Genomic DNA, 127,962 nt, shown 5'->3' with positions numbered 1-127,962 from the left:
TTTTGTAACCAACTTTTCAATTGTGGGGATTTTCTGCCTTTTAGTGTGTTTCTTTCATATTTTCTGATATCTTTCTTTATATTAAAATAGTAAAATAGTGTTCAAAATAATTGTCAGATTAATCAGTAATGAAAATAATCATTAGTCTTAGTTTTATTTACTTTTAATTTGACTTTTAATTTTATTTTTCATATTTAAAGTACTGCATTGAGCTGATGTACTTTTACTCAGGTAGGTTTTTAAATGCATGACATGGAGCATATACTGTGGTATTGGTAGCTATACTTTCATGAATAAGATCCTTTAATCTCCAATCCTAAGGAACCATTCTTAGTATCAACTCTGTCTCATATAATAATGTGTCTGAAACAACTGGAAGCTGCAGTGGGTTCTCATCACTGGTCTCAATTGTTTTTCGGCATAAAGAAGCTGGACCGAGAACCCAAACCAGGACCAGGAAAGCGAGACCCTGAGTTATGCCCAGTTTCGTGTTCAGTTGGGAAAAAAGGTCAGAAGTACTTTCATTAGTCAAACTATTACGTTCTAATGTCTCAAAAAAAATTATACGCAATCCCTCCTATTTTTTCCCCATCTGCTCTTTTGTTTCTTGGAGTTATAGTCGGTTTATTCCAACTTTCTGTCCCTACAGGTGGCTCCCCCCCAACCCCACAGTTGTGCAGAATACAGGACCAATCACAAGCAGGACAAAGTCGGGACTTCAAGAGGCTCAATTCAATCTCTGGCCTGTTAAGCGTGAAGTTCAGTGCAAAGCTGAATAGGAAACAATAATGTTGGAAAACGAGACACATTTCATCCACACAAAATGTCAACTGTATGATACAGTTTGGAAATTCAGAGGTTATGAGTCAAATTCCCTCAGTTCATCCCTATGAGAAACATTTCACCAACCTTGTCATTTGTTTTGTATTGTTTAACCATGTGGAATCAAAGAAACATGAGAAAGGGCTTTAAATACCTAACTGCCACTTATAATTAAACCTTAACACCTTAAAAAAAAAGAGATAAGATAGAAATAAAGCAAAAAAGGGAAACATATGAGTCTAAAATTGCAGGTCAGTCAGTTTCCCCTCATTCAGTGTCAGGCAGAAACTGTCCTTCAAGGACACACCCCCTCCCCTCGGACAATGTGTAGTTCACATAATCTGAACAATGAAGAATTCATACTCAGCCGCACCCTCTTCATTTTCAACCTCAAAGTGGAGACCTTCCGACCTTTTTTATTCAAAGAAATCTACAGTGTACAGTTACATTTTTTGTTACTTTTTCTCAAAGGAAATCTGTGAAAAGGTGACATTGTAAATAGAAGGTATATATATATATATATATATATATATATATATATATATATATATATATATATATATATATATATATATATATATTTCACTATTTCAATTTCAAATTTTTATATCATCAGTGTCATCATATAACTAAAAAAGCAAGTTTACAGTTAGAATTATGTTTTGGCAAAGGCACTGCTCCTCAGGGATGGGTTAAATGCAGAAGGCACATTTCGTGTATATATGTAACAATGTGTATTGGAGTTACTGTTCCGTCAAACCAAAACCTATAATTTGAAATTCATGCCAAAACTATTGAGTCATGCTTTCTGAACGGTTATTGCAAGTATCAAAGTGGTATATTTTACGATACCTTTGTTAGCAATTTCCCCCATTTAATAGTAGCCTTCTGAGGAAAAAACTAAATAAAGCAATGTCTTGTTTTTTAAAAAGAAATTCTGTCATCAAACATCGTACACAATGAATGAAAAAAAGGAGGTTTTCATAAGAGCTTGAAAATAGATGAATGCGCAGTGTTTTCAGGGTGGTTTTAGGAAAGGAAGGAACACCATGGTCTCAGTGATGAGGTTAGTGACTGAAGAACGGCCAAGGCAAATAAAGAGTCAGTCATTGCAGTTTTGTTGTTTTTTTTACATAGAAAAGCCTATCACATGATGTGAAAGGAAGGTCTGTTAATTAAGCAGTACAAGAGGGGTATTAGTGAGAGAGTTTATAAGGATTTTCTGTTTGGAAGAAAACTTAAGTAAGGATTGGAACTTGTCAAATCATATTGGTAATGGTACGCCTCAAGGTAGTGTGATTAATCCGCTACTTTTCAGCATTATGATTAACGATATATTCACATAGGTACCAGTATATAGAGGTACATTGTAAATGATTTGACTGTAAATTCACAGTAATTTACTGGCTACTTATTGCATGGCTTCACAGTTAGTTACAGTAATATTTTCACAGTAAATTATTATGAAAAGACAGCAGTATACTGTGACTTCACAGTAGCTATGGCAGTATATTACTGTGATTTAACAGTAAGTTACTGTAGAATTACTGTATTTTTTGTAAATTCACAGTAAAGGTCCCTGTTTACGGATGATGAAGCGTTGTGGAAAAGGGGAAGTAACGTGGAACATGCAGTCATAAAAGTACATGAAGCAATTGATAAGGTTCTGGATTTGGGATATGATTGGGGGTTAAAAAAAAAAAAATCAAACGGTGTTTTTCACCAGGAATATAATTAAGGACGGGATGATTAACGGTTAACATGGGCAGATAATATCAGGTAAATAGAGGAAAATTCAATAAAGTAATAAATGTGCTGAGATGTGTGACTGTTGGGAATGGGGAACCAGTTGTGCATCGCACCTGCACCTCCAGTGTGGCAGGTGGTCTGGGAGAATGGGAGGAGTCAGAGGGATAACTTTGGTCGGGTTGGCAATAATAACTAATCAGGGAGGTCCAGCACATGTAGGGTGAGTGGGAATGAGAAGGCGGATGAGTTGGCAAAGAGGGCTTTAAAGAAAATAAACATAGATATGCTAATTAGTATCAGTAAAGCAGAGGCCAAGCGTATTATTTGGAGGCTGTCCATCCAGAGGTAGAGGTAGACATTGAAGGCCAGCCGATAGCGTACAAGGCCCAGCATACCGATCGCCCTCCCTCTTGTTCTCCAACATGCCCAGCTGGCTCTTGCGTGAATCTTAGCCGCCTGTCTCTATCCCACATCCCCTAAACAGCCTCAAGCAGGGTCCATTGGAGTCCGTGCGGAGCGTCAGAGAGCTCCACCAGCTCCCGGGTCTTTGAACCTGACTGTCTGTCTTGCAAGCTATTGACCCCTGCAGGCGAAAGCTGCAGTAAAACACTGCGGTCAAGCCAGCCGCCTCTCAGGCTTGCTTCGTCACCTGTGTTCGGAGTGTGCGATTGATCCAAGTTTTACGGTAATTCAATGAAAAAGCTCTGGTGAGCTGACTGTATGACGGATCCAGTCGCTCACAAGAAGAAGTCACAGAAATATTGACATTACTACTTCAGGTCTGAATTTCAAACTAAAGAATCGCGTGTGGTTTAGTTTATGTTATTTAAGATAAAGAGACAGAACAGGAATTTATGATCCTATTCTTTGGACTAAGTACTATTTAGACTCAAATCTCAAATCAAATGATCTACTTTAACTGTGTACTTTTTAAGTAATCCAGTGCTTAAGTCCCTTCTAGAGGACCAGAACAAGCCTTTTCTTCTTTGTTGTGGGATAAAAACACTTTCTTCAGTAAGTAGTTTATGAAACTAATGTTTTATACTTAGTACCTCTTAGACTACCTGAGCAAATACCATGAACTACTTTTACTTTGTACTTTTTGAATAATGGGAAACGCCTGGCTGTCTCCTGATCAAAGAGCTGATTGGCTCTTAGTTTTGACAACAAACACCACGTTTAAAAAAAAATCTTATTTTCTGTGTAAATATAAGATTTAACGCTAGATTGTTGGCTAGTGGACTCACTTTGTGCATGCTGATAATAATAATAATAATAATAATAATAATAATAATAATAAATATTTATTATTATTATCATAATATATAAGGTTATTTATTTAGTATCTGTAAATAAAGATATTTATTGAGAAAGCCTAATTCCAACTTGATGTCAACATGTTTTCAGTCCATAGATTAACGATGTGAAGCATCAGAAAACCTTTAAAAGGAGCGCACTGTCACTGATGGACATCCATATAACCCAAACGTAGTCTGAAACTACAGGTAGCCTACAAATGTAACGAGCAGCATGTGAACATTTCAATTACTTCCTGTGTTTTCATTGAAGGCTGAAAACTGAAAACTTTTTTCAACGCCCCCTGCTGCTGCCGCTGCTCTCCTCCACTTTAGAGGCGTTTGTAAAAAAAAAAAAAAAAAAAAAAATAGAAACTATTTGTAATTGTAAAAATTGTAAAAATAGAAACGACCGTTCCACAGGCTACGGGGACAACAACGTGAGCTGCCCTCTCTCGCCCCTGGATGGGTGAATGCTCCTGGCTGATATTGGAAAAAATAAGGCAGAAAGTAGCCAATCAGAGGCAGAGGGGGGCGGGTATTCACGCGGGTCTTCTCACAGTGATAGTTTGTATGAGCAGAAAGGATCCGGTTCTGACAAGCTACAGATCCTGAACGAGCCTGGGCTGATGGAGGAGGATCTTATAACACAAATACAAGGATAAATAAACTATGTCCGCCTTGTTTTTTCTGGAGAAGCACCTTGTTTTTACTGGTGTCAAAGACTTTGATCCAGAGCACCAAAATAGTTATAACCCATTATATAAATAGTTTGAAAAGAGGTAACTGTTTTAGGTGGTTAAATGCTTTTCCATTTCGAAAACACAACAGCAATTGTAAAAAAAAAAACATACCTAAATATACACCTATGAAGCTTGGCTGCCTACAGCCTTTGAACACCATAAATTTAAAATAAATATATATTATTAGCACTGTCTATCCCTCTCACTGCAAAGAAGTGTAAGACTTGCCACAAAACCTGTGAGAGGGAAAAGAATAACTCTGAAAACACAGCAAAAACTACTTCATTTTGTTGTAGCCTACGCTCTGAGCTGCAATCTATTATATATTTATGTGAAACACTATTTGTATTTGTACTCTTCTCACTTTGTATTTCAACAGCTGCACAGTTAATTCCCTCTGTAATAAATAGACCGTGCATCCAATCAGCGACGAGGAATCCTTGTTGTATACGTATCTACCTTTTTTGTTTTGTGTCTCACCTTAATGACGTTTATTTCTTTTTTGATGTTTTGTTTCCTGATATGTTGTTGTGTTTTGTGAAATGTCCATTGTGAGCCACCGTACCTATCATCCTTAGTCTCTCTCCACAGTCACAAAGTCAAGAGTGCCACTTACACATGATCATACTAATGTTTGCTTAAGTTAAATTATTGGACAGTAAAGTCTGTTGACAGATGGTGTGAAATTGCGTTATGGAAGAGTTGAGCCCGGTTCAGCTTCACGCCCCAGCCTAAGTTTCCAAACATCATTTTTCAAAAGCCTTTAAATTCCCCATCTGCTCTAAAGTCAAAGCCAGCTTTTCTTTTTGCCAGTTTAGACTTGTCAGATACTGTGCTCAGGGCCAACGTAAATGTTTTCATCCATGTGTGTTTCAACTGGTTGGTGCGTCCTAACTTGGGATCTGATTGCCTTTATGAGTTTTTTGCACCTTACAGCTCTCCAGGTGATTGGAGAAAACATGACGACCATCTTACCGTGCAAACTCATCGACACTACGGAGCCCATCACCCAGATATCATGGCGGAAGGAACCTCAGAATTATAATTTCCTCACAATCTTGCCTCCCAATGAGGCAAAATATGTCAACGGACGTGATGATCGATTTAAATGTATTTGGAACTTTGGTGACAACAATGGATCTCTATGGTTATCCAATGTCAAATTGACCTGTGTGTGTGTGGGGGTGGGTGTGTGTGTGTGTGTGTGTAAACGAGAAGATTCAGCCTTTTCCTCGGACTTTGATGTGGTATTAAAACACTTTCTTTCATGAGTAGTTTATAGGTCTAATATTTTTGGACAGAGTGCTTCTTCGACTGATCGCATAAATACTCTGCTTACTATGAAATACCTTTACTGTGTACTTTTTGAGTAATCCAATGTCAAAATCCCTTACCTAAAACAAGAATAATTTTGTTGTGGGATAAAAACACTTTCTTCCATAAGTAGTTAATGAGTCTAATAATTTTGGACAGAGTTGAACCCAAATACACGCGATCCTTTACTTTGAAATCCAGACTGGAAGTACTCCTTTTTAGGGGTTTGCGGTAGCTTTAGAGTGGACGAATACTCCATTGCATTACCGTAATAAATGGACCAATGGCACCCTCTGACCAAGCAAACGTGAAAAAACGTTGAGGAAAATTTTCGTTTATCCATCTTTTTTTGTAAAATTGCCAATCTTCGAATTCTACACAGTTGATTTGTCGTTTACAAGTGTATCAGAAATTAGTTTAATTATGAAAAAGCATACGACAATTGTAAAAATAAAAAACTATTGCCTCTCTTCAGGCTATGGGAACAACAACATGGGCTGGCAGAGGCTTATCTTGCCCATTCGTGGGTGAATGCTCCGGGCTGATAAATATAGCTTATCAAATTCGGAGCGTTTAGCAGAAAGTAGCCAATCAGAGGCAGAGGGGGGGCGGGTATTCCCACTGTCTCCACACAGGATCCGGTTCTGACATTTCACAGATCACGAACCTGAGCTGATGGAGGAGGATCTTAAGGATAAACTATGTCCGCCTTGTTTTTCTGGAGAAGCACCTCGTTTTTACTGGTGTCTACTTTGCTCCAGAGCACCGTTATAAGAGGTATGTAGGTGGTTAAATGCTCGCTTCTTCCATTTTACTAACGTAAACTCTATTATTAGCCTTCAGTTAAGTACGTTTTCCATTTCGTTGTAAAAAATGTACACAATTATAACACAAATACAAGTGTCCATAAATACAATATAAATATAAATATGAGACGTGAAGAAGGAAACAGTTAATAGCTATTTTGCTCATAGACATAAGACTCCTTGCGTATTTTCTTCTTCAGCACACTAGGCTTGACTGCCCTTTAAACACATGCGCCTAAACAAAGACCTTGGCCGACTTCTCATCATACAACCAATTCCCACAAAATAGTGGCTCTGCTGTTGTCCCATTATATAAATAGTTTGAAAAGCGATGTTAATTCAACTTTGGAAGGTTTTAGCAATAGCATGGTGGCCATTGGTGTAAAAACACAAAGTTTCAGGAAACACAAGGACATTTTTAGAAAACTACATTTCAGAAAACACAACAGCAATATATTGTATTTTCACTGTTTATTGACATAAAAACATACCTAAATATACACCTATGAAGCTTGGCTGCCTACAGCCTTTGAACACCATAAATTTAAAATAAATATATATTATTAGCACTGTCTATCCCTCTCACTGCAAAGAAGTGTAAGGTGTGAAAAAAGAATAACTCTGAAAACACAGCAAAAACTACTTCATTTTGTTGTAGCCTACGCTCTGAGCTGCAATCTATTATATATTTATGTGAAACACTATTTGTATTTGTACTCTTCTCACTTTGTATTTCAACAGCTGCACAGTTAATTCCCTCTGTAATAAATAGACCGTGCATCCAATCAGCGACGAGGAATCCTTGTTGTATACGTATCTACCTTTTTTGTTTTGTGTCTCACCTTAATGACGTTTATTTCTTTTTTGATGTTTTGTTTCCTGATATGTTGTTGTGTTTTGTGAAATGTCCATTGTGAGCCACCGTACCTATCATCCTTAGTCTCTCTCCACAGTCACCAAGTCAAGAGTGCCACTTACACATGATCATACTAATGTTTGCTTAAGTTAAATTATTGGACAGTAAAGTTTACTGTCGACAGATGGTGTGGCATTGCGTAATGGAAAAGTTTCCAAACTGCTTTCATCCATGTGTGTTTCAACTGGTTGGTGCGTCCTAACTTGGGATCTGATTGCCTTATGAGTTTTTTTGCTCCTTACAGCTCTCCAGGTGATTGGAGGAAACATGACCGTGGTGCACGGAGGGACGACCATCTTACCGTGCAAACTCATCGACACTACGGAGCCCATCACCCAGATATCATGGCGGAAGGAACCTCAGAATGATAATTTCTTCACAATCTTGCCTCCCAATGAGGCAAAATTTGTCAACGGACGTGATGATCGATTTGAATTTATTGGGAACTTTGGTGACAACAATGGATCTCTACGGTTATCCAATGTCAAATTGACCGATGAAGCCACCTTCACGTGCATCTTCACTCTGTTCCCCAGCGGAAATGTCCATACAGCGATACCTCTAAACTTGCTTGGTATAATGTATTGTATTAAACGTGTGTGTGTCTGTGTAAACGACAATAGTGTTGACCTTCATGCTCACATGTTGACTTCTCTTATTTACTGTTACTCTCCTAGTGCCTCCGTTCACAAGCGTGAAGGATAATTTTCCTACTTTGGGTAACGAAGAGGTTTCCCTCGGTACTTGCATTGCTGCTGGTTCCAAGCCTCCTGCAAAGGTGCAATGGCTCACTGGTACGTTGGGAGATAAAGTGAGGGCAACTATCCACTTCACCCAGCATGCCAACGGTACCACTACCACTGTCAGCTCGCTGTTTGGAGTACCCACCAGAGAAATCAACGGTCACATGGTCACGTGTGTCATCACGGGTGCAGCCATGTCGAAAGAAGAACGCCTACCCTTCACCATACAAATCCTCTGTGAGCATACAAATATTATTTCAGTAACTTATATAGTTGATCATTCTTGTTATCTTATCATTGTCGATTTAAGAATTTTGTAGGTTAAATTTATTTAGTTAATTATAGATATTAGATTTTAATGAAAGTTGCAATGAAACATTATATTAAGTGCTCTGTTGTCATGAAAAGCTTTTATAATTATGGCTGATGAATTACTTGAAATTCTAGTGAGGCATTACAAAAAAAAACTGTTTAAAAGGCACTGAAATTTTATATTTAAATGTAATGTTAATTAATGTAAAGCATTGTGTGATGACTTGACACATCAGCAGCACCCTAGAAAGGATGTCGGACTCAGGAAATCAAGAACTGATCGTTAGATTGCTGGTGTTCGCAGAACATTTGTATGATACTAACAAAACTGAACATTTGCTGGTTGGTCACCAAACACTATTTAAAGACATTGTTTGCATGTTTACCCCCACATGGCACTGAGTGCAGTAGGAGTGTGGGCAGTGTTAAATGCTGGAGCACAACCCAGCCCATTGTGTGGTTTTGGCTGTGGTATTTCGGAGCCTGGAGCAGAGTTGATGTTGTTGAGCTTAAGTTTATTTCTCTAGTCATTGCAGAGAAGCCCAAGCACTGTAGTTATCAGTCTGCTTACGTGTATTTACCTGACTATCTAATCTAACTATGAAACAAGGAATCCCTTGTATATGTACCTGGGACAGTCCTTTGCATATCTCGGGAACCGTTCATTACATCTACTTGGTGGGTGTGTTGCTGTGCAGTTCACTTTTGCTCCTTGATGCTGGATATTCTAGAGTTGCAACTGAACTCTTTGCTCAATGACTCCAGGGAAGGGCCCTGGAGTCATTGAGCAATGAAAGTTTTTTGATGATGCTTCCAGAGGCCAAGCTATCATCCCGCTCTGAAGGAGCACACCTTATGAATGGCCACACTCTCTGAAAGGCTACGACAAACAGGCACTTCACTAGTATTGTATAATAGCTGATAATGCGTTCAATTAAATTAAGTAGCTGCAGTATTTTGAGTGGTTTGATTTCACACGTAGTCCAGACTGCATGGAACTGTACATACCTGAGCTGCCTGGTAAACCCTAAACCACTGCTTTGTTTACGGCCCACACCGACATTCCTTTGACTACCACAAACAGGGGAACTTTTTTAATCCACCCAAGTGTGAAAACACCTTAAAACAGCAAGAATTGGGTCTGACAGCTGCTAAAATAGTCCCCCAAAAGCCTTAGCATAGGCGTTATACTCCACCCACGTTTTACTGGTGGAATTCACCCTCCATCTGTCCATACAAAGGAACACTGTTATTTTCTAATAATAATGGAAAGCTGAGCCAATGTCTTAAGGCTCCGCCATGAAAGAGTCAGGTATACTGTTTCAGTTGTCTATTGAAACAGATGCCTCTGAAAGTCAGACACCAGTATTCTGTCAAATGCAGCTACCCAGATGTAATGTTTAATCTCTCTCTCTCTCTCTCTCTCTCTCTCCCCCAACTACTGTAATCCAAAATGACCTTGAAACTAAATAAAATGCCAAATCAGGTTTTCTACAAAGCGAGCCAACACTGCATCAGTACACATGAGATCCAAAGAAGGGTGCTCAATATTCTTCTGATATAATGTTATTAATATTTTCTCAGTTACAGCAGTAACACACCTCTTTCCCTCTCCCTCTCTCAAAGTCTCACCCATTGAAGTAGACATCCACACGAGATCGGAGGACTCATTTGAATGCGTCGCCGAAGCCAAACCAGAAGCAGATTTTACCTGGAGCAGGTACAGTAGCTTGAAACAACTTTGAATGGAGTTTAATTGGAAACATTCTTAACCAAACAATATATATTTTGACATTGAAACATTGTTTGGTTCGTTGTTCTCACAGGCTTTGTACAAAGTTAAGTGTTGTTCCATTACCCAAATTAATTTTAGTGATTTGAAATGTGTGTACTGATATTAGATTTTAATGAAAGTTGCAATGAAACATTATATTAAGTGCTCTGTTGTCATCCATCCATCTTCCGTAACCGCTTATCCAGTTAAGGGTCGCGGGGGTGCTGGAGCCGATCCCAGCTGTCAATGGGCGAAGGCAGGGTACACCCTGGACAGGTCGCCAGCCTATCACAGGGCAGACATATAGAGACAGACAACCACTCACGCTCACATTCACACCTACGGGCAATTTCAGAGTCATCAATTAACCTAAGCTGCATGTCTTTGGACTGTGGGAGGAAGCCGGAGAACCCGGAGAGAACCCACGCTGACACGGGGAGAACATGCAAACTCCACACAGAAGGTTGTCTAGCCCGGGAATTGAACCCAGGACCCTCTTGCTGTGAGGCGACAGTGCTAACCACTACACCACCGTGCAGCCCGCTCTGTTGTCATGAAAAGCTTTTATAATTATGGCTGATGAATTACTTGAAATTCTAGTGAGGCATTACAAAAAAAAACTGTTTAAAAGGCACTGAAATTTTATATTTAAATGTAATGTTAATTAATGTAAAGCATTGTGTGATGACTTGACACATCAGCAGCACCCTAGAAAGGATGTCGGACTCAGGAAATCAAGAACTGATCGTTAGATTGCTGGTGTTCGCAGAACATTTGTATGATACTAACAAAACTGAACATTTGCTTTTTTTGTAAATGGTAGGAAAATGGCATAATACTTTCTTCTTTTTTTTGGTCACCAAACACTATAAAACACATGGCACCATTTGAAAATGTGTGGTATATTAACATTTATTGATTTTGATCACAGAGAACTAGAGGCAACTAGGATGTTGCTAATAGAAACAACGGACTGTGACGTCACGGGAGGTCACAAGTGCGGCTGGGGTGGGGTGGTGCAAGGGAGTGAACAAAAAACAGGCAAAAAGCAAAAGGTCCTCAGAAAAAGCAAAGTTTTATTCTTTTATAATTTAACAACTTAGTAGCTCTTTTATCCAAACAAAAGTACAAAACAACAAAAAAGCTCTGTGTCTTCCAGCACTCCTTCCAGCCATGTGCTCTCTCCCTCTCTTCCCTCCTTTGTTTCCTGCAGCCCTTAAGTCCTTCCTCAATCAGGTGGCTTAAACACTCACACCTGGGGGAGTGGTGAGGCATTCTGGGAGCTGCAGTTTGTAGATCGGTGGCCATTTTGTGGTGTGGCTGCCGATCTCCAAAGGGAATGTAGCACCCATCCACTTCCTCGCCCCTTGTGATGCCACAGGACATAAAACTAAAACAGGAAGCATGGACTGCAACCCTCTTTTTATGTCTTGAGAATTCTCCATTACACTGGAGACTTCACACAGTTCCATTCATCTTCATAAGATCAAAGCAAAACAATAACAGGACCTGTAACATGTATTCTCGGAAAATGGGACAATTTAACTGGTATTAATTGTTGGGGAAATAGATTATTACTAGGAAACACAAATCACTCTGTATAATCATTATTAATGGCGTTTGTACAATAGTCACAGGACACACGATTATTAGTATAAATGAATGTCATTGTCAGTCCTAATGTAGAGCAGGGCAACCTAAGCAGGTCACACTATTTGTCCCCATACTTCACTGCCATTTTGTTACAAATCTAACCATGCTTGTTAATAGTTTTTTTAACCACAGTTCCATGATAATATGTAACTGCAGACATTTCCTACCTGGGTCTGTGTGTGTTTTGTATTTTATTTAATTACAAATCATATAATATCAACATCATTGGTTAAGGTAAAACACAGACAGGTATTGTTAGGTTTAAGTATTTTTTATTGATTCAGTTCTGCAGTTCAATAGTTAAATCATTATCTGCCTTTGTTACTTCTAAAAGTCTAAAAGAAAAGGTGCCCAACTATTTCCTCTTTTTAGACCCTGTAGCAGGGTCACTTTTATAAATAAACCTTTTTTGGTTTCAGGACAAAGTTTTGCGTGTCTGCCTCCTATTACTTTTCTAGCCGTTCCGGTCAAGCTGCTTCACAGTGGGCAAGAGCAGAAATGATTGAAGACAGAGGATCACACTCAAATCATTTATCCAAGATGTGGTTCCAGACACGTGCATACATGTATGTGGGTGACACCTGTTGAGAAAAATCATTCAAGTCCAGTTCAGAAGTTGCTGTGGTGGTGTGAGTTTAATGAAGTATGCCGGCATACTGGTGAACTGACAGACACAGAGCACATCTGAGCCGGTGAGTTGACCCAGATCAAAGGGAAAGGAAGTAAAAGTGGTAACAAAAGGGAGGAAAGGGACATTTGTATTTAGACCTGCAGAAAGGAAACACCTTTGGTATTTGATCACGTCAAGGGGTCAACACAATAGGGGTCCGGAAGTTGCACCCATGCGCCATTTTGTTAAAAAAGCCTGTACTGCTCAAAAGTTTATTCTTCATCACACCCTCGGATAAGATTTGACCAATGGGGCTGCTTAAGAGTCATAAAGGAGTAACCACTCATAGTAGCTCATCAAAGAAGGTCCTACTCTTCAGATTTGGTGCGATTGCTACTTTTTTAGAATAGTTTCATAACACATTTATAGTTCACACGTCAGTGGTGGAGTAAAAAAATACCATATTTGTATATATAATAGCTGTGAAGTGTAAAGTAGCATGAAAGGGAAATGCTTCAATTAAGTACCTCAAACTTGTACTTGAGTACAATATACTTTTCCAACACAGCTAATAGTGTAGTACCATCATTAAATTGCTAGCTTGTTCTTCAAACGTTGCTCCCATATCTTCATTTTCTTGTTCATTGTAAATGCTTAATACATTTACACTATTTCTCAATTCAATGTTCATCTTTAATCATCACACTGTATATGTATTTTAGCATTACAGAATTGTATTGATGATCATAAATTAATTTAGGATAAGGATTTTGAGTCATATTTCTGGCGGCCGGGTGATTTTAAGTCCATTATTCACTTTTCTTTTCAGCTCTGTTTTTGAACTCCAACTCCTATATAAAACATATTTGTAAGCATCCGGTATATTTGGCGCACTAAATCAATATCTAGCTGGCAAAACGTGGGATAATTAGCAGGTTCCACTGTCCCCATGTTGACTCTGAAGCCATAAACCAAATGGACCATGGGGGGAGTCTGAAAGACAGGAAAACAGGAAAACTACATTTCCGTTATTTTCAGATTAAACAAACAAGATATAAATTGTTAAATGGTGAGCTTTCAGTTATGGTTGTCTAAAAGTCTTTATTTGGCTGTCCGCTGAGCCTTGTTTTTCTGTTTCAGATCCAACAAGACGTTGCTTCAGTCTGCGGTCAGAGTAGAGGGTGCAACGCTACGGTTTCTGAGCATGACATCTGACCTGAATGGCCTCTACCAGTGTGAAGCATCTAACCCATACGGAAGAAAACGCAGCTACATCTATGTGTATGTGAATTCTGGTAAGGTCATATTTGATTTGGCTGTGGATTTTTGTCAAATATGATAGTGTCTCTTTAGCATTTGTTCCTGTTCTGCATTTGTTGTTTGAATCTGTATTTCTTTTTTTTATGACTTTCAATTTTAACAAATATGTCAAAGCATTTAAAATAATGTATTTGAAAAGTCTGACTCAACTATCAGAATGAATTATGACCAAGTTGCACACTGAAATTTAAATCTTAACATACGATCATTCATCCATTAGTAAATCCCAAATCACAGAGACAAATTGTTGCGCATTAAAGCAGCCAAAAACACACAGTGACCAGGTATTTTGTTTCTCTCCAGTTTCCACCATGTTATAAAAACCCAGAACTCCAGAGTCTGTCCTTATCTGATTTAAAGGAGCTGAGACACCACTGGTTTGTCAAAAACTGGATAGGATAAGCTGCATTATACTAGATATACCTGATTAACTGGCAATGTTTATCATATTTCCTGTCACTGTATTCTTCTTTCTTGTGTCCTGTCTCCTAACAGCACGTTGCACTGCATGTTGGATCCTCTTCAGTCTTTTGCTTATCCTAATTGCCTTAGGGGTTGGTGCATTGTGGTACTCCTATACATCCGGGAAATTTCCAAGGTACCAAATACAGTAGTACTGCACACACTTAAGTTTAAAATACAGTACTACAGCTTAGTATATACACATATATTTTATATATTATGGAAATCTTTTCTTGTGTGTTAATTGGGGACAGGACAGGAGAGGTCACACGTGGAAAGAGGTTGAAGGTTCCAACTTCTAGCTCACCTGAGCCTCAAGGAACAGAAGAAGAAGCAAGAGAACTATAGGCTGAGGTAGAAGAACATTTTTTATATTTAATTTGTTAAAGGGCATTCGGGCTCTGTTTTTTTTACCCTCAAGTAATACCCCTATTATTACAGTGTTTTTTTTTGTTCTGAATGACTTTATATAAAGTTCAACAACTATCTGCATTATTTTGTTAAAGGTTATTTTTCAGTTTTATGCCCTCTTAACTGTTCTTTCAGAAGATATGTTAAAACACTTTGCAGTATCATTTCGAATTAAGTGCATGATTTTAATCAAATGTCTTAAAATTGTCTGCCATAGGGATCTCTTTGATAGGCGTGGAAGCAACAGCTGGCATACAGGCCCCACATCTAGCATGCATCATTCATCACACACCTGTTGCCCTACAGCTTTGTAGGGCAACATCTACTGCTAAAAGCATACCAGTGATTCCATCAAATCCCATACAACAGAGGTAACAACATGAAGATTTAAATTGTAAGTACAGTTATCAAGCAGAAGGGGTACCATCATGGCCTGAAGGGAAAATTGGATCAACAGTGTTATCTATCTAGGAAGTGGCTTTAACCATTTGGCAGCTTTATCATTTACAGGTCTAACCGCCACATGTTTTCCCACCAACAGCATTAACTACTGATGATAACAACGGGTTTTTCAAGCATGTTTTCATGCACACAAGAAACTAGCTGACTGGCCAAGAGATAATTCATGAGAAATTTGAATAAAAAAAACAAGAGATTATGGAATGAAAACCTGAGCTTATTTTAGTGGCAGACGCTCAACACACCGCAATTAAAAAGAGCACGGGCAAATAGGCAAAACGCAGACAAATTAAGCAACACATTTCTCTACTGACGTTTGTTTTCAGTAATTGCAGTGCTTCTAAATTGGTGAGGATTTTCTAATAATTTATATATATTTATATAACTTCCTTTAACTTTTCTCATGAATAATTTCCTGAACTTCATGCCATATATATGTGTGTATTATGCTGCTCTTCAACATAATTTACAAAAAATGCTGCATTATATAAGACTGAGAAACTAGAGACTGAAAACAATAACCTATGTTTATAATGTTAAGTTAGGTATTTATTCAAGTGAGAAGCAGGATCATTTCCTCATATATTTCAATACAATCTGACTGAAAAAAATGCTTTGTCTGCTGACATCTCTGACAGACAAATGATGGATAAGTCTTTTGTGAAAGGCTTTACAGAGGACACACATTAGTTAGTATTATTACTCTATTTTGAAATTGAGTGTAACTGCGTAATCACTTATCCTATGTGGTTCTTTATTTTAGGTATTATTTGTCATAACAAAGCCAGCCAAGTAGTCTTTTATTTTTCCATCATCAGTGCTACTCTGTCGTATTTTGATATGTAAACACACCAAAAACAGATTGAACTCAAAAGTCAGCAAAAGAGGATCGTATGACATATTCAAGTTCAGTCAAAGTCCAAATGAAGTTCTATGTTTTCCGTATACCAACCACTTAACTGACTGATCAGAGAAGGGAACATTCATCCAGGTCCACATCCAATATGTGCATGTTCCGACCAAGGCTCTTTCTTTATTCAGAATTTTCATTCTGCTGTATTTTTTTATGTATTTTGTTTTATTTTTCATTGAAGTTAATGTTGTAGTAGTTAGTGAAAACAGTGATTCCCACACTGTTCTATAGTTTTAGGTGTTTTGTGGGAACTCTTTTTTTCATTGTTTTATTTTTTATTAAGTCTTTTTGTGTGTTCAGCTTGTTATTATTTATTTGTTTTCGCTGCAGTGAAAGCCAAATAAACATTACAGAAGCCTCAAGTATTTCTATAGTTACATTGTGTTCACGTACAGTACCAGTCAAAAGTTTGGACACACCTTCTTATTCAACTACTTTGAAGAATCTAAAATATAAAACATATTCTGGTTTGTTGAGCAATTGTTTGTTTACCATATAATTCCATATGTGTTCCTTCATAGTTTGGATGTCTTCAATATTAATCTACAATGTAGAAAAAAATTTAAATAAAGAAAAACCATTGAATGAGAAGGTGTGTCCAAACTTTTGACTGGTACTGTACACCGAACTTTGGTAAGATGAACATTCTGACTAAATATACAGCCCCAGTAAAAACAAAGCGCTAGAACAGTCAACAACTTCATGACTCAGTGACGACCATGTGAATGGAAGTAGCAGCTGTCACAAGGCTAGTCCCATGGTAAGTATAATATCACATGTGTTGTGAAGCAGGAAATAATGACTTTACTTAGCTCTTACTCTGTGTCAGTCTTGTGAATGTGACTTCCAACTTAAGTTAAACTTTAAAAAATATAATTTAATAACAGCTCAGCTTTCATTATTTTTTAAAGTCTTGTGAACAGAATGATTCAACACATACAGTGATCAAAACACATTCTTTACACACACTATTAAAGGATAGATGCAGATATCTTCAAGTTTTAATACAATACTCCCATGTCCATACATACATACATTCAAAGACTTACTGTGGTCACTACAGTCATTCACTTCAATAATTTTTTCTTGATTTTAATTTGTGCATTGTATACATCATCTTCTTACCACGTTTACTTGCTAGCAGTCTTTCTCTGTAACGTCTTATTTGACACATTAGTGCGTTTCTATGCAAATTGCCACCACCAACTGTCAGGACGTAAATTGCGCAAGCCTCGTGATGGCGCGTGTAGATATGTTTCCTCGTGGGTGTTCATTTGAGAGCCTTGCCACATACTTGCCCTGACTGACACTGAGTCAGGATGATATTGGCCTTTGCTGCCTTTTGCCTCTCCTTTTCAAATCATCTGTCTCTTGTGAGTGTAATACCAGATAAACTGGAGAACTCCTTTGAGCTAAACTACCGTTATTTACAAACATTCACAAATAATCTGTATCCTCTTGAGCTGTTGAAGCTTAGCTGGTCACCAGTTCTCTCCATCTGTGTAGCATTTTGTCAACAGTATTTGTTGTTTTTAGTCACTGATGGACTGAATGAGAAACTTTCATTTTAATGACATAAAATATTCCATTTCACATGTGATTATATGCTGAACCAGTAGGCCTAGAATCAAAAACTCAACTAAAGGTTTTATAATGACACACATATTGCTACCCCTATCACTGCATCACTGCAATCAAAGGTCGTAACACACTAAATAGAATTTGTGTGGGATATGATTCCTTTTTAGTGCCTTATTTTGTGACAACCTACACCATAAATGATTAAAACAAGTGCCCTTTACTCAATGAACCAATGCAGTATCTTTTTAGAAGATGCTGCTAGAGTTTTGTTTTCCATCGGTTACTCCTCTGTTATATAGTCCTTCTGTGTCAAAGTATCCCTTTACAACAGTTTAAAGCTGAACTAATTAATTTTATTTTTTAAAAGGCATCACATGATGTGTAATGTGATGCCTTTTAAAAAGGTGTTGCTCATAGTGACAAACCGACAGAGTATCACAATACTTTAGTTCCTCTTAGCTCTACAGATGATTATCATCAAAAAAGAGAAATGGATTTCTGTAAACAAATAACTTTAAAAGGTTATAATATTTTAGGTGTTCAGATTGTTCTGCTGCCCCTTTAACAGTGAAATTCTATGTAAAAAGAATATACATATAAAGCAGACTTTCTGTTGCAGTTGTACACTATGCCTCTGCCAACCAGCTAAGTTGCAGTTTACATCCATGTATGTCCAAAGTGTCATCACTTCATAATTTTTTCTATCTTATCAGATATTTGTGTGAAATTGTCATAATTAAATTATGACCAAAAAAGATTTTTGTAGGATTACAGGGACCTTTAATCCCCAAATTCGAATCAGTTTATCCTTGAGTCCAAGTGGACGTTCGTGTCAAATTTAAAAAAATCCTCTAAAGACATTTCTAAAATATTGCGAGATAGACAGTACTGACAGACTGATATATAACCCGAAAACAAATTAAGACCAAAGTAATTTTGAGAGTGAATGTAACTTGGGCAGAGGATGTGCAAAACGCTGTTTTTACATTTGTTTGCATTCCAGAAAAGATGGTTTATATGAAATGATCAGTTCCAATACTCCCTTCCCTTTAGGATTGTTGTACTGCGCTTGATATCAGCGAGTCCTGGGTTTGTTACATTGAGGATGATTGAAGCCACGTTGTTGACTAACATTAGTTTCCAGGCAGTTTTCATAAATGTCCTCTTCTGTCTCTTGCTGTTGATAAAGAAGGAACAAAAATAAAAAAATGCACATTTTTTTTATCAGACCTCAATAACCTTTGGCTTACAGTAAAACGGCAGCTCAGCTTGATCTCAGTATCTCTGCAGAACATATTGTAATAGTAGTTTTCCTTTACTTCTCTTTGTTAGCAATTATTGTATTTACCATTTCTGCAGTGGGAGAGTGATTCCTGAAAGAGAGGGACATTTTGTTTATATTCAAGCAGTATAATCCCGCTAGCCATACATCTTTATGAGCATAGAATCACGTGTTAAAGAATGACTGGATGCAACTTACTCTGCACGTTGTTTGCGGACTCTATTCAGAATTATCCAAGCTAATATAAAGATCAGGCAACACACACATGGAACCATAGATGCCACAGCAATTACTAGAATGTTTCCAGCTTTCCTTCGCTCTGGGGTTAAAAAATTAAAAATAAAGAATTAGACTCACCGCAATTGTAATATGCAGTTAAGTTTAGCTCAAAGACATCTAAAGATTTTGCATGTGTGAGCGCCTTGTTTCATAAAGGAAGTTGAGGGGGAGTGCGCATGTCCTGTGGCATCTCCAGATGCCCAAAGCACTAACTTTGTCTGACATGATGTAGTTGTACTACAATATACAACCTCCAGACTTGATACTGTATTTATTCCAACAACATTATGCATGAGAAAAACACACCTGTGAGGTTTTAGTGAAGGGCGTAATACATCTCACTCTGTTGCACAGTTTGCAAATATGGAGTCAGTGATGGTGTTCACATACCTGTGTGGCTGTTTGGTGTAAGTAAATGTTTAATCTGTATTTACATTGGATTATCCAGTTTGTGTTCATGTAGGTATCGTATAGCAACAGTAGCACAGTAACGGTTGGCTCTGCCTTAAAAAACCCACATTCACTCTGATCTTTTTCACTTCCTATTTCCTTGGCTCTTGCCACAGGGATTACTCTCATCCAATTTATTTTATGAGTGATTAGCTCACCTGTAATTAGTAGCTCCCACATCTGTTCCTGAGTTCTTTTGTCCGTGGTGGTCTCACAGGTGTAGTTTCCTGTATGAGACTTCTGGACATTCTCAATGACCAGCTCGTACAGTTGGCTCTCCACCATTTGTATGTTCAGGCGGTGAGCTTCCTGACTGATGTGTAAGGGCTGCTTTGGGGTGAAGCTGTACAGGGTAACTCTGTTCATTTTCCATGTCAGCTGAGCAAGTGTGTCATTTGGCTCTTTCTTACAGTGCAGGATCACTTTACTGCCAACCACCTCGGAGATGGTGTTTCCTTCTGTGTTGGAAACATCAATTTTAGTTTAGTATGTACTGTAGTATCAATTTTTCAAAATACAGTTAAGTGTATAGTGTTGGGAAAACATTTATTTTGTTTTTTTGCCAAGATTTAGATGGGAAGATTGATGCCACAATCAAAATATGTCTGTTGTATATGAAGCTACAGCCAGCACCAGCTTTGCTTAGCTTAGAATAAATACAGGAAACAGGGGTGAACTGCTAGCCGGACTCTGTCTAAAGGTAATAAAATCCAAGCACTCTTGAATCTCACTGATTAACAACTTACCATCCTGATTGTTTAATTGAAAAACATATAATTTTGCAGCTTCAGGTTTACGGTCAATCTTCTCATCTTACTCTCGGCAAGAAAGACAATAAATGTATTTCCCAAATTGTCAAAATATCAGCTCATGTTCAGTGTCAGAGTAAGGGTGTTGTAAATTCATTTTACCTGCTGGTGAGAAAATCCAGAACATGCAACATATTAGAGAAATCCTCCAGTTGATGCCCAAATAATTACAAAAATCCTTCATCCCCCCTAGACGCAAAGATAGTTTCATTGAAAACATCATTTTTATCCGGGTATATAATGTGGTCTATTCAGAACAAATCGTTTAAATGTAAACATGGTATTGATAATTGGTATTTTGCCCAGATACTTTATTTTTTATTTACACTTTGTTTAACTAGAAAAAGCCTCATTGAGATTAAAAATCCTCTTTTCAAGTGTCCTGGCAAAAAAAAGGCAGATATAACCTTAAGAAGCAGATTCAAAAATTAAAAGTAACTACACAAAAATATGTCACAAGATCAACTTTAAAAACATGGGATTCTTAAATCATAAACAAGGTGCTAATAAGAACTGAAAGCATATCAGATTATTTCCAAACCCAGATACAGCATGATAAATATAGAACCTACACTTACTTACCGGTAGTAACTGCATCCGCTGTTTTGTCTCGCTTAAAGTCCTTAAATCTAAACTACAACTTTCATTTAATTTAACTAAGGCAACAAAAAGGAGTAAAAGCAAGTTTCTGCATTCGACACCGTCGATGCATTTATGTGAAGTGTGAAGATTATACCTGGCCAGCTCTCCCACACACAGACACACATACTGTCAAGAAGCTGTTGCCACACAGGAAGTGAATCTTGTGATGATGGTCTGTGGCCTTATGAGTGTTGAGGTTTTTTGTGTGTTTGTCTATGAACATGCACAGCGTGTTGTGAGCTTTGCATCAAGATGTTTGTTGAAGACATCATATAGCAGAAATCTAGTTCACAATGTATTGCACTGCTATATATTACCAATTGTGTTTTTGTCATGTTTGAAAATGCACAAAATAAAAAAACACTTACAACTAATTCAAAGTATAATTGTGAAATTGAATGTAAAATGAACTTTGCATTTTTATTTTGGCATTAACTGTTGGACTCTACAGGGAGATTTGCAATCAAGGGGCGTCTGCACTGAGCATTAGCAAGCTAAATCCTTCCCATGGAGTCCAGACACTGGTGGTGGTGGCTTGAGGCTGATGGGATGATGAAGCTGATGAAGCTGATGGATCTGCGAAGACCAAGCAGAGGTGGGTAGGTGGAGGGTGGATAGAGAAGACCAGCTGAATCATGGTGGACAGCAAGCTAATTATGAGTGAGCATGTGTGAGAGGGGGCTGCAGGGTGGTGTGGTGGCATTACATTACATTACAGTCATTTAGCAGACGCTTTTATCCAAAGCGACTTACAATCAGTAGTATATTACATATCATTCACCCATTCACACACTGATGACAGGCTACCATCAGACTCTAACTAACATTCATTCACATCCAGTCCACACCGATGGCAAGCCTTCGGGAGCAACTTGGGGTTAAGTGTCTTGCCCAAGGACACATCGAACTGCCGAAGCCGGGTATCGAATCACCGACCTTCTGATTGGAGAACTACCTTGCTCTCCACTACGCCATAGCCGCCCCGCACTGTCGCCTCACAGCAAAAAGGGTGTGGACGTGAGCGTGAATGGTTGTTGGTCTATACATGTCAGCCCTGCAATACTCTGGCGACCTGTCCGGGGTGTACCCTGCCTTCGGCCAATGACAGCTGTGATCCAGTGACCATTAACGCTTATCCCTTCACAGGATAAGCGGTTACGGATAACGAATGAATGTTTAAATGGCAGATGAGAAATAAACAACAGGTCTCGGAATGCAAAAGTATAATCTTCCTGACTGACCATACACTCCAGCTTCATATGTATGAGAAATATCTTCAGGCCTGAGCATGCAAAGTATAGTTTAGGTGTGGCCTAAACAGTTGTGCTGCTCTCATGAGCCAACTCACATACACAAGCAGACTGCCAAATAGAAAAGATCTCCACCTGTTGACGAACCTCATTTCCCACAACTCCCTTAAAATTCTTGCTTGTGTCTGGCCGAAGCATGTCTTTCAAATGGCTTATGACAGACCATAGTCTAACTGTGCATTCAAATACCCAAACAGCCATATTATATATAGTATGTCAGAAAAAGACTTGGTAGCTCCAATAGATAGTATACATACTGCATTTATGCAGTATGCCATAAATATCAGGATGTTATATGAGAGACAAAGTTATGGGTGCAATGTTCTTGTACTTCGGGTTGTAAGAGTTATTTGAAACAGACGAATCATTATATTATCCGATCAAAATGAAGCTGCTCTTAGGTATGATCAGTGTCTTCACAATACAGAGGTTCATGCTTGATTACTAACGTGTCGGATTATCAGTTTCCGGCACGTATGTCTTCACGTGATCTACATTCAACTTTATCGATACCAGTTGCTCTTTGCTGCACTTTTAGTGCTCCTAATAGCATTTGAAAGATTCCGCTGCGCCCAAAGAATAACAACTAATCAGAGCAGCTGTCAAGCGCTACTCAATTTACGGATCAAGATTCTGTTACAGCATTGCCTATTTCACTTCTCAAGTTTCCAGACCTATTTCAGTGTTCTGTTTAGCTGTAAAATTAGATAGTTTGCTCCTGCCAGTGGGCGGTTCTTGGTTTGGCTTTACTGTTCTCAACATGGTGACAGGGTACCAAACTTTCTGCACATGACTAAATTTAAAATAATACCTAACTCATCCAGCCACTCAAATAAATATAAGCTCAGGTACTATTTCGTCTCTGTGCTCAAACCAACGTTTGATAGAAGAGGATGTGGAATGAACTCCCCACTGACGTCAGGACAGCAGAGTCGCTGTCCATCTTTCGGCGCAGGCTGAAAACTCACCTCTTCAAGAAGTACTACCATGAGCCTTCCGCTTAGCACTTATTCTATTCGTATTAGTTTGTTGCACTTATTGTATTCGTATTAGTTTGTTTCTGCACTGTACTTTTGCTCTGGTTTATGCTCTTAGATGCTTGTTTAAGAAAGGAGATGCACTTATGACTTCTGGTGACTAGTAGTTCTCTTGAATACCTATGTTGAATACACTTATTGTTAGTCGTTTTGGATAAAAGCGTCTGCTAAATGACTGTAATGTAATGTAAGAGAGAAAGAATGGGTCCAGGAATAAAAATACCTTGTACAATACTGCCCCTTAGTGGTGATATATTCATTATCCACGCAACCTTTCATCCGTCCTCATGGTTCAATCCTAACTCTATTTGAATTAACCCTATTTTCTTTATCTCGGACTGTTGTCAAACAAATAAACCCCTATGCACTAAATTACTTAAAGCTTTTTAGTCCAGATGGAGCATGCGTCACTGTAGTTATTCCAAAGTGGAGTTTACATGGTCTCCCTGTGTTAACATAAGTTTCCTCCCACAGTCCAAAAAACGTGCAGATTAGGTCAAATGTAAATCTGTTGCCCTTAGATGTGAATATTATGGCAAAATATGTTGTTACTAAAATCCTTACAGTTATTCAAGTACTGTACTTAAGTACAATTATAAAGGGACTTCACTTGAGTATTTATATTTTTTACTTTACCCCTGTACACTCAAAGTGAAATATTGGATTTTTCACTCCACTACATTTATCTGAAGGCTCTAGTTACTTGTAACTTTGCAAATTAAGTTAATTCAAAATGTAATCAACAAATAACTGATTATGCATTTTTATAGGTTAAGAGGGAACTTTTTATTGATTCTTGGGTTGAAATTCATAAGTATGTATTTGAGTATTTACTCAAAAGTATAAAAAAGTAATTAGCCCCACGTTTACATGCAACATCAACACATTAATGCATTACTAATTATGACCCTGTAATATCATTTACATTATTTTGATATATTTTGCTTAATGAGTACCTTTACTTTTGGTTCTTCAAGTACAATTTGATGCTAATTCATTGTACTTTACTTAAGCATTTTTTTTTACTTTTCCTTGTAACATAGTATTTCTAACATGTGGTATTGAAAGTACTAACTAAAAGTTCTAAGGAACAACTCTAAAGTAGCACTTAAAAGAAAACTCACGTATAGTTCCTCTGCATGAAAAGGGACAGAGCAGGCTGAGGAAATAGCAACAAACGCTAAAGACTTATTTATTTATTAATAACTAATTCATTATTTTGGCTACTGAAATACTGATGCGGCTAAATATGAATTGTGTGTGTGTGTGTGTGTGTGTGTGTGTGCGTGCGTGCGTGCGTGCGCGTGCGCGCGCCAAAAATGCCTGTGTTACTGAAATACTGATGCGGCTAAATATGAAAAATGTGTTTGTGTTCGTGTGTGTGTGTGTGTGTGTGTGTGTGTGTGTGTGTGTGTGTGTGCATCCAAAAATGCCTGTGTTACATCAAATGCCATAGAGTTGTATGTAAATGCAAATTCTACCCATCTTAGCTTAGTTTGGCCACGATTCAAGACCCCTTATAATGTGTTATTAGCGTTTCTGTCGGTTATCTAAACATACAGCATTGTGAACTTTAATGATTTAACTTTTTCTTTTTACCTTTTAATAATAATTATAATAGCAAGGTTGCGTGCTACAGTTGTGTGCGTATGCTTAGCAGGAAAACACTGAGACAACACTTCTTGACCACGTGTGACTTTTTATTGCGTTGGTTCACATTCCAAAAAAAGATACTGCCACACATCTATCAGCAAAGAAGACTACAAGTTAGTAAACGTTGTTTTTTTTGTTCTTTCCAAAGATTAATCATGTCTTCTTACAAACATACAGGCAATGCAACAATCTTAAAATACAAAAATCATACATAACCAGTCATATCGATGCACATAAGGACCAGCTTCATACTTAAATGGTAACACTCTTAAATGCTTAAATGTGTTCAACCATTTAGTGATTCAGTGAAGGCTCTTTTTTTATTTAAATTCCACAGCATTGGATTATCGGAGGCGAAGGGATGGCTGGGGGTCACAAAGGGGTCACAGCTGCCTTCTCTCTGAGTTTCCCTATAGCCGTTTGATAGTACCCCCAAAACCAACATGGTGAGGTGAGTTTGTGTGTCAGTGCACACAAAGGCACATGTATGAGCGTAAGCCTGCACTGTGTGACAGTGTCTGTTAACAAGCAACTCTATGCCCTAATATCTCCTTAACATTATAAAATGATCAGGCTTATACTTTAAAAACTCGTTATTTAACCATCTGGGCTGCACAATAGAGACAGTTTTAATGTCTGGTGTGTTATGTAGTGAGTGTGCTGAGGGGACGCATACAAAATGAATCTCAAAAAACAAAAAATATTATCAAATTAAACATCAAATTCACATAGGTCCCAGAGCAATATAAGCACTTGCTACAATCTTACAACAGTTGAGAATTTACAATTACAGATAAGGCACAGGAAATCATACAGTGGCAGCTATTTCAATAAACAGAGCCAGAGAATGTTAGAGGAAGATTTGTGAGAAACCTAAGGCATACTTTAAGGCTTAACATGCTTTGTATTTAAAATTCTTGCTAATTATTTGCAAAGAAATGTGTCTTTACTCAGATAAATGCACGATTCCGCAGCGTGGGCATATCCTCTTTATCGAGTTTTATTAACTCAATTCTGTAATCACAATTATAACTTTTGTGATTCCTCTAGACAGTGAAATAACTGAAAACAGCTGCTCTGCACATTATGTACATTACCAGAAAGGAGATGGGGCATTATGTACAGCGGGAGTCACCCCTAGTTGTTTGTTTCTCTTTGAATTTGAAAGTATGTCATGAGTATTGTTATTTTCTTGCGGGTTAAGGACCTGCTATGGTCACATAAAATCAAGTAGAAAGATTTTTTTCACAGCCAGGTCAAGGATGCTTGTTTTCATTGAAGAGCACGGTTTCTTTTATTGTCTGGCCTCCAACAATACTTTGTGCTGATGGTGCAGGATCTTTATCACCCGGACGCCTGTTTGTACAGCGCGAAAAGAGAGGATTTGGCCTGAGGTCGCTGCTATGGTTCATTTTCTGATAGGGCAAAATGGGCCCTGCTCCCTGCCACAGCACACAATTCTACTTAAAGGCTACAAAACAGGCATCTAAAATGAAGCGATGTACAATCACATTGAAAAAGACATTCAACATGTGGTCTTTTTTTGTTTGTTTTCCTCACTAACTCAGTTCTGGCTGTGCTGCCTGGTATATAAACATAAAAAGGAGAGATATGCTCTGAAATCTATGCACATCTCTCTTCACTTGAAATAATCCTTTGTAAATGGATGCCTAGATGAGGTGTTATGAGGGTTGAAGGCCTTGCACAGAGTCTAAACCTCTGCATGTGCAAAAAAAATTATAGTATGCTCTTCAAAACCTGAAAATGGACTTTTCTTCCTCTTTTCAAAGAGCTGTATACCTCTTGATGAACCGGCACTTAACCGTGTGATATGTGTATGAAAGAGCAGTCTCACCCGTGCCGTGTGCAGCCAAATGCTGCATTTGCAGTATGTCACTGACTGAATGGGAATGAAAGTCACTACCTAACTACAGCGAAAATACTGATTTGAAGACACACAAGTATAACTCTTTCCCCTATCTACTCAAACCCCATGTAAAAATGTCTAATCCTCCATTGTATATGATTAAAACTCTTTCAATAGAAAAAGATGTTTCTAAAAATTGAACATGGATTTTTCATCAAGTAAAAACATTTCCCCCCCTGCATGTCTCCTTTCCACATTTTTCAAATATAAGAACACGCTTAATAAAAAAAAAAAACTACTGCTCCCCTCTTTAACCTCTACTTTATATTTCATTTTTTATCACAAACACGCAGATTTTTGCCTCTTTGTAGAATTGTAGCCTGTGTCCTAAAGGTTTAGATCTATCCCTGTTGATTTTGTTTTTCATCCATTGGTTTTCAAGAGTGTGAGTTGTCTTGAGTTAGGTGTGTGTGTGTGTGTGTGTGTGTGTGTGTGTGTGTGTGTGTGTGTGTGTGTGTGTGTGTGTGTGTGTGTGTGTGTGTGTGTGTGTGTGTGTGTGTGTGTGTGTGTGTGTGTGTGTGTGTGCGCTCTATCTTGTGTTGAACATTTGGTGTGTGCAGGTGTACATGTGCTCTCCCTCTCTCACAGGTTCATACGGTGAGATCGTCTGACCTGGCCTTGCTGCTGGCTTTGCTCAGTCGGCTCAGTGGTCTGGTGTCTTCTATCGTATCCGTGGCCTCCATCCTTGCCTCGGCTGGAGTTACCCCCTCCCCGTTCACCGCCTCCTCTACCTCCACATCCTCATCAACAACCTCCTCCACTCTCTCTGCTTCCATCTGTGCCGGCTTCACCTCCTCGGCCTCCTCGTGTAATGTTACCCCCCCTGTCTCAGTGGTCTGGGCGTAGGAGGGCAGAGTCTCGTCATACACCTCATCCACCTTCTCTTCCAGCCCCGGGAAGGGTGGGGCCCCTCTGCCAGCCTCCATGCCCACCTCAGCAAGCGGGTAGAGTTGAGTAATGGGAGATTTCTCCTCCTCCAGCAGCCTGTAACCTTTTGCTTTTTGCAGGGAGGGCACAGCCAGTGGGGGCAGTCTCTTCCCTTGCAGCGGCAGGGGGGCCGAGCCCTCACCTTGAGCTGGGGCCGGGGCCGGCTTACGAAAGACAAAGCGGATCTTCTTCAGGCCCAGGTGACTGATCTCCACAAAGTTGAGGAAGAGTGAGACGCAGGCCACGGCCAACATGAAGATGATGAAGACGGTCTTCTCTGTGGGGCGAGACACGAAACAGTCCACCGTGTTGGGGCAGGGCCAGCGGCTGCATTTGTACAGCGGCAGGATGCGGAAACCATACAGGAAGTACTGTCCCACCACGAAGCCCACCTCAAACAGTGTTTTGAAGATGATGTGGCAGATGTAGGTCCTCAGCAGGGTACCCTCCAGCCTGAACTTCTTGCTTCCCTTTGTGCTGGTCTCCTTAGTGGTGCGGACGCTTCCCTGGTCGGGGGCCAGAGGGAGACGCTCCTCGCTCAGCTCCTGCTGCCGGCTGAGTTCCGCCTCCTCGCGCTCCTTGCGCTTCTCCTCCATGTGGACATGGTGCACGGCGTGACCCACGTACACCAGAGACGGTGTGGACACAAAGATGATCTGCAGCACCCAGAGACGGATGTGGGAGATGGGGAAGGCCTCATCGTAGCACACGTTTTCACATCCCGGCTGCTGCGTGTTGCAGACATAGTCAGACTGCTCATCGCCCCACACAAACTCCGCCGCCGTGCCCAGGATGAGGATACGGAAGATGAAGAGCACCGTGAGCCACACCCGGCCGATCACCGTAGAGTGCTCGTTAACTTCCTCTAAAATATTACCCAGAAAGCTCCAGTCACCCATGATCGGTCCGTAGCACTGCGGAATGAAGGGTGGGGTAGGAAGGGACACAGAGGGTGCAGACAGACAGGGAGGGTGGGGTAGGCAGGACAGACAGGGGGAGGAGTTTAGAGAGGGACAAAAGTTAGAAATGTAGGAAAATCGAACTCGTCGAAAATCAAATCTAAGCCATAATTTCATGCCACCACACGCTAATTTTGTAGAAAAAACCTGAAGAATTTGAAACTTCTATTGAGTAGTGTTGGAGTCCATTCTATTCCAATTGAAATTAGATAAAACATGTCAAATAATAAATAAAAAATGTTTAGCAAGGTATTGGTTTTGTCAAGTCAATACCCTGCTACCTTTCTGCTTGTTCTAGATGTTAACAACATTTACTATGTCGAATTGACGAAGTGTGGTGCAAACCAAAAAATATCTTACCCTAGCTCTTTAAAAAATTCCACATAAAAAAGTCTCAAATAAAAATCAATAAAGAGAGATCAATAAGTAATAAATAGTCCCTTTTTCAAAAATGTATGATATAGGTTAAATGTAATCAAATGGGCAACTTGCCACAGCTGCGGCTCCCGCGAAGTTGAGTCCTGTCCCGTTCTCTTGGCACCCGGCAGGGAAAAGTGAACTTTTTTCTGCCCTCTTTCCCACCTAAAGCCCCGTCCTTGTCGCCCCACTGAGCAGATGTGAATGAATCGGCTCTGATGGTTGGTTTTTAGTTTGCTGCAATATTTAAGCTTGGAGCCAGACGGCCTTTATTTTCCGGGCGACGTGTGGTGACGCAGAAGACAATAGGATCAACAGAGCCAGAGCGGGGATGTATGGGAGCAGGCCTCAGGCTCCCAAACCAACATGGACACTGTGCGGACGGGGCACCGAGTCCACAGCAGAGCCAGGCCAGCTCCATGCATGCAATGTCCTCACACATATATGTATGTAGACGCACAGAAACTGTAGATGAAACAACAACAGCAGCTGATGTGCCTCCAGCTGCACTGCCATGTCCAACATTAGAGCAGAGAGGCAGTGATGAAGGAGAGTTTATGTCCTCGTGCATTAAAGCTGGACCTTGTTGTTCATGCAGCTATTCACTACAGGCAGCAGCAGGTTCATTTCAACTTTGGGTTTAAATAAGATAAATGCTTCAATTCTTGAGCCTTAGAAATTATTTTCTGGTTTTGTTAACAGGAGGGGGTGGCCATTTTTTCTCATTTGATTTAATTTATACAATTTTCCCATTCTGCGTTGGTTTTACAAGACCTCACAAATTCATATAAGACAGATTCAGAATGCCATATACGCCACATTACTACCAAAAAAGTAAAATAAAAACTATTTGAATCATTTTCAATCACATATCCGTTTATATCGTATATACATAACTCTTAGATCTCTGAGAAAAAAAATCTACTGTCATAATACTGCAGAAAAAACAAGTCGGTCTTCCCTTCTTTTCCAGGCTTTTGAGACAAAGTTAGCTCATTAAATTAAACAATGCCATTCTCCGTTTCTCCTAAACACTTCCATATTCAGTTTTCCTGGTTAATATTAAAGATAAGATACAACATGTGATTTGGGGCCAAACTTTTGTTTAAAATGCATACTGGTTTTTTTCTGAAATTCACATTCACTCATTTTATTTGTGAGTGCTTTTTATATCTTTATTTTGATCCCTCACTAATATGAAATAAATATACTTGTCGTTTAAACAGGGGTTATTTTTCATCTCGATTCATTTTCAGTAAAGCCTTGCTTGACAATCAATAGTGTCATAAAATGTCCACCTGTGTGTGTGTGTGTGTCTCTGTGTGTGTGTGTGTGTGTGTGTGTGTGTGTGTGTGTGTGTGTGTGTGTGTGTGTGTGTGTGTGTGTGTGTGTGTGTGTGTGTGTGTGTGTGTGTGTGTGTATCATCATATCTGTGTCACTTAGCTGGAATGTGAAGAATGTGATCCATTGAGTGAAAGCGCACACTGAAATGTCTCTATTATGGAGGTTAGTCAAACTTTCCCGGCCCAGAGAAGAAAAACATTCAGCAGTAGTCTTTGATCTCTGAATCTCTCCACACATGTTTGTACAGAGGAAAATCTACCACAGAGACTAAAGAGGACTCTCTAAATGTTGAATCCTCATTGTGAAATCACCTCCAGGTTTGCACAAATACAATCAATATCCTCTCTACAACTAAAAATATTATTGATGAATGATGACAAACTTGTCTTCTTGGATTCTGACTCTGTAGATCTGATTCATGACTTTCAGTTCATAATGGACCACACTGGCATGTTTGATCTAATTTAAATATATCACTTAAACACACACAAGCACGGCAATAATCTTCTTACAGTATGCTGTATGCTGTTTTTGCCTTATCATAATCATCATGATATAATCAAGTATTAATTTAAACAAAATATGTATTTATTTAAACAAAATAAATAAATATTTATTGAGTTTAACTTTTTTAAGTTGTGTTAATGATTGCTTTAATTAATTATATTTTTTTCTATAAGTTTTGTTTTTTCTCATGCCTATCTTTTAAAAAAATTCAGCCTCAAACTAACTGATAGGGGAAAAAAGTGCATGCACCTGTTCATCAGCACCATTTAAAAACACATCTTTGCTAATCACATTTGTTGTGGCATGTTTGTTAAACTGGGAAACTTTCTGCTCTGTCATATTTTTAAGCTTATGTTGTAGATGGTCAATGTCCATATCTTTTTATATTAGACTATCAGTCTATCCGCAAATGGGGAACAGGACGTTGTTTCATACACTGGAATACTACACACTTTGTTAAAATGCAGACCCTTACAATGCTGTGACATCTTTGTGCCAACATTTAATACTTTCATCATAAACCACATGTGGGCTAAGTTTCTTTGGACAAAGCTTTTGTTTGCCTCTAATCCAAATTGTTGAAAACTTCTCCCGGTAAACCACTGATGCAACAAATTAGAAGGAAGGAACAATTACGTAGCAGTCTGACACAGATGGTTTGTTTACGGTCACACAACTCATTTCCCCTTTGCACAATCTAATTTCCAGGTTCCACGATTGTTTCATATTCCCAGGATGGGTCCTGGGAATATGAAAAGTTTGAACAATGCAGTTTTCTTTGAAGTCTGATTTGCCTTCAATGCTGATATTTCTTGAGGGGAACTATCAAAAACGCATATATAATCCATAAATTCAACATGTTTTAATTTGACCTTTTATTAAAAATGTAAAAATAAAGCTTAATATTATGTTCTTTGTTCAGAATTTTTGTATAGCCTGAATGGAAATATAACAATATAGTGACATTTTTCAAATTATAAATGTAAAGGGTAAAGAAAGAAATACAGCATCTTTGCAAATTCAACATATTTTAATCAATTCCTCATATGGACAATGGAGGTGATCTCATACAGGCCACACGTATTAATGGTCTAAATCAACAATCATTTATCAATAGAGGTCATCACTCCTTTTATGGAAGTATCGCCACTCTGGCCATCTTATTACGGCCAACCCTTGCTGTCTCTCAACCAATAGCATTCTCTGTCCTAGGTGACATCACTGGGTTGGTGACCTGGAATGTCCACCTCTTGATGTCTGCTCTTTGATCTGTTGGTTGGTGGCAGATTTGGCCTCCACAATGAGCTTCACTGATCCCACAGCTTTTCACAGATGGATGATGTAATCTTAGAGCAAGTGTGAAGCACTATCTTGTTAAATGTGCTCTCTGAATGACATCCTGGAACATCAGTGTGTATGTGAGATGATTGGATAGCTACAACTAGTCTCCATACATCCAGGAGCAGAGATATTTTATCATATAAAAAATGTCCTCAACAAAAAGCCCAAATACTCGCTCTCCTTTTGGCCCTGGATGGCACATGGGCTCAGCCCGAAGAGGTCGGAGGATAGAAGCCATGTTCAGAGCTCTATGGAGGCATCAGGGTGTATCCACTGAGTTGGGGGAGCAGGGGACTCCCTTTAAAGAGCTGTGTGTTGGTATAGTGGACGCTTGCATGCTAAGCCCTACGGTGGGCTCGTGAATGGCACAGGGATTTCACACAAAGACATGATGTCATGATGCAGGGTGCGGACTCTATTGAGCACGTGCAGTGAGCCGTGAGGCCAGATTAGACCTCCGAAGCAGGGCACCAACTGGCCGTTGATCAGAATGCTAACACGCTAACAAACATATCGTGCTGCGATCTGCCTACGGCGCGATGATGCCACACGCTTCCTGCTCACAGGGCCTGTGAAAGTCAGGAAGTAACTGAATTCTTACTGCTCTAACAAACTTATCAATGTGATGCAATTGTAGACACATGTTTCATTTCAAAATATGCATCATGTGATTCTGACACGTGACACTCTCACACAATGACCTTGCATCGCTCCCTGAGGACAAAACACCTCTCAGGATGAGTACGTTTTTGCACTGAAAATAACCTATTCTTTTACTCATGTGCCATAGAATGAGCAGCAATGATGTCCTCTTGTGAACGGATGCATACCTTTTGATTTATACTAAAGGTACAAGGTAGTTTCTGATAATGTAAAGGGTTCTGGATTCAATCCTTTCCAGCGTTGCTAGTCGTTATGCCACATCATGTGTTTGTTGCTGCACATGGTTGGTCTGTCTACTTTCATCTGAACTCATCTCAACAACAGTGGGAATTTTTAGCCAGAAGGACTGCGGGGGGCATTTCAAACTGCAAGCAAGCAAACTTTATTCATATGGCACCTCTTGAAAGAGAAGTTACATATATGGTTTATTTGCATCCAGTTGCAGTTGATAGTGCTAACGTGGGCTTTTTGTCTCGGCTATGCCCCCTGCTGAAAGGATAAGGGTAAATACAAACTCTAATGAAAGCCAGGGAATCGCTCTGACTTCAGTAATCTCAGTCTTTTCATCTAGTGCTTACAACTAATTTATATTAACTTTCATTTTGAGAGGTCTCAAAATAATTGCTTTAAGTGCCTCAACCTCCATTTCATTGGTGGACAGGCTAAAATCTGCTTGTTATAAATCCTCTATTGAGTAATGGATACCCCTATCATCTTCAATAGATTAGTCAAATAGAGTTTAGAGTGTGTAATGCATGAAGACTGCTACATCTTATGACCTCAGCATTTTTAGCTGACAGCAGAACCTCTCAGCCCCTTCTCAGTACATCCTCCAAAAGGCGGTTTCTTACATTAAAGAACACTGCCATTACTCACAATGTTCGTATAGCTTACAAATGCCATGCAAAGGGGTTAGGGAAAACTAACAACAGTCCTCCTCTCAATATGGACGACACTATTGTATATAGTTGTGCCTTTTATTTAGCGAGTGCAATCAAGGAACTGCAATCTACTTTTAATGTTGTTTAGAAGAATCTCTGTGTATTGAGACTTGTACTGAATGTTGATAAAACCAACTTTCTTACATCTTGTCCTGGCCAAGTTGTGTGTGCTTTTTAGTATTCCGAGTCCTCTAGATAGGAAAAAGTACTAAAATCACACTGCACAAATACTCCACCACAAGTAAAAGTCCTGCATTCAAAACCTCACTTAAGTAAAAAGATATGAATCTTATCATCTAAAGTATCAAAAGTTGAAGGACTCATTCTTCCGGGTATCATTCTAATAAAACCATCAAATAGATTTGTTTTGAATTATAGTGTTTCAAGTTGAGATGACAACACAGCATTTTGAAGAAAACTCTCCTGTCTCCAAGCTTATGATGTTTCCTGTTTTTTCTCACTCACTATTTTTAATTGTCTGTGTCAGTTTCACATTCACAGAAAGGAAGCATTCACAGCGGGTTTAAAGAGATGGTATCAGCGATGCCCTTCATAGATACAACGTGACCTGGGGGCAGCGCTGTCCCATGACATAGCACAACTCTAAGACCTCAATGGTATGAGGCTTACGCTTTAAAACAGAAGTCCACTTGTTTCTAAACACTTGTTCATTCAGTGTGCAAACATCCATACATATTAGTGCCCATATGTGTGCCATCATTTCTCTTTGTGTGTAAGTGACCTACTGCCACAGTGACAAAGGGCCTCATTTTTCCTCCTCGTAAGTCGTTTTTTTTCATGAGCCATCTGTTTAGAGCCACTTTTATTTGTTTTGAATGCAGGTATTAGACGTCAAGATACCACCAATTCAACCAACAGCTTACTTTGTTATACAACCACTTTCACACAGACCTTTTTCACTTTCCCAAGTGTGAACATTCTTCTCCGCCAATTTCATCATTTCCTCTGAGAACCAGGCAACCGTTTCTTTCCTGCAACGGTGAGAAAGTTTTAAACTATTCTCAAAGGCATCCAAAATTTACTGAGTAAACAGCGGTGACACTGCTGCCACTCGCAACGGAAACTGGTGAGAAGATTGATAAAAACTGCAGTTTTGGAGCTTGACCCTGTGATCTTGAACTAAGACAGAAAGCTACGCCAATCAGTAGGAATGAGTTTAAATACATGCTTTTCTGAACTCACACTCATGCACAGACACACACATGAGCTAAAATAAGATAAAATAAGATAATCCTTTATTAGTCCCACAGCTGGGAAATTTGCAGGATTAAAGGAGCAGAGTGGATAGTGCAAACAGACAAAAAAATAAGAGACATAAGTAGAAAAACAATATAATAATAATAATAATAATAATAATAATAATAATAATAATAATAATAATAATAATAATAATAATAATAACTTTATTTATATAGCACCTTTTAAAAACAAGGTTTACAAAGTGCTTCGACAGACAAGGCAGCAAAACAGTGCAATAGATGAAACATTAAAAACAATCATTAGGATAAAACTAAACTAAGAAATAAAATGAAATAACAAGTGACAATCAAATAAACGAACAAAATAAATGAAATCAAGTGAAATAGATAAACATAAAATAGTAAACGAATATAAGATAAAATAGTAAAACCAAATAAAACAAAACATTAAAACGACGATATCACATAAAAGCCATTCTGTAAAAATGTGTTTTAAGAAGTGATTTAAAAGAGATTACTGAATATCAAAACAAGTATAATAAATAAGTAATCACACAGTAAAAGTAAAATAAATAAGTAGAAAACATTAAAAAACAACAACAACTACGAAAATATGATATAAACCAACTGAAGGGTTGTTAATATTGGTAATATGTTGTTAAATTAATGCACACACACACACACACACACACACACACACACACACACACACACACACACACACACACACACACACACACACACACACACACACACACACACACACACACACACAACATGTGTCACATCTGTTCCCCAGCCATAGCATGGTGTTTTTGAGGGCAGAGTTCTTGCTGGCCAGCTGGACTTGGTTTTGACCATTGTGTCACACAGACGATAGTCTCATGAGCCAGGCTGGTTTAGAGCTTGGAAGTGCAGGCCCGTTAAACACACTTTACTACAGGAACTGGTGCACAAAAACACTCACATACATACAATTTTGAGAGCAAATAAAGTATAATGCGTCATTATGAAGGGAAAGCAATTTTCCTCAAAAACTGAAGTTTGTTCCTGCATAAATATTTTCCACCGGCTATTGTATGACAGTTAAATACAGTTTGATCGCTGGTACGATTACAAATTAGAGCGGTGTGTTTAAATGGTGAGAAGATTAAACTGTTTGGACTCCCTACCTGCATTTGTGCTTAAGGTTTCCCCTTCCATGTCCTGTTACAACACAAGCACACACCACCCTCCTGTGTCTGTTAGGGGACTCGGTTGTTTAACAGGGACACTATTGTCCTCTGTGTACGTTTGGGTGTGAGTTTAGTGTTAACATCTGATATGTTTGTGATGTCTATCCAGGGAAGTTTGCTGAACACTGTCTAGGAGGTTTTAAGCAAGACTTGAGATCACCAGCCACTAACTTCAAATTATTTAAAGAGTTTAAACAGTGTCTGCCTCTCATTATTATGGGAAAGGGGTACATTAAACAGCCTGATTATGTGATAGCACACCCAACTTGCCCATGTTATCTGTTATAATCCCATTAAGTCCCATAACCTATTCACCCTTGAATGTGTAAAATCATTCCTAAATTTCAGATTCCAATTATTTGTTATGATATAATGTACTTTTATTTCCATTGGTAAAAATAAGAGAGCATAAAAAAGGGATTTGTCTTGTAAATTACTGGAGAGTTTAACCTTTTTAGGCCTCTTTGGTTGAACTGAGCTGAGTGAGTCATTTATTTTTGGGGGGGTTTGCTCTGTGTTTTTACATATGTTGTTTGGTTTGTCACTTATTGACACGTTCAGTGACTCATGCAGAAGTCAATGTGATGATTTGTCAGGACCCTTTTGATAATGACATGATGCATCTCAAACCTGTAAACGATAAATTTGTTCAGTTTGTTGTATGTTTTTTTATTTGCTTGTGCTTTTATTGTACCCTTCCAATTATATTTCCTGGTCCTGGTGTTTAGCACCAGATGTGTGTTGTTGACTAATCAATTCAATGATCATGTTTTGCTGCCACCTGTGTGTGAACTGATGTCTGACATAAATCATAGTCCCAATCCCGATACCCACACTCACTGACTCACTGACTTTCATGCACCTTCCCGCAAAGTCCGTGAGGGTTTAGGGCAGTCCCATTTTCAAATCGTCAAGTGTTTGAGAGCTCTCTTGGTAATTCATTGCAATGTGACTTTAAACACGGGGTTACCAGTGGAAGCATGGAGACGTAAAAAAAGGTAAACAAAAAGGATGGCACATAGTTGCTCAGCCTGGCATGTTAAATTTACTCAGACACATTAAAGATTAAATAAGGTACATAAAAAACATGTGAAATCAGAGGAATGGAAGCAGGGATTATAATACTCAGATTTATTCGACAAATATAACATTTTGTCATTGAAGCTGTTTTGACAAAAACAAGTTAATAGATTATTTGACAATGACCTCTCCTCTTGTCAGGAAAGAGCCTGGCATACATTCAAATCAGGGAGTAAAAAGTATAAAATAAATACCCACAATTGTACATAATACAATTTTTTGACGTTGTCATGGCTATTTGTTACTATCACAAATTTATAACAGTGCACCTTTCTCCTCAAATGTCAATGTGCCCAGATTACAAAGGGAGGAATTTGGCCTACAAGCACTGTACCAAGAGTGTCTTAAAATACATTTTAGTTTATTTAGGAGGTGCTCTTCGGGGACGAAGGGCCCTCATCAACTGCCCACATTACACCTGTACACCATTACACTGTACTGTTGCTGCTGGTTCGTTTGAGAGCTGATTTTAAAACTGTATTGCTTCTTATATAGCACTGCATGAACTGGTACATTACCAAATGTACCACTCCCTGTAATGCTAGAGTTGAGTCAAGCCCAGAGTGACTGATCCAAAGACTTTGAAACAATCTGTTTTTACTTTAGGAAACTTCAATTTACTTATTTCCAACACTTTTGCTATATAACTTTCTCTTATTTTAATAATTCTCCAATTTTATACATGTTAAGCCAGTAATTTCTAACGGCTTTTTTTTAATATTGACATGTTTTCATTCTGTATTTCAATATCTATCTGTGTTTGTATGTTGTAAAGGAAATTAAATCCCTTTGTAACTTTGTGAGTGCTCTATAAATAAAATGGATTAAAGTTATTAGTTTATTCATTAGTTTGTGTAGGCCCCAAGGCAGCCTTACAGAAGAAAATAGGGCCAACAAAACATGCTGGTCTCACACATCTAAATACTAAAGAAAGCTGCTGTATTTCACAATTTGTGTACACTTTTCCTGAACGATTTTGTCTCTTTTGGAGACCTAGTGGTTGTATCGGCTATGTCACGGTTGGATAAAGACCTTAAAATAAATTACTCTACATTTGAACAAAACCAGACCCTGTGTCAGGAAACCAAGTAACCTGGCAGCTTCATGTAGTCTGGGTTAAAGAGAGGGAGAGACGGGGTGAGTGACAAGGCATGAATTGTTCTCACCAGTGAAGAAGGAAGTGGAAGGGCAGCTTCCTCTCTGTGTAACGCCGGGCACCCTGGGAGGAAGAGGAGAATCGATGTGCACACAATGGAGAAGGGATGGGTGGAGGGCAGACATGAGGCGTTAATGGAAGGAGGATGTAAGTGCTGCCTGGATACAAGAGGCTGGATGAGACAGAGTGACGTTTAGGATGACTAGTGAGGGATTAAGATGAGGGTTGTAGACAGGCAGGAAGTTAAATGGCCACCTCTCTTGGACTCCAGTAGATCAACATTGTGTTGTGTTTCTATGCATTGTTTGTTGTTCCCACTTTCCCACAGCTTGACATAATATGAACTTAGTGATTTCCTGGTTGTTTCCCATTATGACTCAGGCTTTTTCCTCAAAGGTAAAACCACTCGACTATAAACGTCTCGTGATGAATTTGGCAGTTTTCCCCCTGTATTATTAATGCCAATGAAATAAGGATGATCTAAGAAGAAATCTGAAGATTTTGAATGCTGCTGAATTGAATATTACAATTTTGCACTTAGCTTACCAACAGGGATATTTGAGAATAAATTCTTAATGGGTTTGCCTTTACTGACTGGTTTAAAAGTGTATTGTGCTCCGAAAAAAAGTTGATGTCAGTGATTTCCATGCATCAATTTGAATACATTTCAGGATGTGGGATAAAAAAATCTAATTCCAGGCACCCAAGTGGATGATTTTTTATAACCTAAGGGGTTGATCATCATTGAAATACAGCAACCTGTATGTGAACATTTAACTTTTTAGGGTGTCTTGACCCACATAATTATATTAGCAACGACAGCCTCAACAGGCTGATGAAATTCCTTGTGCCACACATCAGCAGTTGTGAAATGAGCCCATCAAAGGAAAACATACTGGTTGTGTGCGTAGCAAGTAAGAAAGTAAGTACATCAGTTAACATACCTTGATTTTGTGTCTAGTTACCTGATGTTAAATTATGCTTGTTAGATGAGGCTAGTGAGACTTGCTAAGTGTTAGCAATTAAGCTGTATGACAAATGCTAGCAAACATGGAAATATTTTTATTTAGTAAACGTGTACTTTCAGGTAGTTACTAAGTGTTGCTTTAGTCCAGTGCTCACTGATAAAAAAGGCCTATTATTTTATTGGATTTGTTTTAACTTCAAGACCTTTATTTTTTCCAAGGGACTATTGGTTCCGCGCACATGAATATATATCTGTGAAAAAGAAAGAAAGGAGGGCGAAACGGGCATGGGTGGAGATCTACCTTACAGATTTAAGAGGTGAAATAGTGGTTTGAATGAGAATTTATATCTCTTAGACCAGATGTACACTCATTGTGGAAATCGGGGAGGATCAGGTGTGCATTCTGAACTACAGCTATACCCTGAACTTCTTTGTTAGAGAAGGTTCTTTGACTGCATTGAGGTTCATGTGTTCTTTATTTATTATGTTAAACTTTGGAACCATAGAAACAAGCTGTAAACACTTTGTAATTTGATATGGTGAACTTGTTAGCAACTTGTTTACTTATGTAGACATGCAGCCGACAATAGTATTCTGTTGGATCTTTGCTTTTTTCTCCACCAACTTGTGAAGGAAATCTGTCTCTGTAGCTGCTAAATGCTCCACTGTGTTCCTTAGCTGGTCTCTAGCATTGTCTGTATGTGTATTTGGTGCTAGACAGGTAAAGTACAGTTGCGTTTTCAGAGCTTTGTTGCTAAAATGACAACAAAATAACACTGATGTGAGAAGTGAAAGTTAAGCAAAACAGTAAAGTGTCTAACACACTCGATAGAACTGAGTGGAACCGCAGATTTGTCACTATTAGAGGCCCAACCTGTACAGTAGTCAACGGCAAAAGGTTAATATTGTTTGATCCTGTTTGAATTCTGCCATGAACAACACATACGATGTTTGTCAGTTTAAAAGATAATTACACAAGTCAAGAAAGTTGCAAATTGTTGTAGGTTTGTAGTAGCATCATTTATTTTAATGAGAAACAGATCATGAACCACATCTCTTGTCTCCCACAATGTAAGTCACTGACACCAGCATGGCCGTGACCTTGGCTTGTTAGCTATCTAGGTAACCTAGCTTTGTTCCATGCACAAATTCAAGGTTATGTGCATGGAAGTGTTTTATCCAGCAACTAGCAGCCAGGAAGCAAACAAACAAGAAGGACCCGTTGTTTTTGCAAGTGTCAATCATAGAACAATTCAAACACAATCCCAAAAAATGTTTTCTCTTACCATTGGCTAGTGTATCATTTTTGGTGGGAAATAAGGTCCCATGGTGTTCCAATGTGAAGGGACTTTGCCTCTCTATAAGTGACCCTTTACACATGCAAATAGTTGCGATTGTAAGTTGTCAGGTGCTTTAATATGATAAACTGTATTACTCATTGGTTCTCAGAAAACTGGACCCGGAAAGAAGTCAGACATTGTAAACATGTGAGGAAACAAAACAAAAGGAGGATGAAAAGTTATTATTTAACGGCATAAAGGGTGACCAAGATTCCTGAGAAATGCAGTGTAAGAGGGAACACTGTGGGTGTGCATATCGCTCAGAAAAGGAAGAGCTGCCTGAAGGGCTGGAGGTAGATTTCAGTGAAGGGTAACACCCTCCACACATGGCCCGACACACCGGGTGATTTCATGCTTCCAGGTCCCCGAAGTCAACCAGCCGCCCAACACAATGTTATCTACGGATAGGAGTGCCGGCACATACGGTCAACCATCCACTTGCTAACACACACAGGAGTTTCTCACACACGTTCAGTGGGTGAGAAAAAATGATTTATAATCTCGTGTTTTTTCCTCAAAAGAAACAGAGTCACTTTAACAAAGACCAAGACCAACAGGAAGTAATAAAACATTGCCATAGTGTATAAGACAGAGAAATGCTAAGGTCTTTCCAAAAAATACAAAACGACCATTCATGATTTGATTTTATTCGTCAAATCAGCTGTAAATCCTTGACTTTTATTTATTTGATTTACAATAATTCCTGCCAAAGGTTAAGTAGGGAGGAAAAGGCTGTATTGGAAGCCTGAATGGCCTTTTCGTTGCCCTTGGCCGCTGACTGCATGTCGCACGTCTGCTGGACCTGATGAACAATACCGTCCTTTCATTGACTGTTTGTTTTCAGGGATGTATGGTGGGCACATAACCACACATACATCCCATGTCTGTCTTCAATCATCGCACACACATAAAACATATACGCTGGACAAAGTCAATCTGTTCACACACATGCATGCGTGCGTACACACATCACCCGTCTGTCCTCATGTCTGAGTTAGTTGGTTGTCTTGGGTGAAGGGTCTTGTAGATATCCCTCTTCCTGCATTTGTTTAGGCTGCTCCTTCTCCGCGGCTGCACACTGAGATGCTGTAACTCCACAGTGGTGACGGGGGGGAAAATATGGCAGTAAGAGATTTGTTTCCTCTGGCACTCTCCATATCTTGATAACCTTGTTCTTAGTAGGGCGGAGGAGGAACTTACAAGGTCTTGTATGCTTTCAATTTGTTCAACCGTCGGTTACTGACTCGGCACAAAGAAACACAGTAATCTTATAAAAACGTTTGAATAAAAACATCAATAGGTTTTATCTACAGCCCGACCGATACTGGATATTTGGGGTCAATAGGTTCTTTTCAAAGCAGACATTTTGACTTGTCATGCGCAATACCAACACCCCAAAACTGATGCAGCTAAACATGAGTTTGGCAACCATACTCTTTTGGAAATCGCTGAAAAAAGCCCCAGATCGGAGAAAAGATCGGTAGGTTGAATATTTAGAAAGATAGGTATTATGTGGGTCATACACAACAATGCATATGTGACCCATATAGGCCTTCATTAGCTCATCGTCATCAATGCCTCCAGTCTGGGAATGCCTTTGAGTCAACAGCAGGGTCAAAGGTCAGCTGGTAAGAATAGCAATAGTCTAAATATGTAGACAGTGTTGGAGTCTGATGGACAGAAGTATAAAATACACAAAGAATGAGTGACCATCTCCCTTGTCAGCATCACACCATCCATCACCTGTTGGTTCAAAGCTTTGTCCCCCCATAATGAGCAAACAGCACGAGTAATCATTGGTTGCCCATGAACACGTGCTCACTTCTCTGGGTTGGCTTGTCAACAGAGCAGCACCGGTTTTATGAATAACCTGGCTTGAATGGTACATAAGGCGATGAGAAGAAAGTGGGGATGATGGTGTTGTATGTTATTTTACACTTAAACCAAATACACACTCCTACAGTTTGTGTCACTTGTCCTGAGCTTAGCTTAGAGATCTTAAAAAATAATTTCCCTGTTCAATTCTACTTCTGAACACTTTATTCAGGGTTTATAGGGTAATAAGGTTAATACAATCCACGTGTAAGAACTGCAAGTTGACATTTAATTGATCGCACTAACAATTATTGCCTGTGTAGTCAAAGCTTTTTTCCTCGGTGACATAGAGCTCCATTGTTGTTCTAAAACATATCAATGAGCCACACTGTAGCTCTTAGTCATATCGCTACATGCACAGCTGACAATAATTCCCTTTTGCCCTGAACCAAATTTTATTCAGGGCCAAGTTCACAGGTCGGGAAGTTTAAATGTATGGAGAAACATAAAACACCATCAGCCCTATTCCCCATAATGTTTAAGGATGACACCTCTAACGGACACTTCACTCACTTTTCCAAAAAGGGATTTAGGCCACAGTTTAATATGTTAAAAAGTTGTAAATAAATTAATACTGATGCTCTGTAGTTTACATGTGGTCAAACTGTTCACTAGAGATGTCGATACAGAGGGCTAGATAAGAGACAGCAAAGCAAACTGTGCTTTAGGAAGATATCCACCAACTAAATGGACTTTTAAATGACCTATTACTGAGTTAAAAAGTGTTATTAATGCATAGAGCCATTCAATTTATACAATATGCCTGATAAGAAAGGGATACCCACAGTGCTAAAGCATTAACACTTTTATTTATTTTACTAAAAGTAAAGTTTAAAAACAAAAAAGAAAACCAGACTTGAAAGCTTCTGCAAAAAAAAGATGTATTCCGATGTACTGATTTTTCTTTTTTCACAAGCGAGCATCAGCATTTCATTTATACAACAGATCAAATATCAAAAGGGAAAATAGTAAAAGAAGATGACAAAAATAACAAAATATATTAATAAAACTCTAAAGAACATATGAGGGAAGACAGAGACAGAAACAGGAAGTCTGCTATGACAATGTGCCTGTGCAGTTCTCTTCTCAACCTTTCCAGCTCCGGAGTTTCATGCTACTGTCATATTAGCAGCCACCGGTGGATTACAGAGATGAGTTGGAGGGTGTACATGACGTTTGGATGGTCGTTCAAGAGCACATGTCCATCAGGCCTGGCTTCCCTCAGACGCGGGTGAAGCAGGGCTGAAATAGGTTTGTGTCGGGATCAGAATAGCAGGCAGGGGTCAGGCTGGTGGTCGGGTTGGGAGGGTTACACTAATGCATCCTGGCAGTGTGGACCTTTTTCCATCAAGCACTCAAGTACATGTCACACAGGGACACACACAAACAGTGCAGTTGTCCTTTCTCTTGATCTCTCTGTAACACACACACACACATTAATCAGACCTCATTCTGGCATCGCCCGGAGACGCTGGAAATGATGAGATTAAGTGAAGTCATGGAACATCACTTCTTTGTTACAAATCACTTCATGCTGTTCCTCTGTGTGAATGATGTTCCACTTCTTAATCCATTCTGATGAGCAGCACAATGGAAACGTCAGAGCGGGCTTTAAACTGAGGAAGGCTAAGTAATTAGGAATTAGCAACAGCTTTTCCATCCCTTCAAACACTCCATTAAACGGTGCCGCTGACTGAGAGGATGTTTGGTGCTCCATGCCATGGGCTTTTGTTTAAGGAAACTCGGAACTCTATGGCAATTCTTACCGATGTCTGGCAACCTTGTGAAGGCGGAATAGGTGTTTCTGCGGTAGTTCATGTTGAAGGAGCACTCTGACACAGTCTTCTCAAAGAGGCTTCATTTTGTCTTTTAAGAGCAAGAAAGGAGGGATACAGATTATGTAGCAGGGACCAAGCTCCTGGCCAGAGATCTTGCAGTGCTGGTCATGAGATCCTGGTTGGTTTGGTTTCTCCTGCTATTTATACATCCTAAAACATTTTCTCTGTTCTTGCTGTTAGAGAGGAGAATTTAGCCATTCAGACCACTGAGCGTGGTATTACGTCAGCAGGAAGAAGAAAAATCCAGTAAAGAGAAAGCATGTGGGGTATCATTGATTGCACTTTATTAACAATTTACTTCACTGAAATAGCATCATCATTAAATGAATAGTTTGGGGTTCATTCTGGGTAATGCACCTAGTCACTTTTCTTGCTGAGAATTAAATGAGAAAAACGACACCACTCTAACAATACCTACCTCCAGTAGCCGATTACCTTAGCTTAGCACAAAGACTAGAAACAGGGTGAAACAGCTCAACCAATTCCCTCTAAAAGAAAAACAATGAGCCTTCATCCTTGCCTTGATCCATGCCCTCCAGAATTGCATTTTCTATATCTGACACTAAAATTGACAAGTCAACATGGCTGTTCCAAAAATGAAACCATTTCCTGATCATACACCACTATGATGAAGGTTTTGTTAAGATACAAAAACAGCTTGGTTAAATTAGGTAAATATTGTGGTTTGGATAAGTTTCCAAACGAATTAGCTATGCTAAGCAAACTGGCTTCTTCAAATTCACCAGCCAAGCTGGTGAAAGACTGCATGCTTATTTCCCAAAATGTCAAACTATTCCTTTAAAGTCAAAACGTACGATATGAAGAAAGTCCAGAGAGTGATTTTGACACACCTTAAGCAGAAGACAGATGTAACAATGGTCAAAGCAAGGTGCCATGCAATGTAGCATTAAAGTTACATCATTTGTGAATGTACATAAGAATTGTCTGTCCACGTGTGATTGCCCGTCCTGTGCCCTCGCCCAATAATTAAAGCCATTTGACTGCACGTTGGCCCTTCAGCAAGGAGAAGTCAGACCCAAAAAATCCCCGTTATATAATACAGCACATGTCTGTATGCAAGAGGCGCTGCTGAGAGATTGTCCCGATTTAAATCTCACACCCTATACGCCAGATTAGAAAACAAGGAGGAAGGAAGAAAAGTAGAGGAGGATGAGCTCTTTGAGTTTTGTCTGTGACTCTTTGTTAGCATCCCAAACTTGGGATGGTTTCCAATCTCGTGGCTCCAACACCTGACTTCATGACTGTTTCTTCTGTTTCTATTGCTTTATTTTTAGTTTCTGGAAATCCAGATTGGGGGGATTTCTGGATCTCCAAAATAAAGCTAAAAACATTTTTTTCGAGAGATATTTCCAATTCTTTATCAGGTGTCTTTGCTTTAATTTTATATTTTATAAATATAATTTTTTGTATTTTATATTTTTATTAAAATATCGCATTATAGGAATTTTGACAGAGCTGTAAATCTAAAGGTCCAGGCAGTAAATAAGAGCCCCCTGGAAGTTTACTCTGAGCGGAATTGCTATTGATCCCAGAAAACAATTCCACTTCCCTTCCTGTTGCCGAAGAATGCTTCCCAGCAAAAAATAGAGCACCAGGGATGTAAGAAAAAAAGGTGGGGGTGAGGGGGGGAGGACATGGAGGAGGAGAGAGGGAAGGGAGGGCCGTTGGGGGAAACACTCTTGTGATGCCCCTGCTTTTCTCCTTGTGCCCCTTGTGCGGACTAACAGTTTGGTGTTGGGTCGACACTCAGCTCAGACGCCGTCAAAAGAGAGCCAGATCCTGTTGATTATCACAAGAAGAAGAAGAAGAAGGTTGTCCCAACATTGCACTGAGTCTGTTATCGTCTGCTCATCTCTGCATCATCACCTGCCATTTGTCCACTGAGTTAAAGGAGGACTTGTCTCATCAGGGGACGGATAGGGAGCCACTGCTTGATCAGACAAACAGCCTTCCAGACAACAGCAGAAAAGCAGGTAAGCCCTCACAATTTCACAAAACTACAACTCTTATTCAAGTAAAAGACTAGAAGACATTTAGATAAACACTGTAGGCATCCTACTACAAAACTCTCAAGAGATGAGATCTTGAAGAACTGGGACGAAGGAATGGGGAGCCTGGTGTTTGTTAAGAGTCCCTGTCCTCCACGGCAGGTACATCAGTCACCTTACATGCTCTTATTCCTTTCATCTCGCTCCGTCTGTCTCCCTCTCGCCATCATCTCTGCTGAGAAAAGAGTTTATATTCAAACTAAGTGCAGCAGTGGTGACCTTAAAACATACAGTAGAGTCACCAGCAATGTGTTCGTACTGTATGAACACTTTGAGAAGTTGTTACCTCTGAGTTCTCTTGAGAGCGAAAGTTGTTCATTACAAAATTTGTAAGCAAAGATGTTTTAACCGGTTCGCCAAAATGTAAATAAATGCAGGAAATTGGATAAAGAGAACTGAAAGAAAATGCACTGGTAGGGTGTGAAAGCCACACACATACGTTTATTTTGAATTCTATAAACTTTGCTAAAGTAAAAGTGCCAATATTACAGTGTCAAAGGCTTACAATGAAAATGTTGAAGTAGTGGAAGAATATTGTCAGCAATAAGTACTTCAAGTGTAAAAGTAAAAGTAAAGTATGCAGGTAATATGTCCTAGGTAAGTGTTCACATTTAGTCCCACTCACATGTAAAGAATTTGGTCGGAATTTTTAGACCATAATATCCTGACCAATACATTTGTCTTATAGTTTAACAAGACATCTTTCAGTTGAAATAATAATTAAAAAAAATGTATATAAGTAAACCCGGCTGAAATGGCACCACATAGTAGGAATGACCCCTTTAGTGTTTATATATTATATCACTGGATTAGTATCACTAATGCAACAACAGGTTTTTGAATATCTTAACCTGAAAAGTAACGAGTAACTATAGCTATCAAATAAATATAGTATGCTTAAAAAGCACAATATTTCCTACTGAAATGCTGTGGAGTACAAGTAAAGAGTAGCAAACAAATAAGATACTCAAGTAAAGTAGAAGTACCTCCGAACTGTACAGTGCTTAAGTAAATTATCTTAATTACTTTCCTTAATTAATTTCTAGCCTACTTTAGAAAACAGATATATCGAACTCAACAAATGATTCTAGACAAAATTACAAAAAGTCCAAAAAGTGCTGTCACACAAATGAGTTTCCATAACAAATCAAAGACAAAGTAATTTCAGTCTGTGTTTTTTTGTTTGAAACTGCAGACACATCATCACTGAAACAGCTCTGTGACAACAAGGTGAATCCCACCTTGCCGCATTATCATTAAAAATACTTTATATTTCAGAGTAATCAAACATAACAAGCTAAACCTCACAGCAAAATATAAAAGATCACAGACTCACTTATTATATTGTGTCCGTTGCCAATAATTCATTTACAGCACATATTATGAAGATCAAAATAACAAAGTTCTTAATAAAAAAAAAGCTCACAACAGGTCACACACTTAATCTGTCTACCCCCAGAAATAGCAGCTTTCCAGGAGTCTCCGTCAGGAGAGTGGTAGTCAGAATTTTCCTCCATGAAACACTTCGCAGCTGTCTGGCCTCCAGTGTAATGCCATATGCAGCTAAACAATGGATCATAACAGGGCTGTGGGTCTGTGTACAGTGGTGGGCAGATGAAGAGCCAGACAGCCATGTAAGGTAGCAGGCAGCACATCGGCCTGCTGGCTTCTGCTGGTGTGACTGATATATGGCAGCCTTGATCCATGCTGGCTTGAGAGCGGTGGCAACAGGTGACTCACATGAATGGTAAAGTATTCTCCCCCTCATCCCGCATAGGATCCTTTTCGCAGGTCACACTATCCCTAACTCACCCCTCCACCAAGCCAATACCGCTAAATTTAAATATGCTCATAGTTGATCGTAATCCCAGCACACATGGGAGAGAGATGCTAAACAGCTGCTGCAATGCATACTGGGATTGCCCTCCACACGTTTTTAAGTTTAAATTTAAAAGTCATGTTTAAGCTTGAACTTTGACACATATGTGCATTTATTCATTGTAACTAAATAAATAGGCCTAATTTGTTTCCACCAATCGCTCCATTATAATCTAGATAACCTCATGAAGCTGCTTCAGTCAACCACAGAGTAAAAATAATCACTAGAATAATATCTGCATCCTGTGTATGTTTGGCATCCTGTATATAGGGTCTGTTGATGTCAGCTGAGACTGATGCCACTTCCGAGAGCAGTTGTGTTGTAGGTCTGATCTCTTTTCTCTTACTCTGTTGTGGTTGTTCCGCTAAAACGTTGCTGAGTTGTCACAACAGTGCAAAGTGACCGGCAAAGATATTTTGGTTACAGAGCTCTTGGCAGGGGCTTTTTGTTTTGCAGTCATTTAATATACGTTTGAAATGTTCATAATTCCTGTAACTAGTAGGGTTATACCTACATATGGAATAACTAAGGTTAAGTAGGTCCCGGATCTTGTACAAGATGTCAATGAGACAAGATAAATAAGGTAGTTTGGAAAGTTTAACAGTAGAGAGTTTGCGATGAATATAATTAAATTATTATTTATTTTTGTCAATCATACTTTGTGATACAGAAAGCTATGATGACTGTGAAATGTTGAATTACTGATAAATCATAACAAATGTTTCTCCAGAGATGAAACCAATGATCAAAATCCGTTTAGGTTGAGGTTAAAGCAATGAGAGCATCAAATAGAATATACCAGTAACACATCATTTTTCTCAGCCATTATACTGAGTTGGCAAACTATATGACTTCTTTCATCTTTTTAGTGCAGTGAAATAAACACTGAGCTCTTTGTTGAAAATTCAGCAGAGATGCAGTCAAATCTTAATTAATGGGTAGTTTAATATTTATTTAGAAAAACTGAAACAAAAAACTCTCCCGAAACATTAGCAGTGATCAAACTCACAGCATGAGGGGTTATATTTGGACATTAGCGGTGGTTAACAAAAACACATCTCAACACGAATGTCTCAGGTAATACATTTCTCAAGACTATTAATTTATTGTTATTGTAATCCACTCACAGCAGAGATAATACAGCCATAAAGTCCAAATATAAACCTTTTCTTATCTGTTACAGACAATAGGGCTGTGTAGTTATAACATTTTCCTACACCAGAATCTCCCGAGGCCAGCCGACCAAATTTGGCTCTACACGTTTTTTTTAGTATCTAACTTCAGGCCCCTCCAGTGAGAGCCTGTGTGGCCAAATTTGTCCCTCTAGAATATGTCAAATACTGTAGACATTTTTTTAGGTAATAAACTAACTTTCTTACTGTGTTTTACTTTCTAATGAAAACAATTAATTAGCTTGTCAGCGTTTCAAGATCGTTTGGGAGATTGCTGAAAACATTTACATCATCTCCAGCAAATCCTCTCAGACCCTCATAATACCACTATTGTACTTAATGCACAATACCGTGTAAATACTTTCCCTGCACTGATGCTAGTCTAAACATCCCCTATTAAAGGGAAGCAGTCCAAGAAAATGTATGCCTCGCCATGTAATTGTCCGTGTGTTTATGAGGACAGCGCAGAGCAGGCAGTGTATCCTGGTCCTCTATGAGGATGCAGAGCCTGTCAAACAGGGCTTAGAGCTGAAAGGTGCAGATCACTGAAGGAATGTTTGAATCAACCCTGCCCCCTGTTGTTTCTGGCCTGTGGATACACTGCAGGCTGAGGGAGACAAGCTAATGTTGCCAGAGTTCAGTTTTTAAACTCATCCACTCAATTTAAACATCAACAGTTTTTTATTCCGTCTGAAAATGAGTTTTTTCTATCCTGAGCTCTAAAAACAAAAAACCTAGAAATCAGGAAATGGTGTCTATCTCTGCACTCTTATGTTACGACTCAATTAAAACAAATACCCAATGATTCTGTGAGAAACATAAATCTGAAACCATTGCTCCATGTGCCACTGTACAGCAATAAAAACATCGCTTAATGATCCTATAAAACCCTCTATCACGAACAGGGGTATTTCCAGCCAGAGGTGCTGCCAGTCCCGACTGATTCTTGAACCAGAGTCACTGCCCTCTAAGGCAACACTGAGGTGGCTCCAACATCAGAAGATTCATTGTTGTGTTGCAGGGGAGAAAACACACATCATTTATTGGTGTTGCTCAGCAGCGAGTCACAGCAGCAGCCCTCGTTTCGCAGTGATGCAGTTTAATTACTGCTATTTCTCTCTTCTCTGAGCTGCCTGGCTGCTATCCAGACTAGTTAAATGTCAGAATGCACATCTGACTTTAAAGTTGCAATACAGCCACATTTAGTTGGTCCAGTTTAAGTTTGAGTTGACGCTGAAGAGGTAAAATGACTGTAGCGTTGGCTACTGTTCATACAGAGTGGACTTTTTATGCTTAGTTTATCAAAATAGCTCTTTAAAATTTTGTTTCCATGGAACTCTTATAAGTCACCAACACTCTTCCTCTGTGCAGTACGCACAAAGGCCCACGGAGACTCAGATATAACGTCACACAGAAATAACTTAGAGGTGCATAATACCCCATTTGTGCAGTTCACCGTTTTGAATACCATATAACCAGATTTTCCATTACTCTGCCACAGCGTTTATAAACAAATATGACAGCCGTGATGGTCTACAGGCAAACCAGACCACTCAGCAAAGGGCACAATGCCTACCAGTAAATCCATGGTTATTGCCAGAGGAGCAACAGGAGCGCAGGTATGATAGACAACCAACAGCAAAAGATGCTCTTTAAAGAAGTGAAATTCACTGGAACGTCTCGGCTGTAAACTATCTGCCTTCCGTTCCTTTTAATACCTTGTTCCTTTTGTCCTTCGGAAATCATATTGTTTGAGATTGCTTCCTCTGAGGACAGGAAGAAGCTGTCGAGGGAAGGAGACAGAGGCTATAAAAACGCAGCCTTTCCCTAGTTGACCTGAATACCACTTTCTCTTCTATAATATGTTATTATATAATATCTAATATTATAATATTATTGCGTATACTATATATATATTCTTTTATGTATGTTCCCAGATGAAAAACAACAGAACTACCAATGGTGGAGAGTCACTACTGTACTTAAATACAGTGTTCAGGTTATGGTACTTAACTTGAGTATTTCTACTTGATATCACTTTTTACTGCACTGTTCTTCTACTCCTCTGCATTTGAAAGATAATTGGTTTACTTCCTCTCAACTAAATGTATTTTGCAGCTGAAGTTATTTGGTTGTAGATATTTTACTTGCAAAGCATCAGCAACATAATACTTTTACATAGTGATAAAGCTGCTAAAAGATATGAAAATCATTGTAGCACACCAATGACAAATCAGTAAACCCTCTCTATTCAAGTTTTCACATTTCACCACTCAAGGAATAGATGGCAAATGAACACATTGTAGTAGTAGGTTTGTTGTCTCCCACCAAGGTCACTTGGATTTTAAAGACAGACTGATGTACTTGATGCAAAAGGAATAGTCACCGTGATACTGATTCAAAATCATGTGATGCTATCACAAAGGTTAACTTTGTATTAGTCCAGGGGGAGATGTATTGTTGTTACCATGGTGTGCACGGGTGAGGAAAGCCTGTTGTCACTGTTAGCTGATAAGAACATGGCTGTACCTCCTGCTATTGTGCTGGCAGGACTCTCACTCCCTTCCGACTCACCATGCTTCAGGGTTAAAGAGCACAACGTGCTGAGTTTCCATTTTATTGCCATATATATACTTCATAGAGACACTGTGGGAGGGGGAGAGACCGACTGTAGGTCATTTAGACCATCTATCTCTCACACATAACTAGTCAGTGTCAGTGAGGCAAGTCAAAGCCTTGCACAGTGGACTTTACAATGGGAGGAACTTGTTTTGAAAGCAACTGCTTATGGATAACACTTGGAGGGAGATGGGAGATGGTAAGAGATAATATTAATAACTCTGTGTTTGGCTTTTTTGACACTTTGTGATTGGAGTGATTATACTGTATATCCTACATGGCAAGTTTGTCTTAAAATACAGATTTCGAGGAATGTTTACTATGTTTTCCATAACCCTGCCAAGTAGGGCAGAAACTTCAGATGTGTGACGTGTTGGAAAAACCTGTCAAACTGTTATATTTAGCTGTCCTTACAGTGTGTTATAACTCATCTGGATTAGATCTCTAATGCTAAAGTAAAAGTCGGCAGCAGGCGAAGGTACATAATGCATTTAGATGTCAGAGGTCACCCCTCAATGGAGTTTGATGGGTTTTTGTTAACCCCTCAATGATGAGGGTCAGTTATTGCACTCATAAAGCTGTCTGGTCGACTGCCTTATAGGGTCATTATTGGCTGAGACTCGCCAGCCTGTCACTTCCATGTTTGGGTCTTACCCAAACTTTCACTAATGCTGCAGGTGAAAGCACACACACGCATTGAATTAGATGGAGAGATCTGATTGACGCTCTTAGATAGATCCAGAAAGCAGCATGTGGGAGGTTTTCATTATTGCAGAGAGGACAGAGGACATCAAAGCTGCTGTCATTGTGAGTGAAGCCTGCTGGTCATGGGCCACAGGCAAGATGGAAACCGCGCAGCTCAGGCCGGGTCACAGCGTGTAGAGGACAAAGTCTCTCAGCTTTGACTTGCACCGTGGTGGCCTGTTACCCTCTCTGTCTGTCATACATAATTTGGAATTGGACAAACAAACACATAACATCATATTTAGTCATTTTTCTTAAAACAACCTCATTATTTACTTTTAAATGACTCCTGAACTTCCTTCGCTTCCCTCTCTCTCTAGCTCATGGGAAAATGGTTGTTCTCATGCCACGGTGTCCAGTCCTCGAGCAATTCACAGAACAGAAGTTATTTTTATGATGCCCCACACACAACCAGGTCATTTCATCTGCAGCAATATAGAGGACCTATCTGTCCCTGACTGACTGTATTTCTCCTTTTTATCCTCCTCTCTGCTCTGTTCGTCCTCCCCCTCAGTGACTTCACCTTTTCACCTCTAGTGCACCCTCTTTTTGCACTTTCTCTCCTCCCTCTCCGGTCTTCTGTGTCTCAGGTGTTTGTTCAGCCTGTGAGCAGTTATGGGGGACTGGAGTCTCCTGGGGAATTTCCTAGAGGAGGTCCAGGAACATTCTACCTCGGTCGGGAAGGTTTGGCTCACCGTCCTTTTCATTTTTCGCATTCTGGTGCTGGGCACAGCAGCCGAGTCGTCCTGGGGTGACGAGCAGAGCGACTTCATGTGCGACACCAAGCAGCCTGGTTGCACCAACGTGTGCTATGACAACGCCTTCCCCATCGCCCACATCCGCTATTGGGTGCTGCAGATTGTATTTGTCTCCACGCCATCCCTCATCTACATGGGCCACGCCATGCACATTGTGCGCAGGGAGGAGAAGCAGCGGAGGTTGGAGCAGGAGCAGAGGGAGGAGAGAGGGGAAGGCGGGGGAGACGTGGAGGGGGAGAAGGAATACCTCCAGCAGAAGGAGAGCGGAAGAATAATGGCATCTGATGGGACTGGACGTTTTCATCTGAAAGGAGCGCTGCTGCGGACCTACATCCTGAGCATCATGATCCGCACAGCGATGGAGGTGACGTTTATCGTGGTGCAGTACATGATCTACGGAGTGTTCCTCAGGGCGTTGTACCTGTGCAATGCCTGGCCCTGCCCCAACCCCGTCAACTGCTACATGTCCCGGCCCACAGAGAAGAACGTCTTCATCATCTTCATGCTGGTGGTGGCCGGTGTGTCTCTGCTGCTCTCTGTGCTGGAGCTCTACCACCTTGGCTGGAAGAGCGCCAGGACGTGTTTACGCAAAAGAGGATACAGAAGAGCAGCCAGAGAGCTTTGACGGGGGCCGTGTCCGCGGCCTTGGAGCCAAACAGCCCGCCTCGACCCTCGGCCTCCTGCACCCCACCTCCTGACTTCAGCCAGTGCCTGGCAGCCCCGAGCTCCGTGAACCCAATGACCTCAATGTCCTCTCATCCCTTCAACAACAGGATGGCGCTGCAGCAGAATTCTGTCAACTTGGCCACTGAGCAGCATCACAGCTGCGACAACCTGGAGGATGAGCAAGACTTTCTGAGAATGAGATACGACCAAATGCCCTCGGAGCTGCCCAACAGCTGCTCCCCATCGCCGCTGCTGCACTCCAGCTACATGAAGGACAAACGCCGCCTGAGCAAGACCAGTGGGAGCAGCAGCCGGGCTCGCCAGGATGACCTGTCAGTATAGACTCACCACCAAAGAGAAGGAACAGAGAGATGAGTTTAGAAAGACCCAAAGAGGAGACTAAGTTATTACTGAGTGAAGGGGTCAAAGCATGAAGCTAATTATGCAAACTCTGGCATTGAAGTCAGACACTTGATCATAGAGGATGGACTAAATGTTCACTTTAGAAAGAGATCCTGAGATCTGTGAGTGGTCCATGTGAACTTGACCTGTGTGAGCTCTGTGAGCAGCTAGTGTTTCTGAACCAATCTGTCCAAGAGCTCAAAAAACCAAACTGCAAAAGAAAAAGTATTTTCGATATGTGAACAGGGTAACAGGTGTAATACCTGACTATTGCACATTTATTCCCCCCATGGGGATCAATAAAGGAATAAAGGAATATAATTTATGTTTTAGTAAAACAGTTAAAGGCAAAAACTAAGAGCTAAAAAAGAAAATGACGTGATGCTAGGTGCTTGGTGTGAGATGACTTAGGGAAATAATCTAATTAGAAAGCAAAATATGGCTCAGATAGTCAACTATTCAATTAATTGAACATGAAAGATTTAGAGAAAATAGGGACTAAATATGCAATAAACTGTGAAGCTTGGATGTATATAAATAAGATGTTTTTTATGCAGCGTATATGCAATGAATCAAGGTAAAGTGCCTTAACAAGTGTGAAAAAAAATCTCTTTCATATGACATGTTTTTATATGTATATTTTTCAAAAAGCCATTGCAAAGACTGTTCATTTAAATTAAGCCATCTGTTGATTTGCTAACCTGATTGCACTACACAGGTCAGCAAACATGAAATGTATCTCAAGAATAATCCCTTTATAATCCAAAAAAAAGGTGTGAGTAAAACTGTTATCATTAGTTATATATTTGACAGGAGACTTTGTGTGCAGAATGTAGCCTGTTTTAGGATGTTCCCTATCAAGAGGGATTGAAGGGAAAAGAGAAAGAAGACGTCCTGTTGGATGCTGTTATGAGGAGATCCGGCCACTCGGTGGCAACATTGCACTTGTGCTTTTCAGTTTCTGTCCTGAAGCCATTTATGTAAATAGTGAACTTGTTACATGCAATGTATGTTTCAGTTGATATCTTTGAATGTATGGTATTTCATTTCATCAATGTACAGGTTGTTTATGTTTATGTCGCACAACAAACTTCATATAAAACACATAAATCTTGTTTAGTTTTTCTGGTTCTTTCACACAGACCTTCATGCAATAAATGTCATCACTAACTCATCACAAATAAAGAAATCATCAACTGTAAAATCTGCTCTGTTGTCCTCAAGGTGTGTAATTAATGCAAGTACTTCTTAAAATCTTTATGAAACATCAGATGTGTGTTACTAACTGAAATATTAAATCCATGCTATATAACACTCAGCTCAGAAAATCTTGTGGTTAATATTGAAATGCTATGAACTAAAGGATGAGTGGAAATAAACAAGAGATGTTGAAGAGCAGACATATATGAAGAATTTCCCGCACTTTTAGATCTGTATCCTCTCACTACTTGCATTTTTTTCCCAGTCTGTTTTCACCAGAAAGGACCTGCAGGGGACAGACTGGAGGGGATGTGCAGTATTTACACAAACAAAGAAGCTGAGCGCTAATATCCAACTTGGGCTGTCACAAGCTGAGTCGAAGCAAAGCTACAGTAGATGCCATTTTGTTTGTTTGTTGCAGATCAGATTCACCTCTGCAAAATTACCCTATTTTTATTATCATTGAATAAGGAGCAGCCAGGTTGATGACTTCAAATTGCTGCCCATAAAATCTTCTCTCTGTAAATCATCCATGGGCAAAGCTGAGGTGATGTTTTTTATAGTATGATAGAGGTATTTGTTGTGGTCTGCTTCGTGTATTTATATAGAAAACTAACCAAGGCTCCCCTGTTTTGGACAATCCTGAAAAAAACCTGTATGCAGTGGCAATTCAGGGGGGAATATGCATGTGAATGTATTACACACTGAAAAACGGGCACCTTGTATGATAACCTCTGCCACCAGTGTATGAATGTTTGTGTAAATGGGTGAATGCTGGCTTGTGTTGAAAAAGCCCTTTGAGTGGTTGTTAAGACTAGAAAAGTGCTTTATAAACGCAGTTTACCACCACCATAGGTTTGGTTCTCCAAAAGACTGCCGATACAACAATAAACCCAATAATGTTCAGTGCTAACGCACATTTTGTCACCTCTATGAATAATTTATTTTGGGGATAAATGGTCAAATATTTGCCACAGGCCTTTCCAATTAGAAGAATCTGCATTCAAGATGGAGGGTGGGTATTATTCAGTGGTGGAAGAAGTGATCATTACTTAATCAAAAGTGAATCAAACATTCACTCAGGTATGTAAGCAGCAAAATCTTGTCTCTGAGTTTTAATTAATTACAGATATGGTTGAACTATCATTCAGGATGCATTGACCTGTAGCAGCTATTTTTTGCTATTTTATATACTGGGTACCACAATGTATCATATACTATATGTTTTGGAAATTTTAAAAACTACAATATTTACTTCCTTAATGTAGTGGAGTAAAAGTATAAATAAAAAAACATAAGGAAGGATGGAATTGAAAATGATAAATAAAGTTCAAAAGCCATTACTCCCAAAGCAGGTTTCACATTCAATGTCCACTTTTTGTATTATTACTGTACATAACTAAATTATATGATGAATAATTTAGAAAGCTTAGAATGATTAAGTCTATCAAATACAATTGCACATTTATAGTTACATATTTTCTGGTTCTTATCTTTACAATGAAACTATTCTTAGCTGTATAAAAACTGTATAAATTGTATAAAACTGTTATAAATGAATATTATTTTAGGAGGCCTAGATGTTGTAATGTCTTTTTTACGATTAAGTAATTACACTGATACACCTGTAGGTGGCACTAGCGCGCTTTGATGCATCTTTTCTACCTTCTTTTTAATAAAAGAAGAAGAAGATAGATTCCCACTGTGCATGCCGGGAAACGTAGTTCTGTCCACCTAGCTATTACCTTTACTTTGAACGTAGAGTTGAATTTGCTACCCTACAGTTCCCGGCATGTCTTTGACTTGAAGCGGTGAGCAGAGTTGCCTAATGTTATGAGAATTTATCGTTTACACAACGCCGTGTTTTCCATCGAGAGACGCCGAAGAACTTCGATTCATAAAGTGAGTAGCTAGTGTGCTAACTAACGTCTGACCGTTAGTTTAACCGTCTAACGAGAGAGCCTCGTTGTCATGGTGCAGCTAGCTAGGACGACTGTCGCGACCGAGGTCAGACCTCATGTTGTCACGATGTGTGGCACCGAGCTAGCCCTGCGCACAAACATGTTCTCTCAACGTGCTTGAATTTGAGAGATTGCGTTGAGCATTTCCAAACAAACAGTATATATATATGTTGCTTTTTGCAATTATTCTAGTAATGCATGTAGCTGTACAATACAAGCTTAGACTTTCTCCTTTTGTGAGGGAGCTACTGAGTGTGTACTTAATAGTATAAGGCACTAAATAGTATATATGTGTGTGTGTATGTATACACATATATACTATTAAGTGCCTAAAATAAATGTTATTTCTTATCCATTAGATAATGCCTCATTTACATATTTAAACATTACAATTGAGATAACTTATAATGCAAAAAGTAATGGTCTTATGTAAGTAAGTAATTAACTAGGGAAGTGTTATGGTGATATGAAATATTTACCCTATTTACTTGTAGTGTTTTGCAAAATGTATGTCATTTTACAATACATACCTTTTTAAAGGGCTGTTTTCTCACAATTAAGTTTTTCTCATACTTTAAGCAGGAAGTCTGACATACAGCATACTTTCATCTTTATATGTTCTGAAGGGTTTTACAGAGAGATTAGTTCATATTTCATTAATAGCTTGATTTATACAACATATTATTCCTTAAAACATGGGCGAAGTGTAGACCTTTTTTGAAGCAGCAACAAATAGGTCAAAACTTAAACAGTAATTCAAATTCCAGAATATAACGTATTGAGTATTTAACTATTTGAGTCAGTATCGGCCGGATATCGGTATCAGTGCATGCTTAAGTTTAATGAAACACACAGATGTGTATATGATAAACTGGTTACATTAACCTCTAGCGGGTATATGACATAAGCATAGGTAAGAAAGAGACGCCGGGTAAGGAGGAAACATCTACTTTGGTTCACCCAGATAAGGTGAGCCGAGGGAATGAAACTAGGTCTTCAAATCTGAGGACAAAGTCAGTTTTTTATCAGCAAGGAATGTACCAGATTGTTTCCAACAGTGGATATTGCTTCTGAAAATGATTTATGTAAACATTACTGTCATTATGATAAAAGTTTTTCTTAACCTTCCTCTTAATATTAACAGTAATGCCTGTGTAGTTAATTAAGACACTAATAACAATATGTCTGTTTATTTCACAGCTTAGCCATGAGGAATCTTTGGACCAAAGCAGGTGTTTTAGGTTCCATGTCAGTGGCTTTTGGGTCAATGCTGTGGTCACAGAAGCAAGCTGACTCTGACCAGGTTGCTTCCAGTTGCACCTCTGCTTATACAAATCCTAGTTCTCCCTACGAGCTAAAATTGGTCCAAGTCCTGTTCCGACATGGTGCTAGAACGCCTCTAAAGTCAATACCTGATGTAATGGAGGTAAAACCCCTTTTTTTTTTATTCATCAACTTGTTCAGTGCTTGTGTCTATAAAGATGATGTATGTATAACAATTCTTTGTTGGGGTCAAGGTCGAATGGGCGGCAACACTCTTGGAGCCTCCAGCACACACCCACATCAACTATGAAGTGAAAAACCTTGACGGTGGCCCTAGACCCCCAGCTCCTGTAGAAGACAGCTATCGGAAAAACGTGCTGAACGTAGGTGTGCTTTGTGTTGTAGAATGTGGTCGGATAAGAAAGGAGCTGAAGGAAGAAATTAAGGTCCAGCGACTTGTCTAGTTGGTTCTTGTTAAGAGGCTTTGTGTGAAGATGATATAGAGGGACCACCTGGAAATGTGTCAAACATCTCTTTAGGTGTTCCTGGACAGGGCTCTGACATTGAGCAATCTGGCATAGTTCACTTGAACCTTTTACTGTGCTTTTTGTTTAATGTTATTTGATTACCTGTGTGCAACATAATTGACATACTTTGTGTAGTCTCCTTTATATTTAGATGTTTTTTGCTTTATCGATGCGATGCACCTTGTGGATTCAGAAACCTTCCCTCTAGTGGCCTCTAGGATTCATTACAAAGCATTACAGATGAAATTAAAACAGGTTCATTTATTCAAAACCTCTCAGTAACAATGTTGAACTGTGTGTGAAGCTTCCAAGTGAGATATGTTTGCCAGCCTCTGTCCATAAAAAATGGCAGTTTCCTGTGCTGAGTTAGCTGCTCTGCTAAAGAGGTTTATGGGATTTAGCTTTGAAACTAATTCCCACAATGTGGACTCCTGCCATCCTTGTACCACATTCACCCTTGATTCCTGCATGCCATAGCAGTTGTGTGTTTGTTCGGCCACATCTCTGAGTGAAACCTGATCCTGTTTGTCACAATTGGCAGGGTGGCACGTTCCCCGGTCAGCTGACCACGATTGGCATGCAGCAGCTGTATGAGCTGGGCAAAAAGCTCAGGAGGAGATACATCGAGGAGACCCATTTCCTCAGCTCCACCTTCAGCCCAGCTGAGGTCTAGTAAGTTTTGCAAATCATATAGATAGATAGATAGATAGATAGACAGATAGATAGATATTTATTTTTTTTCGTGTCATGCACAGAACGTGCCCAACCCTCATGGGTTTACAAGACACCAACAATACAGCTGCAGTGGATCCACATCTCATCAAGTCACATTTGATTACAAAACAACCGGTTGCTTCATCGCTCAATCTTAAACAAAACATTCTGCCTTCTCTCCCAGGCCTGGCAAATAAAATCTGCTACATAGAAGGTTCCTTTCCAAAAACACAACTCGAGTTTTTCATAGCCATCCAGCCAAAAGAAATCAACATAAATGGAAGTCATTTTACTAAAGAGGACATCCCTTATGTCCTCGTAGACAGGACAGTAAAACAAAAAGTGCACCTCATTTTCAATTTCACCCAGCTCACACAACAAACAAACAAAGAGTAGCAAGAGCCACTTGCAGTTTTCTGTAAACCACAGTTTTGATACATTGTGCTTATGAGAGCAGTACAAACGATAACAGCTTAAATGCTTACCTTTTTTAAGTTGGCTGCCGTCCGTGACCTCTTTTTTCCATTTTTAGTGTGCGTTCCACAAACATTGTGAGGACCATTGAATCTGCCAAGTGCCTGGTAGCGGGGCTCTTCCTGCAAAAACAAACAGGTAGGAGTACAGAAAGCCATATGTGCATGATGTTATTAATATTTTCTGGATCTCATCTAATCTGTTTTTGTTTCATCTTCTGTTCTACTTGAAGAAATTGTTCCTATATTAACAACGGCGTCAGGATCTGAAATCCTGTATCCTAACTACCATGGATGCAAGCTGCTCAAGTTCCTTGTCAGGTATGTCAAGTTTATTTTCATACCAGCCCATAAAAACATCCTGTGCACTCGCTACCCAAAACTGGAATCCAGAGTCGAGATGCCTCTGACAGGTTGTCACGGTGTGTCTGTGTTTCTTGGCTGACACTCTTTGTGTTCTGTGCAGCCACCGCTGGGCAGAGTCGTCCACTCTGCCAGACATTGCAGCAGACCTTCAGAGCATCCAGAACGAGTTGGGCATTGCCGCTCACCAGCACATCGACTTCATCCTCATTAGGGACGACATGGTTGCCAGAGAGGTGACACTGCCGCTTCATGATTCATATGACTTTTATTAGGTCTCACCACAAGCTATCAGAATACATACGATTACTATGAGGACTTGGCCCGGCTGGAGGCGGCCACCCGGCAAGCTGCTACTTATGCAAGATGGAACTCCACAACCGAGTTCATCGAGCTTCTAGTCATTTAACAAGCTAAAATAACAGATTCAGCATGATTTGGGTTTAAACATTGAGGGTATTTACTCATGGCCGTTATTCAAGATATCTCAAAATAAGTTCTAATTCAGTCCGTAAAAGAGAGACTGAAACTATATATATTTTTGCATATCAGACTTTAGAATGGCATTTTATGTTAAAATAACCATCTTTTACGGTAAATGTGCATACTGAGGCCACAACAGGATCTTAAACAAGACCGAGGGGGCAGCTTTATTGGCCTTTCCTGAATTAACTGATTGTTTCCCTCTTCCCTGCCAAAGCCAAATACTGAAGCCCTACTCTTAAAATTCTGGCCGATTATGTTGGGATCCACACGTTATCATTTATAACTCATACATACTAACACACAAATTAAAGCAACACATTTGTTAGTCAATAAATCTAAACTAAATAAAGCTACTAATGGATTTCATTGGCCCACAATAGTCACCATTTTGGAAAATACTATGATATAGGGAAAAAGCTGTAAAAAATATCTCATGACAAGACGATGGCCCCTTTTGAGGTTTGTGTTGCTCAGCTTCAAAGGTGATTCTGACTGTGTCAAGTCTCTGCTCATTAACAGGCGCACGGCCTCCCCTGCCCATCAGGGCTGGACACCTGGAGGAATAAAGTGGAACAGAGAGCTGTGGAAATGATCTGCCATGTGTATGAAAACAACAACAGGTTAGATCAGACAAAGTCAGCAGAGGAGGGGCGTTTGAAAAGGGTCGTTTTTTTTCATGTAGACCATTTGTTAAGAGTTCAACAGACCAGCTTTAATTCTTCTGCTCTTTTTCTAGCAGGGAGAACCTGCAGCTGTGTGTGGGACCCCTCCTGCACTCATTCTTAACCAACATTGAGGAGAAACTTGAGGGCACCGTATCAGAGCCAGACAGGTTGGACCCCTCTTGATTGACTCACACATGTTTTGCACAAACTTCACTGTGATTGGTTTTTAAAGTTGTAAACGGTTAAAATGATCTCTCCATCAGGAAGCTATTTTTGTACTCTGCACATGATACCACATTGATTCCCTGTTTGATGGCTCTGGGGATTTATGACATGAGATGGCCACCATTTGCCGCCGATATCACTATGGAGCTGCACCAACACCGAGAGACCAACAAGTCCTTTGTTAAAGTGTCATACATCGGCCAGGTAGGGGACAAGAATGTGTCTGTTTATTTGACAAACTTTTGCATTCCCCCCCCCCATGTTGTGGTTTTACTTAAAGTTGCTTATCTCTTTCTAGGATCAACTTATACCAGGTTGTAGTGGAGTCTACTGCCCCCTGGAGGAGTTCAAGCAGGCCCTCTCAGCATACTCACTGAACTCTGAGGGCTACCAGTCACTTTGTAACAGCACAGAGGGCCTGACTAAACCCTGAACCCTCAACAAACCCTCAAGTCTCAACACAGTGCTTTCTATGACATTAAACTCTTAAAGGTAGCATACATCATGTTTTTGTTTACTTTACATCTTCCTCTCTCACTCCATCAAATTAGGTTCAAATTCAAGATGGATTTAATGGTTATGACATATTGACAAGTTTAACTGCAGATTAATTTTGCTAAACAGTGTTTACGTGTTATCAGATGCTTGGTGAATATGTGTCTGTTTGCCTTGATGTTGAGGGCTATGTTTTTCTGATCAGCAAAACCAACTGTCTTGCCGGTCACACATCTTTAAAAGCAGATGACAAATACATACTTTCATTTTTGAGGTATATGGCACAGAGTATTAAGCTACATAAGGGTTGCCTAAACAAGTGATATTTATTTAAGGCTAATGTGGCACCAATGCTGTAATGTGATTGCTGATGCAATTGTTCTGCAAATTTGGTTGTGTTCACAATCAAATCTTTTCATTCCTCTAAATATACTAATCAGTCCATGTACTGTATCTAATGTTTGGGACTGCATATTAGTGTGTAGGTGAATGTCTTCATAACCTTGTAGAATCTGCAGAAATGGAATAATTCTGCTTCGGTATGTTTTAAGATTGAAACATTAGCTTGCCTTCTTGTGAGGATTTGTTGGTACCATCAGACCATGGTATAATGTATGTATGTATGAATACATGCCCGTTATATAGACCTGTGTTACAATAACACGCGTTATACCTCATCAGCGAGACGTTCCTGTGACCTGCTGTGTAAAATATAAAGGTTTGCTTTGATGACAAATGATTTCGATGGATAAGTCTTTTTTTTTTGTCTCTCATCATGTGTACTATTCCTACCAGCAAAGTAAAACTTTAAAACATGGGTTAGTAAAGAACAACTAGTTTAGTAGAGTTCAAATGCATCAACATGCTTGCACCTATTTTTGGAAGTGAGGTGTCCTCTGAAAGTAGCTCTTGCTAAATACCTGCTGATAAAATGTCATCTTGGCAACACTGCTTCTCTGTATGCTTTGCTCTCTTTGTTGGAGCGCAATGTTGGTAAGCTGGATTGACGTGTAGAATGAGAGACACTGCCTGGTCCACATGACTGACAAGCGGTGAATAGCCATGGGGACCCATACATGCGCACACACACGCATACACACACACTCTACATAGACAACATGTATGTACCAAAACAATATCTTTTATTTGTAGTCCATCACCACAGGCTATTCTGCACCAAAGCCAATGGAGAAACACATGACAAGCTTATACAATAGAGAAAAGAGAGGAAGTCAGCTGGATGGTTCGCAGTACGTGTTTACATTTCCGCGTGTCTCGCTCTGGGCACCACACCTGCCTTTCTAGATTGTACCAGATCTACCTAACTCTAGTTCTATAATACCTGGCATACCTGCTGTGGCATTCAGCCACTCCTGTCCCATTCTGCTGACCATTGGGGGGGATTATTGCTGTGGGAATGATTATTACCCAGAGTCAACAAGAGAGTCAAAAGCAAAACAGGAACAAGAAGAACACACAAAGCACATCTGGGTAGTAGCAGTATTATTCACGCTGGCAAAAGTTGAGTCCTGAAAGTTTTGGAGCACTGAGCCCAAAGTCCTCGACAACTTAAAATGGACTGGGGATTATCATTGTGCTGCAAAGCTGCCAGGACCCTCACACCTATTGTGTTGCTCTCAATGGTAAAAATAGAGAAAGAAGACGCTTTCTGCAGACGGTCCATGTTTGTGCTTTTTTAATAATACTATTATCTTAATGAGGTCATAGTTTGGTTTGTTATACACTGGAGTTACAAAGGAAATTAAAATAGACTAAAATTCGAATAGCCCACCAATGGTAAACAGTACAGTATTTTAGGGGCATTCCTCCCCCAATGAAAGTTGGGTAAGAGGAGTTGAGAGGTCACTGATAGAATGCCTATACATACAGACACATACATACCACACAAACATACAGTCTGTCAAGCGCACACACACACTCTCACGTATATACTGTACAGAAACAGTCAAAACCATGGAGCGAGAGACAAGATGGAGTTCCACTAAAGTCTTCACAAAGCACAAATTCTTCTTATTCCTTTCTCTTGTTCCATTCCACTTTCATGACAAATTTTTTTTTATTTGAAAAAAGTAGACATATACTGTAGCATCTCCACGCTGACTTTGAGTTAGGTTGATTCCTCTTTGATGTTGAAAGTCATCTTTATAGTCAGATAATCAAAAAACACAAGAACATTTTTGCGAAATTGATGCACAACAATCCCATACATTCTGAAGTTCATGAGTCAAAATTAAATGTTCTTGTGGCAAAAGTACTCCAATCTGGACCTGTCCGAGTCTCCACTGGAATAGTTCCTACAGGACATTACTTGGTGACTGGTTAGCTCCATTCTGTTCCGTTTCTGGGTACGTCCTCTCTCTTGTATTATACTTCCTTGACTTGAGTTCGTCAGAGTTTTCTGAAAACTCTCCACACACCATCACCTTTACTACATCCTTGTGTATTGTCCAAGAACATTCTACGTACAAGGTTTCTGTAGGATTAGAACATTCCAGGGCCCGGACTGAACCCCATGTCCATGTCACGTGGCCTCATCTGACCCCCCATCATCATTGTCTGCTGTGGAGGGCCGCCCATGCCCTGCAGTGACATCATCATGTTAGGTGAGCCACCAGGGCCTGGGTGTGCCATTTGTCTCCCCTGCATCATCCCTCCTGGACCCCCAGGAGACATCATCCGGTGCTGGGGGCCCATCATGCCTTGGCCCATGAATCCTGGGGGCCGCATCGAGTTGTGACCAGGGTTGCCCATTGGCATGTCTTGGGGTCCCATTCCCCCGCCAGGCCCCCCTGGCATCCCACCCATCCCCTGCATGGACATCCCCATCCTCGGTGGACCATCGCCCATCATGCCCTGCATCGGGAAACCAGAGGGGTGTGGTGGTTTCCCCCCAGGGTTGTCTCCCCCACCTCGGGGGAAGTAAGACAGAGTCTGGCTGGGCTTTTCTGATGGGATTATCCTGGACAGGTCAAATTCAGGAATCCCAGATGCTCCCGGCCGCATAACCTCATGAAGGTCTGCATCACTGAATCCCTGCATGTTGTTGAACTCTGGCCCTCCCGGGTTATTGGGCTTGCACATGCCCCCATCGCCCCCTCCGCCGTGAGCCATGTTCCCCATCCGTCCTCCCATAGGTCCTCCTTCTCCCTGGAAGCCCATGGGATGGCCAGGGAAACCTTGGGGACCAGGACCGTTGTGCGGGGAGAAGGGGCCCTGCTGGGAAGGGGACTGGGTGAGGGGGTATGCCTGGCTTCTGTGAGGATAACCCATGCGTCCCTGTGGCATCATTTGGGGGTTTCCCATACCAGGGTCTTGGGGATTTTGTGGCATCATCATGCCATGAGGCATCATGCCTGGCCCCATATTAGGAGCATTGGGAGAGGGCATCTGTGGGGGCATGCCATGGGAGAGGGGCTGGGATGCCATTGGATTCATGCCCAGAGGGCTAAGGGCAGACATGGGTCCAGCATTTCCAGGTCCCATCATACGTGGATTGCCTTGGTGATTCATTACCATACCTGTAAGTGCAAGACAAAAATAAGTTATTATGTTTTTACTGCATGCACTAAGATGGGTGCACTTGAAAGTCCAAATTAAACAACAAACAAATGATATTTTCAGATGTCTTACCATTATTGTTCACTGAAGGCAGGTTAGGGGAGCGAGCTGGGGGCGAGTCGTCATCAGAGCTGGCAACAGTCTTTATGGCATCATGGTAGAGTGGGGTGGAGCTGGGCATTGCAAACTTGGACATGCGTGACATCATGATGGAGAGAGGGTTCTGGGATAGAGTTGGCTCAGGGGGTATGGTGTACGGACTGCCAGACTGAACGTTGCCTGGGAGGGACATGGAGCCAGATGGAGCCCCTGATGAAGGAGGGGCTGAGGGAGGTCCGTTACCACCTAGAGGATGGCATTATGAGAGAGAGAAGACAAGACAGAGATGATGAATCTTAGCAGTTGAGATTTCATCCTCTGGCAGATTGCTTTTATCTGTAATGATAAAGTAGCAATAGTATGTGCTGCTCAGTGAGATTTAATTATGTGGCCACAAGAGGGAGCCACTGGACCGTAACTCACCCAACCCCACCCCACTCCTCATACAGATGTGGTAACTAACAGAGATACAGTTGATGTATAGCCACATCTATTTTATTTGCATTTTCAGTATTGTTCACTAATTCTGATTTCAAAAGACTAAAAAAGGACAGATATTCTACATGCGATAACAATAACTGAGATCAGTGACTAAAATAAAGATACAATTAAAAACCAATATAAAAACATGGGGAATTATATATAAGCAGCACCTGTCTCTTCTTCTTACTTCACAGTTTAAAAAAATAAAAATAAAAAAATATATATATATATGTTTATATTAACTGTGAAGTAAGAAGAAGAGACAGGTGCTGCTTAACATAGAAAATGGATGAAAGAGACTGTTATACCTTGCTCCATGCTCCCCATCATGTTTGGTGAGGTGATACTGAGGGGAGGTTTGCCACCCTGAGGTGGTACTCCAGGACTCTGCATGGGTGGCTTTGGTGAGGATGCCCATCCCGGAGAGGGGTTTGGAAGAGAAGGAGACCTCATATGAACAGGAGAGGCACCAGCTGATCCCATCATGGAGTGGGGGGATTTCATTGGTGCTGAAGCCTGGGGAGGTGGAGGGGCACTGGGGCCTGTGGGACCAGTAAGCATGCCAGCCAGCTGGGACGGTGTCTGAGGGGATTTAAGGTTACCAGAAGGAGAGCCCATCATGGGGGACTGCACTTGCCTCAGTGGAGGGGACTTAAGTGGGTTGATACTGGGAGAGTTTCCCCCTCCTGCTTGGACATTCAGATCTGCTGGCTTGCGGCCCCTCTGACCTTGTGAAGGACCACCAGCAGGAGGGAGGTGGTTCATACGGCCATTGCCTCCTGTTGGTGTAGATCTGTGGTCTGGACCAAAGGCTTGGTCTATATGCACAGGACCCCTCATTCCTCCAGGACCACCTGGGAAGGGCCGCCCAGGCCCCATAGGAAAGTCTCCTGGTTGTGACTGATCAGGGAAGGGAGGACCCTGCATCGGTCGGCCTTGTGGACCCATGTTCTCCATTGGAGGTCCTCCACCTCCTCTCATTCTCATGATCTCTTCAGGACTCATATTCATGGAGGGATCTCGTAGCTTGGCAGGGTGCATATGAGGTCCTGGCCCAGGGCCAGGCCCCATGCCAAACTCAGGTCCCATTTCCCTTCCCCCCATCCCCTGGAGCCTAGAGGATGGACTCATAGGACCATCACCGGGCATTCTGGGAAACATGCCCATGCCATTACCAGGTTCCATTCCACCTCTTTGGTGCCCCATCATCCTTTGCATGTCCATCATCATCCCTGGAGGGATACCCTTCTCTCCACCCATACCTTGGTGGAACATTGCTTCTTGGACTGACTGAGGGTTTGGAAAACGCTCACCACGACCCCCTGGACCAGCAAACATTCCCCCAGGTCCTCCAGGGAAGCCTCGTGCATCTCCCATACGGGGAGGCATGTCGTCAGGCCAGCCCATTCCAGGCCTTGGGGGTCCCTCCATCTCAGGATTCATCATACCAGAGAAGCCAGGCATTCTCTGCATATGTGGGGGCATACCCCTGGGCCCAGGGCCAGGGCCCATGCCCATGCGCTCCTGGTAGTGCTCTGGTGGACCACCTGGTCCTCCCCACATCTCTCCTGGGCCCATCTGGTAGGGAGGCGGGGGGCCTCGCATCATACCGCGTGGACCATGAGGGTGCATCATCATGTCTGGAGGAAGTGGCCGATGCTGCATCTCTTGTTTCTTCCTCTTCTCTTCATAAAACTCCTGCTGTAGCTTTAACCAAGCAACCTGTTCTGGGGTCATCTGATCTCCATCAACACAGCCCCCTGGACCCACCATGTGTGGACCCATTTCATCTTGTGGAAACGGGGGCATGTCCCTGGGACCATGGGGGGACCATGTGGTGGGCCAAAGGGTGGACCTTGTGGGCGAGGTCCTCCTGGCCCACCTGGTGGCCCGAGACTCTGAGACTGCGCCATCATGGCCTGTAAAGGGCCCTGCTCAGACCTTCGGGGTGCACCATCAGGGCCCCCATCGTGTGGTCCACCATGGGACTGTGGGGGCCCCGGTTGTGGGGCATCACGATCATCAGGGAAAAGCATGCGCTGAATATCTCGCAAGGTCTGTAGGGAGCGCTGGCGATGCTCCAACTGTTCTTGGGACAGACCCTCTGTGTTGGCCTCCATGTTCAACAGTTCCTGGGCCAGCTGCTGCTGTTGTTGCTGCTGCTGGGGTGTCAGACCCGCTCCACTAGAACCTCCACCCTGCCCTCCCTCACCTGCTGTTGGAGGGTTGAGGCCTGCCTCAGGCTGGGTGACAGGGGCCTGGTCAACTGGAGCAGCAGCGCTACTGGGGCTACTGCCGGGAAGATTTTTGGATTCCATGCCTGCAGAGGATGACCCTTCCTGCGGAAGAACACCAGATTGGCTCCCTTGGTTTGAAGGCTGGGGTGTGGTTGGCTCTGCCATGCCAGGTAAGGACGGCTTGGATCCAGGCTGGTGGCTCTGATCTTGAGCATGGGACGGGGGTTGCTGCGGAGGCTTGGAGTCATTTCGAAGGGCGTTTGCTGCATTGTTCTTTGGAAGAAAGTGACAGAAATAGGATTAAGTTATAACACTCTCATGCAAGATGTTGGTGTATAAAAGCATATACATGTGTGTTAAAAACAGTCTTTACCAGGAGAAGGTGAGCTTTGTCCTTGCTGTTGGAGATGTTTTTCATGTGGAAGGCAATGATGTTTTCTGTATGGCCAGTTAGAACTGCATCAGCTGCCCTGTGGACAAGAAGGCAGACAGTCAGATATCTGTCATCAGGCACAATACATTTGTGTGTGTAAGTGTTCATTTAAAAGACGGTGAGCTGGATGAATAAGTACTAAATTGGACCGTGAAGGTAAAGCCAAGGTCAACAAACTAAGCAAACAATTTCACACACAAACACACACACCTTCCACTGAGCATCAACATCTTTGTAATCTCTAATTCCCAAGTGTTTATCTAAGTGTATGCTCCCATTGAGAAACACACATGCTTGTGCAGATACACACAATGGATTTAGGCTATAACTGGGAAAGTTGGAGGAAGGAAGTGAAGTGGTAGGAAGCAAGAATCTCAGTGCGATACACACAAACATCAAAGACAACAACAACACCTACTGATGTTAGGGGCACAGAGATAAACTTCAGGCAATTGACATTGTTGGTAATTCCATTTAATTTTGAACTGCAATTCCACAAAGGGTTTCACTGTGGGTGTATGTTTTGCTTGTGTAAAAAAGGGTTCAAGTATAGAGATGATTTAATTAGCCAGTATAAACACATTAATATTTAAAACGTTTAGAGATAAGATTAAACTGTAAAACTAATCACTAATAGAAGACTGGTGCATACGCTACACATACATGTACAATGTATTCACAAAAAATTCAAGAGTTATAGCTAGAGAGGGAATTTTTCTGAGCTACAATAATTTAGAAGAATAAGCCGTGACACACACAAATGGTAACTCTTAGCTTCCTTACTTGTTGGCCATCTCCGTGGTGAAGACATAAACAAGTTTTGTGACTGGTTTCTGGCCACTCGCAGGTTCTGTTGTCGAGCCCTGTCCTCCCAGTGTATTGTGGGAGGGTGTGGAGGAGCGACTGAGTCCAGCATTGGAGGTAGAATGTGTGACGGAGTCCTGGGGCTTCACGTCGCTGGAGTTACAGTCTACAGAGAGACCAAGAGGGAAGACCATGGCTTTAAGACCCACACAGGCTTATGGGTAATGCAGTTCTACTGAGGAGTTGCTATAAGTCACGTTGATCAGCAGAGGGACTTCTATGCATGCTTGAACGAACACATTAACACACTTACTGAAGAATCCTTTGTCATCTTCATCACTTTCTCCACCAGAGCACCAGTCAGCTCCACTGTACGGCTGCCTCCTCTCTGCCACGCACATCCTCTTCACCCTGCTGCTGTCTGTACAGACACACACACAACCATGAGTGGGGTTCGGTTTATCTGTGCTTGTGACTGCAAAGTATATTTTTCAAGATGTCCAACTGTTGTCTTCTCTAGACAATGAGAAAATAAATAACTATATATAGTGCTGTATATATACAGCACTATTCTAAATAAAGTAATGCAGTGGTACAGGATAAAAGGAACACAAGAAAACAACCATGGGCTGTAATTAGGGAGAATTTGTGCCATTTTGTCCATTTATCACTGATGAATTAATCAGATAAACTGCCTCTCCAGGAAATGAATGATAGGTGTAGTATTACCAGATGCATAGCAACAATCACAACTGAAGCGCTGCACAAATGAAAATGTTTGAGCATTGTTTGTATTCTATCCTAACCTGACTGAGCAGTTCAAAGCATTTTGTTATAAGCAGACCTAGGTTTGGTAACAAAGCATGAAAGCATAGCTAATAATAAAGTAATTTAGTGACTCATGAACCTTGCCCACCTACCTTAGTTCAACGATTTTCTAATTATTGTGAGAATAAAATCATTTAAAATAGTCATGCCATTTCAGATCCCAGCTTCCTGCTGGACATGGTCGGATAATAATAATAATAATAATAATAATAATGAGTACTGGCTACAATGGTTGGTTCTTACCTTTTTCCTCACTAGTGGGTGTGCCGCTCTCTGGCTGTTCAAACGACTCAACTGAGGTGCTCCTCTCCCTTTTGACTTTAACCTTGGAGCTTGGGCCAGAGGTCAGGCCCTGGCCGTTCTTCAGCCCCATGCCCCCTGTCACATTCTGTGCCCCTTTGGAACCCAGGGTCTTGGGGTCGCAGGGTGAGGGCTGTGATTGGCTACCAGTGCTCCCTGGTTTACCCTGATTGGGCATTTTAGAGTCTATCTGGGTGGCAGTGGAGGGGGACATGACGGGAGGTGAGCGTACCATGGCCTCCGTCTTAGGTTTAGGGCTGACAGACAAAGGAGAGAGAAAAAGATCACAGATTTAATTAATAGAGAAGACCAAAATGAAAATGTGATTGTTCTTTTTCCTTCTTTTTCTTTTCTTTGCAACTGGTAAACACAATGTAATTATGGCATCGGGCATCTTGTATGGATATCTATGAATTCTATAATAGGCTATTGGTTTTGGGAATTAATTGTGCACAATTAAACCTGAAGGAACAGACAGAAGAGAGACAAACCATCTACAAACGACTGCTGCTTACTAGTTCTGAGAGCAGTTCAGTTCAGACAGGACACATCCAACTGGCAGAGAACTCCCTTACCACGCCCTAATCTCTTTCTCTGTCTCTCTCGCTCTCTAATGCGCGCGCGCGCACACACAGACACACACACACACAGACACACACAGACACACACACACACACTTGTACAAGTAGCATGAAACAAATGCCAACATGTCCAAAAAGCACAGCCGCAGCCTAGAACACTTTCTGTACGTTCACAAAGACACACAGCTAGCAGAATTTTGGCAGTCCAGACAGCTGTTTCCAGAGGCTCCAGAACCATGAGTCAGCAGGGAAAACTTCCAACTTCAGTGTGTACTCCCTGACCTTAGAACAGCTCTGGATCACGCATCAAGACCTTGCAGGTAAAAGAATGATGCGCAGATGCTGATCTTGAATCTGCATTACACCTGACCTACACTTGCTTGCTAAACAGCACAGGTAGGGCCAAAGTTACATGCTCAGGTCCTCATGTCCACTAAAACTGAGTTGAACTACTGATCACATACCATGTATACCCCCCCCCGCACATAAAAAAACATGCATGATAAGTAACATAAAGCCTTCCGTTATAGACCAAGCCACTGGCTTTCAGTGATGGTTACTCACTCACTTTACTTAAATAGGTAGGATGGGTCACATTTCCCAATAGGGATTTGTAAAGTATGACAGAAAACGCTGCTTTAGGGCCTCGGCTGGAGTTTTCTGTAGACTTGCTTCTGATCAGCTTTTTCAAAATTCAAAACTCAGCACATAATGCACCTTGCAACTGCTAAGGTATGAGAGAACATACCAAACAGTGGGATGAGGGATGCACCACTCACTCTGCAACCAAACACATCAGCCAAATCGCTGCTTAACTTGACATCTGTTCTTGGCTGAACGGCACAAAATATTTATATTTTTACAAAAATGGTTCCATACATTTCAAGAAGCCTCTGTGATTCTGTTTTTACAGAGACTTTTTTTTTTCTCCTATTCATTCTGTTTTGAACAGAGGGTTGAGTGTTTGTATGTGTTCTCTCTTGAAAACTGTTAATAAACACTGACAGTCAATGTTTATTCATTTTTCAATAACGGGAGATGATTTTTTTTAATTACTTGTAACAGGTTTATGTAGTGAACAGAAGCTTGTGCTTCCCCAGTAAAGCCTACTTATATGTTATTGATGTGAAAAGACACGACTGAGTACTTCAGTCATCAGCTGTTAGAAGTACAGAACAACAATGCCTATAATAAAAACTTGATTAAGTGTTCACTAGCGACAACAATGTTGTGCAGCCATAAAAATAATCTGTTTAACATAGAGCAGTTACATTTAAATGTTGCTTGCTTTGCAGTTGTGCTGCTGTTTATAGACAGTCTGGATTAAATGCATAATTCTAATCAACATTCATATCAGTGTTTGGCTGAGTAGGCTGGTAAAACAATCACCAGGATCTCACACGCTTATACGCATACCCACAAACCAGTGCATTCTTATTATTATTACCACCATCACAGCACTTAATAACTGCATCACAGCACTATCCCCACAGGTGGTCAGTCTGAGAGTCTACTCACCTCTGCGTGTTGGTGGACGGGGAGTTCTTTAGCCTATTGGAGTGCATTGATGGGGCTCCCAGGACTACAGAACAGGGTGGAGTGATGAGCTGGTGAGGACTGCCGGTGTGTGTGAGCGGGGCTTTTGCGCGCACGTTCCTGGAGCCAGGAACCGGATTCCCGATGTTGGAGAGGTTTCCCCGACCGTCCTTGGCCTCCTCTCGCTCTTTCTTCCCTCGCTCCTTCTTGTTGAAATGTGTCGCTGCTGTACCTGCCGCCGCTGGCCTCTCCTCTTGGACCTCCAACATTCTCTCTATATCCTTGTCTGTGTGGGTGGTTTGTGCGCGTGTGTGTGAATGTATGTGTCTGTGTATGTGTGTGTTTATGTGTGTGTGAAAGTGTGTAGAAACGATAACAATAGTCCAGAAGTCTTTTCTTGCTCGGTGTGTATTTATGAAACTCCCCCAAGGGGGCTTTCAACGGCCCTTGGGCACACTGTAGAGAGAGGAGAGAGAGAGAGGAAAAGGAAAAAAGTTAAAACTGGAAAAAAGAGGGCCACAGTCTGAACAAAGTTTAAATTACACACCACCCAAAATCGTTTTAGTTTCAATCTACTTTTGTAGGCTTGAAAGGTGGTTGTTAAAAGTTGTTCATTATTCTTTCACAGTGTCTTTGGTCAGCTTTAATTCATGTCAGCAGGAACGGATTCACATCTTTTACATAGAGCAGTAGTGAAAGCACAGGTGTGAAAAATAATAAATAATGATAATAATAATATCAATATCTGTTACCATTGTTACACAGATTCAATACTAAATTTAACAAAATTTTACCACATGAGAATTGATAAAACTGTTTTAAAAAGTCCTTTAGGAACACAATATGCTGTGATTTGGTATCAAAACCTTTTGACATTTGGAGATTTCTTCAAGAATTGCATATTTCTGCAATTGGATGATGAGCGCTTCTGAGTCCAAGCATTTCTGTCATACTCAATGTATGCAATTCCAAGTTGTTAAGGAACCCCAGTATGCAGAACTATTCAATTACACCATTTAAGAATAGTTGAAAAGAACACATTTATACTGCAAGCATTATTCAGCCCTCACCACAACAAGCTGGAAGATGCTACGACTGAATGACATGGTTGGTACCGACGTATTGATTAGGTTGTCTAGTTTCATATACCAGTATCTTCACTCTTTTTCTGATTTTTACCTCTTAAAAAAACAATATTCATAAATGCCCCAAAAACATCCAAAAGCCAACATCAGTCAGGTTAATCTTTGATACTGCTACTTTGGGTGGGATGTCACGTTAACTTTATAAATACCAGCACTGAATTGTAACTGTAGCAGACAGTGAAGTGCGGTGGTGGAGGGGGAGAAGTAGTATTGCGGTCCAAACTAACCACTGTGCGTTTCGGATTGTGTGTGCGTGTGTGTTCAGTACAAGAATTGCATGAGAATCCTGTTCAAGAGAGCAGCCGAGTCAGTCAGATTACATTGTCATCCTGAAAAAATTTAGGAGCTCTTCCAAAACACTCAACATTGTAACTGGCTCCAGAGTTCCCCTGGGGAGAAGGAGGGGGAGTGTTTAGGGGGAGGGGGAAGGGGTTAAAGGGGGTGGGGTGTCACTGGGAACCAGACAAATACACTGACTCCTGCTACAGCAGCACTCGTCTCTCGCTGGTCTGAGGAGAAGTGATTTACAACCATCAGGGCCCACAGATCACTACTGCACGTGAGCAGAGGCTGGCTTCTCCACAGGGACAGAGGGGAAAACACAGAGGAGCCTTGTGTATCCAAATTACACCGATTAGACTAACCTTTATGTATAAAAACACACTTTGTGATACAGAACAGGGGACTTTTCAGAGACGCAATGGGCTGATTATCGATTGCTGAACTTGGGATTTGTTAATTTACAACAGAACTGCTTGAAAGACCTCTATTCTGGTGTTTATATTTTGCAAAATAACATGCTTTGATACATAACTATGGAAACAAGGACCGCAACACACAATTAGAAATCAAGTTTATCTGCATTAGTAATATGCAGCACACAGAAAGTGACAATAATTTCACACGGGCTTTGGCTCAAGCTATAGTCCTCACAGTTTAAATTCTGTGTCTAAATAATTGAACACTATCAGCAAAACAGACAGTTTCTACTAGTGTCCGATCAGCCGTCGTTTCTGCGTGTCGGGTTTTGTTAGAGCTAACTTGCAAATATGGGAAGTATGAGAGAGGAAGAGATGAGAAAGTGGCAGAAACAGAGATGCCATTTTTGTTGCTGTTGACTCTAATTTGTTCATCAAAGTGAAGCACTGACTTGGGTAAGTCATACATTTGACAAATGGGGATTAAAACTGCACACACAATTCCTAAATCATACATTACATTAAAAGTGCCTTACAAAAAAATGCTTTCAGTCTTAGTAGAAACAATATGGAAAATATATTTTTTTCAAATTGCATACCTTCCTCTAAAACAACTAAGAGCGTATCAGCGCTAATAAATGAGTGCTTAAACTTTTATTTTAAAAAGGGACATAAGTGAAGGGTGGGTGCTAAGTGTGCCTAAGAGGCCATGGAATGCTTCAAAAATACTAATTCATAACACATGCTAGGCAAACAGGTCTACAAAAATGGCTACATTACGGTGGGGCAAAAAGCCTGCCGTCACAGAGACAGGCAAGACGCGAGAAGTGCTCAAATATGGTGATATGGACACACACTTTTAAACACAATTTCTTCAATGACATTTAAGGCGTTTCCCTCATTTGTACATACAAAAAAAGAATCCAAACGGAGAGCTTGAGGGAGAAATTCAAATCCTGCTCACTTTTCCCGCTCTGCACAACTGGACAAATCCCTTCATGAAGTAAGCGTGAATGTTGGGATTTTTCATTTCAGCTGTTCGCAAAAATCGCAGGCAATTCTCTTTTCCTATTTCACCATAAGACAGGTGTGGGAGGAGGGGGTTTCAGATACTGTTTGACCATCTGAAAAGCCCTCTGTTTGAAGCATTGGGTGTATAGGGGCAGTTTAAAAAAGGTGAGTTTCCAGCATGTTGTGTTTGGATGAGGGTGGGTAAGTGACTCTGCTGTCCTGACTCAAGTGAAGAGAGGTTTTTCCTCCACTGTAAGGCGGGCGTATAGACGAGCCTTGACCAAGATGATGTACCACGGGGGCCTTGACACATGGCAGCCTTTTGCAGTCCATTGGAAAATGAGATCTCATTTTATTAAAATCAAAGAACCAGGCTCCTACCCTCATTCAGCCCCAACTAGCACGTATGCCCTCAAGGGGTGTTATCTAAACTTAAACCCTAATCGTACACAAATGTGCATAATGTGAGCATGTACACGCATACTGACGCTAACAGCAGGACCTGTCAATCTCCTGCTCCCTCCAATCGCACGCTAACAAGACACTAATTGGGGAGCTTGCTGACATGACTGTCATAAGGAACACACATACACACACACACACACATCAGGCGTGCATACTGCAGCCCACCATGCACACACGCACAACAAAACACCGTAGAGGCAATCATAGAGATTTCTCTTCCTCTATCTCCAGTAAAGACGCTGAACTGTCTATCACAGCACACACGGGGAGCTGCAGTGCATGCAAGTTAATGGGGAAACAGTATAATGAGGCTCTAAAAATGAGCTTCGTGCCTCTGATACAAATATGAGGTTCCACATGAAAAGAGGGCAGAAAATAGTTCAATTCAATTAGATTTGGGGGTTTTTTGAATGCGGGTGGCACCAAAAAGAGAGCATTTCATTTCATGCTTATGCAACAGTCATCGTACGCTGGCTGAGCGTTGTGGAGAAAGTAGACCTTCCCTGCTACGTCACCCAAATTCCTCTGAGGGGGAGATGGGAGGCTCTATACCAGTAGAGGGTCCACTGGTATGATGGGGGGGGGATTAACAGGTGTGTGATTAAGAGGAAAGAAACCATGACCTTGTTGAGAACCCAGTCCACTGGGTTGAATTTTTAACCCAACAATACCACAAAGGCATTGTTTGAAAAACATGGGGGGGGGAGAAACACACAAGTACAAACACACACACACGCACACACACACACACACACACACACTAACTCTCTTCGCTCATCTCAGCCCTGCTGTTGGCTGTAAAAGGCCCTGCTGATGTTTCAGCCTTATTTATGCAAATCCCATTTTGCAGTTCAGTCACAATGGAGTATTGCTCTCTCTTTCTCGCTCTCTAGCTCCTCTGCGTGCTCTCCGTCTGCTTCGCCTCCATCTCAAGAATTTCTTTCGTCCATTATTTGTTTAGGCCGATATCAGACACATTATTTCCCCCTCTGCTCAGTTTTTCTGCAATAATATACAAAAACACACAGCCATCAGCAAGGAACCGTGCAGTCTGAAGAAGCAGCAGCCAGCTCTCTTAAACAGAAAAGCCTTTCAATCTCTTTATACAAGGTATAACTTACATGCACCCTTTATTCATTAAAATCATATTACCACGTCTCAAGTCAAAGTTTTGTAACATTAAAAAAAAAAGATGATATATAGGTCTGGTAGTCTGATAGACGTTTCAACATCTTACCTAAAAATACACTAAGTCCAACCATTTAAATAAATTGCTTTTAAGAGAATGGAAAACATTAATATCTACAGTAAGCCGGGATACTTTTGCTGACAAGCAGCCACAGGTGGTCATTTTTGTACTTTTCCAAAAATGCTCGCGGGTCAATCCTTTTAATGCCGTCATCGGCGTTACATCAGTAAGAGCCGGTGTAATAGGATCAAAAGCAGGAGACAACAATCAAGTCTTCCCACGAGGTACTACGATGTGTGTTTGCTTTTTTGACACAAGTAATGCATTTTACCTGATGAAGGGTCTAAGAACTGACACGTCATAAATAAAGTATCGACAGTGTGTCGGATATTTTGGTCCATTCACACAGGGTTCTTTCATCTCACACACCTGTGTATAAAACTTTTAAAAAACCTTTGAGGGCAGAGTAAAAAAAAAAAACCAATTGGTTGTACCTGAACAAATACTATCATCAGAAAGACTAAAAGAAACCAGAGTGCACGGAATTGTAGACGAGGTTTGTTTTATTGTTTATAAATTAAACTTTTTATATTTATGAAAATAAGTAGTCTACTTTCTCACTAGATTTAAGGACTTTTGGCGCTAGCACTGCTAGCTACTTTCATTGGTAAATTGTTGGCATTACTGGGCCAGGTTTTCCACTTGGACACATTCAATTCATGCGTGCTCTTGCTGTTTTCTCCAATGTCACTAACGCCAACTTTAAGTAGTACAACAAAAGCAAGACATCTGCCAACCTCCAATCAAAGATCTGTCGGACATCCCACAGTAACCTGGCTGAGGGGAACACCTGTACGGTCGTCTGTTGAGGTGGCTCCCTGAGATTAACATGCCACACCCTGCAGTTAGCGATCCTGATACAAGCTTGGTACTTACAGAATGCTAGGAATGCTAAGAGGCACTAAAGATAGAGCTGTGACGCCACAGAGTGAACATTTTACATAATGTATCTACCATGACAGGAACAAGGGCTCTCACACATGACTCACATAAGTATGACTGAACTTTGAGCCACGGATATATTTACAATGAACATTTCCGCATTTCCAAGTTCTTAACTGTTCCCAAAGTACAATAGCTACATATCTCCATACGTCCCCACCCAGGTCTTTTCTCCTGTGAGTGTTTTAGTCTTTACCCCTCACGCACTCTTACACCCATAATACCAGTTGTCTCTCTCTGCTGGTCTGTCCGTCCCGCCTTTGTATGAGAACCCTCGCTCCCTCCTCCCAGGTTCATCCTTTCCTCTGGTCTGCAGACGATGCCCTTCCATCCCCAGGGAGGCGACATGTGTGTAATGTCACATTCTGTCATATCAGATCATGGCGACAGACGCCTAGCCGTGTCCATCACAATGATGGAAGTGGCAATGAAGGCAGGAGGATAGGAAGAGGGTGGGATACAGATTTACCCGTAGCAGGAGGAGGGGGGTGGAGGGGTTTATTACACAAGTCGCTCTCTTCACAGAGTGTGCGGGTGGGTGTCTGTGTCTGAAACACACACACACAGCTGACTCACTAGTGACACATCTGTTGGCGTAGCCTGGGCACAGTGCCATGTGTGGCGGCCAGCTCCAACAGCAGGACTGGCACTCAGCACTCCGGCCTGCTCTGATCTCCGTCTCACACACTTCACCCTGCACTTCCATCACTGTCCATCTGCCCTACGTCTCTGGCTAAGTCTGACTGACACACAGACACACACAGACACACACACACTTTCTACTCAATACAAGACAAAGAGACTGAGAAACCGGCAACAATGTGCCATTATTTCTCAAACAAGACAAGCTTGGGTTCAAATTAGGGGCGTGCCATTATCAAATGCTTAAGGTACAATGACTGTTGCCAAAAATGCAGTTGTAAAAAGTAGGTTAAAAAAAAAAACATTTAATATGGATTGAATTAGACATCAACAAACTGTAAAGGGTATACTACAACTTCTGGACTCTGCAAAAGCATTAACATACAAAAAAACACTAGGTTGGTTGTTCAATTTCAGATAATTAACTGGAAAATAACTTTAAATTCTCTCCCATGCTAGTAGCGGATGTGCGAGCAATAAAAGGAAAAAAATGGCACATAAAACTGTGTTGTCTTTTGCTTACCATGACAACTTTCAACACAAACTGGTTGCACTTTAATGGGTTGCAATTGCAAGCATAGCAAGCCATGGCCACAGAGTACTTCACAAGTCTCACAAGTAAGACCCTTCCTTGGACCCAAGTTGGGACAGGTTTAGATTATGTTGAGTAAATTTGGGTTAGGTAGGGTCTCTGGTCTCTGAATCATTATGTCTACTACACAAATCGATCCTAGCAAATTTCCAATCAGCTCCGATTTTTTGGTGTGTCAAACTGCAAAAGAAAATGTGTTTTTTTCAAGATTAGAGAAGACTTGTTGGGCTACAGCTACTTGCTGATTGGTGGTTTATCATCCGGCAACACCGATTCACTGTTTGTGGTGTCTTTTTGGGTCTGTTTGGGTCAACGGCATTTTGGATAGGGTCCTAATCTAGTTCAGAATGTGTATTAATCTTTCTGGGTAAAGTCCTTTTTTTATATTATTTTAGGACATTGGGTTTAGTTAGATTTACCTCAGGTTCAAATCTTTGAACACATGAAGAGCTCTGGTATAGACACTTTCTTTTTCCGATCTGTGGCTAAATGAAAAACTAAACAGAAACTCCATTTGCTTAAGAGAAAGTCTGCTGCCCTCTGTGCAGACCCCTTCTTTCCTCCCCTCCCTTGACCATGCTCTCTGGTCCGTGACTCCCTCCCTCCATCCTGACGGTCGCTCCCACACTCGGGCCACATTCCTCCCTTGTTCATGCTGGGAGGACGTCTCCCTGTGGCTAAATGCATTGTGGGAAATCCCAACGGCCAGGCCCTTCACAGGCCAAGCAGATCATTGAGGTAAAGCGTAAAGGCTTGCGCTCCGTGCTTATGGTCAAAAGCCTTTTTTTTGTAAGCCGCTTGCAATTATATTACACGAGTGTCAATGTGTTGATACAGAACCTCACAACAAACAGCAGATCAAATACCCACATTAGAAGCAGCACTCAATACAACCCATGCTGTACAAAAGACCTCCATTTATAGCACCAAGAACATTATGCAAAAAAGAATGAAATTTTAAGATGTGCAGCCCAATAAAAAAAATTTGCATATTAAATAACTAAACAAAGTGACTTCTCAACCTGTCAGACCTTGTGCAACAGTTCAGGCGTCGCCACTGACCTGGCATGACATCAAACAGGCACAGACATGTTTTCCTCTAAGCAGAAAACTCATAAATACAGACTTTATAATACATACGCCGTCTTTGCTCCTGTTGTACAACAAAATTAGAACTTTGGAGGGAATATGAGCCAGATTGTGTCCCTGAATTACCCCAGTATGCACGTGTGTGTCATTCCCGTGGAATCTTAAACACACTGGCTAAGACCTGCCCAATTAGATATACAGGCACAGAGCAATATACATGCACATACTCATACTAGTGCACATGGAAACACCCACATGCGGCAGTAGTTAGCTGGCCTAAAAATGGCTGAGATGCACTGAAAACTGCTCTACAAGTTTATGGCATCTGCTGCTCCCATGAGTCTGAGCTTGCGTGCCTCTGAAACTATGAACGCTCTGGAACAAGACATGTCTTCCCAGCCGTTACCCACATAATAATGTCGAAAGAATACCCTATATTGCTAATGTAACCCAAGTTAAGTGGCTGAAAAAATGCAATCTACCCATTAATCCTGATATAAGGGACACATTGAACCTCAACACCTTATCTTCTCATGAAAGGAAGTGATGATGTGGTCAGTCAGACCTCTTGTACGGTTGTGTAGTTCTAGTAGCTGCTCTTAAAACTTTCAACGGTGGCTAGGAAGGGGAATATAACAATTTTGATTCTTGAAATACTTTCTGGCTCTACATGCTTGAGAAATAGGATTGATTTTCATTCCGTTCAAGGTATGTAAATCGAATTTAAAAAAGGCACAGAAAATACATAAACTCCCTGTTTATGAGCATAAGGCGATGGCTCAAATTACTAGACAAAGAGCAAAAAAAACCCAAACAAAAACACATGGCAGATGAAAATGAGATTTGAGCAGTTCAAATCTAAGGTGCGGCACTATTTTGGAAAACACCGTTTTAAAAAGTGACGTGAATCTTGATAAGATTACAATAGTTTAGTTCACAAACTAAACTATTTTAGTTAAACAACAAACAGGCAGCCCAACACCATCCAGGACTAATCACTGCAGAAACCGATAATCCAATATTTAAAAAGCAACGACAAAACACCAAAAATAACAGAATTGGAGCACTTAAGGAATCACATCAGATGTTAGCTGGTTAGCATTAGTACATTAGGGATCAATATGCTATTTTTTTTGGAAGGTCCCTGCTGATGGACTGATATTATGAACTACTACATGGTATTTGTGGCTTAGGGTTGATGAGACTGTCAAGACGTGCAGGTGAGTGGGGAAAAAAGCCTTTGCTTCGGCTTCATACAGTTAGTTCTCTTAGCAAACAGAACGACAGAGGTGTCAACAAAATGGTGGCAAAATGGCTGCATAGTCATTAAATCTGATATCAACCAATTAACTGTCTGTGCTAGTCTCATTTATTTACAAACCAGTGCTGCATACTCCAGTCTGTTAAGCTTTGTTTATTTTCTCACAGACTAATGTGCCTTTTTCTGCAAAGCACAGCATCACTTATCAGGAGCTCAGCCGAAGAAAAAAATAGGAGTCAACATATCTGAAGCTTCCTCTCATTTACACCGGCAGGGTAGTCAAAGAACACTGGATAATGAGGATTTGACACAGTTGATGGATGCTTATCACTGGTTTGTCAAAAGATTGGCCAATTGATTTCAATATAACCAAACTCTTTGAATTGTCTCACATTGCACATAGTTTTATGGCAAACTGACAAATGGAAGAAAATCTGAAATCTAGTTTTCTTCCAACTGGAGAGCACAAAAGAAAATCCAAAGAGGTGTAGTAGCCACATTCTCAACTTAAACCCTACCTGCAGTTTTCTCTCTAAACTGCTTCTGGTTATCATTGGGTTATGTTGCTACATTATACTAGGCTAACAAGCCAATCTGGTAGCTGGAGAGGAACAGCCTGGCAGGCAGCTTTTAGCTTTAGATAGATGGGGTGACTCCGGGTCACCATGGCCCCGAGGTTCCACCTGAGAGCAGCACTGTTTGAGAGGACCCCTCCCCTCAGGGCAGGAGGAGCAGCAGCATGTCTGTGCACTAACTGTCAATCACAGCACAGAAACATGAAAGCAGAATTATAGGTACATTCTGACTCAGCCAGACACGTCCCTGAGGATCCGGTATGGGCAACTATCCCACCACACATCCACACAGACTGAGACCTCCTCCTACAATAAGAAAGATATGAAAAAGCAGCTAGTAGAAAAACACATTCATATTTATAGCTGTAACTGTTTGGAAAGGCACACTAAGCTGTAAAGACTTACTACTAGAGGCCGGTCCTTAGGGTCCTAAAAGATTTGTTTTAAATGACGTCCAGCAGCCTTGTGTTGCCAACTTCTTTTATTATTATAATTTATCTTTATAACATGTCGAAGTGATGACATATTGGACAGCCTAGAATTTGAACAAAATAAAAAACTAATTATTTTGAAAATGTTGCACACCATGGCTATAAATTAAGTTATAGATATTTTTGTCATTTGATCCATTCTAAAGCATTTAACACTAGTTTTGGTTTTGAATAACTGGCATCCGTGGCCCTAAAAAGAAACAAGGCTTTATTTATTGAACCCTGTGATTTTTCTGCTTCTCTAATACCACCATAATATTCATCCATATATTATCTACCCATGTGTATGCTTTCTAGATTGTAATCAAATTTTACTGTATTGTTTCCCTATTGATCCTATTTTAAATGTTATTGTATTTGGGCATGTCTTGCTTGTGCAATTTTGAGGCTTGTTCTCTCACAAGTGCTATACATTTATATTTTTGGGGACACTGATTCCACTTTTTCTCTCTTTGCATTCTAATTCTGATACCTGAACTCAAGATATTGGCTGAGACAGAGGACCAAAGCAATCCCAGTTCCTTTTTTGATCCCAATTGATCAACTGATTAACTCATTTTTATTATGTTGTGTTTAGAAGCTTTATAAAACTGTCTAGTCACAATTTTATACCAACAGTGATAGAATTTGAATGTGGATTGTCACATCCGGCCAATACCTGATTTATTTAATAAAGACGCTATAGCATCATTGCTGATTTAATGTATCAGATCAGATCACTATTTAGCCTACTGTGAAGAAACGTGAAAACCCCCCATTGGGACTACTTGCAGGGAAAATGGATAATATTTACTGCAATCAATAGAGACAGATTTCAACTCGTCAAAATGTCAGGCCATACTTCCCAGGAACAGGTAAACAAATACACATTTTGAGAAAACAAAGGGAGATTATTCCCTCTGAATTTAATTTGGGGAATACTCTGTAATTACTGTACAATGGAGGCCTGATTATTGTAGGCATTCAGCTGACACACTAAACGTCTTAATCAATTCTGAATGGATGTCTTAATCAAAAAGACCAAATGCTAGTTTACATTTGCTTAATGTATACTTAGTTTATGGGCAAACCTTTACAAAAAAGAGGTAACATACGGCGACAATGAAAGTGAAAATAAACATTTCAAGCAATCGAAAGAAAGAAACTGACACACGCTGGTCTAATCTATTGTAAGAACAGGGAGGGGAGCCTGCTGCCACCCACTACACAAGGGATGAGACAGACGCCTCTCCAACTCATCCCTCCATGTCAAAGACAACACAAGCTTCACGAGTTTTAATTAGAAAACCCGTGAAGCAAACATGCATGGAAACATGAGAGGGCCAATACACAGAGGAGAAAAAGAAATCCTTTGCCTCTTTACATCAATATCCATTTCCCTGTGTCCTTCACCTCACTGTGGTTTTTGGTTAACACGCTTCGGATTAGATAGCAGATAAATAAACAGTGTGGACAGCGTTCTCAGGGAAGAGCGCCCTGACCGTGTTGTGTCCTCAGCATGTGCGGATGTGAGAAGAAGACCAAACATCGCACTGATAGGCCGAAGCAGTGAGGTCATTTTCCTCAAGCATCAAGAGTGGTTGTGCAGGAGTAACCGCTTTACAATTCAAGGCCTCTCTCGTCAGACTGCAGCCATCAATGTGGGCACATCCATGGATAAATGTCATAGAGATAGTGACTGATGTCAGGATGAGCCTGTGGCTGGCCTGTTACTGTTGCATCAGAGCAGTGTTAAGATATCAAGTTATGGCACCAGTCTTTGATGTCAAACTTCCAAACGTAAGAAAAGTTGGTCTTAATTTAAAAAACTGAATAAAATGATAGGTAGGAAGATGTATGACCTGTTACAGTAGAAAACATGGCAGACGGATATATTTCATTCTGCTATACTGATTCCTACACATGGTGAAAACAAATTCTTGCTATGGCTGTGTGCAAAATCCCTACATTATTCACTCATCCACTTCTCCCTTTATGATAGAAACTCAGCAGTTTACTCTATTGTGAAATGATAAATAGAGATTTCAGACAGTAATAAATCATAGTCATTTCGCATCAGCACTGACTGTCGCATATATTTGCATGCCAAAGAGCATCTATCTATCTATCTATCTATCTATCTATCTATCTATCTATCTATCTATCCATCCATCTATAAATAAATATATATACAGAGATATATATACATACACACACAAACACAAACTTATCGATTTGGTGCAGATAGGATGTTTTAAAAACTATTGCAGTAACTCCAGCTATAAAGGCACGGCAGACTTTAAATTTTATTGTCCATTCCACGCAAAAATCTTTAATGTATTATTCTGGCTAAATAAAATAAAAATTTGCCATCCCGAAGAGCAGCTGATTTTTACAGCAAGCTGACTAGTGGTACTCATGTCATATCTGACCCATCTTCTGTTATTTTCTCTTACAAATAATTCAGCCACGTAACTATCCATTTATGAAATTAAATCACACAATTTAGGATCCTCTTTACCCTGGAAATATGCACAAACAGTCATGGTAAATAAGAGTGGCATTTAGCAATGTAACACGACACGAAACAGACGTAATACCTGCCAGTCATAGGACACAGGACAGTGCATTGCCTATTGTAAAGAAATAGAAGATATGCCAGCGTATCGCCCCATGTGTGGCTATCGGCTTTTTTCTGTTCCAAACTATCATTAGTGTATCAGCCTTCGACCTTTAGTTATGAGAACTAAAGCAATGAAAAAAAAATGGGGATGAGAGAACAGCATTAATGCGCAGTCTGTCATGGGTGCACGCTCTTGAGAACAGGGTAGATGTGTTTGTATGAAAGAAACTCTGTGATAAAGTGAGAAAAAAGAAAAAAAGAGCAAGAGTTGAGCTGGGTTACCTCAGAAGCCCCCCTGCCCTTTCAGCAGGGCCTCATATGGAGAACCAGGCCTCAGGTCCCCTGGGCACTGATGTCTGCTCGCCACTTGACTCCTCCCAGCAGTCAGCCACTGAGGCTGTGCAGGAACCTGGCCCACTCACGACACCTTACAGCCACAAGTCATTCACACCTGGAACAGAGGGAGACAACTTTGCTCATCGGGTGAAACACAAACAAGAAAAAAAATGGCATGGAAAAGCACTCAGTCGCTCGTGTTGACAAGACCAACATGTAGCAAACATAACCGGCGCAAAGCGTAGGTCATTAGGGGCTACAGTAACAGCATATACTCGCCTTTTTAACCCAGACATTCATTTATACTTCAGCTATCGACCGCTGTACACATAAGGGACTACAAAAGAGTGCATGATACTCTACCAAGAGCTTCCTTGCTTCTTTGCATCAAAGAGGACTTCCTCCAAATATCCACTGGGGGACTAAAAAGGAGACACCTTGATAATATAAAAAAAAAAGAGTAGAAGTAGTGGCTGTATATGAGATAAATATGAAACAGCATAAAGACTATGCAACAAATAGAACTCAGTGGCTGACAGCAGTGTTGCCTAGCAATCGAAGAGACCGACCACAGTCCTGTAACAGGAAGGTCTGCAGTTCAGTCTCAGCAACTGGCTGGTCCTTGGACAAGACACTGAACCCCTACCTGCTAACTCAGAGGTTGCTCTGGAAGCAGCAAACTGCAACACGGCACAAAAGACATTGATTATTTATTTTTTTACAATTATGAAGGAGAAAACAGATCATTAAGGCAACATGATGCTGAATTCACCTTTACTGGAAATTATTATTTTTTTAAATGCATGCAAAATGTTTTATAAAAAAACAGGAAAATAAATGACTTGGGGACACTTACTATCATCTGTGTGCCACCAGGTGTCATTTACTAAACATTTTTACACTATAGGACCTGTGGATTTTGTTCACTCAGAAGTCAATAATAAAAAAGAAAAAAAGATTGGTAAAAAAAAGAAAACAATCAACACATTCTTTGCCATGTTTTGCTCTCTGGTTCTTACCCAAGCAACACAGCACAAAAGCCTCACAAGTTAACTCACAAACAGGCCTGCTCGAGGAAGCCGTCCTAAAAACACACACAGACATCTACAAACAAAAAACAAAAAACTCTGCAAATAAACACGTAAAGCACACAACAACTAAAAGAGACTAGACTCCCCTCACCACCACCACCACCCCCCCCTGAAATCTCAGCGCCTCACTGGACAACTCTTGGCGGACAAAGTAATTCCATGGCGCTTGAAACTCCAGGAACTTTTTTTTTTTTTTTTTTTTTTCCTAAAAGAAGTTGTTCCTGTTTCGCCAGAGAAGTGGGGGGGAAGGGAGGACTTCAGCACTTGCATTCATGGAGCGTCGGCCAGCGCAAACAAAGTCTTCCCCGAAGAGGGAGGCACTGGACGGCGGCTGAGAGCGAGAACAACGACGTCGGCCACAAGCACACACACACACACACACACACACACACACACACACACACACACACACACACACACACACACACACACACACACACACACACACACACACACACACACACACACACACACACACAAAAAAAAAAAAAAAAAAAAAAAAAAAAAAAAAAAAAAAAAAAAAAAAAAAAAAAACGAAATGAGATTCCTTTCAGGGCTTTTGTCCGCTAATAAAACAATCCAGGGCCTCCTTAGGCAAACGTTCATTTTCAAGTTCTCCCAGCTCCGATAACAATGTAACAATTAAATCGCTCGGCAGATGAGAGGGCTGCTCGACACAATCAGCAGCCGAGGCCTATAATGTCGCTATGCGTTTAGAAATCTGACCAAACACATTTTTAAATAAAGGAAATACAATACCAGCGGTGTGGTACTCCCGAAGAATGCAGAACATGCATGCTGCATTGTATCCTTTTTTCATTTTCACCAAGCACGGGCGGTCCTCCAGTATAATGGGCTAAAAACCAATATTTCTCCGCGGCTTTCACACCACGCTGAAAACATCGTGAATAATCCGCTGGTGGTGCGCCGGGGGGGGACAAAACATCGGCATTTACGCTCGAAAGGATGCTCGCTGTCTGCCAGACCAGACACGACGTGGTTTTGCAAGCCAGCCTTCGGGGACAGAGGCAGGGAAGAACGGATACCAGAGTGAGTTGTCCCCGGGAGGAGGACCCGCGTGTGCCCGTGTCCAGGAGGCGAGCTGTGGAAGCGTCACTTTCCACCTGGAATCTGAGAAAAAGGGAACACTCACCTGCGATGTTGGCTTATTTTCCGTTTTCCTCGAACGACGGAGTCATACCGTACGCTAATCAAATCACAACATTATCACGGGAACATTATAAAATAGAAATATGTCTCCCCCCTTTTCGCCCGAGCTTTCCAGTGGTCCTACTCCATTACATCCCAGTCAAGATTTCCTGTCGTCTCCCCCCTCCGTTCCAGCGAGATGGTTTAGCCCGAATTCTAAGTAGCAATTCTAGGTCAGGTCTGTGTGCCAGTGAGAATGTTACTGTCGGACAGCAGCGAGACGTCCACTCCATGTTACACGGTAAACACTATGTAGGCTAACACACAAATACACAGAGGAGGACGACATACTTATACTGTAGTTTAAAATTTGTTATTAGTGGAGTTATACCCTTTTCTTTGTGGAAATACTAAACTTCCCGTCAAATAACTTTGCATTAGTTATAAGAATCGCACTGGAGGAAGTTCCCACAGGATAAAGTTGTTTTTTTTAGCAAAGCAAATAAATAAATAAAGCATCTTTGTTGTTGGGAGCTGAAAGTTGATTATTTTCTTAAAGTTGATAATTTCCTTGTCTTATCATTTCTAGTGAACTGGATACCTTAAGGTTTGGATTGTTTGTCAAGACAGATGAAATGTCACCTTTTTTAGGAAATTGTGATGAGCATTTTTCAGTATCTACTGATAGTATAGATCAAATCATTAATCAAGAAAATAGTTGGGAGATTGATCCAAACTCCTTGCAGCGTTTCACTGTCACTGCTGACATAAAGCCATTTTTAGAATTAACATTCTGGTTATTTTCTTTCCAGATGTTTTTCTTGACTAATTAAGTTTTCATTTTAGTCAGTAGTTAGTGTCCTGGTCTTTTAGTTAAAAAAAGAGGCAATTCTGTTTGCATTCGTACTAAAGGAGTACACACATTTACTAGTACACTTCCGGGAAGTTGGGGAACTCAAAACAGAAAAAAAGTAAAAATCAAAGCAGCAAAGGTTGCATTACCAAGTTTATTTTTGGCCCACAGTATGGGTTCGTAAAACCCTTAATCCTACATTTCCCACAATGCAACCATCTTTTCATTGATCCTCCCTGCCTGGCAAATGGCCATGTATATCAAACTCCACCCCCAGTTTGTGACTCATGTTTTCTTTTGTAAAGCTCACGCCTATATAACCCTGATGAAACTGACCTTTATTGTACATGTAACATCAGTTAGAGTTGCCCTTTAAGACACAAACACATCAACATCAGTTTTGAATATATCATTAATCTATTAATTGCAGGGTTCATAGGCCCCAAATCATCATAGTAGTAGTCATTATGATGCAAATTATAATGATTCAAAGATAATTAACTTTTTTTTTTTAAACAGTGAAAGAAAGAAGGAAAGAAAGAAGAAGGAGAAAAAAGTATTTTACGCAGAAAAGCCCTGTAGGCATTTACAATAATAAACAATCGTTGTGATGCTGTTGAGTTGCATTGCATCGTAACGAGAGATGTTTTTTAATATTTAGATTGTAATTTGTCCACCCAATATATATCAATTAGAGGTGGAGGTCATGAATCATGCACATGATTTACAAATGTAATGTTACAAGATGAAAAAGTGATGTTAAAGACAAAAATCATGATCATAGAGGATTTCCAAGTCTATCACTAGATTGTCCTTCATTCCTTTTCTTTAAGCAGGGTTGTATCAAGTTTTAATAGTGTTCATGATAAGAAAAGTAACTTATTGCATGAAAAAATAGACTGATCTGCCTTTGACAAATACAATTATGTCGGTCTACAAAACACACACTCACACACATTCAGGCCAGCTGATATTGTGTGCAATTAAGCACCAATTCATTCAATCCCCAGTTGTCATGATTATACATTTGGGTTGGATTTGAAATGTATCTTGATTAAATATTGAGAAGGACCACTCTCACATTGCATGTTCTTAATGTTTCACTCTTCCTCTGAGGCTTGTGATAGTATAAGAGTGTGTGTGTGTGTGTGTGTGTGTGTGTGTGTGTGTGTGTGTGTGTGTGTGTGTGTGTGTGTGTGTGTGTGTGTGTGTGTGTGTGTGTGTGTGTGTGTGTGTGTGTGTTCCTGTACTTCTCTGTGAACTGATTTAGACTCTCAAAGTGAAGATGTATTTTCAAACTGAGACATTCTTCTTTAAGGGGCTGTTTGAGGGAGAAGGCTCGGTTAATGTGTGTACGGCTGACTAGCTGTACAAGGAGAGTGTATTATATCTTTTGACTTTTTGAAAGGGGTTGCATCACACAATTTGAGTTCGCAACAGGGCTTCTTTTGCTCTCAATTTTTAAAATGCCAAAATAGGCCCACAGTAACAGCCAGTTTACACCTGAACACGCAGAAAATAGGGGTGCTATGCTAAAAGTTGTTTGGGTTGCCTGTTTTGCGCTCAATAAATTAGGGTTGCAACTGACGATTATTTTCTTTATTGACTAAACAAGCCAATTCTTTTCTCTCACTTGGTCCATAACATTTCTGAAAATAAAATGATCCTCGCAATTTCCCAAAGCCTCAGTTGATGTATTTAAATTTCTTGTTTTGTCACACCAATGCATCCAAAATCCAATGGGTTCATAGACGACCATAACCCAACAAATACTCACATTATAGCTGGCACCGCTTGATCTTTTGAATATTTAACTTGAAATATTACATAATTATTACCTAACTAGCTCTTTAATTAGCTCTTCAAGTCTTTGTGAACCTAGTTAGTTATTTGGTTTGTTTGACAAATTCTTTCTTTCTTTTTTTCTTTCTTTCTTTCTTTCGTCCTTGTTAGGTGTGTTCACATCCCTTATGTCTCTCTGCATATAACGCACATGGCTGAATAGCATCAGCAGCGTGAAGGCCTTTTACGGCAGTGAGCATTGTGGGATGACACACGGTACGTAGGACACAAAATAATGGGATGAGAGCTGCATATTTGGGACTTTTGACAAGCAGGCAATGGCTACGTTGGACGTGTTCCTGCATGCTAGCTGAGATCAGTGACACACAACACAAAGCTCTGTTTCTCTTTCAGTCTTACACTCCCTCTCTCTGGTTCTGTATGTGTGGGTGTGAGCATGTGTGTATCATAAACCCGAATGGTGGAGTAACAGTAGACTGGCAGTATTCCCAGACTGGGTTTGCATTAGACATGCACACCAGCAAAGCTCTTCAGGTCGATGTTCTGACTCTCCAGCACTGAAACTCTCTGGCATGACTAACCCAGAATACTTTGGGCACAAGAAAAAATAAAAAATCTGAATTCTGCCCAGTTTTACATTGAAACAACTGGAGAAAAACTGAACCATATTGATTGCACCGTGTGGTTGTGTTTGCTCATCTGTCGGCCTGCATGTGTGGGTGTGTGTGCATCATCTGTGTGTGCGTGTGTGTGTGTGTGTGTGTGTGTGTGTGTGTGTGTGTGTGTGTGTGTGTGTGTGTGTGTGTGTGTGTGTGTGTGTGTGTGTGTGTGTGTGTGTGTGTTTAAGCAGGACACCAACATTGACTGTTCACTTATCATATTACCATCTGCATTATTTAAAGCTTCGATAAACACTCTTATGCTGTGGAGACACACTGTAGACACAGAGAGGAAGGGTGAGGTGGTGTGTTGGAGGTGCGATACATTTTAGTGATACAGACAGTAGCTCTGACAAGTTAACATTTAGAATATTAAGAAATTACAGTAAAAACACCCGGCCTCAGACCAGTGGCTGGAGGAAAACTAGGATGCCTGGTGGGTTTGGGTAACGGGGGCGTGTACTACATCTTTAGAGCTCCTGTGTTGGCCTACAACAGTCTACAGTTTGTTCATTAACGGGTTTGGTGGCGGTGCTGCGTTGGACTGGCTGGGTTATCAAAATACTGAGACAGTGAGCTCACTCACACAGCGGTGAGGTCACTTACCAGAGTGTGGCAGCCTGACCAATCATCAGTCAGCCTATTATCATGGTATGCAGTGTTGCTATGAGTAACAGAGACAAGCACTGCCCTGCGGATCCTTAATGATGGTTGATGCGCCGAGATGCAACCACGTGGCCCGTCTTATTCTGTTGCATTTATCCACACTTTCACCACCAGTCCTGCTCTTTTCTAAACAGTCTTATATTTCTGTTTGTGTTGGTCTTGCCGAAGTTGATTTCAACATCCTTTCACCTCATTTCCTCCCTTCTAACATGCCGTCTTTTTCCCCTTCTCCCCTTATTTACTGTCCCCTGCAGCAGTGTTTTCTGACTCTTCCCCGTGGCAGGTGAGTGTAAACAAGCCGGAGGACTAAAACAATGTTAATTAACCGATCATTAACAAGTCGAGGCAGACCCCGGAGATCTAAGCAGTTGCCCACCCACCTGCGTCACACCATTTCACTAACTGGACTGTTAATGACTAATCAGAGGCGAGAGTGATTAGATCGCCTCCTAACGAGAAGGATTTATGATTGCACGAGTCTGTTACATTTATACAGCGAAGGCCTTTACAGTGATGACAGGAAGTGAGCTCAGATCCAGTGATGGAACAGTAATCAGGTCCTTTGATTTAGTAACAGCTGTAAAAATTCACTACAAGTAAAAGTGTTATACGCTAAATATACTTAAAGTATCAAACACACAGACTGATAAATTATTACATAACTTGATTATTAATACTGATGTATCCATGTTTTTGTAACATTTTACTGTTTTAGCTGGTTGAGTTGTAGCTAGTTTGAACTACTTCATGTATAGTTTGGTAGGTTAGTCCAGTGGTTCTCAACCCTCCAAAGGGTCACAAGTTAAACATGTGGGGTTGTGATTAATAAGAAGGAAAGAGGAAAAGCAGGCAGTTTGTTCAACACCTATTTGGTACTCAATAGTTATTTAAATAAAGTAAGTCATAAAAGTTAAGGGGAAAACTTCTCTTTGGTGGAACTGCTAGAAACTGGAAGAAATCTACAACCCTGTCTCTTAGAATTTACATTTACAGACAACAAATTTGCAACAACAGATGTGTTTTGAAGGAAACATTTTGCTACAATCGGCCTATTGAGGAATCGTTGGAAGTTGTTGATACTAAACGTATTAGTAAAATTTTCACCTATGTTTTTCACCAAAATATCCAATCTTGTGTTTCAATATTCTCTAGTGACTACGGCAATAACTCACTTCTATTAGAAAAGATAGATAAATAGCTAGTTGCCAGGGATCTGCATAAGTAACGTTACTTGAGTACTTCAGTAGGCCTCATCGATTTGGACATCAGTATTTGTTCAATGCAACATTATAGAGAAATCCCATTCAATAACTGTAATAATTTAGAGACAGACTTTCTGTCACATACTTCTGTCACACTGGTTGTTGCAGAGGATAGTTAACAGCCGTGGCCCGTCCGATCCCACAGGGTGACTGATGCAGTTAGCGTGTGTTAGTATGCTGACGTTAGCACTAGTTAGGATCACTTCACCGGCTGTGTGTCTCAAATACTCGCTGCCTGGATAACCCAGTTACACACAGGCCCTAGAGAGATGTTCATGTCATTAATGTTTAACTAGTAATTGGTTTCTTTTTTTACGTAAACTAATTTCTACAACCCAGTTTGTTTGTGTTAGATGCGTTATTTTGAATCCCACTGCTTTTTTTTAGCAAGACCCACCCTCTGAAGAACTCAAGCACTTGGATTGGCTCGGCGTGGTACTCAGGGCGGGTCTTGCCAAGATTCATAAATGGCATTAGTCTGCACCACATAATTGGGAAAGCAATTTAGTCATAAAACTGGTAGAAATCTAACAAGGGGCCCCAAGTAGACACAGTTGTTTGCTAGAGGTCACAAGCCAAAAATATGGTTTAATATATAAAAATGCATTGTATATTTTATAATCTTATCCTATGCTTTTTAATGTAACATCTTAATCTGAAAGTAACCAAAATGGATGAATAAATGTGGTGGAGTAAAGAGTACAATAATAGCCTCTGAATGCAGTGAAGTAGCAAAGTACAAAGTAGCAGAAAATGGAAGTAATCAAGTAAAGTTCAAGTACTTCAATAATCATACTTAATCATAGTACCTGAGTAAAAATACTTGGATCTCTCAGGCAGACATTTGGGGACATATATGACAATAGTTGTGAGTGTGTGCACCCACCTTCAAACACCACCCAAACAGAACAGAAGGACACCCTGGCTCACTGAGCGTATTCTCTTCCTCGCCCCTATCTTTGTGTATGAATGCTTACAGAGAGGAAACGATAGATGCAGACATTCCACAACCCATATTTCCCCTCACTCTATCTTGTTGCCATGGGAACCAAAGCAGACGGGAGACAGGTTCATATCGGCCTCCCTCAGGTCTCCAGTCACAGTCTCCTTCTCTCTCTCTCTCTCTCTCTCTCTCTCTCTCTCTCTCTCTCTTTCTCGCTCTGTGTGTGCTGTCAGAGCCGGCTGCTCCTGTGTGGGCCACTGATACTCGCTGATTAAAGGAAGTTATAATTTGATTTTCTCAGCAGGCGCCGTTTAATAGAGCAGTTTAACTAAAGCTGTGCCATCCCCAGGGCTTATAGAAGGAGAAGGAGAGAAAGAAAAAAAAGGGAGATATATATATGGATAGAGAGAGAGGGAGAGTGTGGGTGAGAGAGTCATGCTAATCCCAAACACTGAGCAATCACCCCGCCACTAAACTCTCCCACTCACTCTCCCATTCTAATTCTGTTTGCCTATATTTTACCGTCTCTCTCTCTCTCTCTCTCTCCTCTCTCCCCCATCTGTGCCTCTCTGTCTTTCTCCCTCTGTTTCTCTTGCTCTTCCTCCGCCTATTAATCTGTGCTTGCCTCTCCTCTGCCTCCCTCCTCCCTCATTCCTTCTTCCCTCTTTTCAGTGAGGCAAACATGGGAGGGCTGGCTCCTCTATGTACGAACTAGCTGTATTACTGGCCCATTGTGATAATAGCGTTTAATTATCCTCTCAGCTAAAATCAGCCCCATCACTCTGCCTCTCCTTCCCCTACCATGCCTCCCTTCCCTTCCCACTCTTCCCTCTCCACCTCCTCCCCCACCACCCGTCTGTGATGTGTCTAATACTTCCCCTTTACCGCCCTCTCCCCCTCCATGCGTCTCTTCTTCTCTACCATGCCGCCACCACCGCTCCCCCGCCCCGCTCTCCAGCTATTTCAGACCCATTTAGCGGGATAAGCATCTTGAGACAGGCAGAGGGGTTTTTTGCTCTCTTTCAGAGAGAAGCGAGGAGAGGATATGGAGACTGGCATCCTGGTGCCAGCCTCGGAATACCAAACAGGGGCCCGGGCATCTTAATATGCAGTGTGGGACAGAGGCTGAGATCAAAGAGAGGCACAGACAGACAGAGAGATGGGTTGGGGGGGGCAGGAGGGGGGGGGGGGGGGGGGGACAGAGACAGAGAGAGGAGGAGAGAGGCAGAGATGGAGAGAAAGGTGAGAAAAGGAGGGAGCGAGATTTCTCCTCATCTGAGCATCCTTTCTTTCACATCATCATTTCTGCTCTGCTCTCCTGCGTCACTCCCTTGACCCTAAGAAAAAAATCGACAGCTTAATTACCACAGCGTGCACATCTTCACGCCTGCCCATGCATTGGAGTGTTTTTTGGTTCAAATGTGCGAATTGTCAAGACAGTGTATATATGCTCATGTCTTTTCTTTTTCTGTTTCACCCTCACATGTATGCGTTTGATTCCTTGCAGTGGGGGGTTGGATGGCGGCTCTACCTCTGCCACCTTCCCCAGCCCCTCTATCTCCTCAGTCAATTAAGATCGTGAGTAGCTGTCCCTGAAGCGGTGTAGACAGGCTAAATGAAAAGGCAGTGGATGTGAAATATGAATCATTAGAATACTGCAAGGACGGGCTGGGGGAAGGCAGGAGGGTGGGGGGGGAGGGAGGGTCTGTTAGAGAGATAAGGAGAAAAAGGAATGGAAGAGAAAAGGAGAGGAAGAATGAGAGAGAGAGCAGATAATAAAAGATTAACGTCACGCCTCTCAGAGTGGTGGAATTTCAAAAAACCCTCCAGATCAAATTATTTATCCCTGTCTATAAAGGCAAAGGAAGAGGGGAAAAAGAGAGCTGGTGGGGGAACAGAAGGGAGAGAAATGAGTGAGGAGAGGGAAATGGAGTAGAATGGAAGAATGGCGCGAAGATCTCTCTCACTCTCTTTGATGACGGTGCTGACAGCAAAACAAATACGCCGGGTGTGTGTGTGTGTGTGTGTGTGTGTGTGTGTGTGTGTGTGTGTGTGTGTGTGTGTGTGTGTGTGTGTGTGTGTGTGTGTGTGTGTGTGTGAGTGTGTGAGTGTGTGATGTTTTTAAGATAGCAAAAGAGTTGGAGAGAGAGAGAGAGAGAGAAAAGTGCAGGCAGATGTCTGCGTTCACTCTGTGGGAGGCTCAAGGCTGTTTGCCGAGGACGAAGAGACAAGAGAGGGAAAGAGAGAAAAAGAAAGAGAGATGGAGAGAGACAGAGAGGGTAGGATTAAATGAAACCTGTTTCCCTTTGATTCTTCACTAATTTGCAGCGAGATGAAGAGCCCCGAGAACAAACCACCTACGCTTCACGGCGACACACCAAACCACACACACACACACACACACACACACACACACACACACACACACACACACACACGCGCGCATCACTTTGCCTAAGTCTCAATAGAGTTCACTCGGGCACGCTGACACACAAACACGGTTACATTCATCTGTAGTTTACTGCCTCGCCGCCCTTCTCACCGGTGACATTGACATTTCTCTCCATGCGCTCTGTAACCCCTGCTTGACTTCAGCTCTCTATTTTTAATTCCCCACTCATCCCTCCGCTCTCAACTTCCAATATCACCCCATATTTTTTTTTATATTTCCTGAAGTGAGAACCATTATACCGTCAGTACTAGTAAGAATACCAGCAGACCGTGTTGCCCAGATACATGTTAACCAAACACGCGCACACACACACGCGCAGGCGCAAAGTCCTTCCTCATTAGCCCTGATTCCCCCTGAGTGACATCTTTAACAAAAGGATGCAGCCTCTGCCGCCATGGCAACAGCCTCCTCCATCTCTATGCGGTGCTTCAGACTGTTTACATGATGGGATCTCTTCTTCCCTCTCGATCCTCTCTCTCTCTCTCTCTCTCTATCTATCGGTTCCCTGCACTCTATCACTCCTCTCTTTCTCTTTTTTTCTCTCTCTCTCTCTCTCTCTCTCCCTCTCTCACTCTATTTGTCTCTCTCGTGTCACAATTTCTCTATACTCCTCTGTCTCAAGCTTTCTTTTCTTTCTCTGGCTCCTCTTGTGTGCTGCCTTGCTGTTGGTGTTATCTTTAGTAGGCCAGTTTTTTCTAAAGTCTTAGGGACATTCAGTAAAGACCACCTGCTTGGCAATCAGAAAGTGATAGGTAGGAAGAGAGAGAGAGAGAGAGAGAGGGCAAAAACAGAAAGAAAGAAAGAAAGAAAGAGAGTGACACAAATGAGCGTGTGCATGTGATTAAGTGTGTGTTTTTGTGTGTGTGACCATGCATGTGTGTGTGTGTGAAATAGAGTGTGAGGGGCTTCCAGGAGACTCTGATATCTAGGCCATGGGAGTCCAAGGCAGCCAGTGTGTCTGGTGTCACAGCAAATCAGCTGTCAGCTGTACACCACCTGCCTGCCCACACATGCTCACACACACACACACACACACACACACACACACACACACACACACACACACACACACACACACACACACACACACACACACACACACACACACACACACCCAAAGTCTGAGGAGAAGAGACTAAGAATAGAACACCCGGAGAGTGTTGCCGTTTCTCCCTCCACCTCCTCTTCCCTCTCTCTCTCTCTCTCTCTCGCTCTCTCTCCTCCTGCCACCGTCAGCGATGTTTTGCGAGTGGCCTCCACCACGATAGGAATCTCTTCTCTGTCTTCCACCCTTTCCCCAGAGCTCGGCTCAGCCCAGCCCTCCTCTCCCACAGTGAAATGAGTCACCTGTACTCCTTTGCTCCTCTCGCCTGCTTCTGCAAGATGTACAGTAGCTGTTTAAGGCCTTCTTTTCTAATAAGAAAAAGCCAATCTATGGCCCTGCAGTGTGTTCTGCTTTTATTGACAGAACAAGAGGGAGGGAAAGGGATGCGAACGGTGAAAAACGCGGCAGAGATGCTTCTGAAGCGGGATTCGATCCGAGGCCAGCAGGAGTGCGTGTGGTTCTCAGAGGCCTGGACCACTCTGGGGAGGATTTTTTTCTTAATTTTGTGTGCACATTAATGTGTGCGACCGGCAGATATTAGACAAGATGAAGCGCTATTGTCTCCGCTTTCAGCACCAGGAATGGTTTGGCCCTCTGTAGCATCTAAATCCACATAATACATACGCTCTGTGTGCGTGTGGGCACGTAGGCTACACACAGAGAGATGTGTGAGAGCTTGCTTACAAGCAGTGAGTGTGTGTGTGTGTGTGTGTGTGTGTGTGTGTGTGTGTGTGTGTGTGTGTGTGTGTGTGTGTGTGTGTGTGTGTGTGTGTGTGTGTGTGTGTGTGTGTGTGTGCTATGCTGCTCTCAGTCTGGTCCCTCTGTTTCTCTGCTGTCTGTGGCCTCCTCTTCCCCATGAATACTAATGTGCTTCAAACCCCAGAGATCAACCCTCCTCCCTTTCCCTTCACTCCCTCCCTCCCTCCCCCCAGCCTCCCTCCTCCGCCAGCCTCCCTCCCTCCCTCTCTCCATCCCTGCCTTCCTCAGCCACAGACTTCATTCATTTCTCTGCCCCCTTTACCTTTCAACTTTCCCTCTCTTTCATGTATCCTTTTACACCCCATCTTTTTCTCCTCCCCGAACACCCTCCCTCTCTTCCTCTTTCCCCTGCCTTATTTCCTCGTCCTTCCCTCCCTCTTCCTTCTGCCTTTTTACTCCTTCATTTCTATCTCCTACTGCTCTTCTTTTCATCCTCTCCTCTCCCCTCTCCTTTCCTGACCTCACCTCTCCTCACATCTCAGCCTTTCCTCCCCTTCATTTCACGTTACATTGCACAACTCTTCTTTTATCGTCACCTCTTCAGTAACCTTTCCTCTCCTTTCCTCTTCTCTCCTCTGCTCTCCTCGCTTTCCACTCGCCTCTTGTTTCCTTTCCTCTAGCCTCTATTTCTTCCTTCTCATCTCCTTCTCCTTTCCTCACCTCTCCCCTTATCTCATCAAATCCACTTTCTTCTTCTCTCCTTTACTCTCCTCATCTTTCTCTTCTCTCCTCTGTTTCTCTTCTCTCCCCTCTATTCCTCTCATCTTCTCCTCATCTTTCCTTTCCTCCTCTCTTCTTTCCTCCCCTGTATTTCCTCTCTCATCCTCTCTCCTTCTCCCTTTGTCTACTCTCTCCTCTCTTTCCCCTCTCCACTCTTTTTCTCTGCTGTCTTCTTCCTGCCTTGTCCCCTCCGTCCTACACCCCCCCAAGAGGACATGTAAATGAGGTCAGCACAGACGAGTACATCAACCGCATCACTCAGGTGTGAGAGTAGGTGTGAACCAACACGTGACCAAATCAAACATGCGAGTCTACGAATGTGTGTGTACATTCATTACGGGTTGAACGAGTGTGTGCGGTGTGTTCCAGTCCTAATAAAGAATGTCCTCTCTTAAGCTGTATACCAGTGAACCAAGTGCTCCAATTACATAAATGCCTTCACCCCAATACATTTTGACATCCTGAAAATTATTCACGGCCTAATTCATTTAAAATTGCATCCCGTTTCTTGGCCTCCTTTCTTCCGCTTTTTTTTTTTTTTTTTTTTTAACCACAAGCCCTGGAAACAGATGATGAGCAGGGGTGAAGGGATGAGAGGAGCTTTCAGTCTCCTTGTGTAACATAGCGGAAGCTGCCCTTTCGGTAGCCTGCTGCTGCTGCTGAGTGGACGTTCTCAAACTTTACTGCTTTTCCACACACAAAGGATGAGTGTGGAAATAAAACCCTGAGACTGCCAACAGCAGAGTGTGCATTTGTTAGAATATGAGAGAGAGAGAGAGATGGGGGAGTGAAAGGGAAGAAAATGGGAGGAGATGAGGAGGAGAGTTTGTAGTTCAGTTATTTAAAGTTTTTGGCGAGAAAAGAAGCCAACTGCTCGATGTGTGTTCGTCATCAAGACCAGTCAGTTAAGGTTGTAAAATATTCCTCTTTGTGTCAGACGAGCAGCAGAAATGTGTGTGTGTGTGTGTGTGTGTGTGTGTGTGTGTGTGTGTGTGTGTGTGTGTGTGTGTGTGTGTGTGTGTTTGCTCAGCGGCAGCAGTGGGAATAATGAAGCCAGAGAAGAGGAATCCTGCAGGAATCCATCTCAGTCTGCATTCCTCCTGATACAGACCTGAGAGCAGTCAGGAGCAGAAAAAGCAACAGGCTACTGGAGATTGACCCCACGCACATACGCACACACACACACACACTAACACGCTAACACACTAACACACACACACACACACACATTCTTAGGACAATAACAGCCTCTACTGGGGAGAAAACACATAACACGACCACACTCAAACACACAGAGACAATTGCATGCAGAAAAAAAAACCACCCACAGACACAGACACAGACACAGACACACACACACACACACACACACACACACACACACACACATAAATAGCACAGACAGGATACACACAGATTGTTAGTAAACAGATTAAATTGGAGAAGCTATTCACACTGGCATGCATGCAGAGACACACACAAATATGTAGATGCACACACGAGCATCCGCGTGTGTGTACCCTCACACACACACACACACACACACACACACACACACACACACACGCAATTCACACTGCAGGACCACTTCAGGTTTCATCATCTTCTTCTTTTTCCTTTTTTTTTTTGCTTTCTTTCTCTTGAGAGCTGGGGGGGGCAGGGGGAGCAAGGGGGGTGGGGGGTGTCTCATTCCCTCTCTTTTGTTGCTGCTGGGGAGAGAGAGAGCACATATCCATAGAGAACACTCTCTCCATGGCCCATTCACACCCACACACCGCTCCCTCCCTCCCTCCCCCCCCACACACACACACACACACACACACACACACACACACACACACACACACACACACACACACAGACACGCATCCACAAAGATACAACATCAAAGAGCCGCCACCGCCGAAGGATTACTTCAGCCACACATTGGCTCCTCAATCCGGGTCTGTTCCTCTTGTGGAACCCCCCCTCTCGCCTGGCCACACTTGGTACGGCCCAAGCATTCCTGCCAAGTAGCTTTCACACATGGAGGGGAAGCTTGTCTCAAGCAATTGCTGACAAGCTACAAACAAGACAGCCTCCCTTTCCCTCTCTCTCTCTCTCTCTCTCTCTCCCCCTCTATTTTTTTTACCCCTCTCTCTCTCTCTTTCTCTCTCCCCTTCAACCCAGGTCTGCTGCGCTCCCCACTTCTTACTCTTACTCCATCCCACCCCCTCCCTTCTTTTTCCTGTCTCTCCTTCTCCCCCATTCCTCCCTCCCCCTCTTCTCTCTCTCTCTCTCTCTCTCTCTCTCTCTGAGAATGTGGGGGCCCCACTAGCATAAATTGTCAGCTGTTCCTGGGCGTACTCTCCATGGCTCCCTAAACTCACATAAGCCTACAAATACAGTCACTGGTGGGACAAGGGTAACCTAAGTAAGCCCCGTTGGTTATGAGTCTGAAAAAGTATACCGAGGCCCCGAATAATGCTGCAGTGTGAAGGCCCCGAGAGTTTCACTCTATTATAAGCTGCAACAGATACTCAGGCTAATGGTATTTTGGGGTTAACATCAACATACCTTCTTTTAGACCTTTTTAATGAATGTAATGCAAACACATACACAACATTACTAGTCTGAATCCTCATGACGTAAGAGCATTCTCACACTCATACTATCACTTCATAAAAGATTACAGACAGTTTATTCAGCCAAATGCACTTATATTGACCATGTGAGAAATTGCTTAAACCACAATCATTCAACTTTTTTCTTATTTTTTTTTATAATTATAAGTGTATAATTATCGCTTTAATGGATAATTAAATGTAAGGACATTTAGGTTATTCATATTTTTATGCTCATGGAAGGGTTTCCGCTCACATAATTATCACATCCTTCGAGTCCTTTGGTAAACTTGTTGTTTTCAAATGTCCCCCTCGCTCTCAGATATACCACAACAGAGGTAGGGGCTCATATGGATTGCATTTTAGTCTTATTGTTACCAAGCAGCCATTGTTTTCCACTAGTGCAGGCTGTCATCTAGTGTCAGGTTTAGGTACTGATGGTTTAAAGAAGCAACACCAAAGAGACTCACCAAAGCACACTTTCCATTGATTAAACGCCAGTTCAAAACACGTGTAATATTACAGCAAAAGGGCTGTTCATTTACTTCAGTCAGAAAGAGAATAAGAGGCAGACATTTTTTTTGGGGGGGGGGTGGATGCATTGGCAGTGAAACTGGAATAATCAAAACAAATGTGAAGAGATTGACTCAAAGGAGAGAGAAATGTGAAGCTTTTTGCTGAGTGTCCCTGCTTCCTCGGTCTGTTGGGTTCGACGAGCATTCTCATTACAGCAAATACTTCTGCGAGTTTTCTTTGCTGAAATATTCTCTGAAATATTTTCCCTTCACAGCTTGTGTGAGCTAGATTCAGCCGCAGAGCAGTTTGGGTTTCAGCAACTTGTGGGGCGGAAAGGAAAGATGGAGAGAAATTAGTACAATGTGTATGGAAATTTGTGAATACATTTTAACATTCACAAATACAACCCAACTTAAATCATTGGCAGATATTCCATGTATGTATTAACGGCCTGAAGCAAGTATATTGAATATATATATATATTGAATCCCCATATAAATGTGTAAAAATCTTTTAAAATTTTGTTTAGATTTATATTCAGAGCCACCAAGCACTTAAACGTAACATGCATTTGTCGATCGCAACATGTCAAAAGTTTCTAAATTCCACACATTAGTAACGTGCCATGTGATTTGTGCATGCAGATCTGTAAATAATTGCAAAAAATGTCAAAAGTATATCTAAAAATTGGTTTTAATTAGAGGAAACAACTCTTCAGCTCGCAAATATAGTGTCAAAGATTGAATTAGCATCCTGTTCTTTGCTGCCACGATATGTTGCTGTGAATATAAGAGTTCTCTTGCCTTATGAGGCACACATCAACACGGCATAAAAAGTGATTACTGAACAACTGGCAGTCTGCAGATTCAAGTTTTTTTAAATGTACAAGAAGCATATCAAGAGGAAATGCTATTAGATTAATGAACTTCACATTGAAAATATAAAATCCATGTTGAATACCTGACATTTATTCATTAATTAATCATCCATCTGTTATCACTATTTTAATTTCACTCCATAGACAGGCTGGCTGGATTAAACACTTTAGACTGCGTGCACAGTTACTGAGGAAGGCAGCACCTTCAGCCTCCTGCTCAGTCCAACTTTAGACGCTCTTCTGTACTGACAGTACATCAAATCCTCTCCAACATTACACAGCCCGTCAGCTTTAGTTCAGATTTATCTGAAATACATTTGTTTTGCTCTATTTCTTATCAGTTCTTCTCTGAATCTTCTCTGTTTAGCAGTGCAATATTTCTACACGGGCTGCTCCATCCTTCAATTTTTTTTCTTATGCTAATATTAATGAGAAAAGGACAAAATGCAAATGTGCCTCGTCACTTTCTGTTCTGCACTCATTTACATCTGCTATTTGAATACATTTGATGTATAATGCTGCACACCGATGTACTTTCCCCAAAATTCATTAATATATTTGGACTCCCAGTATATTTAATTTAATCTTTTAAATAGCCTTATTTTCACACATTTGATGTTTTATTTCCATGTTTTGTGTATTGAAAAATGATTTTGACTGACCCTGTGTTGTAACCTGTATTGTTTTTTTTCTCCCATGTATCCAAATATATGTTGCTCCTACCTGTCATTGTACATTTTCTGTTCCAATGTGTTGGTGTAATGGCTAAATGCATTCAGAGGGATCATCGTGGTTTCTTCTTAAATCGGTTTAACATGAGTCTGTACTTCAGCTCGTCTTGCTTAACATGTGATAACACAACAACCTTCATTTTTGCTGCAGATGAATCAGTCAGAAAGGATGCGAAGTAGTGATTCGTGCCTAAAGCTCTTCCTTCATTCTTCCTGGATCACAACCTCCACAGACAGAGCTCCTCATCCTCCTCCTGACAAAGTAAATGCTGAACCCACTGCAGATTTATCACACAATCCAGTGCCTCGTTACCACAACTACTACAACTTTGTAACTGGAGTAGGTTTGCACTAGAACATCACCGAGTTAATATTGCAGATGGAAATATTTTCTTTCCAGGAAAAAAATTTATTCCTGAAACAATTATTGTGCTAAATCTTTTCTCACTGTGAAACATTTCCTGAAGCCCAAAGTGACACTTTCTCATGGCTTGTTTTGTCCAAACAAAAATTCCAAAACCCAAACAAATTGACTTTAATATTACACAAGACAATGAAAAGCAGCAAATACCCCCAGAGAGGCTGGACCCACATAATGTTTTGCATTTTTGCTTGAAACCAATTAATCATCATATGGCTTAATAGCAGTTAAGCTGCTACTTGTTTCAGTTCTACTTCTGTATATGATCTATAAGAAGAACTCAAAACATGATACACATCGCTTACAAAGGTGACACATAATTTGACAAAAATAATCAGTGGTCAAAAATAAAAACAAGATAAGAGTAATTTTTGGCAATAGAACAATTATATCTCTACATAATTGAGTCACATTTGCTACACCGTCCTTTGTTCCTTTTATTACAGCACAATAATATAACATAAAACATGTAATTAAAGCCAGAATAACAAGATTTAAAAGGCAACAATTTATTTAGTCTTTTAACAGATAGCAATAGACAGCTCATTTATTTCTAAAATCAATTTGTGAAACTTAAATATCTCTTAATGTGAACACATTGCATTTATTCAGTAGGAGGGGAAATTTAGGTAGAACAAGACGACGATTGTCCTTTTTTGGATCGAGGTGGAAGAGATCAATAAAACATCTGTAATGACACAGCTGTGTTGATTCACTACTCAGAAATTCACATTAAAAAACAAGACATTTCCCTTTTTAAAATTGGCAGCCTTAGAAAAGACAGTGGACCACAAATGGCCTGCAAATACACATGCAGTGGTGTCACCATGCCAGCCCGCAGTCGAATCCCCGATTTACGGACTATGAGAGACTATGAGAGATAAATACGTAAGGAGGGACAGACCGGTCAAGTCGTTCAAAAGTTAGCACACCAAAAGGACAAAGACCCACTGAAACACCCAAAGGACCGCCTCACTCCTAGGACCATCGGCAACTTCAAGTATTCCCTCCAGCACTTTTAATCACTTCAAGTTTTCCCCCGCCGTGAACTCCAAACCTTCAATTTCATCCCCACTTCTTAGGTTTACAACATAAGCTATGATATAAGTGCACTCAAAATTCATCTATACATAGAAAAATAATAACAATAAGTAGTAGTAGTAATAGTTATAACAATCACTTTACATTTCATTTTATACACAACCGTGACGTTAAAATCACTTTATACCGTGGCATCACATTCCCCAACCCCTGAGTGTAAATGTTCAAGTTTAACCTTTTGTAGCTCCGGAAACGCAAACGGGACCAGCAACCCTCGGCCCGGTTGTTTAATTAACAATAGCGATCGTTGACGACGCCAATGATTAGAATCAGAGTAATTATGCCTTTTCCACAGCCCGTTGTGCTTGTGTTTGACGAATGCATTATGTACAAGCTGCTGATCGGTCATGCGTCTTTGGCGGCGCCGGTGTCACACACTGAAAGCCTCCATCCTGGAAGATATAGTGTTAAGAAACAGATGAGGTAAAAAAAATAATCAATGTTCAACATGTGTGATCACAATGCACTGCACTGTACTGTATAGACGGCTCCTTCTGCATTTAGTTTGAGGACGCTACCAACAATTAAAAATGCACTTTCTAAGCAGCTTCACAAAAGACAACAGATGAGCAAACGAAGCATGAGGCACATTAGCGGTTGGTAGCGGTAAGTGAAGTGTAGCGAATGCTCGAAAGGTGTTACTTTCACTCACCTCGGTCTCTGTGCTCGAGCAGACCCTCAGGAACCAGCAGCAATGCAGCTCCGACATTTGTACAACTTTGGGTCGTGGGTGCGGATGTGGTTCCGTACATTCCTCAGTCGAAAGAACGTCTTACTACAGAGCTACACAGCAGAAAGGTTGGGACGAAATGTTAACAGCATATACATGAACAGAGACGGCCAACAGAGAAGATATAGTGAGGATGTTCAAATGTGGCAATGGTTTGACAAATATGAAGCTAGTTTGCGAGGTGCTTAGCCTAGGTGGCTTAGCTTAGCATAAAGACTGGAGACAGGGGGAAACGGATAGCGTAGCTCTTTACAAAAGGTAACAAAATCGGCCTACCAGTGCATCCAGGTTTTTAGAGTTTGGTTGTCAATGTGGAGTTGCCAGGCCAACAGTGGAGACTCAAAAAAACAGGGTACCCTTTTCCCCGTTTCCGACTTTGTGCTAAGCTAAGCGTCTCCCGGATTCAGGCTTCATTTTTACCATACAGATATGAGAGTCGTATAAATCTACTAGTCTAACTCTACGCAAAAAAGTGAGCAAGCAAAAACTATTTCTCCGAGTAAAATGTAATACCACTTTGTCAAAAATGTTAGTTGAATAAAAGAACATAAATCAGCCAAAATCCTGTTACAGATTCTTGATGCATTCAAAAATATATGAACTGGTATTATTCATTTATTTACTAGATTATATTATGGTTTAGGTAAAACTATTGCAATTAATCAATTTATAACAGGTTGGCAATCTTTTGATATAGAGGGACCATTTCTTCCTTGTTAATCAGTGTGCCATACCAACTTTAAGATTAACATAAATTCAGTTATGACACCACAAATCTCCAACAGATCTGTCATTTTATTCCATTCATATAGGCAGCGTGCATTGCAACATTTAAAAATATATATAAATCAGGACTTTGTTAAAACATATACGAGAGAGCAGTGCCATCCTTATGAAAATGTCCACATCTGAATTGAAATCATTAACCCTACCAACCTTCCACCAATCTTGTTCATTAGAAATAAACCCAGCAAATAGCCGAACTAAACTAAACTAGCCAACCAGAGGCAGAGTAGGGGGAAGGAATGAATAAACTGCCAATGGCTGTGAAAGAGCTCATTTGAGATGTGCATGAGAGGCCACCTAGACATTTCCCAAAGAATCTCTTGCACACTATTGCTAGTATGCCCCTGATTAATGCCATTGGCCAATGGTGGCAGTGTGCCAAAGGTTCCCAAGCCCTGTTTTAAGAGCTTAAAAAGATATCCTTAAAGTAACTAGTAACTATAGCTGTCAGGTAGTAGTGGGGTAATAAGTACAATATATTCCTCTGAAATGTATTGGAGTAGCACAAGTATAAATAGGCATAAAGGCAAGTACTTGACTTTAGTACTTGCCTTTATATATACTTGTACTTAAGTACATTAATTGAGTAAATGTACTCACACACACACACACACACACACACACACACACACACACACACACACACACACACACACACACACACACACACACACACACACACACACACACACACACACACACACACACACAGAGTTGCAAACGTCTGCACTTTTATTACAACCAATTAACTAGCAGAGGTCCCAGTTAGCTCAGATGAGGCATCCCTGTCTTGAATCTCACCACACAACTGGATTTCACTCTAAATCACATGGCATAATGCTGAGTGGGGTTAAAATCTGCAGGTTTTTGACGCTTCATGTCATGATTTACGAACCCTTAAGAGTCGTGTGATTGCAGGATGTTAAGGTTTAGGAAAGCCAGTGCTTACCAGACATGGCCAGTGCTTGCCCTCGATGTGCCTGAGGCGATGCATGATTAGAGCATCACAGTCGTTGTAGGAGGCCGAGCACTGCACACAGGCATGGGCCGCCTTTGGGACTTTGGGGACTTGACTGCGAGGCCCTCGAAGCCGCTTTAGCCTCGCCCGACGTACAGAATCCGGCATGACACAGCTCCTGCTGCTCGGAGGGAGTTTAGCTTGCTGCTGCAGATAAAAGGAAAAATGTTTGTAGATGCAAGACACATCATATACATGCAAAATCAAATGATTCGTTGAGAGTAAGCACTTTTACTACAACTATTTACTTTAGATTCTCTATAACTTTGTGGCAACAGTTAGACGTTGACATTTTCTGCTTTTTTCCTGGATGCTTTAGAAAAGCTTTCATCTACCTTTGGCGTGGTCTTTGCGGCCTTTGACCCGACAGATTTGGCCAGGTGAAGAGTGCTTTGTCGGGACTTTTGCCTGGGTCTCTGAGGCCTGCTTTGGCTCACGCTCCTCTCCTTCTTCACCACGGGCAGCGGGGCTGGCCCTCTGGCTCTCAGTGCCCTGTGGGGGGACTCCTCCGCTGCAAATCTCTCCCCGACTTGTGACACAGAGCGCGTTAGGCAGATATCCACGCTCTCCTCCTCTTTCTTCAGTCCTGCTATTGGCCCCCCTGCAGGCCGACAGAAGCTGAAAAGAAAGCCTGAGTCCAGTAACTTAATGGGGGGCTTGCTCTGGCGCTTGCCCAGGTCCAATGAAGGCGGATCAGAGAAGGGTACTCCAACTGGCACGGGATCTGCAGGCTCCTCTTTGATGACTTTGTACAGAGGGTGGTTGTAGATTGACGCCGGAGGTGCATGCTCCGAAAACTGGTGCCCACCAGGTTCATTAACCTTGACTCTAGGACTAGTATCCATGACCCCAATATTCCTTCCCTCCTCTCTGGGCTTACACTTTGTCTTCTCCACCTCCACTGAGGAGACCCGCCTGAGCTTGGCCTTCGGTGCTGGTCGGCTGCTGTTGTAACGCAGCGTTCTGACCGTCTCTACAGTGACCTTATTTTTGGCTTCTGTCCTGTGTGTAGGTGGGGATTTGTGAGGCGTGTGGCCACAGCGACTGTTTGATGAAAGAGGATAACCTGAGACAGAGTATTCAATTGGTTCTGATTTGATACTGACTGTGTTTCTCACAAGAGTTTTGTTGGTGTTGCGTCGCCGCGGCTGCTGGGCAGGAAGGTGGGCGCTGTCACCCTTCCTCACGGACCGCCTGAGCTCCCTCCCACCGAAGGGAGGCCTAAATGCAGGCTGGAACATGTCCGGCAACACACCCTGACTCCGCATGCTCCTGTCACTTGGAGGGACGTGTCGCCGGATGGCCTTTGGCCTTTTTGCCATCATCTGCTCTGTGCTGACTGGACCCACAGGCTTGGTCTTTACTGACTTGTTGAGGATGTGAGTGTTAATTGGGTTACAGAGGGGAAGTGACAGTGTCAAAGCCCCATACGGCAGTCCTGGGGAGGGGGGGCGTGGTTTTCGCCGCTTTGTCAGGGAATAGTTGTTAGCCTTTAGCTTCCTCAGTCGTTTCTTTTGTCTCCAGCCAATCAGATCTTCTGGTCTGGGGAGGAGGGCGGTCCTCTGTAACCCAAGAACATTCATCAGCTTGTACTTCTCCTGTGCTCTCGCATGATCCTGTTCATCCTCTCCAACCTCCTCTACTTCCTGCTTTACCCTCACAGGGCTGCACACAGCGATCTTCTTAACCCTTGAGATGGAGGTGTGGGAGAGCTGGGTGATGGAGTGAGGTTTTTTGCTTCGTCGAGGGCTCTCTGGCATGGGTAAAAATCTCTGAACCTCTATGGCAGCCCCGGGAGAGGAGCGGAGAAGACGGGTGTTTGATGGTGATATGCACGAGCAATTCTGTGATTGTGGGTTGGTTATTGTGTGTCGAGATGTGGTAGCTTTCTTGGAAGAGGGAGATTTGAAGTCCATGAGCTTCATCCTGTGTGAGGGGCTAAGAGGGAGACCATTATGGCATTGGGCTTTCGCTGTCCTACGCAGGTTTCGCCTTGGACTTCCTTCTAAAGACTCATCTGATGCATCAAACATTAGATTGAAGCTGTTGTGAGCACTGTCCTCTGGCCCAAAAACCCTTTTCCTTTTGCCTTCCCTCTGCTGGCAGTAACGCTCGTGACATGCACCGGCACAGGCCGAGGTAAAGTCCTTGCCAGGGTGCAGTTTCTGCTCCTGCTCCTTCATGAGAGCGGAGCAGGCCTCCACTGCGGGCCACATGCCCAGGTGGCGGGCCATGGCGATGACTTCAGGTAGGTCCTCCTGGCGAACACACAGAGTGGAGGAGTAGGAGAAATCCAGCAGAGACAGGAGGCTGTCCTCACTAAAACCTGAAGAGGAGAAGGGAGCCTTTAATTACATATGCTGAACCCTGGTCAATCAGTGAGTGAGATGAAAGTGACTGTGTAAACAGAGGATCAGAGAGACAGCAGGCAGAGTGGGAGCAAAGTGTAAACATGATGGTGGAGACAATATAACAACTGCTTTAATCAGGGCCACTTCTGCTCCTGTCTGACGGCACACATCAAAGACATGCGTAAATGAGAAGACAGACTACATGGCTGTCAAAATTCAAGGCCCTGATCCTCCAAATCCAAATTTCTAGCTCAGACTAATAAGTCGTAACTTGACAAGCCAGAACCATTTCAATAGGATTTTGAACACAGCTTAGAAATGCAAACTCCTGTTGACTGAATGACCAGTGTATCATCTGCAGCTCTCTGTTTCCTACAGACCATTGTTTGAATGATAATGACAGATTAACCTCGTCAACTCAAGTCAGGAATTGCCATGTGACTGCATATAAACAAAATGCTTGGCGAAATAAATGATGCATGAATTTGTACTAACCTGGACGTGTTTATCAATAGCGATGCAAAGATAAGTCAATTAACAGAAAAAGAATCTGCAGCTATTTTGATAATCAATAATTGTTTCCAATTTCCAAGCAAAAATGCCAATGCCAAAATATTGCCTGGAACCAGCTTCTCAAATGTAAGGACGTTTTACTTATTCATTAATGACGGTAACTAAATATCTTTGAATGTCACATTGGGCTCTTTCTCATTATTTCATGGCATTTTACAGAAAAAACGATAATCAAATATTCTGGAAATGAACGGATCACAGATCACAATTTCTTGTTGATGAACTTGACTGAAAAGTTAAGGAAGCACACTCAAATGCCTAAATGCATCTTTTTTGGGACATCCGAGGACAAGGTTCAGGCTCGGCCTCAAGCATCAATGTTTTCGAACATCAGTTTGGCCTCTTAATCTTACCCGTGAGATCTATGTCTGCTTTCATGCCCGAGTCCATTTCTGTGAAGATTTCCTGGAAGTGATCGCTGACGGCGGCCAGGACAGCTCTGTGGGCAGAGTAGGATCGCCCGTTCGTCCGCAGTGTAATGTCACAGAACAGCCCCGCCTCCCGCTGACTCCTCAGCTTGCTCAGCATGTGAGCACTGTGTGACACCATCGTCTTTGTGACACATCCCCTGGCACCCAGCTCCTGGGAGGCAAAGACAGCAAAACAGAAGCAAATAGAGAGGCATCGTTATAGGAATACAATGTGTGAGACATCAAAGTGTGAGAGCGTGACTAAGTGAGAATGAGAGCAAAACATTGTAAACTATCAAGTGGGAGATGTTGAAGAATTAGGAACATGCTCATAAAACGGAGAGGAGCTGGAAGTTTGATAATTAAAATGAATACAGGATAGTATTACATACCTCTGTTTTCTTGATGCGCTGGCACTCTAGACAGCCCAGGACAAAATCTCTGATCTGGAAGTACATCCCTGTGAAGAGAATACAGACAACAACATTAAATCGGTCCAAACCACTGAAAGCTTCAAGTGCAAATGTAATTGTCTCACAAATAAGAAAGGCCTGGGCCATAAATAACAGGTGTCATGTATGTGTGAGTACATGTCTTTATCTTTTAATTGATTAAATCACTAGTGATTAAATATTTTAAATGCCCTTCACTTCCCAACAACACAAAATGACCAAATGATAGAGCTACATGTAGATAAGAAGTTGGTTTACAGTCAGGAACAACACACTGTCCTCCCATTAAGTCAGACGTAAGGCAGCAATGGGAGTTCATACCTTCCCACCAGTAGTTTTCAGCCACGCATTTATACGTCTCCTCCAGGGAGAGGTGGCGCTGGCCGAGCCGCCTCCGGTGAAAGGTGTTGAGGGCCTCATGTCTCCGGTCCTCGTCCAAAACCTCCCGGTAGTTGACGAAGCCCCTCTCCAGCTTCTTGCGGTACAGCAGCCCGTCTATCATCTCGAAGTTGGGCGACCACCGTGCGGGCAGTCCACGCCCTTTGGAGTTCCCGGCTGCCTCCGTCTCTCCGGCTCCATCCGACCCCGGTGTGGACGGACGCAACGTCTCCGCGTTCGCGTAACGGGAACTGGCACGGGTGCAGTCGCCGGCCATTTTAACAGGTATATACTAGGATGTGTGTATTGAACTTTATCCAGGTTTAGAAGCACCGCGGCTGCCTCCTTTTCTCTGCAGGAACCAAACACCCAGCGGCGTTGCAGTGGTGCTCGGCTGAGGCAAACTTTACCCACCGACCTGAAACAAAGTCCACGTGGATACGGTGACAGCAGACAGCAGAGCACAAAACCACCCTGCTACCAGTCTGACATACCCTTAGCCAATGAGCTCAAATGAAACCACAGCGTCTCTCATCAGCAGCAGATGGGAGTCAGCAGCTTTTCACTGAGAGGGGTGCTGCGTTGTAAGGTGCCCCAGCTGTCAGTGAACGCATCACTTGTCACTCTCCAGTTGTGGTTAACATCCCTCACATATCAATGTAGTTACAGCATTTCTTTTTATTTATTTAATTGGGGACGCAGCATTAATATAAAATGTTTGATAATCAATTCAGTGTGTGTGTGTGTGTGTGTGTGTGTGTGTGTGTGTGTGTGTGTGTGTGTGTGTGTGTGTGTGTGAGGGGGGTGTATATCGCGCCAATAAACCCTCGAGCCAAGTGATGTAAAGTCACCAGTGTCACCGCGTGGACCGGGTCTCCGTAAACCACCACACCTGCAGCCCGTCGTCCATCTACTCCAGGGGTCGGGAGTGGCCTCCGGGCCCGGATGCCGGCGGGGCAGCCTCACCTCTGGCGTTAACTTGAGATTTCTTTTGGCCAACTCGAGTCGGAAGCAGCATGATGACGCAGCTATCGGCTCAGCATCGCCACTTCAACGACCTGAAAAAAAAAAAAAAAAAAAAAGCGAGGCAGTCCTTGTCGATGTTGCCAGATATATTGTTGCCAATCACCAGCGGGGTCCCCCTCCAAAAGCGACACAACAAGCTCCGGTTACATATCCGACACGGTTAAAGCCGCTCTCGACAGTCTGGCAGTCAAATTGTCCAATTTCTCAACTCGTAACCTTCTGTTTGTTGCTAATCAGCAGCCTAACCGAGACGAGTCTTCCCCGCCTTCACACAAAGGCCATTAGCAGACGCTTTAAAGAGATTCGACCAGACGACGTGTGATTGGCTGACAGAGCTGCCACTCAAGTTGGCGTTCTTCCCGTTTGCAGCAAGGTAGGTTGTTCGCACACGAAAGTAAACTAGTATTTGCTTCACTTGCTGCACAGACAAGCTAAAAGATATATGACCAGTGTGTGTTTACCTGACAGTTTACACACGGATATTCTTATCTTCTTAAATTGACCAGATGTTATTTAGCTAGAACAAACGGCATCAAATTATCTCAGATTTTAAATTGTTGTCACTATCATCTTAACCAGTTATGATAAATATTAGATTAATTATTTATCCACCCGTTTTTCCTGTCAATATGAAGACCTTCATGTAGATTCAATTCTATGAAAATATAATATAGAACATTAACAGTTGACTCAATAATTAAAGTACATAAGAAAAAAAATCCAAGAAAGGTGTAATAATGATTCTTGTTGGTTTACAGTCAACATCTTCCAACCTCAGATTAAAAAATAAAAATCCTGGCCACAGTCTTGAATATATGAAGACAAATGGACATACATATTGAAATACAGTATTCATTTTACTAATGCTTTGGCTCAGTTTTCATGAAACTTTTAACACCAAATGTAACTCCAACATTAAACAGAAAACGAAAACATCTGTATCAAATTAATACATCACCCATTTGCCTGTCAACACCATAACATTGTTTGTTCAATGAGGATTTTGATCTTTTAAAAAAGGTTGTGGAATACTGCTGTCAAACAGTATTCATCAAACCAAAGCAGAGGTAATCTCCTTAACAGTATACATATAGTAATGAAAAAATGCGTGCTTTATTCAGTGTTTGAAATGAACTAGTAACATTGACTTTCATTTCATGAATTGGCTTAATATAGAGGGAGAACTCTAGTCTTACTGTACACCACAGTGAGTTCTACATTCATACAAGGGAAACATGACTGCGATGGTACTTCACTGCATAAGTTTACTGTTTGTATTTACCACTAGGTTTGTTTTTAATTCAAGACACCAATCCTTAAAGTATATTCTAATTACTTGTATATGTATAAACCTTACAGTATATTCTTATCACTTGTACATTTATAGTAATCATCTAAAATACATAAAGCGAAAACAGTACTCTGGAAAAGTGTATAACATTAAAACCAATTCAAAAACCACCGCCACATCACAATTACCATGGTTATGTTATAAGGAGAAAAGCTTGCAAACATGTTCTGCATTAGATTAAAATTTGTACATTTGATAACAAACATTGAAACGTGCTTTAATGAAGCGTGTACTCTGAGCACAAGATGTGTTTTGTACTTTGTCCGCATGGAGGTCATGCCCTCTGTATTTTGGTGGGGGATTAAGGGGTTTTATTAACCTTGGAGTAGATTATAGTCTACAAGGAAAAAAACCTACATTTGCTGGGTGATTTTCTGGATGTATTTCTTTGATACTCAATATGTTTAAAAATGACTTATTTTTAGACAATAAAGAAATATTAGATTCATTATTTATCCACCCGTTTTTCCTGTCAATATGAAGACCTTCAATTCTATGAAAATATAATATAGAACATTAACAGTTGACTCAATAATTAAAGTAGATAAGAAAAAAATCCAAGAAAGGTGTAATTATGGTTCTTGTCGGTTTACAGTCAAAACCTTCCAACCTTAGATTAGAAAATAAAAATCCTGGCCACAGTCTTGAATATATGAAGACAAATGGACATACAGTGGGTACGGAAAGTATTCAGACCCCTTTAAATTTTTCACCCTTTGTTTCATTGCAGCCATTTGCTAAAATCGAAAAAGTTCATTTTTTTTTCGCATTAATGTACACTCAGCAACCCATCTTGACAGAAAAAAACAGAAATGTAGAAATTTTTGCAAATTTATTAAAAAAGAAAAACTGAAATATCACATGGTCATAAGTATTCAGACCCTTTGCTCAGTATTGAGTAGAAGCACCCTTTTGAGCTAGTACAGCCATGAGTCTTCTTGGGAATGATGCAACAAGTTTCTCACACCTGGATTTGGGGATCCTCTGCCATTCTTCCTTGCAGATCCTCTCCAGTTCTGTCAGGTTGGATGGTGAACGTTGGTGGACAGCCATTTTCAGGTCTCTCCAGAGATGCTCAATTGGGTTTAGGTCAGGGCTCTGGCTGGGCCAGTCAAGAATGGTCACAGACTTGTTCCGAAGCCACTCCTTTGTTATTTTAGCTGTGTGCTTCAGGTCATTGTCTTGTTGGAAGGTGAACCTTCGGCCCAGTCTGAGGTCCTGAGCACTCTGGAGGAGGTTTTCTTCCAGGATATCTCTGTACTTGGCCGCATTCATCTTTCCTTCAATTGCAACCAGTCGTCCTGTCCCTGCAGCTGAAAAACACCCCCATAGCATGATGCTGCCACCACCATGTTTCACTGTTGGGATTGTATTGGGCAGGTGATGAGCAGTGCCTGGTTTTCTCCACACATACCGCTTAGAATTAACACCAAAAAGTTCAATCTTGGTCTCATCAGACCAGAGAATCTTATTTCTCATAGTTTGGGAGTCCTCCATGTGTTTTTTGGCAAACTCTATGCGGGCTTTCATATGTCTTGCACTGAGGAGAGGCTTCCGTCGGGCCACTCTGCCATAAAGCCCCGACTGGTGGAGGGCTGCAGTGATAGTTGACTTTGTGGAACTTTCTCCCATCTCCCTACTGCATCTCTGGAGCTCAGCCACAGTGATCTTTGGGTTCTTCTTTACCTCTCTCACCAAGGCTCTTCTCCCACGATTGCTCAGTTTGGCTGGACGGCCAGGTCTAGGAAGAGTTCTGGTCATCCCATACTTCTTCCATTTAAGGATTATGGAGGCCACTGTGCTCTTAGGAACCTTGAGTGCTGCAGAAATTATTTTGTAACCTTGGCCAGATCTGTGCCTTGCCACAATTCTGTCTCTGAGCTCCTTGGGCAGTTCCTTCGACCTCATGATTCTCATTTGTTCTGACATGCACTGTGAGCTGTAAGGTCTTATATAGACAGGTGTGTGCCTTTCCTAATCAAGTCCAATCAGTTTAATTAAACACAGCTGGACTCCAATGAAGGAGTAGAACCATCTCAAGGAGGATCAGAAGAAATGGACAGCATGTGAGTTAAATATGAGTGTCACAGCAAAGGGTCTGAATACTTATGACCATGTGATATTTCAGTTTTTCTTTTTTAATAAATTTGCAAAAATTTCTACATTTTTTTTTCTGTCAAGATGGGTTGCTGAGTGCACATTAATGCAAAAAAAAAAATGAACTTTTTCGATTTTAGCAAATGGCTGCAATGAAACAAAGAGTGAAAAATTTAAAGGGGTCTGAATACTTTCCGTACCCACTGTATATCATGGATATGTATGATGTTGCAGCATTATTTGTTTGCTGACTGGCAGTATTAATTCTTCTGTACATCAGCCTGGTTCTCACAAGGATTGCAAAGATGGCTCAAATCAGTTTAGGCTTACAACAAAAGCAGCTCATTAATGATGGTTTTCATAATAGAAAGTAACATTTTACACAACCGTCAGCTGCTTGTAGTTAAGAAAGCATTAATCATCCTAGTTATTTTATGCAAACCAGTTAAACATGCACTATATATGAAACATCCTTTATTAGACAATGAGAAAAATACAATTTTGAGCTTTACACTCAAGCTGCTGGCCCATAGTCTGCACCAAATATAGACTCGGGTTGTGAATTCAAACCTCTCACTGGGCACTAAACCTTGAGATGCTTGTGTTTTTTCTTCTTCAGGTTTCTTGTTGTTATATTTTCACAATCATGTTTTTGAAAAGAAATGAGACAAACCTCTCCTTTTGTACAAGAGCACTTGAGCTTTTAAATGTAAAACAAATCAAATATGATACAATTACCTGTTTACTGTATGATACAAAAACACACAAGACTAAAATAAGTATAAATTCAAGGACACTTACTGCAATGCGGTTTGTTTTATAAGGACTACATCATGTGCGCTTAAAGCTTCATCTGGTTAAATCAAGTACAGACCATATCAACCCACACGCAGTGCTATTGCACTGTGCTGTTGCGTTCATGAGCAGCCTCAGTGGTTTTGTACTGATGCTTTTGTAACTGTAACCCTCTGCAGTATGTCCTCTTTTCTGATATCAAAGCACCACACCGTTCCTATTAAACACTAAGTCTGGGTGGCACTGGTCTTTACTGGGGGCTCACTGGTCTTCGGCCGTTTGGAATCTGGCGGCTGGCACACTGGATCACTGGGAGGAGAAGGGCGTTCTGCAGAAACACAAGTGAATCGATCAGTGACAGAAGCGTTACACATGATAGCCTGGTTCTGTCCGACTTCTGCTGTGATTTACAGGAAAAAACAAAAAGGAGTCCGACTGGGCAAAGAACATGAGCAGTTATATGATTATACAGACTTTAAAGAAACCCTCGCTAATAACACTGATTACAGTTCACAGACCCACTACCTGGTTCAACTTTGGCCTTATGTGCTTGCCATAGCAAACACAATTTTCTTGTGCAGTTAAGGACTATTACCAATGTTTTGGCTGGGCCAACTTTCATTTTCACCTCTAAAATACACTGATTACAACTAGGGATGCACAAATACATTCTGCTGGATCTGTACTGGTCTGATTCTTCTTTCACAAAACAGATCAGTACATGACAGTTTACTTGTCAAAAGTTTGTTTCTAACGTTGGTCAGTAACATCCATTTGGTCCTGTTTGGCCACCGACTAATGTTTTTGTGCCACAGCAACTCTTGGCCTCCTGCTACTTCAAATAAAATGATTGTAAGGTCATTGCAGTGAGGAATATAGATTTTCAAATTGTGAAAAAGAGAGTACTGATATTTGATCCCTTTTTAGCATTGTCATTGTTTTTTATGTTCATATATATATATATATATATATATATATATATATATATATGTAAAAAATTGTTAACATTTATCCTTTTTTATTCTTTGTTTATTTTTTCAGTATCAGGTTAAAAAAAGTTGGACCGATACACCATCACAGAAATACAGACTGAGGCGGTCTATGAAGGTGGATGGATTATTTAGCCGTCTTATATATATATTTTTCTTTTGTAAGTTTTGTAATTTGCAACATAAAGAACAACAGCCAAAGTAGTTGCACTCACTAACCATGTTTGGCCTTCTCAGTGGAGGAGGGAGTGCGAAAGAGTGAACTGATAGCTGGAGATCGGGCTGCAACGGGAGTCAGAGATACTCTCCTGCAAACAAAAAGGATGAATGGTAAAGAGGCTTCAAGCATGGAAACACAGGCACAAGGTTTGACAATAAATTGTACTCCTCTACACTGTTAATCACTTCCTCTTTGTTTGTCTTCTCTTTTGTTCTTCTGATTCAGTCTTATTGCCAACGAGTAAAACTGGTCAAAACTAGCCAAGGCGAACACTCCCAAGTTACAGATATAAGGCAAACACAAAAGCATGTGCAGGCCTGCCATTGTCTAACGCAGCCTGTCAGAGTGATTATTATTTTATAGTCAGTGGGGGGTCCAACGGATCCCTCATACCAGACAGGCTTTGTTCTTACTGCCAGTACAGACAAAAACATCACAAGCCCATTACAGCCATTTCTATTTAAAAAAATACATTTAACACATTTTGAATTTCACGTTGCTTTCTTGCATTTAGTGCGCTTTAAAACTGCATATTTAGAGATGATCAGCTTAGTTACTTTTATCATTAGGGGGAGGGAGCTGGACACAGTATGCTCTGTGCATTACTTCCTCAGTCTGACGCTGTTCAAAACACATTTGAATAGTTCAAGTATTTCCATAAATAACCATATGCACTCCTGTATAAGGCAGCACCTGCATTCTTCACACCATCTACAGTAAATGCTAACCCTAAATACCCTTACTAGATGAAAACGGTTAGGAAGATATTGCTGGTAGGGAAAATAATTTACATTAATTCTCCTGTATGATTACCTACTAAAACGTTACACCGTTCCCATGTCACCCCTGTGATGTCTTTACTACACTGGCCTTCCTGTCAAATTGAGAATTGAATTCAAAATCCCTTAATTTTGACTCCACCACCAGTGATGCCCCTCACTGGTCTCCCTCTGAGGGTAAAATCAGAAAACTCTTTTGAGTGTTTTAAAGTTCTTCTCAAAACCCATTTACTCTGAAAGATATTCTATTGAACTGATTTGTTCTTATTCTTTAAAAAATGCTGATGATCTTTGATTTTTTCATTTATTCAGATGCTTTATATTGGCTTTTTTTTTTTTTTGCAACTGTGAAGGATTTTGGAAAAGTGCTCTATGAATAGTTTGACTTAATAATCATGTAAATAGTATAGGTATGATGTTCCAAAGATGATTAACTTGTTTCAATTTAATCACTAAAATTACTTGGTTTTGGCAGTGTGCAGACTTATTTACATGTGTGAGCGACAGAAAGGAACAAAAACATCCCAATCACTTGGGTTTATACTGACACTATTAATGAAAAACATATCCACAAACGAGATATAGAAAAAAAGTATGATATGCACTAGTGCTTAAACGATTAATTAATAAGTCGCACCTAGATGATAATCAAGTAAAATGTCAAGTATTCTGATGTGTATTTTTCATTATTTGCTGAAATATATCATTAAAAATATCATGAAATGATTTGTCAATAATGTAATAATCACGAGCTGCGGTCCCCATACACACACACGCGCCAAGGGTGAAAGCCTACCTGCCAACAATCAAAGCATAGCTGTGCAAAGGTTCACACTTAATATATAATAAACTAATTCCCTTTCGCTCACACTGACAGAATAAAATATAACTATACTTTTGCATTACCTTGGGGTGGGCCCCTTTGGGGTGGTTGAACCCTTAGGAGTGGTGGAGCCAGCATTATTAGCACTGTTGAGGGATTTAGGGGTGGAGGGAGTGAGGGGGGCAATGCGTGGCTGTGTTGTGGAGGAGCTGGTAGGGGTGAGAGGGGTGACACAGGTTTGGGGAGTAGAGGGTGCGCTGGTGTTTGCAGATGTTGGGGTCTGAGGTGCTGAAGGAGCTGTGGTTTTAGCCGTGGAGGGCTTCCCCCAGCCCTCCAGGGTGTTGAGGGTGATCCTACGGGGCTGAGGTTTAGACTTGGCACTCGGGGTGCTCTTCCTCTCCTCTGGGGGGGTGACAGAGGGGACATCTTTGCCAAGGCCCGTTTGGGATGTGGGAGTCGGGGCTGAGCTTGGTGGCTGGGTCAAAGGAGATGAGTTCCTAGCCGCGGAGGACTTCTTGCCCTTTTTCTCAGCACCACTGCTTGGGGCAAAGATCTCCAGGGTGGGTGGCTCCTTTAGGGGAGTGCCCAACTCCCCAGGAGAGAAGGACAGGAAGGAGCAGTAGCCGTCCGTGGAGGACACAGCCAGGAAGGAACCGTCACGGGACCTAAAGATGATATAATACAAAAACGTGTCAGTAGGTGGAAGGCTAAAACATGAAGTCCAAGACCCCTTAATTGCTCCCCCGCACATCTCAGATTTGTTAAACAATTCAAAGAGGTTAGGTTTTGTGCCAATCGACGTTCCACCAGCTGCAGAAAAAAGTCAACCAATCAGAATTTAGTTGGCTTCCTACATAGCCATTCATGAAAAATAGCAAAAGAAAAAAATGCATGTGGAGGATATTAATACAGTTGCACAAGATGTTTGAGGTCAAAATAGCGAAATACAATACTTAAATTGACGTATTTATTTGGTTAATGTGAAATATATATATCCACCCACACCCACGTCCTACAAGTGACAACTTTTCAAAAAGATCCTTTGTAGCAAAGAAAACGCTACAAAAGAAGACAATAGAAGATAGCTGTAGTTTACCATGTAAGATCACTGAGTGTGTGGTAATGGATGTTCGACACCAGGCCGAAAGGAAGCGTCTGCTGCGTGTCATACAAGAAGATGGAGTCCTCAGATGCCACAGCAAATATCATGCGGTACGGTAACTGGAATACGTTGGGAAGAGCCTGAACTGAACCGTCTGTAGAGGAGAAATGGTAAAACCAACGATGTAGACAATAAGAAAGGGAGGGCTTCATTATCATTGTTGTCTTTTAACGTATGGGGCGCATGTTCTTGCCTTCTCCCGTCTTGGTCCTCAGTTCAAAGTAGACGGGGCAGCACCGCACAGCCAGTGTAGCTTTAGTTGGACACGGCAAGTGGGCAATAGGCCTAAAACACAGTTGTACATCAGTTACTGGACTAAATACAGCCAAAAATGACTCCGAAAAACCATAAATGCCACAGCATGACACAAAAGTTACCTCTTGAGGCACTTCCTGGAAAAGATGTAGGTGGTATTTATGATGTTCTCTCCAACCTCCACACATCCAGCTAAGGTTACAAAATTGGTTTAAATAAATGATCTTGATTTGGATATTACAACAATAAAATGTAACCAGATAAATGGCAGGTAAAAGCACACTTTGAGCAGGATGCGTAGGTACCTGGGGCTAGCAAGAAGGACCCATCAGGTGTGAATGAAAGCCGTCGGAAAAACGACCTCATGCTGTCATCGTGGAACATTCTGTACGGCTTGACCTGCAACGATAAAGAGAAATGCAGCACTGAGAGTGTGTGTGTTACATGTCTCACTCACTTGGCAGCAGGGCAGGAGATCTCTGAAGACATTACAGAGTACATTCATAATATAAGACCACATAGGGAAGAGAAATATGTCTTGGTCAACAGATGGCCAAAACAGGAGCATATGCAAGAACAGAGAGACCTGGTTTCATGTAGAATAATCTCAAAACGGTACATGCAAAGGTAAGAATTTGATATAAGGTTCACTGTACATGGCTAATTCTGAAAAAGATACATGAGTGAACAGAAAACTTTAAGAATGACAATTACATTTCTTCTACAGGCAACACTTTCTGAGCAGCCCAACTGGAAGTGAGAAATATCCCTAGAAAAATCTTACATTAAATGGGTGGTTAAGTCATGTGGAATCAAGAACATGTTAAATCTTTTTAGATGGTGTGCATACATTACAGAATAACTTCCAAACAGACGAGATAAAAGATTGGAGTCCAGGATAAAGCAAGGACTTACAACACATCTCTCATTTACACACAAAAGTGCGGTACAAAGTTTTCAATCTTTGCAGGACAAACATGGCCAAAAAAAGTCCATCTTTATATTGTAAAATGCATTTGCTTAAGCTAAAAATGAAAACACCTTGTATATTAAAGCAAAGTGGAAAAAAAAATCAGCAGGAACATTGCAATTTGTTTTACAGTGTAGGTGAAACCAAATTAATATCGCCTCCACTGGAAGAAAAGAACGGAATCATTTTGGAAACATTTCAAATGGAAAAGTTGATCCAAAACAACACATTTAATCAAATTTGGAATAAAAAAAATTGAATATATAACCCCAGTGGGAGCAGACTATGTTTGACTCTACTAATATTTCATGCTTTTTCATCTCCCTGATGGAAATAGATGTAGTGTGGGATAAGCATATGTAGGAAAGTTAAAAACGAAACCATTAATATTGATGTACACACAGATATGTAGGCTGTAAACATGTGGGTTTGGATGAATATAGATGTGTATGTAGACCTGTATATGAGGACTGACCTACACAAATATTTACTCCTGTAAGTTTGTTATGTCCAACAAGTACGGCAGCATTTAAATACCTCTGTCCCTGCATATGCATGAATACATGTATGGAAAAATGTTTTATGTAACAAATATACAAAGCTTTAGCCCACTCTGAAATATTATCATTTCAAAATAATAAGAAAATATATATAAATAAAACGTGTTAAATTGCAGACCTTAGTCACATCCAGAACAATGGAGTGACTGAATTGAGCTGGGTAGTCAAAACCAAAATTTTCTACTGACCTCTCCTTCTGCAACTGGACCAGAGCTCATTTTACTGATACAGAAGGCTTTCTTTTTGGTGTGAGTGCTGTACACACGCATCACTCTGAAGGGGAGGAAAACAAAAACGTCTTAAGTATGAAGCTGTTCAAGCTAAGAAACAGCAAATACATTTATTTAATGACGATTAAATCCATCATGAGGAACAACCATGATGTCTGAATCAGAATTTTATTGCTACCTGTCACAGCTGAGAGTGGCTACATATTGCCCCAGAGGATCCCAGGTCACCCCCTGCACGTAGCTCTTATGGTCATTCAAGATGCACAGCTTCTGTCCTAAAAACAAAAACAGTTGCAAACAATTATAACTAAAAGGCCAAAATAAGATATTCTCTATATATTTTACAGTATGCTGTGGATTCATATTACTAAAATACAAATATAACAGATGAAACTGAATGGAGTACACATATCTGAGTCTAAGCAAACCTTTGTTGATGTCCCACATAATAGCAGTGTTATCAACAGACCCAGACACCATGGAGTTTCCATCCCGTGTCCAGCAGATGTCATACACGTCCTCTATGTGCCCCCTGAAGAAAAATTATATAATAAACAAGGGGATAGCTATAGACTAAAAAATGTCATCACACCTTCACAGCCTCTTTATGTTTATACCTGCGCTCATGCGACAGGGGGGAGTAGCTCTTTTATAGCCTACAGTTAGCATTTTACCATTTTGCTCATTATATTTAAGATTTAATCGTTGAAGTGGTGATCACTTGTGATGATTTTCTTTCGGAATAAAACGTGTGTATCATAAACCTGTGTTTGCCACAGATCTTATTTTCTGCAAAAAAAAAAAAAAAAAAAAAAAAAATCCAATGTAAAAATCCCATTGGGTTTTTGTTGACGGAACCAGTGCGATGCTAACTTCCGGAGTTGGCCTACAAAAATACATCATATCTGCAGTACTCTATTGCACGGTTAACAGTAGAATTATACAGGTCCCCTACAAGGTCATCCAACAGAAATGTGCACTTGCATTATTGACTGGTCAACGCAGTGCGCTACCTGGTAACACAGAATTAAATTAGGGCAAAAAAAGTCAGCTTTTAATACTTTATTACTTGAACAATCAATGCCCATCAAAAGGACTGGTGTTAGAAAATTAGCTTTACCTATATTCAAATCTACAGTACATCAGACACTGCAAATGTCATTGTTTCTCTGTAAATAATATATAATAAATAATAATAACCGTTTTGGACCCCACACAGTGCCAACCCAGTGCTTTTGACAGTTGTGTACCTTAAAGTTTTGATCACAGACCAGCTCTCCTTGTTCAGCTGAGCATATTCCTCCTCCTGGAACATGGGTGCCTGCTCAGGCTCTTTTGAGTCATTGAGCTTCCACAGCAGTATTGCTGCATCTGTGCCAAAAGAAACAACCCATGTGATTATTAAATGCCATTGTATTTTAAAATATCTGTTCTGTTTTGTGATAGACAAAATCAGCGCTTTTCAGATACGGACATATTTCATCTAACATCTGTGTACCACTACCATGTGTGACATACCATCTCCTCCTGAGGCGAGCAGCTCTCCATTGGGGCTAAAGCGCACTACGTTGACAGCCTTTGTATGTCTAGCCAGATTGGACAGAAACTCCACCACCGCCTTCCCGTCTGGGCCACTGTCCACCCGCCACAGCTGCATCAACATCAGGGAAGTTAATCAATTTTAAATCGTAGAACTTGTAAAATATGGCAGTTTGAGGACGACTTGTTTTAACACATTACATATGCATTGCATATTTGTATTAATAAAAAAAAAACTTTTCCATTGGTCTTTATTATACCCAATCATGTACGTTTGGTGGGACAAATTTTGCTTTTGTATATTGTATTTGGTTTCAAACAGGTTTGTAAAAATCTGAAATAAGTGCTGTTAGGGAGAATTCTGTGTGTGACACATTCACCCATTTGAGGTCCTGGAAATATCCCCCAAATAATGTCCTATTAAGTATGTCAATATGAAAATGTAAGATTGACATATTCAGATAGAAATCACTTTTGAAGTGATTCTTGGTCTGACACGTGTGTTTTTTGTTTTTTTTAACCATTTGCATTCATGCCCACTCACTCTGACTGTTGTGTCCACTCCAGCTGTGGCCAGTCGATGGATGCGTCCATCTGCGCTGTGCTGGAAGTCCAGACTGTAGACTGGCTCCTTGTTGTGCCATGCAATCTCACACGTTACCACCTTCATGTTTTATGTATCCAACACTGATCTCAGGAGGGAAAAAAGCATTTAAAAATGTGATAACGTCACTACTGACTGTTTCCAATGGACTCATATTAGCTAGCAGCTGACGTAACACAGACGGTTATCTTCTCGGGTTGGACAATAAGAAGCCCGTGTGACAAGTTACAATAACAAAAACAATTTGATAAAACGACCTACTTGGCCACATAGTCACTGGAAGCTAATGCTACAACTAGCTAACGCCGTTAGCAATACATGTAAGTGTGGCTAACGTTATAGACAAATGACACAACCAGGTAAACATGTACCTCTACATGTGCTATTGTTAGCTAACAGACGTGTTCGCTAC

At 41.1% G+C, this 127,962-nt stretch overlaps 7 protein-coding genes across 16 annotated transcripts in view; 3 read left to right on the top strand and 4 right to left on the bottom strand.

Moving 5' to 3' along the window:
* The first annotated feature begins 6,590 nt into the window (after positions 1–6,590).
* On the top strand, positions 6,591–16,697 carry si:ch211-141e20.2 (nectin-3-like protein). 2 transcript variants are annotated; one of them, XM_054615930.1, is made up of 8 exons: positions 6,591–6,700; positions 7,890–8,219; positions 8,323–8,625; positions 10,327–10,420; positions 13,878–14,032; positions 14,553–14,655; positions 14,774–14,873; positions 15,148–16,697. In XM_054615930.1, the coding sequence occupies exons 1-7, from the start codon at positions 6,625–6,627 to the stop codon at positions 14,865–14,867; spliced, it is 1,155 nt and encodes a 384-aa protein (XP_054471905.1). In that variant the 5' UTR covers positions 6,591–6,624; the 3' UTR covers positions 14,868–14,873; positions 15,148–16,697. The 2 variants fall into 2 exon arrangements, with proteins under 2 accessions (XP_054471905.1, XP_054471906.1); XM_054615931.1 differs by lacking the exons at positions 13,878–14,032; positions 14,553–14,655; positions 14,774–14,873; positions 15,148–16,697 and adding an exon at positions 10,686–11,617.
* Positions 16,698–16,817: 120 nt separating this feature from the next.
* LOC129104183 (gap junction alpha-8 protein-like) lies at positions 16,818–30,762 on the bottom strand. Its single transcript, XM_054614736.1, has 7 exons — positions 27,885–30,762; positions 27,201–27,265; positions 20,806–20,892; positions 20,053–20,352; positions 19,364–19,484; positions 19,232–19,256; positions 16,818–19,060 (listed from the first exon to the last, which is right to left on the bottom strand). Exons 1-7 carry the CDS (start codon positions 29,273–29,275, stop codon positions 18,959–18,961), a joined length of 2,091 nt encoding a protein of 696 aa, XP_054470711.1. The 5' UTR covers positions 29,276–30,762; the 3' UTR covers positions 16,818–18,958.
* Positions 30,763–46,854: 16,092 nt separating this feature from the next.
* Positions 46,855–56,663, top strand: gja5a (gap junction protein, alpha 5a). Its single transcript, XM_054614930.1, is given in 3 exon segments — positions 46,855–47,076; positions 54,080–54,910; positions 54,913–56,663. Coding segments are annotated over 2 exon segments (1,149 nt in total). The 5' UTR covers positions 46,855–47,076; positions 54,080–54,180; the 3' UTR covers positions 55,332–56,663.
* A 1,630-nt stretch (positions 56,664–58,293) lies between these two features.
* acp6 (acid phosphatase 6, lysophosphatidic) lies at positions 58,294–64,499 on the top strand. 2 transcript variants are annotated; one of them, XM_054615491.1, is made up of 11 exons: positions 58,294–58,493; positions 59,753–59,978; positions 60,070–60,198; positions 60,884–61,014; positions 61,589–61,668; positions 61,763–61,850; positions 61,996–62,128; positions 62,898–62,998; positions 63,118–63,210; positions 63,307–63,472; positions 63,567–64,499. In XM_054615491.1, exons 2-11 carry the CDS (start codon positions 59,760–59,762, stop codon positions 63,699–63,701), a joined length of 1,275 nt encoding a protein of 424 aa, XP_054471466.1. In that variant the 5' UTR covers positions 58,294–58,493; positions 59,753–59,759; the 3' UTR covers positions 63,702–64,499. The 2 variants fall into 2 exon arrangements, with proteins under 2 accessions (XP_054471466.1, XP_054471465.1); XM_054615490.1 differs by having other exon boundaries at positions 63,115–63,210.
* A 407-nt stretch (positions 64,500–64,906) lies between these two features.
* Positions 64,907–90,292, bottom strand: bcl9 (BCL9 transcription coactivator). The gene is given in 11 exon segments (XM_054615403.1): positions 64,907–67,302; positions 67,415–67,687; positions 68,233–69,763; positions 69,766–70,434; positions 70,535–70,631; positions 71,378–71,564; positions 71,712–71,819; positions 72,470–72,783; positions 74,626–75,099; positions 87,688–87,856; positions 89,986–90,292. Coding segments are annotated over 9 exon segments (4,503 nt in total). The 5' UTR covers positions 74,913–75,099; positions 87,688–87,856; positions 89,986–90,292; the 3' UTR covers positions 64,907–66,265.
* Positions 90,293–106,455: 16,163 nt separating this feature from the next.
* Positions 106,456–115,218, bottom strand: si:dkey-229b18.3 (uncharacterized). Of its 4 annotated transcripts, none has more exons than XM_054615863.1 (8): positions 115,002–115,218; positions 114,094–114,568; positions 113,713–113,780; positions 113,264–113,492; positions 110,322–112,312; positions 109,918–110,133; positions 108,105–108,235; positions 106,456–107,844 (listed from the first exon to the last, which is right to left on the bottom strand). In XM_054615863.1, the coding sequence occupies exons 2-7, from the start codon at positions 114,425–114,427 to the stop codon at positions 108,131–108,133; spliced, it is 2,943 nt and encodes a 980-aa protein (XP_054471838.1). In that variant the 5' UTR covers positions 114,428–114,568; positions 115,002–115,218; the 3' UTR covers positions 106,456–107,844; positions 108,105–108,130. The 4 variants fall into 4 exon arrangements, with proteins under 4 accessions (XP_054471838.1, XP_054471839.1, XP_054471837.1 ...); XM_054615864.1 differs by having other exon boundaries at positions 115,043–115,218; XM_054615862.1 differs by having other exon boundaries at positions 114,094–115,218.
* Positions 115,219–118,779: 3,561 nt separating this feature from the next.
* Positions 118,780–127,962, bottom strand: part of chaf1b (chromatin assembly factor 1, subunit B) — a 9,344-nt gene continuing 161 nt past the window's right edge. Inside the window, exons 1-14 of one of the 5 annotated variants that reach the window (XM_054615334.1) lie at positions 127,922–127,962; positions 127,491–127,633; positions 126,926–127,058; positions 126,658–126,778; positions 125,836–125,939; positions 125,586–125,682; positions 125,366–125,450; positions 123,953–124,046; positions 123,770–123,839; positions 123,586–123,677; positions 123,327–123,486; positions 122,314–122,895; positions 120,628–120,716; positions 118,780–119,747 (exon numbers count right to left, since the gene is read on the bottom strand). The exon at positions 127,922–127,962 is cut by the window's right edge and continues 15 nt beyond it. In XM_054615334.1, the coding sequence (XP_054471309.1) occupies positions 119,647–119,747; positions 120,628–120,716; positions 122,314–122,895; positions 123,327–123,486; positions 123,586–123,677; positions 123,770–123,839; positions 123,953–124,046; positions 125,366–125,450; positions 125,586–125,682; positions 125,836–125,939; positions 126,658–126,778; positions 126,926–127,058; positions 127,491–127,616 (1,854 nt within the window). In that variant the 5' untranslated portion in view covers positions 127,617–127,633; positions 127,922–127,962 and the 3' untranslated portion in view covers positions 118,780–119,646. The other 4 variants (XM_054615333.1, XM_054615332.1, XM_054615331.1 and 1 more) reach the window with 4 other exon arrangements.

This window comes from Anoplopoma fimbria, chromosome 16 (assembly GCF_027596085.1).
Source record: "Anoplopoma fimbria isolate UVic2021 breed Golden Eagle Sablefish chromosome 16, Afim_UVic_2022, whole genome shotgun sequence".
Classification (NCBI taxonomy): domain Eukaryota; kingdom Metazoa; phylum Chordata; class Actinopteri; order Perciformes; family Anoplopomatidae; genus Anoplopoma; species Anoplopoma fimbria.
The sequence above is the reverse complement of the archived record's forward strand: the minus strand, read 5'-3'. Positions and strand labels throughout refer to the sequence as shown.

Coding starts and splice junctions, on each gene's coding strand:
- acp6 (XM_054615490.1), top strand. CDS start 59,760: ATGAGGAATCTTTGGACCAAAGCAGGTGTTTTAGGTTCCATGTCAGTG. Junction 60,199..60,883: donor ATCGGAAAAACGTGCTGAAC/GTAGGTGTGCTT, acceptor CACAATTGGCAG/GGTGGCACGTTCCCCGGTCA. Junction 62,999..63,114: donor GTGTATGAAAACAACAACAG/GTTAGATCAGAC, acceptor CTCTTTTTCTAG/CAGGGAGAACCTGCAGCTGT.
- LOC129104183 (XM_054614736.1), bottom strand. CDS start 29,275: ATGAAATTATGGCTTAGATTTGATTTTCGACGAGTTCGATTTTCCTAC. Junction 20,893..27,200: donor TTTGGCTGCACACGGCACGG/GTGAGACTGCTC, acceptor CTTTGCGTCTAG/GGGGGATGAAGGATTTTTGT. Junction 20,353..20,805: donor CTGGATTTTCTCACCAGCAG/GTAAAATGAATT, acceptor TTTCCAACACAG/AAGGAAACACCATCTCCGAG.
- si:dkey-229b18.3 (XM_054615862.1), bottom strand. CDS start 114,427: ATGGCCGGCGACTGCACCCGTGCCAGTTCCCGTTACGCGAACGCGGAG. Junction 113,493..113,712: donor AGCGCATCAAGAAAACAGAG/GTATGTAATACT, acceptor TTTGCCTCCCAG/GAGCTGGGTGCCAGGGGATG. Junction 110,134..110,321: donor CCGCAAAGACCACGCCAAAG/GTAGATGAAAGC, acceptor TTTTATCTGCAG/CAGCAAGCTAAACTCCCTCC.
- si:ch211-141e20.2 (XM_054615930.1), top strand. CDS start 6,625: ATGTCCGCCTTGTTTTTCTGGAGAAGCACCTCGTTTTTACTGGTGTCT. Junction 6,701..7,889: donor CCAGAGCACCGTTATAAGAG/GTATGTAGGTGG, acceptor TGCTCCTTACAG/CTCTCCAGGTGATTGGAGGA. Junction 8,626..10,326: donor CTTCACCATACAAATCCTCT/GTGAGCATACAA, acceptor CCTCTCTCAAAG/TCTCACCCATTGAAGTAGAC.